This window comes from Alligator mississippiensis, chromosome 3 (assembly GCF_030867095.1).
Source record: "Alligator mississippiensis isolate rAllMis1 chromosome 3, rAllMis1, whole genome shotgun sequence".
NCBI classification, from domain to species: Eukaryota; Metazoa; Chordata; order Crocodylia; family Alligatoridae; genus Alligator; species Alligator mississippiensis.
Window position 1 is genome coordinate 136,861,643 of NC_081826.1, and position 113,583 is coordinate 136,975,225.

Genomic DNA, 113,583 nt, shown 5'->3' on the forward strand with positions numbered 1-113,583 from the left:
CTTTCTCTCTCTATGCCCCAGCTCACAGAGATGAACAAGTAAGGGTAATGGATCTACACTGTACCCTACTAAAGAGTGAAGGGATAGCTGCCACATCCATCTCCTGCACTCACTGCACTGCGGTGCTTTCAAGCACAGCAGTACCAGGAGCTACCTACAGAGCAACACAGCCACCCATGTCACTACGCTATGTAATATAACAGCCCCAACAGAGCCCCAACTGATGTGCCCAGAATCATACAAGAAGTCTATGGGAATGGCAAGAATTGAACAAGGCATCTGCCTTGCAATTCTGTTCTTTACCCCTAAGATCTGCCTTCTTTCTACTGGAAAATGCTTTACATTTTCCTCTCCTTTGCCTTCAGACCACAGTCTAAAGGTTCAGTCATTGCAGTAGGCTAACAGCACCCCAGTGGATTAGCAATGCTCTTAACCTGTCAGGGAAATGCTTTCACCCCTTCACCCTGTTTAGATTTCCTAAATCAGAAGCCTGTTCTGTATCACTGCCCTGTTCAGACAAGCTCTACTGCTTTGCTTTCTGTGCTCAGACAAGTAATAAAATGCAGTTATTCTTAGAAACTTATTCAATTTCTCCTTAGGTCAAAAATACTACAATCCACTAGCTCCTCTTATTGCAGATTATAGATGATATAGATGAAGTGGATATATAAATTTTCTGGACAGGTGTCCAAAACTCATTCACATTGGCAGGTAGGCTATTCTTCCTCTGAGTTTACACCCCCTCCCCATTTCTTTGAATGCAATAACCTGATTTAAGAGACACCCAAGTTATACATTCTATCTACCTTTCCTGGAAGCCCTGAATACCACTTCCAGTTCCTGTTGGTTTTGATGGGATTTGTGTACCCAGAGATATTTATTTATTTATTATATTTATTTTCTTTTTGCAAGAAATGTGATTTAATATAAAGACATGTAACATATTTCCAAACCCTGTGTATTGTTTGAGGGGTGGCAATATGCAATACCTTATTTACAGACAAGCTCGTAGACTCCAAACAACTTAAATAATACGCAAGTGACAGAACATGAGATAAACATACCATTTACTACCATTTCACCATTCCTGCAAATGACTGTATGCACAAATTGTATGTATCATGGCATTCATAGACTATTCATACATACTTTTTGTGGCCTGGAATACAAGATTTTGTGGTACACAGCACTGTTTCCCAGTGATATGGGAAATGTTGCCACAGGCTGCACTTCAGCTGTTGTTTGCCATTTTAACATTTTTATCATTCATTCCAACTCACTGGTGCCTCTAACATACAGACAAGGATATAGTTACATTAATATGAAAGCTGTCTATATTTCTTGTTAGCTTATTTTACTGGAATGTCTTGGAGGACATTACATGAAAAGTATGAATGGCATTAAACTGTCATCTATAAAGAACCTAAATATAGAGGATTCCTCTTCTTGTCAACCAGGATTCTCTAGAGAGGGCTGATAGCTATTCTGCAGTATCCTGTTGTTAAATGTAACCTGTAGATCTCTGAGTTAGCTGGAGGACAGGTGAAGGCATAAATAGGCAGAAAACTCCCTGTTGACTATGCCTCAGGTGACATTCTAGTACATTGTTTTTTCCTGTTCACAAAAAGAACTTTTGTTCATGAAATGCAAGACAGCTACCACTTGTTTTCCATGAAAGCAAGTAAATAACAGATGCACAGGAAACCTCTCACTTATGGGGAAATCACATCATTTAAGAATCTATTTAAGCACAAGTAGGTTAGATGTATATCTCACCTAATGGACTTATGAGAGGGGATGAGTGGCTTGTGTAACAGGAAGCTTAGGGCTCCTGATACTTTCAGGGAGCAACTGCAGCAGTATGAGCCCAGGCAGCTGAGCAGGGGTTAGCTTTAGGAAGAAAGGCAAGCAGCTTATCAAGCCCAGAGTGAACTCCTGTGGGTGGCTGGCGACATCACCTGACTGCAAAGGAACAGAGCTTAGGGAACATATAAGCCCAGGACCTGAGTGGGTCGGGGACCAGGGGGTGGTAGTCTGGCCCTGCAGAGCTGCTGAAAAGGAAGGCTGCAGAAGAGTTTCTGGCTGACACCTATGCCACCCTGGGGAAATGCAAGTAAGATGTTGCTGACTTGCCAGAGGAATAGGACTAAAGGTAGTAGAGAGTTGTGTGGTACAGCCAGGGAGCTGATGTTTATGTTCAGATCTGGTATGGAGTTTGTGTTATAACCAGAGGGTTTATTCCTTTGTTATAGCTTAAACTGGTAGACTGGGTTGGGGACTATCAGGGGTGGAGGAGGTCTCAGCAGCGCCTGGAAAGGGTGGAGACAGGGCCAGGGAGATGAAATGCCAAAGTTGGTGAGGCAGAGGCTGGAATCCAGAAGCCAGGTCCAGTACAATGGTCCTGGGCTAGAGGGCCCAGCAAAAGGAAAGGGGTGGAGGCTGTGAAGGCCAAAGCCCCAACAAGGGAGAGTGATTGAACAGCAACATCTGGAAGGCATGGGCATTGCTACAGAGGAGGTTGGAGACCACTAATATCCCATAAGGCAACAGGTACCCTGGAGGCACAGATGGGTCAGGAAGGCCCACCTAGAGTAAGTGCAGGGCAAGGACCAATAGGATACGAGAGGGATCTGGTGGTGGTCAGAGGGACTAGAGTTTGCTATAGGACCCTTGGGCAGCCTCTCTTTCACATTGTAATAATTCCAACAAAAACGTGGCAGGCAAGGGAAGCAAGTGGGTACCCTATACCTGAAGAACAGCAGGATCTATGTGGCCACCAAGGGGTGGTACAGCTGCCCCTGTGTCCTAGCACTTACTACACCTGGTACAAGCTTTACTAACCAAAGCTACAGAAAGGCCCAGAAACTTCATTATGTTTTGTGGCGTGCGTATGTGGCTGCTAGTATAAAATCATGCCTTTAACATTTTAACTGACCTTACCAAACATTCTTTGCTATGAAATAATGAATCAGGCATCCTTCATAGAAAAGAAGGACAGATATTGTTTGGCTGTTCTGTAGGAATTTGTAATTCATGCAGGATTCTCTAATACAGCTTTCTATTTTAGGAGAAAAAGCAGCAGTAGCCTGGGCCCCCAGCAACTGAGAAATATTTGAGTTGAGTATGCATGTGTGAGTGAAGGAGAAAAGACTTGTGGAAAATGCTTGAGATGCAGGAGATGGGTCTGGGAAGCATTCATAGGAACAGTGTTAAAGGGAAAACAAAGAAACGTAATTGGGGCTGGGGGCAGAAGAAGAAAAAAAGAGCCCTTGAAAAATAAAAGGAAAAAGGACTAGTGAGTTGAGAGGAGAAATGAAAAAGAAAGAGGGAAAGCATGAATGGGCCATAGTGGAAAACAGGAAGAAAAAAAATACCAAAATTAAAAAAAAACCAACACATTTTGAAAGACAGTAGGGGAGTGCGAGAGGGGAACGTTGAATGGGAGTGCGAGATTTAGGGAGAATGAAAGGAAAGAAAAACTGAAGGAAAAATGGTCACTGTAAAAAACTAAGATAAAGAACTGCTGAATCAAGAGAGGGAGAAAGGACACAAACAAGAGTGAAAGCTATTTGAAAATATTGCTACGGAAAGTTTGCTGCTAAATTTTAAATCCCTGAATAATAATGTGATTAAAATACACATCTTATGTACCTACAATACTCATATCTTTTTATCTATACATCTTGAAATATGTATATAATATCATACATATCACTAGAAAGATATATAGATCATATATACAGGTTTATATGATATAATTGTATTTATATGAAATAGATAGGGATAGGATCCAGAAATATCTTGAATATTGCCTTAAAATATTATTTACTTTTGCCTTTCATCTTTGATAAATCTATTTGTTGGACAAAAAATGTTAAACAAGTGTGTAGGTGGAAAGCATAATGAAGTATTTGGCATTATGACAGACTGCATACTATAGCTGTTCTCCATGTAACTGGTATTTCTTATTTGCTATTTGGGAGTGAAGTATAAAATCTAATGGGCTTAGTGCCACTGGACTTATTTCTACACTGTGATTTTTTTTTTTCAATAAGAAGCAGAAAACTCTTTAAAGGACACATGCTTTATTCCTTGCTACTTGATTATGAACCACACTTACAAGTTTTGCCTTCCTATTTTCAGACGTTCACCAGGTTACATTGTCTGTCCAGATTCCCTTTAGGCCTATGCTGGGTCTGTTGCATATCTTGTTCCAGGCTTTGCAAATCCTTCCTATTATGTTACTTAAGATGATGTTTACACAAAAGTAATAGATGAGTAGGTTTGTGGAAAATCACTAACGGAATAAATTCATAGTGTTAGTGCCACATCCCAGCTTCTCCCTCAAGTTCAGTCCATGTACAGAGCAAGAGCAAAGTTCCTTTTCTAACTTCTCATAAAACTGTCACTCTTCATAGGGCTCATAAGAGATATATGCTCTGTGTTAAGGGCCAGATACTATTCTACTTGTTGCATCCAAGTGGGCTTAGGTACCCAAGTGTGATTCTATTCCACCCTGATCAAGTTTAGAAAATCCATTAATGCATCTACTTTTGTAACACACTACCATCTGATCCTGAAGGCTGGGTCTCAGAAAAACAGAGGAGAAGGAGGAGGAGGAAGAGGAATCATTCACATTTTGTGTTAACGATTTTTCAAGGACTTGAACATTTGAGGGTAAAATAGAATTGTGCTTGGACACTTCAGGCCACTGGAATAGAATGGATGGGATTGGATAACGGACATTAAGACAGATTCTAAGTTCTCTCTGGTGCCATTTTTCCACGGGAAGGTGGAGGGATTATATAGAAAAAAAAAGTTTGTTAAAAAAAATTAGAGCTTGCTCTTCAAAAGCCACTTGAGTGGTTCCACCCAGGAGATGTTAGGGGAAGATTTGGGGTGTGGAACAAGAACACTGCTACATAAGAAGCACTCTGCTTCAGTAGTAAGGAGGCAGGGTTTTACATTGGGCTAGGGGGTTTGGCTCTAGAAAGATCATCGAATGAAAGGACCATAAAGATCATAGAATGATCCTTACCCTATCCTCAGATTTGCCAGCATTTTCCCATAGCTTGGGTGTCATCCTCAAATTTAATCATTGCACTTTCCACCCCCTCATCCAAGTCATTCATAAAGATGTTAAAGAGCACAGGCCCAAGCACTGATCCCTGGAGGACACTACTAGAGATGGATGAGGCCATACCATCAATTACAACGCTCTGGGATTGGCCTCTGAGCCAGTTGCCAACCCACCTCGCTGTAGACTGGTCTAGGCCAGTACCCTCCAGCTTAATTGAAAGGATCTCATGAGAGACCATATCAAAGGCCTTGCTAGAGTCTAGGGAAATGATGTCAACTGCATGTCTCTTGTCCATCTGGTTAGTTACTTGGTTATAAAAGGACACCAGGTTTGTTAGGCACAATTTCCCCTCTACAAAGCCATGCTGGTTGCTTCTTAATACGCCACCAGTTACAAGCTTACAAGACCTTTAGTACTTACTCCCCCAAAGAGTAAGAAATTTGTTTTGCTACAGGAAGATACTCTGTTCTTTAGGCTGGAATAATCACTGGGTGTGGCTATACTTTACTGTACAGTAGCATAGTTTACTATGCAGTAAGTGTGCGTATCTACACATGGACACACTTACTGTGCAGTAAACCTTGCTAATCATGAGTAAATTTGCTACCTGCAAATGCAAGTAGCAAATTTACTTGTGATTACTTATTGCGCAGTAGTGCTTGTGTAGATGCCTGACCAGGAGCAAATCTGCTCCTGGACAGCTGGCCACCAGGGGGTGAGAGATTTCTCCCTGCCCCCAGGAGCTGCCTACTGCTGGGGTGGGCTCTGCTACTGGAGCCTGGGCAGGGACTATGCCCCCCTGCCCTGACAGCAGGGAGTTCCAAGCCCCCCACTCTGAGATCACGACCAGAGAGCAGGGGCTGAGAGAAACTTATCTTCCAGCCTGATTTCCATGGCTGTGGGGCTCAGGCTGGGAGATTCTCATCTCCCAGCACCAGCTTCGTGACCACAGGGCCAGCACTGGGAGATAAGGATCTTTCAGCACCAGCCCTGTGGTCGCAGAGTTGGTTCTGGGAGCTCCGTGCTGGCAGGGGCTGGGGAGCCTATTCCCTGCTCAGCTCCATAGCTGCAGAGTTGGGCAGGGAACAGGCTGGGGACCTTCCCCAGCCTGTTCCCCACCCAGCTCCATGAAAGCAGAGTTGAGCAGAGAACAGGCTCTCCAGCCCCCACCCCACGATTCTGGAACAGGATCTGGGAACTGTTTTGGTCAGGGGCAGGTCCTGGACCCATTCCATGATTGGGTTATCAAGGCACAGGGCTTGGAAAGAGCTTCAGGGGTGGGCTGAGTCCCAGCCCCCTGTCCCAGTCCACCAGTGGGGCAGCTAGCAGCGAGTTAGCTGGTAGCTGTCCCACCGGCAGATTGGGGCAGAGGGCTGGGATCTGCCCCTCCCCTGCAGCTCTTTACAAGTCCCCTGTTCCCAGTCAGAGTGCTGGGACCAGGAGCTCCCTGCTGCTGTGACAGAGGGACATTGTCCCCACCCTGGCAGCAGGCAACCCTTGGGAGCAGGAAGCAATGTCCCAGCCCTGGCCAGGACACAGCTGTCTCCTGTCCCAGTGCTTCCTGCCAGTCCCTGGGCTAGCACGCAGGGGGAGTGGCAGGGGCCTATTTCAGGGCCCCAGGAAGCTGGAGCAGTTTGCTGCCATTAGCAGTAAATCTGCTATCATTTCCCTTCATGTGTAGACACCTGCCTGGAAGCATTTACTCACAAGTAGTTTAATCACGAGTAAACTGCTCCCACATCAAACACACGTGTAGACACACCTACTAAGAAGCTCAGTGATCATTGGAGTGAATGTGATGCTTGCAAGATCTGTGTCTGGTTCCAGTCAGCTGTGCATAACAACCATGAGTTTCATAGCACCAGGCCAAACTCTTTCCCTGGAAAACTTGGCCTTTGATACTAATTAGCTGCTTCTATGAGAAACACAGATACTACTGGACAGTAGCATTGCGTGGCAAAAACTGTGCTGAGATGCTAATGTGCAGTAGCATTACTTGAAAGGCATTCACTGACACTACTGCACAGTAACTGCAGTTACTGCGCATTTATTTAGTACTTGATTATACAAGTACTAAATAAATGCACAGTAACCACTGCACAGTAGCGTCTTGTGTAGAAACGCCCATCATCTCCAAAAATTCCTCCCTTTGTAGGTAGCAGATGTTATTTCCTTTGCCTGTCCAGTGAATTTGTGCTTTTTACTTTGGTACTGCTGCAGATAGTATCTTCTGTCATTTATTTACCTGTATAATTGGTTCGCATACATCTTTAATAAACATAAGTTAATGATTGTATGTCCTGAGTTTTATCCATTTATTGTCTAATATCTCTTGGTTTTTTAATAGTTATTAATTTCTTTCTCCTTTCTCTAGTTGGCCAAATACTTCAGGCCCCATTTGGATGTTATCGTTGTAGAGCTTGTTTGCATATTCTGCCCATTGCTTGTGTATTGCATTGTTTTCAGCAAGCAATTTTCTATTCCTGTCTTCTGCTACTGTTGTTCTTGGTTGGTGTGTTTTGATGGTCTTCAGGGTCTCATTCTTCCTTGCTCTTGTTCTCAAAACCACTTTGAATTTCTTCACACTTGTTTAGAATTCAGTCTTCATCTTTCTTATTTCACTTTTTACATTCCCGTTTGCTTCTCCGTAATTGAGACTGCCAGATTCTGTATCAAAATGTTTAGCTTTCAGTGATCACCCTGCATCACACATTTCCATGATTTTGTTGTTCATCCATGGTTGATTCATTTTCTCAGCTCTTCGAAGCAAGTCTTCTGATGTTTGTTTGATTGCATGAGTGAATCCATCTATAATGCTAGCATTAAGGAGTGGTTCAAATTTTCCTGCAATTTTTATGCTGAAGTCAGCCTTTATTGTGGAATCCCTGATCTTCTCTAGGTCATATTTGATTCTTGGTATATTTTTGCTGGCAATCTTCTTCAGCTTTATTTTCATCATTACCAAATTGTGGTCACTGCCAACATCAGCTCCAGGAAATTATGTAGTCTTTTTCAGGGTGATACACAATTAGAATCGATTAGACCTGAGAGTATAGCCTAATTGATTCTTGCAGGTGCCATCAAGAAACATCCATGTCGCTCTTCTTGATGGTTTGTGTGGGTAAAGTGCATTGGAAATACAAGGTTATGTAGTTTTGCGAATTCCAAGAGTCTCAGACCTCTGCTATTGGTTTCCTTGAGTCCGTGATTCCCAGCTACGTTGTGCCATTCTTTATGTGCATCAGTACCAACTTTCACATTCCAGTCACCTTATATGACAAGAATACCTTTCTTTGGTGTCTGAGCTATTGTTTCTTTGAGTTTGAAGAAATTGAAGAATTTTACAGCATCAGTATAATTGCTGGTTTGTGCATACACTTGGATGATGAGGACATTGTTTGGTGAGGCAGATATTTGGATAGAAATGATTCAACTTGTAATTGGCTTGCACTCTAAAACACATTTGATCAAGTCTTTATGTACCAGAAATCCAACTCCTCTCCCATGACTGTTTTCCTAGCCACTGTACCAAAACTTGTGTTCATCTTCTGTTAGGAGCTCTCCTGAGTGTTCCCATTAAACCTCTGCAAGTCCAAGGAAGTTCCATTTGTAACAGCACACATCAACGGCAAGTTCCTCAGGTTTACCTGTTGCATGCAGTTTTCTCACATTCCAGATTTCAGTTGTGATTTCTTGTTCGGTGAGTTTGATTCTTGACCCAGTAGCATTGCTGGCCTCTCTACCTTGGATGTGTTCAACAGAGGAGGTCAGCTCAGCAGTAGCATTCTTTTTAACTTCATCCTGCTGAATGTCAATGAAGGGTATGGTCATTGTAGACCTGGGTATTGACTGGGTTGGTATGAGGTTAGTTGAGTTGCTTTGCAACATTGGTGATTCTCAGGCAGAGTGACCTGGTGGTGTGCATCTCCTCTACAGGTATGGATGGCCGTTGGCTTGCAGGGAGCTGATCCACCAGGAGGACCTGGAAACATTGAAGAGGAAGACCCAGACATCTTTAAAAAAAAGAAGTATAAGAAGCCATTAGAAGCCAGAAGACTGAGAAAGCACCTGGGATAGACAACATACCTACAAAACTCTCTTGAAGACAGGTGGCAGCATAACAAGCATGCTTCACAAAATTTGCAATATTGAAAATGTGGCCAACCCAGTGAATGAAATCAGTCATCATTCCCCTTCCTAAAAAAGTTGAATCTCCACCAGTGCATAAACTACCTCACCACCATTTTGATCAGCCATCCAAGCAAAGTACTTCTCAGAATAATACTGAACAGGCTCAAGCTGCAAGTAGAGACCATGCTGGCAGAAGAACAAGCTAGGTTCAGGTTGGGGAGAAGGACCACAGAGAAAATCTTCAACATCCAAGTACCATGTGAAAGGTACCATGATCACCAAAAAGAACTTCACCATAACTTCATAGACTTCAAGAAAGCTTCTGACAGGGTGTGGCACAAAGCACTTTGACTCACAATGAAGAAGCATAACAGCTGCAGATTCCTGATAACACTAATACAAGAACTTTACAGAAATGCAAGTAGTGGAGTGATGATGGACAACAGCACTGTTGAATGGTTTGTGACTTCAGTAAGAGTGTGCCAAGCTGCTTGCTCTCACCATGCCTTTTCAATTTCTTCCTCAAGCAAATCATGTCAGATGCCTTTAGAGAATTTCACAGGAACTGTATCAGTTGGACAGTGGAAGATCAACAGCCTGTGCTTTGCTGATATCATTGATCTGATAGCAGGGATATCTGAAGAGCTTCAAGAACCTACAGCAATGCTAGACAAAACTGCAAAGAGCTGTGGAATGGAAATAAACACTGAGAAAAGCAAAATGTTGACAACCTCCAAGATCACCAACAGCAATGCTGATGTGAAGATCAGCAATGAAAAACTAGAAAGAGTAACAAGTTTTAAGTATCTGGGAGGCATCATCACAGAAAACATCTGAAAAGGAAGTCAAGACCAGAATAGTCATTGCCACCAGCCAACTGACAAAACTAAAGAAAATCTGGACAAGCATGTGAAACATGGACACTTAACAAGAAGCTGGAGAACAGAAATGAGGCATTTGAAATGTGCTGCTCTGGGAGACTAATGCATATCTCATACACTGAGCACTGGACCAATAAGTCTGTCAAGCAGCAAATCAGTCAAGAAATTGGAACCTATGAACTGTTATTAGAGGTTGTGTGATGAAGGAAGCTGCAATGGTTTGGACACATCAAGAGAAGGCCAGACACCCTTGCCAACACCATAATGCAGGGCACAGTGGAGGGAAAGAGAAAAAGAGGCAGACCCAAAAAGAGCAGGAAAAACAATATTAAGGACTGGATGGGGCTTCAACTGACACAAACCTAGTCAAACACAAGGCAGAGTGGAGGAGGGTTGTGACAGCATCTACATTGGTTGCAGTGGCCTTGGGACTGACCTGACTTTCTTTCTGGCAACACCAGTGTCCAACACTTGTGTCCAATTTAAAATTAAAAATACAAAAGAAAAACTCAGCATCATATTGCTTTCAGGTTGATAGTCCATTTATGACCTTCAGCAACATTGTCCTTTGCTCCTGTGGAGAATTTCTCTGAGCTAGAGGTGCTGTTATTTTCCTCTTTGCCCATGCTGTGCACAGCCTGCTGGCATGAGCAAGCTCTTGCAAACTTGATAAATCCATTGCTGTTCTTGAATATCTTCCAAATTCCCAGTTTTGTCTTGGCTTATGTTGCTTGCCACAGTTTTCTCTAGTCTCTAACTTGGAACCCCACTTGGCTTTCTGCTTTAGGTCTCTTTTCCTGTATAATTTTGGATCCTCTCTAATCTCTACAGTGTCAGAACACCCTACAAAAGTTCATTCTGGACTGGACAACTTCTTTTCCATAGTATATTTGTATTGCTTTGTCAGGGTCAAGTCTTGCTCTTTCAGTAGGCTCTGGATGTCCCAAATTCCAGTCACAGTTTGACTTCTCATCAAAGATAAAGTTTAGTTCAATAAATGTAAGAGAGGTTCTGAAACCTTAAATCATTTACAGATTCCTGTGTGTTCCCCCTTCCCTTTCATACTCCCTATGTGGAATGCAGGGGTCCTCACATTTCCAGGCCACAATTTCTTAGTTACCTTTTGACCAAGCTAACCAAAAAATTATTAAAACAATCAAATGCTTGAAACCCAGTTTCTGCCAGAAAAATGACTCTGGCTGTTGGCAGGCACCCACCCTTTGTAGACATACAATATGTCTCCACTGCAAATGGCAGTATAGTGTAGAGACACCTGAGCTACCTTTAAACTGACACATGTCTAGCCACAGCAGCAGGGAGCCATGCCTGGGCTAACTTACCTTGCCAAGTATCAGGGTCAATTTATTCTTGGCAGGGTAATATAGTCTGCATGGAGTCTGCGGTGCTGATATACCCATAGAGCAAATCACTGTCTGAACCTCCTCCATTTGTCCTCCACATTTCCAGGATGTGTTAGATATGCTGGGGTTTTTAACTGATCCATTTTTTCATTTGGGGTCCTTCTTAATTTCTTCTTACTTTTGCATTGTTCAGTGTTTCTCTATTCTTTAACTGCTAGCAAGAAATGCGCTTTATTCTCTGTCCAGGTACAACTGGTTGTGGATAGCCCCACCTGCATTTAGTGTCTGGGCAACTTGGCCCTCAGAGGCATACTCCCCCCAACACCACAACCTCCATGGAGCAACTGCATAGATTCATAGATGTTAGGGTCGGAAGGGACCTCAATAGATCATCGAGTCCGACCCCCTGCATAAGCAGGAAAGAGTGCTGGGTCTAGATGACCCCAGCTAGATACTCATCTAACCTCCTCTTGAAGACCCCCAGGGTAGGGGAGAACACCACCTCCCTTGGGAGCCCATTCCAGACCTTGGCCACTCGAACTGTGAAGAAGTTCTTCCTAATGTCCAATCTAAATCTGCTCTCTGCTTGTGGCCATTGTTTCTTGTGACCCCCGGGGGCGCCTTGGTGAATAAATACTCACCAATTCCCTTCTGTGCCCCCGTGATGAACTTATAGGCAGCCACAAGGTCGCCTCTCAACCTTCTCTTGCGGAGGCTGAAAAGGTCCAGTTTCTCTAGTCTCTCCTCATAGGGCTTGGTCTGCAGGCCCTTGACCATACGAGTGGCCCTTCTCTGGACCCTCTCCAGGTTATCCGCATCCTTCTTGAAGTGTGGCGCCCACAATTGCACACAGTACTCCAACTGCGGTCTGACCAGCGCCCGATAGAGGGGAAGTATCACCTCCCTGGACCTATTCGTCATGCATCTGCTGATGCACGATAAAGTGCCATTGGCTTTTTTGATGGCTTCGTCACACTGCCGGCTCATGTTCATCTTGGAGTCCACTAGGACTCCAAGATCCCTTTCCACCTCTGTGCCACCCAGCAGGTCATTCCCTAGGCTGTAGGTGTGCTGGACATTTTTCCTCCCTAGGTGCAGTACTTTGCATTTCTCCTTGTTGAACTGCATTCTATTGTTTTCTGCCCACTTGTCCAACCTATCCAGGTCTGCCTGCAGCTGTTCCCTGCCCTCTGGCATGTCCACTTCTCCCCATAGCTTTGTGTCATCTGCAAACTTGGACAGAGTACATTTGACTCCCTCGTCCAAGTCACTGATGAAGACATTAAAGAGTATCGGTCCAAGGACCGAGCCCTGCGGGACCCCACTGCCCACACCCTTCCAGGTCGAGACCAACCCATCCACCACGACTCTTTGGGTGCGACCCTCTAGCCAATTCGCCACCCACCGGACTGTGTAGTCATCCACATCACAGCCTCTTAACTTGTTCACCAGTATGGGGTGGGATACCGTATCCAAGGCCTTTCTGAAGTCTAAGTATACGACATCCACCCCTCCTCCTGTGTCCAGGCGTTTCGTAACCTGGTCATAGAAGGAGACTAGATTGGTCAGGCACGATCTGCCTGCCACAAACCCGTGCTGGTTTCCCCTCAGCATAATTTGCCCTGCCGGGCTCTCACAAATGTGAGCCTTGATAATTTTTTCAAAGACTTTACCAAGGATGGAGGTGAGACTGACTGGCCTATAGTTGCCCGGGTCCTCCTTCCTCCCCTTCTTGAAAATGGGGACCACATTAGCCCTTTTCCAATCCTCTGGGACTTGGCCCGTGCGCCACGAGCGTTCGAATATTCCCGCCACTGGCTCTGCAATGATGTTGGCCAGTGCCTTCAGCACCCTCGGATGGAGCTCATCCGGGCCTGCCGACTTAAAGGCATCCAGTTCTTCCAAGTGACTCTGCACCACCTCAGGATCTACGTATGGAAGTCTGGCGCCTTGCTGCTGCCTCTCTACAACCCCAGTGAGAGACTTGTCGTGCCCCTCACTTAGGAACACTGAGGCAAAGAACTCGTTGAGGAGTTCAGCCTTGTCCCCCGTGTATGTCACCAATTGTTTCTGCCCATTTAGCAGTGGTCCTATTCCTCCCTGGGCCTTCCTCTTACTCCCAATATATCTAAAAAACAATTTCTTGTTGTCTTTTACTTGGATAAAAGCTCAGGAGTGCTCAGCTCCCAGCCTATGGGCCAGCTCTGGCACTGGGTCATCTGGCCCACAGCACTCCCCACTGGTTCAAAAACCTGGTAGTAAGGGAGCAGTGGCACCACTCCCCTGCTTCTAAATTTCTGGATCCGTGGGCCAAATGGCATGGCTCTGTGCACTGGATTGGGTATGCAGGACAAGATCCTAACACATGGGGCTGGGCAGGGGGTGACACAGGGCCCTGGGCCCCCGTTTTTGCCTGTGGGGCCAGCATGGAGCCTGAGCTGGATTTTCAGGGCCAAGTGGAGGTAGCACAAGACCCAATCCAGTCCATGCACCAGCCCTGTGATTCTCATTGAGCACGACTGGTGTAGCTCATCATCAGTAGCTTGACTGAAGGGTTCTTCTGCCTGCTCTCATCTTAAACCAGTTTCTCGAGCCAGATGATGATTTGGTTCATGATGACTACGTAGACACAAGAAAACAGTTTCTCTGTACATTTACTTAGTCTACTTTCTCTCATACAGGCATGGCTGTTAAAATAGTTAGCCATGTTCAGGTACTATACTCAATAACAATCACCACTGGGAGCTAGATCCGCTGGGGTGAATTAGCTACTGCAACAGGCAGCCTAACCTGCGAGTGCACACACACCAATTGTAGTCCACAGCCCCTTATATATTGCATGGAGAAAGCTAGCACTTCAGACTGGGCTCCACAGAAGCCAGCACTTTGAGCCACTTGAGTGGGGTGATAAGAAATGCCAAGGAAAAGGATGAGGCTCAAACCCCTTCTTTCAAACATAGCCAGGCCCCTAATTCCAGGCTTCAGGGAAGTGATTTTCTTCCCTCTGGATTCATAATCATGACCCCTCCCCTGGACTAAAGAACCTATGACAGGACAGTCCTTGCTTGCAAGAAATACAGCCAAAAGGATAAGGAGGCTCTAGTCTCTGTCTAGTTCAGAGCGGGCCTTTGAAGCCAAAGCTCCTGCCTCCCCAACCAGTACCATAACCCCAGAGCCAGGACATTAGGCTGACAGAGGAGCAGCACCCCAATACTCCCTGTGATGGGCAGGTGTGTTCTGTGGGTGAGATGGGTGAAGAACACCTGGCTTGTGAACCCTGCCCAGGGTTAGATGCCAAACTGCCTGATATCAACCAGTGTTGAATAGATATATTAGGACCAGAGCAGAAACCTAGGCACTTCAAGAACTTGACTGGTAGAAACAGGTTCTTTGGTCCACTAGAGTAGCTCTCCCTAGTGGCTAAAGCCAAGGGCTCTAGTGGGTAGTCAGGTACCAGTGAGAGATCAGGAGGCAAGTCAGCAGCCAGGGAGCCAGAGCAAAAGGCAGGCCCAAGATACTAGGCTGAGGTCAGATAATAAAAATCATAGTCAAAGTCAAGCCAAGAGTACAGCCAGAGTCCAGAAACCAGGAGGCAAGTGGAGGCAAAGAGTCAGAGCCAGGAACTGAAGAGAGAAGGCAGGGTCAGCTAACAAGGAGCTGGGGGCAGCAAGTATACACAAGCTAGGTGCTGCCTGAAGCCAGGAGGGCTGTTGCACACCAAAGATCAGACACTAGGCTGGTTCGTTCCTTCACTGAGGAACTGGAGCCAATCAGGTAGCAAAAAAGTTGTGCAGACTGAAAAACAGGGCTGAAGGTCTCCCCATTATTGAGGATGCAGAGATCTGGACTGTAATATTTGTACTGCACTGAGATAGAGGAAAACTAAAACAGGTCTCTGCTTTCAGGTGAGGACCACACATCCAAGGCTGATTACTTGGGCAAACAGAAAGAAGAACAGGGAAGGAGGCCTGGGTCCCAGCTAAGACAGCTTTGCTTATTAGCCTGGAGAGCACAGACTTAAGCATTGCATTAGGAAACATAGATGTCTCCCAGTATTAGGCAAGAGTGGAATGGGTGTTTGAGGACTTAAAGTTTTACTATAGGAATCTAAAGTGGTGTTTAAGCACCTAAGGCCCTTTATGCACATAGCACTGTGTCACTAGCTCCCTAGCAGGAACCATTTCAAGAAACAGAAAAAGTTATTTTTTTTATTTCTTATTAAATCAAAGTGCTGCTACTGTCACCTTTGGACTAGTCTATCTGTCACATGCAGGAGGAATTGTTTCAGAGGAAAAAATGCATCAAAATTTTGGAAGCAGAAAGGCCAGGACTGAAGGCAGGGTTTTAGCACTGCTAGGAAACAGGCTAGCCCAGTACTCTCCATCTATAGATTTGTACAGAGCTTATCATTCCTATTTTACAGAGGTGGAAACTGAAGCATGGAGAGGGGAAGTGAATTAGCCCAAGGCCACTTAACAAGTCAGTGGCAGTAGCAAGAATAGAGCACAGGTCTCCAGCCTCCCAAGCCAGTGCCTGCTCTGTTGAATCCCAGCACCAATGCAAGGTCAGTCAGTAACTGCAGCTGAACATGAGCAATGAACTCCTTTGGTTTCCTCAGACCAAGGTTTATCTTACAGGCCAGGGCTGAAGGAAACTGGCAGCGTACTAAAGGGTCCATCACTCCCACCTCTGCTTTAACTCGCCTGTAAATAGGCAGGATTCCAAGCTCCACAGCTGTCAATCTTGCCCATTTCACCAGCAGTAAATTCACTTTTATTACAGTAATAAAAAGCATCCAAATGGCATTCTCTCCTTCAGCAGTGAAAGATTTAAGTTTCTGCCCTAAAAAAAACATTTTTATATGATTAAGGCATAAATCACATTGGATCAATGGGATTAACCTATATTTCTACGCTTTAAAAATCTTATCCCTCGCCCTAGGAAGGACAGGGGATGGCTCTTGAGGTAGAAATATTTAATGCAAGCCTGGCAAGGACAGATGGGATGATTCTGAAAAACATGAGGTGGTGTGTAGCGTGCCTGGGGAGGGGTTAAACAGGCAGAGATAAGTATCAATATTCAAGTGTGGTAGAAGCAGCACAGGAGGTCAGCGCTTTCTGCTAGTGCTGCCAATCGCAAGAAGGGGTGCCATGTGTCCAGCTGACTGATAATCCATTTTGCTTACAGCTTCGTATGCTGTGAACACTAATAGGGGAAATAACACTGCAGTTTCCTGAAGAAAGCTTCTCCTTGAAAGGGTACTCACGCTTTGTTGTGCCACTGTAACGCCCACCTCTTCCTGGGACAAGCTGAGGGTGCTAGGGAACATGATGTCGTCCCTTCTCTAGAAACAGCTGTGTGAGCTAGCTCTACATTTTTACTGGGTGGTGTGTAATTAGATTTCCCTGCGTCCAGGCTGCAGCTGCAGCTATAAGGAATCAATAGACCTAATGGAAAAGCTGTGCATGATTGCTAGGGCCCTGCAACAAATATGGCAAATCCTGTACTACTCTGGCTTTCTCAACGTTGCCTGTTAATGGCTTTAAATAATGCAGAGCTATAGGAATAAACATGCTGGCTTACTGCATGATACCACACAATGCGGGAAGGGACAGAATGCTATGGGCCAGATTCTATTGCACCTGTTAAGCATAAGTGAACTGAGATGCCCAAGTGCGATTCTGTTCCATCCTGCTAGTGTTCGTCACTGCTTTTTTGCGACTCAGTCCTAAAGGCCAGGTGGTGGTATATTACAAAAGTAAATGCATTAATGGATTTTCAGGACTCGAACAGTGTGGAATAGAAGCACACTTAGGTGTCTACATCCACTTAGAGGCCTAAGAGATGGAGCAGAATCTGGACCTATGATGAATTTATAGGCTGGCATGTATGCTCTAGGAGTCTGGGGCATAGTGGAGACCCTGCAACAGTCCAGGAAACTGCTGCTGCAGGTTCAGTTCCTAAGAAATCGACTCCTGTTAAAAAATAAAAATAAATCTCCCCTCTTCCCTGCACTGTGGGCCTTTGTTATCTTTCCTGAGCAAGGGGAGGTAAGCAGCTTAATTCTATACAACCTGGGAAAGCAGGTGCCTGACCCCAGATTTATCCTGAATTGGCAGGTACAAAGCAAGGTCAGTCTCCCATCTTCAGTCTGAATCATGGGAAAAAGGTGGGAAATGGCTCCACTCTCTCCCCATGCAGCTGCAGAAGCTGAAAAACACCCTCCTGGCTATGACAGCCAGACAGGAGCTGTGATTCAAGGGGAACCTCCCAATCATGGGCCTGGATGATGAAGCATACTAGGGAGAGGCCAGCAGCCTCTCCACCTTGTCCTGTGAGTGCTGAAGCTGCTGCAAGAATCTCAGAAATGTTTTCCAGTTTCTTCTACCCTAATAGGAAGGCAGGTGATTCCTCGCTTCTCAGGGAAGACCTTTTGGACAATGACTTTTACCTGCTGACTCCCACATTGCTGCAAGGTGGTAGGATCAAAAACCAACTGGCTCCAAGGAGATGCTGTTGAGAAAACTCCACTGTAGCAAAGAGTGGGTGAAAGAAGCCCTTCACACACTCTATATGCTTGCAGATGGGGTCTGGTAGACAATGCCAGTGGATAAGGAAAGCAAAGACCTCTACAAAAACATTGGCCCCAGTTCAGTATTGGTCAAGGACTCCATTTTGTGAGTGCCACCAGCCCCCGCACATTCACACTGATTTCAGGGGGGGGGGGGGGGGGGGGGTCTGGTTACTAGTCAAATTTTTACACAGCTGGTGTTTTTTGGAGAAGGTAAGAACTGGGATGAATTGCTGTATGCACATGGCTTGATTTCCCACCCCCCCCCCCAGCAATTGCAACATGAGGCAAAATTATTTTGGCCTTTTTTTAAATATGCCTTTGCAGAGCAGTTAACTGCTGTCATTTTACAGAAAGCAAGTGTAACACTGCTGAGACGCCTGCCTACGACCAGCATTTCAAACGTGATTTTTCCACCAGTGAAATGCAGAAAATGTGATTGTTCTCTGATTGTAGCTGCCTCTTTCTTGCTGCACTCCAATGTCAAGCTTGTAACAGTTGTGTAACATCAGCAGTTCATCATGAATAAATCTCTGCAGCTCTATATTCAAATAGTGCTTATCATTTACAAGACATCACAGGCTACAAGACAAAGTCCCTGCCTCAAAGAGCTTGCATTCTACATTAAATATAAAAAAGGGTGATAACATTTATAAATCAATCTGTTTTATATAGTTTTTCTGAAATATTTATTGATATATCAGAGGCTGTTGAAAAAGTCCAAACCATGGCTCAGGCTTGCAAGTGCACGAGTATGCCAATTGCAAGGAGCACTATAGCCAGGGTGCTTCATACGTCAGAGGACTGCTGTTAAGGCAATAATTGTTGTGGTGCCAGAACATTACATAGGGCGCTTGTACACATGACACCACTACCACATATGCATGACAAAAATGCCACCGCGTGGCTTACTGGTGTCACGCTGTACACGTGCAGGAGTTTTGGGGTTTTAAATAAGTTTGCATCGTTGCAAACTAAACTACATCCTGATATAGCTTAATTTGCAAAGATACATTGCAGCCATTAATCAGCTCGCCCCCGGCCATGAGAGAGGTGGGCAGGCTTCACAGAAAAAAAGGATCAGGCCCCTCACTGCTTCTGTCTTCAGATGGCACCTGCTGAAGGCAAAATTGGTGAGGGGCCTGATCCTTCCCCCACCACGCAGCAGAGCCTGCCTTCCTCTCCCATGGCCAGGGCGTGAGCTGCTGGTGGGCCAAGCAGCTCCTGAGCTGCGGAGGACCCCCAGTCCTTCCCTCCACTGTGGTGACATGCCTCCCTGGGGCTGCCCAGGTGGGCTGCTAGTGGGCTGAGTGCTGCCCCAGCTTGAGGTTGGGAAAGATTTGGACTAGGCCAGGTGCTGCCTCTGAGTTATTTTGAACTATTGCAACTGTGATTCTGTTTCCAGCTCTGCTACAGATGCACTGTGAAGCCCTGAGTAAGCTTTCTTTCCCACATTTTCCTTTTTGGCATGCAGAAAACATATTTTAGCTGAAGGCACCTACAGCAATTTAATGAAGAGAAATCTGTAGCAAAATTCATTTCTGTAGTAAATTGCTGTGGGGCCTTCAGCTAAAACTTGTTCTCTACATGCCAAAAAGGAAACTATTGGAAAAGGTTTGCCCAGTAGCAGAGCTGGAAACAGAATCACAGTACCATCAGATACCAATCAGGAGCGGTCATGACATTTGTGTGTTATGCATCATTGGAAATGATGATGAGTGGATGCTCCTTTTCATGGTGGAATATTTGTATTAAATGTAGTAAAATCAAATCAGGAAGCATAATAAGCCATCTTTGCTGCTTGCTTAACCATTTTTTCTAAGGAACACATCTCACACTGTACTGCAGGGATTGGGTGGTTATAAAAACTCTATATTCAGTTGCAACAGGTTCAAAATACACAGATGTCACTATTAGGGCTGTGCAAAACAGCACTGTTCCGTTTCAACTTCCATTTCGCCATTTCAACAGGACGGTGTTTTGTTTTGAGTTTTGTTTCATTTCAAAAGCACTGTTCCATTTCGTTTCGTCGAGACTGTTTTACTGTTTCAAAGTTTCACCCATAGGCTATAATGGGAATGCACAAAACTGCCTATAACTTTGTCATTTCTTGCCTGCTTTGTATGAAACTTGCAGGGTTGGTAGCTCCTTCTGAGGCCATGAAGCGTGACAGGTTTCAAGGAGATAGGATATGAGGTTTGTGGAAAACTGCACCTCAAAGTCTTGAAAGCAAAACTTGTGTCATGTGTGTGCGTTAAGGCTCAGCAGGGTGAAAACTGCAGGCATGCTAGCCCTTGCTAAGGCCATGAAGCCTGCCAAGTTTCAAAGAGATAGGTGCAGGGGTTTCTGGGAAACTGCACCTCAAGCTGTTCAGAGCAAAACATGTCACTTGTAAGTGTGAAGGCACAGAGTAAGCTCAGTTCAAACAATGCTTTTTATGCTGTTTTTTATACCACCCCCAGACCATTGGGAAGGATCACTGTCAGTGGCCAACTACACAGTCGATATGAGAGCAGTCCTTCCCCCCTCTTCCCCCTCCCTTTCCTTAGTTTCTCTTTGGCAGCAAGCAAGCCCAGCTTCAAAACTCAAAACGTTTCAAAACTTTCAAAATATTTCATCTGCCCTCATTTTGTTTCAAGGCTGTTTCAAAGCCTTTTGTTTCATTTTGATTTTGCTGTTTCAAGCTCGAAATGAGTTGAAACAGCTTCAAAATGAAACAGGTAGCAAAATTTCACGCACCCCTAGTCGCTCTGGGCAAGAACTACAAAGGGATTAGGTACTTTCCTAACACTTAAGGTACTTTAAGTCCAATATTTTAGGCATCAATGAGATTCTCACAAAAAGTGCCGCTCAGCTGCCACTGTACCATAAAAATGCCAATCTACCTAAGTATCTAAATGTTTCCACTGGCTCATGCAAAACCACTTGAGTCCTGTGCCCTGGCAGGATTCAAAAGCTAGACATTTTCCTGCCTGTTTGTCCTTTGGGATCTGATCTCACAGGCATGCTCCTAGCCCACCCAACCCATGCAGAACATGGGTGGGGGGGCTAGTCATTTGGGCACTTTTTGGCCTGTAAGAGACTGAGGTGCAAATCTCTCTTTTGCCTAATTGGGTGAATGAATACCCCTGTCACTGGAGCATAGAAACATTCTTGCTCTCATCCCTGACCCAGTGATACTCTCATGCAATTATGGAGCAGCTTCAACAGAAGGGCTTCATGAAACCCACTTCAGAACACCTTACAAGCCTGTGAAACATTTCCTTATGTCAGATACTTTGGTTCAACATCGTGCTCCAAATCCAGCAGACAAAGTACTTCAACCTAGCTGTCCTACATCCTAAGTGGAGGCTTCATCTTGTGCGTGATAGGTAGGGTGTCCCTCTCTGGGTTGTCTTCACTGTAACAGGGAGGCAAGCTCTCACCTGTTATAAGGGATGTTCCATAGAAAACGTACTGGGAGTCAAATAAGTGGTGTGCTAGTGAGATGACGTCATCAGGCAGTGTCCAAGTGCAGAAGTTTTCCACACCTGAAAAGAGACTTTGGTTGAAGACTGGAAAGGGAAACAGGGTAAAGCAGTTAAAAGACTGCTGCCAGCAAGCTTCTACCCCCAGAAGGGGACAGAGTCTGAGAGAAAGCAACTAAGTGGGGTTGTAATAACCTGTGTGGAGGCATGGGATCTTATCGGCAAGACCTGGCTAGATAGAAAATGCATTCCCAGAGAAGCGGGAGCAACTTACCCAAGGAAGAGAGAGGTGAGACCCTCTAGCAGCTAGGGAAGAAGTAGATCTGATAAATAGTGGGTTGCACCTAGAGAGAGAAAGATAAAGATAAATGAACTGTTATGGTGAACTCAGCTAATAATGCCCCTCTAGCTGTAAGGACAGCAATATATTGAAATTGATCAGACTGACTGAGATTCCTTTGTCTGTGACCACATCAGGTATTTTTCCTCCATAAACAGTGAAGAAATAAATATCAGCTTGGCTATATCATCTGAAATGTTCCTTTGTTTAATTATTTACATGTTCTCCCATTAAGGCGCAGCAGACGAGTTGACAAACTAAGATCGCAGCCAGGTTTCAGATATAGACGGAAGAACCTTGAGACACCAGCATACCTGTAACATTCAGAAAGAACAGAATTTGTTTGACAGCCTGTCCTCCAGAGAGGATCATAGCTGTGAATGACAAGTGGATGAAGCTGCCTCCTTTCTGCCCACGATAATGCTTCTCCTAAGCATTTCTAACTGACTAGCATAGGTGGCTTCCTATCCTGCTCAGTTCCTGTGTTTCTCCTCACTCTCCTCATCCCCAAGTATAGACTGAACATCCAGCTTGGGGCTGTGCAGTTCATTAGTGGTAAGGCACCTAAAATCACCGTATGGATTTTGCCCCATATATATGTGTGTGTGTGTATACACACACACAAATTATTTTGTCAGAAACATGGCAAATTGCTGTTTGATGAAAGATTGGAGCAACTGTTTAACATCCCTATGTATCTGTTGACATTAGAAAAATGACTCCAGTTAGAGCAACTCAATGAAAACCACATTTTCGAATGAGAACAGTTCATATGTGAAATGCATTTCCTTGCAGAGACTGGAATGAATACTCAGGGGAGGAAGATGAAAAGACGAACAGTGAGACAATCAGGTTGCAAATCAATCCAGTTCCAAATGCCAGTTTATTTTCTTTGTTGCCCTGACTTTGAAAAGTGCTATGCAAATATCTATCAAACAGTGACTGACATCAATATAGTACCCTTCATCCACAGATCACAAACTGTAAATTTTTCAGGCAGATTTAAGATTTTCCATCTAAATACACACAGAAGTGTGTGTTTAGCTGATGATGTGAAAGTTAAAAGTACATATCAGTAAATTAAAGGGATATGTTAAACTTTAAGACAAAAAACACTCTAAATATTTTTTACAATTATATTGCTGTTACTATATGCTTATACCTAAAATCACTGGGAACAACCATTACAGAAAATGTCTCCATTTTTTTTTTATTTTTTTTTTTACTTCATACATGTAACAAAGGTTACTTTTCCTTCTTCCCTTGTGCTCTGTTAGTTTCTTGTGTTTGTATGGGTCTCTCTCACAGCAACAGAAGAAATTTAAGAGAATAAAGTTGGTAAAAGTTGTAAGTTATGCAAACCTGCCAGAGGGGCTCTGGGGTTGTGCAGCTCTATAAACCTCTTGAAATCTAGTTAATTTAAGAAATAAAAAAGGGATTAAAGTTAATAGTGTATTTTAACAGTATAAAAATACCCTGCAGGAGCACTAAAGTTATTAAAATAAACAGCCATTAGGAAGCAAGGGATATCAGATTTAAGATTAACTTTAAAGAACCCCAAACATTTGAGAGAATGGAAATATCCAAATAAGGTACAAAGCTTGTTTTCCCTTCATAATTCTGCCTTCCTAGTGATACCCTAAGGAGAAACTGATACAATCTTACCCATCATAACTGTCTCATCCCATCAGTGATCTCCCCAAAACAGATACACCTGTATTCTATATAATTGAACAAATGTGTGCTGGAGGTTACTCCTCCAACAAGTTGAAGGAAAAGAGCTGAAGAAAGGGAGGGAAATCTACCAGCTATAACATCTTGGTGGTGGATTATCTGGTAATCTGGGGGTGTTTGCTGAGGGGCGGAAGAGTCAGTAGCATGATTTTTTTGAGAAATGAGGATAAAGCAGTTCTTCATGGAGTAACTGTTCAAGCTGGCCCACCTGAGACAGACAGATTGAAGACTCAAAAAGGCAGAGAAGAAAGAAGAGGAACAGGAAAGGGGTCCATCCTCCCAGTGCTGTGTGGAAACTCCAATTCCAGTCCTATGGGGAAGTTAACATGTCCAGAAATGTCCCTGTTCTGAAGCAGGACAAAACTTGGAAACGTGCAGAAGAGACCTGAAACTGGACTTGCCCAGCATGTGGGGGCTGGCTCCCCATCACGTCAGTTATAGAGCTGGACCATCCACCAACCTATCTGGTGGATGAGACAGGGAGCCAGCCAGTAGGAAGAAGACAGCCACAGAGCCCACAGCCTGGTAGCCCTGCCACTGCAGCAGTTTGTCAGCTGGGCAACCAGGTAGCTGGAACCAGTCAGCTAGGGGAACTGCAAACATGGGAGCCTGGGCTTTCCCAAAGGATTTCATAGATATTAGGGCTGGAAGGGACCTCGGAAGATCATCGAGTCCAGCACCCCCGCCCAAAGGCAGGAAGGCAGCTGGGGTCATAGGATCCCAGCAAGATGTGCATCCAATTTTTTCTTGAAAGTGTTCAATGTAGGTGCTTGGAACCACCTCTGATGGCAGGCTATTCCAGACCTTGGGGGCTTGGATAGTAAAGAAATTCTTCCTTATGTCCAGCCTGAAACGGTCTTGTAGTAGTTTATAACCGTTTGACCTCGTCATCCCTTGGGGCGCTCTGGTAAACAAACATTCCCCCAGGTACTGGTGGTCACCCCTGATAAACTTATAGGTGGCCATCAGGTCACCCCTGAGCCTGCGCTTTTCCAGGCTAAAGAACCCCATAGCTCTCAGCCTGTCATCGTAAAGTCTGTTTTCCTGACCTCTGATTATGTGTGTGGCTCTTCTCTGGACTCTCTCAAGCGTCTCCACGTCCTTTTTGAATTGTGGGGCCCAAAACTGGATTCAGTACTCCAGCTGTGGCCTCACCAAGGCCAAGTACAAGAGGTGAATGACATCCCAGGATTTGCTTGAGAAGCATCTATGGATGCAAGCTAGCATTTTGGTTGCTTTACTAGCTGCAGCATTGCATTGCAGGCTCATGTTCATCTTGTGGTCAATGATGACCTCCAAGTCTCTTTCTTCCATACTGCTAGCCAGCGTAGCACTGCCGAGCCTATAAGGATGCTGCAGATTTTTCCTCCCAAGGTGGAGAACCTTGCATTTTTCAGTGTTAAACACCCTCATGTTCTCATCTGCCCATTTGCTGAGCCTGTCCAAGTCAGCCTGGATTGCCCTCCTGTCTTCAGGTGGGGACACCTTACCCCAGAGTTTGGCATCATCAGTGAACTTGACCAGTCCGCTTCTGACTTCAATGTCCACATCATTAATGAAGATGTTGAACAATATGGGTCCAAGGACAGAGCCTTGGGGGGATCCCACTGGTCACAGGGCACCAAGACGATTGACTTCCCTCAATTACCACCCTCTGGGTCTGACCACGAAGCCAGTTCCCCAGCCAGTGGATCATGGTGGACCCAAGGCCACAATTGGCCAGTTTCGCCAAGAGGTGATCATGGGATACCAGATCGAAGGTGTTTTTGAAGTCAAGATATATGGCATCAATCTCTTCTCCCTTGTCCAGGTGATAGGTCACCTGGTCGTAAAAGGAAATGAGATTGGTCAAGCAAAACCTACCCGCAACAAACCCGTGCTGGCTATCCCTCAGGATGTTGGTGTCAGCTAGTCCATTAAGGATGGCCTCTTTAATAAACTTTTCTAAGACACTTTAATAAACTTTTCTAAGATATTCAGCAAGTGGCCAATGAGGTTGGAAGGGGAGTCAGGAACGAGAGCTGGCAGATCATCAAAAGTTATGTCGAAATCGACCCATTCTCACGAGATGGTTTGATTCTAACAAATTGGTATTTTCCAAAAGAAAACCTTTCTGACAGAAAAATTCTGACCAGCTCTCCTGCTCTTATTTCAGCTTTAAGAAAGGACTCTGCCTTAGAGAAAACATATATGTTGAGTTTGGTGGCTCTGCCAGGCTGCCAGTCACTGCTCTGATTTGAAGCTGCTCTCCTGTGGCTTTGTACTAATGAAAGAAACAAATCAGGATTTCCCTCACTCCTGACAACTGCCTACGGACATGAAGATGACAGACCAACACTGAACTTGATCTAGTTTTGTTGCTCTCAGAGCTCTTGCCTTTGGTCCTCAATAGTTTCTCATTTCTAGTTTCCTACCAGTACCCCATCCTCCACATCACTCCCAGCATGCCTCCAGTAAAGACTGCCTGAAGATTGCTTGTATTATTGGCACCACCAAAAAAGAATTGATTTTTAAGTGAATTTAGTGCTAAAGATAAATGCTGGCTTGACAAGTCCTGGACGCCAAGGCAAACTCCTCTCTCACTTTACACACCTGGATTACACTTGCCCAGTTTCAATTCTGCTCTCTGATGAAATGGAATTGTTGGCAGTAAGGCTGTCCCTCTCACATTTAGCCCAATAGCCTCATGGTTAGGGTACATGCCCAGAAAATAGGAGACCCAGGTTTTAGGTCCCAACCCTCCCTAGGGAAGGGCTTGAAACTGCATCTCCTATTACCTGGCAGGGTCAAAACAAGCCACAAGTAAACATCAGCTTAGTGCTCCTCTTCAAGCTGACCTACTAGGCAGACAAAAGAGGGAGATGTAAGCCCTGGGGCAACAAAACAACCTTAAGGGTGCATGGCTCAGTGCGATGAACACTGCCCTAATTAAGATGGAGCCCTTGGCTCTTATTCCCACTGGGGTAGGAGCTTCTCATCTACTCCCCTTCCATATTCCCCAATAAGTATTAAATACAAGCTGCAGTGGCTCATCTTCAAGAAGAGGGCTGGAGAAAAAGCACTGGACGATAACCAACATGTGGTCTGATGGTTTCAACATTTTGCTAAGTAGGAGATACAGGTTGAAAACATGCCTAGGTGAAGGAGGGCCTGGGTAAATACCCTAACTACTAGGCTATTGAGCTAAATCATGGGATGGTCCTGCTCCTTTTCTAGTGTCTAACACATGCTAATCATGCCCTTTTGCCCAGCTACAATAGCAGGACTTACCTGGGTGAATGTACAGTATCTTGTACTTGCCTAGCCAAAACACAGCCCTACAGAGCACATTCAGTAGGTGTGAGAAATGCTTGTGCATCTAGTACTGAATACTAAACAGTGCATAAGTGCCAAAAGATGCCATTACACAGCTGTACAAAACCATGCCCCTTGTAATGGGCAGTTTTATGTTTTCATACTCTGTCAATCATTCTTTGGAAGCAATTGTAGAACTGCACACCTTGCTGGGGTTATTTGACCCCAGCAGTCTTTCCTGCCCAGAGCAGGGGGGCTGGACCCAATGATCTCATGAGGTCCCTTCCAGCCCTAAACTTCTGAGTCTAGACATATAAAGTGAAACAGGATTTTGCCTCTAGTTCCTCTGGTCACTGACAGAAGTGCAAGCTTCCTCACTTTGTTTTCTGCCCTCAGTCAATGTGTTCCTTCCTGATCTGGAGCAATTGGGGGGTGAGTGGATGGATGGATGGGTGGGTGGGTGTGTCTGTGTGTGTTCTAGGCTTTTCTTCCCTGTCAATAATGCCAACAAGACTGCCAGTTTGTGCCAACTGTGCTGCTGCTGGTAGTTTTTCAAAACGTGGGCTTCTGTTTACTAGGAACTGACCTGGGAAAAACAAGGCCATCACATTCTAGGGGCATTTGTAGATGACACTTTAAAGCAGGTTAAATGCTTTTTGCACCGCTTTAATGGCATTGCTGTTTGCACATTCAGCAGCGTATTGTGTGTTAATTCCAGCTGCTGTAGCACATTCAGTGGCATAATGCGCCTTAAATTACTTTGGGATGCAGCAAATGACTTTGAGGCACTGCAAAGTAAAACACCTCCGAGGAGTTTTAGTTTCCTACCCTACAGCCGCGGAAGAAAGCAGTGGGCTCCATGTAGCTCGGGCTGTGCAGGCAGCCCGTCAGCAGCCTGGTGTTTTGCCCAGAACTAATTTCCAGTCTAATTAGCTCTATGCCAAAATAGCAGCTGCCGGATCTGGTCAGCGAAAGGGTGGAACTTCGCCCCTTAGACCACTTCCAGCCCAATCTCCCATATCTAATCATCGTTAGGTTGGACCCAAGAATTAACTGAGATATGAACTGGTTAATTACCAATCACTCCACAAGATTACAAGTGTTAAGGTTCACAAATGAGATGGTTTATATCATTGAAATTTACACACCCAATACAGTTAAACATCAAACATGTAACCCGTAACACTAATTCAATAATCTCAGGTGCAGGGGACTCAAATTTAGATAACGGGTTGGGGAAACTTCATTCAACAGCTCAGCACCATAACTCTCTCTTCACCCAAGTCTCCAGTATCAAGGAATCACGGGGCCTTAGGTAAATCCCAGGGAGGGATAATGGTGATCCTTACAAGGGGATAGAACGCCACTACTACAGCACGTGCACACTCAATGGGTAATGCTGAGGAGCCAACCCTTGCTATCCCAGTGAGATGTCTTATGGTGAAGGACATCTCCTTAGCTCACAGCGACCAGGCTGGAATTCCATGCCCCAAACTGTGATCGGTCCACGTGCACACATCAAGCCTCTCACAATCCGATCACTCTTCCTTTTCTATCTCTCTCTCTGTCCACACATCACCACCATACCAACACCAGCACACACTCACTTACTCACCCATGCACACCCACAGCTGTCGATCACAGCCCTTTTCATTGGGGTTGTGCACTCCACACTTCCTCAAAGTGCACATGCCACGCTATTCTGGGGGGACCTCAGGTGATGACATAATGGTATTAACATATAGTTCACAGAGAGGTCAGACAGTGACTTACTTACCAGCATCTTAACCATGGACCATGTAACAAACCCATCTTGGCCTCTACACTGGGAAGGTAGGCTCCACAGAAGGAAAAAAAAAAAGAAAAAAGATGAGAGCCTGATCTCCCCCCCAGAGCCTGCCTGCCTGCCTGAGCTGTGCAGGTGCACAGTGCTTCCCTCCACAGCTGCACTGCCCCCTGGGACTGCCAGAGCTGGCTGCCTGTGGGCCTCCCCCTGCAGCTCAGGGACCGCTCCACCCACCAGCAGCTCACTCTCCCCTCCCCGCCACTGGAGAGGCAGGTGAGGATCGGGCTCCAACACAGGTGTACATGACATGGGGGTTTACTTTGCTCTAAATTGAAGCGGTGTTTTTTAAAAAAACACCGCTTCAATTTAGGGAGAATTAAACCCCCGTGTTGTGTACAAATGCTCTAACAAAACCAACCACTTCTGAAAGACTAATTCAAGCTGTTTCAGCTTTTTTCTGTCCATATTGTGTTTAATATAAGCTGAAAAATTCCTTGGGGTTTTTGGCTATTTTGGGGGAAAAAAATAATAAAGAATACCTTCAAATAGAATTCCTACTGTTATTAGCTTATGGAAGTTTGCCTTATTCTAGAAGCCAGGACTATTTCATGTAGAGATCTCATCAGATCTTACAAGTTTAGCAGGATTGGGCTATATCAGCTCCTGGATAGGAGATGTGAGGAAAAGTTATTAGTCAATTCAGTAAGTACTAATCTTCTCTGTCGGCAGGTCTGCTCTAGGAGAGCAAAGTGTTTTTAGTGCAAATTCAGCTTATAACAGCAAAACGGTGGCTTTAGCAGTATACTTCATTCTATCCTTACCACAGTTTTGACAGTGTAACTGTGTCCACACTAAGAACTTCTGTTGGTCAGGAATCACAGCTCTTTGTACTGCTGACTGACACAGCTAAAACAACAGAAGCCTGCAGGGGAGATATGGCCTGCATTGGCATTGTGACAGATGCTACCATCCCTTGGTTGAGGCTACCCTAGCTGAAGGAATTAAAGCTCTCATAGCCCTTTATGGGGATCTGGCCAAGTCTGACCCAGATAAATACATTTTGCCAACCAATATTACCTTTACCAATTCAATTCAATACAGCAATCTTAGAATCATAGAAAATTAGGGTTGGACGGGACCTCAGGAGGTCACCTAGTCCAACCTCCTGCTCAAAGCAAGACCAACCCCAACTAGATCATTCCAGCCAAGGCTTCGTCAAGCTGGGCCTTAAAACCTCCAAGGGTGGAGATTCCACCACCTCTCTGGGTAACCCTTCCAGTGCTTCACCACCCTCCTAGCGAGAAAGTGTTTCTTAATATCCAACTTAAACCTCCCTTGCTGCAACTTGAGACCATTGCTGTCATCTGTCACCATTGAAAACAGTCTAGCTCCATCTTCTTTGGAACCGTCCTTTAGATCATGGGCGGGCAATTATTTCGGGTGGAGGCCGCTTACCCAGTTTTGGCAAACTGTCGAGGGCCACGTGGGTAGCCTTGCCCCTTGACAGGTGCTCCGCCCCCTGGTCACCATCTTGGGACCCGTGTCCCAATGTCTTGGGACCAATGTCTCAGGACCAGCACTGGTGGGGCCCAGAGGCTGGCAGGGGTCTGTGGAGCCGGGCTGGGCTGCACCAGCAGGGAGAGGGGGAGATAGCCCGGGTCCATAGAGCCCCTGCTGGCCGGGACCCTGTACCCCCACTGCCCTGCTCTGGGCCTCACTGACTCTGGCCCCGGGACACTGGTGTGCCCCCCAGCCCTGTGATATAAGTGGGGGCTAGCGTGCAGTTTCAACCTCCTGCTGCCCAGCAGGGAACGAGTTGATGCTTAGCGTGGGGGAAAAGCAGCCCCTCCCCCACCCTATGGCCAGCACTACCTGCTGCAGCTGCTCACAGCCTGTGCGGGGCTGTCCCGAGCAGGCACAGGCAGCCCCACATGCGCTGCAAGCAGCTGCAGCGCAGGGTGCCATCCATGGGGTGGGGGAGGGGCTGCTTTTCCTTGCACTCAGCAACAGCTTGTAATCCACCCCCACTGCCGGCCTGGGCCCAGCACCAGTTCTGGGCTCACTGGGCAGTGTTTGCCACCACCGCCTCTAGGCTGCCCAGTGCGCAAGCTCTGGGCGGGCAGCAGTAAGCACTGCCTGGCACAGCAAGCGGGGGGGACCGCAGCTGTTGCTACCATGCACAGCCCCAATGGATGAACCCAGAGCTGGCACAGGGCCCAGGCTGGCTGCAGGGGTGGGTTACAAGCTGTTGCTGAGCATGGGAAAAAGTGGCCCCTCACCCAACCCATGGCCGGCGTCCCATGCTGCAGCCGCTCGCAGCCCATGTGGGGCTGCCTGTGCCTACTCAGGACAGCCCTGCGCAGGCTGCGAGCAACTGCAGCAGGGAGTGCCAGCCACAGGGTGGGGGAGGGGCCACTTTTCCCTGGACAGCTTTTCCCTAGGTCGCTTTTCCCCAGGCTCCTTTCTTGCTTGGGGTCCTCCCCTGCCCTTCCCCCCACCCCTCCCCTTACCTGAGTTTCCAGTGCAGTGCAGCCACATGGTCCCTGCCGGGGCTTCCGGCTGGTGGGGGCAGGCCCTGCTATTGCAGGAGCCCATTGGGCTTTCCCTGGGTCCTACTGCCCCTGGTTCCTGTCATTTTTGACAGGAACCAGAGACGGATAAATATTAATTTTCTAAATTTCTTAGGGGCCTCACAGGCCAGATAGAATGGCCTTGTAGGCGTATTTTGCCCACCCCTGCTTTAGATAAAGACTGCTATCAAATCCTCCTTCACTCTTCTCTTCTGCAGACTAAATAAAATCTGTACCCTCAGCCTCTCCTCAGAAGTCATGTGCCCCAGCCCCTGAACCATTTTTGTTGCTCTCCACTAGACTCTCTCCAACTTGTCCAATTCCTTTCTATAGTGGGGAGCCCAAAACTGGACACACTACTCCAGGTATGTTGTCACCGGTGCCAAATAGAGGGGACTAGTGACTTTCCTTGAACTGCTGGCAATGCTGCTACTAATGCAGCCCAGTATGCTGTTAGCCTTCTTGGCAACAAGGGCACACTGCTGGCTCATATTCAGCTTATTGTCCATTGTTACCCCCAGGTCCTTTTCTGCAGAGCTGCTGCCCAGCCAGGCAGCCCCCAGCCTGTAGTAGTGCATGGGTTTCTTCCATCCTAAGTGCAGGACTTTGCACTTCTCCTTGTTGAACCTCATGAGATTTCTTTTGGCCCAATCCTCCAATTTGTCTAGGTCACTCTGAATCCTAGCCCTACCCTCCAATGTATCTATTATACCCCCCCAGTTTGGTGTTATCTGTGAACTTGCAGAGGGTGCAATCCATCCCATCTTCGAGATAATTAATGAAAAGGTTGAACAAAACTAGGTCCAGGACTGATCCTTGGGGCACTCCACTTGATACTGGCTGCCAGCTAGACACTGAGCCATTGATTATACCCATAGAGCCTGACAATCCAGCTAGAACCTATCCACCTTACAGTCCATTCATCCAACCCATACTTCCTCAGCTTGCTTGCAAGAATGCTATGGGAGACGATATCAAAAGCCATACTAAAGATATATTACGACCACGGCTTTCTCTGCATCCACTGAGTCAGTTCTCTCATCATAGAAGGCAATCAGGCTGGTCAGGCATAACTTGACCTTGGTGAATCCGTGCTGACTGTTCCTTATCACCGTCTCTTCCAAGTGTTTAGAAATGGATTCCTTGAGTATCTGCTCCATGATTTCTGGGGACTGAAGTGAGGCTGACCGGTCTGCAGTACTTTGGATCCTCCTTCTTCCGTTTCTTAGAGATAAGCACAAGAGTTTTCAAAGATAATGGCCAGTGGCTCTGCAATCAAATCAGCCAACTCCCTCAGCACCCTTTAATGCATTGTGTCTGGCCCCATGGACTTGTACATGTCCAGCTTTTCTAAATAGTCCCTAACCTGTTCTTTCACCACTGAGGGCTGCTTACCTTCTCCCCATACTGTGCTGCCCAGAGCAGCAGTGTGGGTGCTGACCTTGCCTATGAAGACTGAGGTAAAGAGGCAGAGTACTTCAGCCTTTTCCTCATCATCTGTCATTAGGTTGCTTCCCCCATTCAGTAAGAGATCCACACTTTCCCTGACCTTCCTCTTGGTGCTAACATACTTGTAGAAACCCTTCTTGTTATCCTTCACATCCCTTGCTAGCTGCAACTCCAATTGCACTTTGGCCTTCCTGACTTCATCCCTAAATACCCAAGAAAGATTCTTATACTCCTCCCAAGTTGTTTGTCCAAGCTTCTACTTCTTGTAAGCTTCCTTTCTGTGTTTAAGATCACTGAACAGTTCTCTGCTAAGCCAAGCTGGTTGCTTGCCACATTTACTATTCTTCCTGCACATCAGGATGGTTTGACCAATTCTAACCAGTTAAAGTGCCAAGTGGCCAAACCCCACCTGGGAATACATAACAGATTTGGGACTATTCAGCTGAGAAAAGGTAAGACTTCAGGGGGATTTGGTGGCAGCTTACAAATATATCAGGGGCTAAGCAAACAACTATTCACCACAGTGCCATAGAGAAAAACCAGAAGCAATGGTCATAAACTCCTAGAAGAAGGCTTCAGAAAAACTTCATGGTTTGTGTAACCAGACTCTGGAACAGAATCCCAGCAGGGGTGGTGCAGGCACATACCCTGGAGATCTTCAAAAGGAGACTGGACACACACCTTGCTGGGGTTATTTGACCCCAGCAGCTTTTCCTGCCCAGAGCAGGGAAGGTGGACCTGATGATGTCATGAGATCCATTCCAGCCCTAAACTTCTGTGAATCTATTCCTGCACCCTGAGCAAGGTTTCTTTAAAATACAACCAGCTCTCCTTTCTCCCTCAGACTGGTCTCCCAGGGGATTCCTGCCTATCAGTTCCCTGATGGAATCAAAGTCTGTTTTTCTGAAGTCCAGCGTCCTTCACTTCTCACCTCAAACTGTCATATAGTGCAACTGTGTGTGATTATACATTCCTTGTGATGCACATCCCTGGGTACTTTCGGTCGCACGGAAGAGTGATGACATTCAGATAATATTTTGTAATGCTTTGGCATCCTCAGATGAAAGGTATGTATGAGCTGAACATACTTTGCCATCGACACTTCACTCATGTAGATGTGGCTCAGTAGAGAGGGAAGAAGGGAAATGGAGAACATCAGCCCCAGGCTGCTCCCACGAAATGAGTTCCTACTCATGTATGTGACCACATTGACATTCCACTCCGTGTAGATTGTGCTGATGTTCAAAATACAAGAGAAACCTGCTGCAGTCTCCCTAGTGTCACAGGGCTTTTGAAACTCAGCTTCCCTTTGGGATGGCTTGGAATCAGAAGAGGTTATATTGGGGTGAGCCCAGCCCCACACTAAGGCAGCTATGTTGTTTCTATTGTGGGAGGTAGGGTGTTCCACACAGTCTTGGCATGCCACATTATGATCCTGAGGCAGCAGAGACATGCCTGTTGTAGCCTATGTGGTGAGGCAGGTTGCAGGGTAGGCGTGAGGACCCATGGTCTTTGCCAGGATCCTTCTCAATGAAAAAAATTAAAAATACAGGATTTTTCTTTCAAAGATATACTCCCCCCTGCAAAAAAGGAAGATTGAAATTAAGCTCATTCACCAAAACTATGCAATGAAAAATAATTGAAATCATAGAAATAAAAAATTCAGTCAAATTATGTCAAAACATTTTCCCCTGCAATTATATCCTTTTTCAGAGGTGCATCTTAGGCCCTATAAAATATGGTGAGTTTTGCTGTGAACACTACTGACTTGCTGCACCAAAATGAAATGTCTCCCTTTCCTTTCTTGCACAAAGGGATGAAATAGTTAACACAGTTGACATTTCAAATTATCCTCGCTGAATCTCTCAGCTTTCCTGGACATGAAAGGAGCAGTTCACATGCCTTGGCACTATTGTTCTGTGCTCTCAGCAGCTTCACAGCCACCCTGCTTTGGTTATGCTGTTTGCATTTCTACAGTTTTCTTGCAACTGGAACAGTGAGAGACTCAGCTTACATAAGAGAAAAAGCAAGATACTGCAGAGGACCTTCAGGGACCTGACAGTCTGCCTTTCCAGCAAACACTGGCAGTTTCTGAGCCGTGCATACCTGGCTTAAAGATTTGAAAGCAATATATACATGATTTGAAATTCTTTTATGCACTGCATATCATTTTTATCTTTTGCTGTAATTCCTTTTTGCCAGAATCAGACTACTTTGGGAACCAGCTGCTCATAAACTCTGCCTGTGAAGGTTCAGGAACCTTCCAGAAAGTTTCAGGACAACGGAAAGCTGCTTAATTCTTCGAGCCCTTGCAACGAACAACTCCTGTTGGTTAAACAACACTATTTCAATATCAAATGCTCTTCCTTTGCTGAGGATGCTAAGTATCATGTTATGCAAACAACCCCAAAGCAGCTAGAGATATCCATTAGGAAGCAGACTCCTTGTTAACAGCTTTTTCCTCATTGCTGTTTTGAACAACCCAGCTGTATTGTTCCATCCTGAAACAGAGAAGAGAAGGACAAGAAAAAGCATGATTTCCTTAGCTGTGGAGCACTGATCATCTTTGTCCGCAAATCAAGTTACACATCTTTAAAAAAATGACACAAACAACCACTAAACTTTATTTTATCCACATCAAATATTATACCGCAGTACAGTTATAGCCTCTGGTCAATTTTCCAGCTTCTGTTCCACAATACATTTTCATTTAATCATTGTTTATAAATAGACATTGTTACTATGGGGGAAGGGGGAAATCAAAGACTGAGATGACCTTTCCCTGTTTCACAAATTGCCTTACTAAATAAAGTCAGAGCTGTTGGTCTCGCATGTCCTCTTCCTAGGTCCTGTATCCACAGAGCACCGGGAAGTGCTGTATTGAATGCCGTCTAGAACTTTTGAGCTCATCATTCATACAAGATGCAGACAGTATGGTTAAAGGATACAACGGAGCCCTTTGAAGCCCGCTCCAAAGTCAAGCTGTAACACTGCTATTAATCATGCTTGCTACAATGGTAGTGATGGGCCAGCTAACAGGCCTCATTGTGCTGAGCTCTGTACAAACACGGAGAAGTCCATGCTTGCTCCCCTGAAGAGCTTGTGCTGCTCTAAATAAGGCAAAACAGTGCGTGGGACGGGGCACAACACACACGGCGCAACGGCTGCAAGTAGTATGTCGGTTACATGATTTGGATGGGATAGGTGGTCGTTAGAAGGGGAGCAAATGACAGCAAAGAAAAATGCAAGGATGGGGGTGAGAACAGTGTTAGGAGAGAAAAGCACAGTGAAGCAGGAGTGGAAAGAAGCTGCAATGAAGCAGGGAGGGTGCAAGTCAGAGAAGATGGGAACAAACTACCAAGCAGTACAGAGCTGAGGAAGTCCAATCAGAGCCACAGAAAGTCCTGTGCCTGTCCAGGTCCTGCTGAAGATGCTTTTAGCAGCTGAAATCTCTGCAGTGTTCCCCCAAATCTGCCTGGCCAGAGACAAGGGAGACCCCCTCTGGGTGCTAGCACCAAACAGTAGTGGCTGCCTCTCCTGCATGGTTCTGCATCCATAGGGTGCTTGACAGAGCGACAGCCTTCACAAGGCCCAATTTTACCATCAAACCTAATGTGAAGTCCATTTTAACTGCTTTTCTTCTTCATTTAATCCCTGAACAAGTAGACTATCACGTGCTGTGTTATTAACATCCGACTACCAACTTGAACTAGCACTCAGCAGCTACAGTAATAGGATCATAGGAAAGCAAAGCTGGAAGGGGCCTTATGAGATCATCTAGTCCAGCCCCTTGCTCAAGGCAGCACCATCCCTGAATAAATTATCCTGGTCAATGGTCAGTCTAGCCAGCTCTTGAATACTGCCAGGAATAGAGATTCCAGAGCCTCCTTATGTAACCTGTTCCAATACTTGACCATCCTCATAGAAAGTTCTTCCTAATCTCCAAACTAAATTTCCTCTGCTGCAGCTTGAGGCCATTGCTCCTAGTCTTGTCCCCTACAGCTCCAAAGAAAAGGCTATCTTCATCCTCTTTATAAATCGCCCTTCAAGTACTTAAAGACTATTATCATATCCCTCCTCAGTCTTCTCTTTTCCAGCCTAAATAACCCTAGGTGTCTCAGCCTTTCCCCATAAGTCATGCTTCCCAGGCCTCTAATCATGGAGATAACCTACTAATATCTGACTCAGGATTCAGTAGAGAAAATTACTTATTACAGGAGGGGTGTCATGCTCCTACACCACACCCCATCCTGCTGACCTGCCTCACCACACAAGCTATGGACAGGTGTCTTTCTACCACCTAACAGTTGCAGTGAGGCATGCCAGGACCAGGCCAAACATCCTACCACCCACAATAGAAGCAATGCAACTGTCTTAAGGTGTGGGGCAGGGCCCAGCCCCATAACCTCTTCCGATTCCAGGTTCTGAAAAATACATGCTCTCATAGCATGCGACTTGTTGAATGCAATGACCAAAAGACACGCTGGTTTCTTACATTCCAGGCTGAGGGTTGTTTTTCTATTAGCAAAACCCAATCCTAGTATAATTTCTACTAATAACAAAATGACACCCAGTGGCAAAGAATGAACTCCACTGCACACTCCCCTGTTGCTCAGAACAAACAGGACCTCAGTGGCCAAAAATTAAAGGAGCAAATGGCAATGTACTTTCAAGATGGGTTAAACTGAATAACAGCAGCTGGAACAGCGCACAGTCACCTGGATTCAGAGCACTTGTAAGCAGATAATGAAGTGAACAAGCCCTAGCGGTCATACACCAGTACTTCCCCTTCCTCTGACCCCAGCATCCGAGACTAAAAGCTGCCTCTCAATACCTAGCTGAATCACAAAACTCTCTCCTACTACAAAGGTCTAAATTGCAAGTCAGACAATATATGAACATTTGCTTAGGTCATGCTTCAGGACTTCGACAAGGGGTCAGGCAAGAGGCCTCTCTCCAAATGCAGAACTCTGGGGGAATGCGCCTTCAGACTACACAGTCTCCTCACTCTTGCCCTGTGCCTGCGTTTCATCGTGCTAGTTTTCTGTGCTTGTCTAAACTGCAGGGGTGTAGGTTGTAGCCGCATTTGTAGGCAGACAAGAAATACTCTATTTCTTTGAGTAAACCAGCTATCTCCTATTAGACCAACTCAAAGACTTGGAAAAAATTCTTCTTTGCAAGCTTTCAGGTACAAACTCCCTTCATCAGGCAGAGGAAGCATCTGCCGATGGTTTGTGCTCTTCCTGGATGGAGTAGTAAAGCAGCCAGAGACCAGTACCTATGCAAAAAGCCAGCCAGTGAAAATGTAGGGTTGGTCAATAGATGAGAGACAGATGGGGGGATGGATGTGGGGGCGGGGAGGGGGCAAGGAGAATGAATATAGCTGTCGTAAAAGGATGAGGGTGGGGCAGGGGGGAAGGGAATAAATACAGCTGGTAAGAAGTAGAAGGTATACCAGGGGAGTTGGATGTTAGGCAAATTATAATGCATCTAGGCTGCAAGTATTTTGCTTTGCTCCACCTATTCAAACAAAGGGAACTTCCCTTTTTGCTTCTCACACCATCTTGGGCAGTGCGGGGCAGTGCTTGGATACCTGTCCCCTCACCAATGGCTCCAGAAGCATGTAAAGAGGTAGAAAGCAGACATGACAAAGCTGCTTCTGCATAAAAGTGGACCCAACGTTGTCAGGATCCCCGAGTGACATACAATAGGAGACCATGCCTGACTGGCCTGTTTGACCCAGGCCTGCAGGTGTTGGGGCCAGTCCTGTTCCATCAGCAAGAGACATGCAAAAAATCACCGAACACGCACCATTTCTGCACCCCAGCATAGTGGTCAGTGAAGCTGAGCCCCAGGCTTTGACTTCAAAGGAAAGGAAGACACTACATGGCAGCTCCCTGAATTGCCTCCTGGTTTAAATATGGATATAGGACTACAGCCTGTTCAGATGGGGGGCTAGAGAAGTGAACCTGTTGAATCTTTACTGGGCGACTCATCCATCTCTCAGATGAATGGAGAATGGTGGGCTATGGCTGAGATGAACTGGACATGGGAGGTGGAGGGGACAGTCTGCGGTGGCCTTAGACCTGGCTTTGGAAAGCAGCAGTATCAAAGAAGTCAGAAACCGAGCCTGGGGGCAGGGAGCTTTTATAAAACAAAGGAATATTTATTCAGAATAAAAGCATTTTCCAGAAAACAGCTGAAAGCAGTAGCTTGCCATAACCAGCCTATCCACATGCCTCACTTACCAGGTGGTCTGGAGTATTTCAGTCCTCTGTGGGGCTTGTTTCTCTTCTCACGCCTGCGAATTTTCAGCTCATCTCTCTTTCCTCCTGCCCCTCCTCGGCTCCCTGCCAGGTCTGACCTGTCATTTATAATGTTATGACCTTTATCATCTTGGCCCTTTAGAACCAGGTTTAGTCAGTCAATAGGCTTCTTCCCCAAGGGGACAAAACTTCAAAAGACTTGTTATATCACATTGTCTCAGTACTGAGGATTTGCATTAATTATCCCATAGGCTTCCAGTCCCTATAGGAAGCCTTCTTTATCTGACCCACCTAGCTAGAACAGAATCACTGAAAAGCACATAAAACTACATACCACAAACATTTATCCACAATGTTTATGGATGGTAAAGAAGCACCAAGTATTCAATTAATCCCTGCCCTCCCAGACAAAGAAACTGAAGTTAGTTCCCATACAGTCAAGCTCAAACAGCCATGGAAGTTCATAGAGCAAGCCAGTAAGGGCGTGTAAAGTCCTGAGGGTACAACATTTCTGTGACACTGGGTTCAGCCCAGGAAAGAGAATATGCTATTTGAGCTGACATTTACTCTCCCCACCCCCAACATTATCATAGGAAGGGGTAGACAGGCCAGTCTAACTTGTCAGGCAGCACAGGCAGCCATGTAGGACAGAAAAAAACAAGGGGGTGGCAAAAACAGTGTGCATACACATTGTCCATGCTCACCAAGAGCCACCTTGGGAATCTGGCTATGTGCAGAAGTGAGCAGGGAAGATCCAGCACTGCTAAGCTGCAGCTCTAGGGCTCTGCCTGCTGCCCACTCTCACCAGGTCCCAGGTACATTACAAGGGAGGACGGGAACATTTTGTTCGTCTAGAATGGCAAAAAAATCTCTGTGCCATTTCTGGGGGTAGAGAAGCCAGGGACCGAGTGTAGAAAACTAAGGCTCCTAATTTAAACTCAGCCCTTATGCCTGCCAAGAACATACCAAATATGACCCTGTGGCAGTGTGATCTACCCAAGTTGATATTCAGTCTGAAACAACACTGTTAGTCAGCGCACGCTACGCCAATTCCTTCTCAGCGTGCTATTCGTTTTAATATTTCTATGGGTCATTGTTTAATCACTAACTATTTTAGCACCACCATTGAGCTCTTCTGAGGTCACAGACAGCTCTTGAGTACAACAGTTCAACTTTTTAAAGAAAATGTACATTTTAAATACAGGAATAAATATAGTTACAAGCAAAGATGCTGTGACACTTACAGAAAAGTCATTTTCTTTCTCTCCTTATTTAATAGGTTAAGAGTTGTTAAATCGTGTAGAAAGTTTCCAGTGTACATAAGCAACCTCCTTAAGCACTCTCAATATTGGCCTTTATAACAATTAATAAAAATCTAACCAGAAAAAGCTGATACTGGCAGCTTTTGGTTAAATAGTTTCCCAGGTTGCTTTAGGATGTGAGAGTATATAAATAAATGGGTTTGTGTTTTGTACACGAGGCTACTAACATTTTGCTGCTGAAGTGAAAAGGCTGTTCTTCCAGGGATTTTCTGTGCTTCAAAGAAATAACTTCAGAATTCAGATAGCAACAATTTAAAAGCTATTCGAGTCAAAAGTCCTAATTTCAACTGGAAGGAGTACAGTGCATTCACCTTATGTTAAATTCATTCAAACCCATTCATGCTTAAGGCTGACGCTAAATTTAATGTACAAAAGACAAAATGGTAATGTCCCAAACATGAACCCTTCGTAGGGAGGTACTGGAGAGCAAAATACACTTCTACATTGTGTGAAATGGCTTTGCATTTGCCAGTAGCAGGGCATCATACCTACAAATTTTGATTATACCTAAGTGCCTGTGGTGTGTGAACAATGCAGGCATTTCTTGTTTTCAAAGGGCAGCTCAGGCTCTTTACAAACTCTTGGGATGGATTTAATAAGGCTCAAGATATTCTTCCTGATGTAGGTCAACAATCACCATCATCTGCCACATACATTCAATTTCAGAGATAATGCAACAATTAACTTCCAAAGCTTTTATGTTATAAATATGTCCATTTTTATGTAACCACATCTGCTCTGGCAGAATGGCCTTTGCTCTCTGATAAAAATCTATGGATCCTGCAGGAATTAAAGCTTGGTGAGTTTTGCAGAACTCAGCTGCTTTGAAAGGTGGTCATTATCCTTAATAGCACAACACGACACAGGACAAGAGAGGCCGTCTGTTTAGAAAAATGAGCATGGGGTGTGGGGAAGAGATAGGCAAGAGGAGAAAAAGAGCTTTTACTAAGCCAGCAATTAAAACGCAGACCAGATAACAAATGCTGGAGCCATTACAGTTTTACTTCTGAGCTAGTGTGACTTGCTAGAGGCTTGGAGATGCAAGTGCTAATAACCGGAAGATAAAGCATACTACTTAAAACAAAGCTACATGTACCTCACCTATCTTTTGTTTTCTGATCATACAAGAACTCAAGTCCAATTATATAGATCAAGCAAGCTTTAGCTGCCCTCAGCATACCACTGATGATCCTTTTCACCTTCAGTGCGCACAGTATAAACATCAGAGAACTTTGGGTTGTTGATCTCCCGGCTGTGTTTATTACCTGAGGCCTCTGGTTACTGTGACTTTGTCTATCAGTCTCTCAAGGTAAATCAGGAAGGTGATGGGCAGTCCCAGGTAACCCAGTTTGCTACTGTTTATCCAGAGCCAGGTACTTAGCTCACCATTGACTAGAACTATAAATGTTACTCAGCAGTCTAGCAGCCTTTAGATGACACCATGTGAGCTCAGAACAGCCCACAGCCATACCATGTTGAATATCTTCTTGAAGACAATAAAGCAAGGAAGAATTCTCTGCACTCCCTGTGATAGTCTGGAACATAGGGTTTGCTGCACCTTCCCTGCATCTTTGATGAAATACAAATAAATGGTGATGATAATGAGAACAACAACGAAAAAGATTATAACACTGAGTACTTGGAAGTTAAGAAATGCCAGATTTCAGGCTACCCCAGCCAATGTGGATTTGGTCACCCTCTGCACATGCATCATGCTAGTTCTTGATACGTGATCACATTCTTTTTTCCACTGGACCTCTATCACATTTGATACCTATGATGGATGGTGCACAGATCACAAGTGGCTATTCAGTCTTTTTGTTTCCCCTCCATGCTATTTATGCCATGCTTGGAATATAAGATTATTAAATGTTCTCAAGGGCTTTTCTGTGACATTCACCACCTCAGTATCACAGTACTTCACAAACACACAAACAATCCCCCATCACCACACCTCAACTAAGGGGTGGCATTTCCTGATATCAGAGAATGGAAAGCTGAGGAAGAAAGAGATTATGGTCAAAATGTTACCAATAAGGTAGGGTGTCTACTTTGGCTTGTCTATAAGATGCAAATCTACCCTGCCTTCTACTTGATATGCTTATTGCCTGACATTTCAGAGCACTCACCATTATTTATTACCTTACATGTAAGTGCAGTTCCCATTAACTTCAGTTGCAGCTGTGAGTGCTTACCATTTCTCCAAAACAGGTGCCAGAAGGTTCAAATCAAACACCCAGAAAAGAAGGAACACACAGAACGGCTGCAGCCAGATGAAAATTTCAGCCACTGTAAGAGGAGGGGGAACATGCAACCGCTCTTACGGTGTAACTGTTATATCTCCTTGCACCCAGAGACCTAAATCTCTGCAACTCTAACCCTGAATGACACCAGGTTAAAAGTTACAACACTTCTGCTTCACTTCTAGGAGCATGCAGACCTAAAGTTGCATTGTAACATCTTATAGAGATATAATTTGGCTATATTTAATCATACAACTGCCCCTCCACCCCTAGTGATCACTTCAGACATTTGGTTTATGGGACAGAATTGACAACCATCACACAGGAACTCTGTGGCAGAAGTAGGGATTACATTTAATTTTCCAGGGCATCATTCAACTGCCTTGACCCTGAAACTGTCTTTATTTCCTGTAAGCCTCATTTGCTGCACACCTTCCAGCTTCTGCAAAAAAGTGTCCTACAAACAGCATCTTTTTTTAATACACCTTCTCAGACCTGTTTCAGTTCACAGCAGATCCATCAGGTGCTCTAAATGAAGCACAGGTCCCATGACAAAAATATCAAGTCATCATGAAAATGATCATATGTAAATAAAGGTTGTGTCATAATACAAAGGCACAAGAGAGCAAATTAAGCTAGCAAAAGAAACCTCAGTTCTGACATTCTTATTTTCTGAGTGCTTGACTTTCCAGGTTAATATTCATTAAGTGTAAGCAATCACTCACAGGAAAAAAAGGTGTTTTAAAACAATTGAAGATAAAATTCCATCTGGTGGCATCATATTAATACCATGGTTCATCAGCGGAACTAGAACCTTTACCACCCATGTGCAGTCTTAAGCTAATGGAGAAACTGATAGGACAAGTAGACTGTCATTCTCCACAGGGAACAGGATTAGAAGAGGAGAGAAAGAGAGAGACCCTATACTGGTGGGTTCACAGTTCTTTCCTGACAGCAGAGAAAACAATAGATTTTGGGAACCTGGGCTCCACTCAAGGCTCCAGCAGGCCCAGACACTTTGACAATTCCCCTAATTGGGACCCCCTTCTGTCCTATCTTCTCTGATATGTCCCAGTCCTGTCTCTTCCTCATCCTGGCACCTAGCCCAAGTCCCACGCTCATTAAAGTGCATCTAAAGCAGCTCAGGCACTGCCTACGCTACACGACTCTCTGGAGTAGACATACCTGGGGAGGTCATAAGCCCCACAGAAATTCAGATGTACCACTTGGACTTGAACAAAAAGTGAGGTCATGAGGCCAGTGTTGGGGTCACTGGCACAGAAAGAATGGGAATCACTGCTTGGATTATAACAGCTAAAATCTCTGAAGCCTCTAGACAACACATAAGAACTAAGTTTCAACCTAGAACAAAATTTGGGAGCATTTCCCCCCAGAATGGCAAAAGGTACATCCTTAGCACAAAGGCCACACCTCTGCCAATGTCAAAAATGCCCTGCTCCAAAGAAGTGCCATAGTGCTTCAATGAAAAGGCTTCAAGAATTGTAAACAAAACATTTTCCTCCAGCCCCATTCTCGGTCAGGACTGAACCATTCTGGCTGAATTATTCCAAACAATTCCACTTGAGGCTGGCATCCAGCATGAAAAGTTTTAGCTTGAGCAGTTAAAAGTACACAAAGTTTTGACCAACTGGAAACAAGGTCTTATAGTCACAGGCTTGGCAACCTTAGTAGAGGGAGCCCCTGACTGCCAGTAACATGGTAGAGAATGATGTTGGGGTTTTATTTTTTTTAAATGGAGATTCTTCTCAATTTTTCAGCCTGTTCTTTGTGAAGAACATCTAATAGCACCATAATGAAAATTTTAGTCACTTCATCTCATTTACTTGCTTCTGTTTAAGTATATAAACTGTCCAGGACTTGAGCCCAGCAATGATGACCGATTCTGTGAACATTCCCTAATGAGTTAAGCCTAATGATGCCTTAATTTTCCTTTGGACTGTCTAATAATGGCATCAGGTCCGCATATACCACATTGCAGAGTTGGCTATACTGTTAACCCATCCCCTTTTATCAACCGACTCCTGTGATTTTATCCTAGCCTTGGAAGATGCCAACCTCTGATGTCTGCGTCACAGATGCCGAGATAAGGACATATCAAAGACCTCTTCTATTGTTCTCTCTTGAAGGAAGCAAAAGAAAACCAGACATTTTTTTCATTCCATATTACAACACATGTAACAGGTTTTTTTAAAAAACAAATAATTTATAAAAGCAGAATTATGAGTGCTTATATCTATAGTGCTTAGGGTCAAGTTAAACATACTTTAAGGGAAAACACAGTACTCTGAATTAAGAGGAGGGATTTTATTTTTCTCTATTTACAGCATATTATTACAAGAAATGAACTGCAGGTCTCTAGAGTCTAACCTTCCGATGCAGGTTTAACTGAGATCAAAACTCACCAAGCAAAAGTAATATTTAAAAGTAACCTTTTATTATTATAATAATAATAATAATAATAATAATAATAATAATTGGACACGATGTACTGCATGAAATAACTACAAACTAATTACTGCCTTGGCACCAAAATACCATCACAAGCATTTAAAATCGACTTGTGGCGGAGCAGACTTAAAAACCTAGCAAACAATGTAGAATATTCTATTTGTTTATTACTTTGTGCTGCCCCCTGCTGTTTCAAAGCGTTTTCCAGCACTTAAAACAGTGGGATCCTTTGAAAATTGTAGCATTAGAGTGGATCTAACGCTGGGAAAAAAAACACACTTCATTCTGAAAATGTCCGATGCCAAAGGCACCACACTAATGCTTATGCTGGATTTTGCAATTACCAAATTCCAACTTGATCAACCACAGTAGTGAATCTCACTACTTTGCATACCTTAGGATCATAGCAAAATAGGGGTGGAAGAGCTGAGGTAATCTAGTCTAGCCCTCTGCCCAAGGCAGCAGGTTCATCTGTCTGAAACCATACCATCCAAAGGTCGGTCTAACCTTGGATACCTTTAAACCAAAGTTAAAGAACCACAAGTTTGAGATATTAGGCTTTTTCTCCATTGACAGCTAAAACAAAATCATGATTCTTCTAAGAATTACGGTTTAAGCTGCAAACAACTAGTTATTAAAATTTAATTTAATCTATTGGTAGCATGTATAAGTCTTAAACACTATGTGGAAAAAAAAAAACCAAGGAAATGTTTTAATTATTAGTTATATTTAAGTACTGAACATGTTTGTAACTGGGACAAACCTCAGATGATGCCAAAGCCATGTAGTAGTAATAAGGTTACAAGATAGTGACAAGGCTGACACAGCCAAACATGTACATTTAATACTTTTACATCCTACTTCTCCTCATGGTAGCAGAACAAATCTTCCTCTTGTGTTTTGAGCTAGGAAAATGACAACTCTACTTCCAGCTCTTGCAGCTCTTCTGCTTTAACTCATTCTTTTTTTATATAGCACAGAATTAAGTGCTGTGAGTAGACTGCACTGAAAAATTGACCTGTTGATAGGTACCTTTTCAGGATGCTGCACCGCTAGGATAAAAAGCACTGTAACCAAAACACTTTGTGCATCTTTATTTGTGTTATAAACCCTTGTTTTGGGGAAAAGAAAAATAGTTACATAAGCCAGTATAAGTGGTTGTCTTGTCACAAGCATCGTGCCACGTTGTATCTCATTTTCACTTCATGAATACCTGGAATGGATCTGATTATTTAATAGTTCAACTTGTCAAAGCTTGTCAGCTTTATAAGAGGAGGACAGCCCTCATATTAGCAAGACCTAAATACTTTTCTTGGATCTGCCAACACCATGTTGAGTAGGCAAATTATTCCAGTCTCCCTGCCTTCATGAGTGAGGAGGGTAGCAGTTGCTTTTATAGAGCACTTTGAGATATATGATGAAGAAGGCTGTAGGAGCACTCTTTAACATCCAGTGATTAAACATTTAGCTAAACATTTACCATTGGGAGCAGTATCATAACCAAGACAGGGTAATCAGGGCAGCCACCACAGGGTGCCAACTTGGGGAGGGCAGAAAAAAGACAAGTGCCACAACCACATGGTTACACCAGTGATGTGGTGGCAACTGGAAGTCACTGCTGCCAACGTGTGGCAGCTGCTCCAGGTGCCTGGCCGTGTTTTACACCTCTGATTGGGAGCCTGAACTCCGGGCACATCTGGTGGAATTTCTAAGAGACTGAATGATTTCAGAACACAACTGCAGTCAATTCTCAACAGGATGGGTGTATTCAAGTTACTTAAACACTTCTGAAAAATCTCATGAAAATTTCTGAATAGGAGGTAGCCTACTCATTTTAAAACAAGGCAGGTTAGTTGTTAGACCCGAATTACTTGTCATTAATAATTACATCTGAGCCACTGTAGGCAAACAATGAAAGGAAGGTCAGAATCCTAGAAAGGCTTATGGCAGAAAGACAAGGGGAACCTTTCCATTTGGCATTCCCCCTCTTCTTCCAAACTTTTCAGATATATTTTATCCCGAGTTAAAGAATAATGTGTATGGGTAGCCACTTGACGCAGAGATCATCCCATACCACTTCATAATAAGTCACCCAGAATACAAAGCTCATAAAGGCTGGCATTGCCCTTTCTAAGCAGCTACGGATGGGTTTAGTGACTTGGTTCTGGAAGATGTCTCCTTGATCTAGGGACCCCACTCCTTTCACCCCAGTTACAAGTATGGGCTATTGTTCATAGACAAAGGGTCCCCTCAGTACAAAATGGTGACATTCATAGAAACCTGCCAAACATGTACAGTCTTTTTGTGTGGTGAAAGCTGATTGATTGCAGGAAATTTCCACTACAATGATCTGAAAGGGCCACTTACACAAAGATGCACTTCAGCCCCTGTTTCAAGAGGCTTTAACAGCAGTGTTGAATGCAATACAACTGCTTAGTGTCTCTGTCTGATGCCCTTTTATCAGACTCCTCTTCTGCAGCATGGAACATTAGGAGTATATGAACAGTAAGGATCAAAAAAGATGAGACTGAAAATAAAGCTCAGCCATTTGCCTGTTAGTGCAATGTCACTTTACATGGGGGGGGGAGGTGGCGGGGGGGAAATCACTTTATTCCAAACTAGCCAATGTAAGAAACAACAGAAATGGCTGTTTGATGATATCTTTGGAGGCCATTGAGGTCTACTCTATGCCAGTGGTTCTCAATCTTTCTAGACTAAGGGCACCCTCAGAAAGTGCCAACTCTCAGTTTTCACTCATTTTAGGACTATAGAAAAACAGAGCAATTCTGTTGCAAAGAACTCAGAAAGACCACAATGGCTCAGAATGTTTTTCACTATGAATTTCAACTTGAAATTTCTGAGTTTATCTTGTGAATCATGCTTGCACACCTAAGAGTGCTATTATGCAGCACCTGCATCACCCTTGAAGGATCTCAGGCACCCAAAACGTTTCAGGTGCCTGTAGGTGTTCCGCGAGGCTGCTCCAATGTGCTTCAATTACAGCACATCAGAGCAGACTTGATTAATCGGGTTTGCTGCAGCATGCTAATTAATGTGCTCTAGTCAGCCTCCACGTCTTGTGCATCAGCATCTCCACGCTTCAAAATGGCGGTGGGGCTCTCGAAATAAAACTTGTTTGATGAGCTTTAGTTAAAGCACCCTGCCACCATTTTGAAGTGTGGGGATGCTGATACACGAGACGCTGTGGCGCTTTAATTAGAGTGGCTCTTGGAGCCGCTCTAATTAAAGCACCCCCCCTCCACGTCTACCCCTTGAGCAAGTGTAAAAACGCCTTCTGGTTGAGAGCCACTGGGTCAACATTAAACTGGTCTGCCAAGAGAGTCCTAACAGAAATCTGTGGGCTTCTGTATGTCGAATGTTCTCACACTGATAAAACCCCAGGTTTCGGCCAGCTGAATACTACCACTCCTCTGCTGGCATATGACAGCTGACAAACCAGGTGTGGAGAGTCCCTCACTTTTGTCTGCTGGAGCAATCATCTCAGTGCTTTATGCCAATTGCTCTGGACACTGATTTGAGCTTTCACAGCCAAATTTCAAACTGGCAGAAACCAACCCCTACATTTAAATTCTCCTTTCATTTTAGGAAAATGCTCAGTTGCTGGCAGCTCCTGCACTGCCGTCCAGAGCAAGCTTATTGGAAGTAAAAAATAAATAAAAATGAGGGGGAGGGCAAGGGTTCAGTTCTCTGTTTCTGTCTGTTACTGCTGTAAGTCTGACCAGCTCCACATCTTTTTTAAATTAGCATCCTTGAGGATAGGGGTCCAGAACAGGGAACTTTTTTGACCATAGCAGCAAGGTTGACTATAAAGGAGGTGGCAGAAAAGTGATTCTAGGGAGGACACGTTCATAGAGCTGCTGAAACCCATTGAAGCGACCAAGAAGTACAAGGGAACCAGAAAGCTTGCTGACAGACTGGCAAGGGGCAGGAGGCAAACCAGCATGCAGAAAGGGACGCTCCTTGACAAGCCACCTACCCACACATCCTGCAGAAACCAATAGATTATTGGACCCAACAAAACCCGCTGCACATCTCCCCAAGTCCATTTCACCGGACACCCTGGCTGACGAGCCCTGCAACCCCACAACAGCCAAAGCACAGGCACTTCCACCATTGCACAGACCTACCGTAACTCGAGGAGAGGGCAAGAGAATTAACTTCATGCATATTAATGAGCAATTTTCATTTTCTCCTTTGCTCTGGGACTTTGCAAATCCCCTTCTTAATGGTTTTAGTCAGCTCTTAGTAACTGGTCCTTTGGTTTGGCTGGCTGCATACAGTTTGCTCGTTTTGTTTGTCTATCTGCTCAGGTTTCACATATTTTGCCACTGATCTGGTGTTAAAAACCTTGATGCCCTTCTACATGCATATAGGCATACAAACTCCAACCCTTCTCCCAGTCAAGGCTGGGATGCTTTATAAGTTTCCGCAAGGGGAAAAAAAAAAATCAAGGCATATCAGAAGACATAGCATTATTCTCTACAAGGTGATATCAAGTTTGTAAACTAATGTTCTCTGAATATGCAGTTTGAGAATATGGGTCCATCTTGGCTTTGGGGTCAAAGCACTGGTGAAAATGTACTTGAGCCATTTTGGCCCCTAGTCAGTCAAGACCAACATTTTAAAATTCCACCCACTATAAATAATGATAATCATAATCATAATAATTAGTCAACATTGATCACACAACATAATTTGTTTTTGCTCTGGAGCACTGCTTAGATGAGTGCCTTCTGTGCCACCTTGCTTGTTTTCAGACAGACCTGACAGTCTCACACAGTACAGTACCCCTAGGCCAACTGTACAGTGACAAAAGGAAGGAACAACAGAGACAAAAGGTGAACACTGGGAAGAGATGGTTACAGTCTCTTCTAATATATCCCAATACCATGTATTTGGCTCCATAAAAGATAGAGAGTCTAAACAGGAGCTTTTAAATTGGCAGGAATCTGCCATTGCCATTATGAATCTGAACCACAAGTATGTACCACACCCACACACACTTTTTTCTGAAAAAGAAACACTGAGTCTTGTTTTCACCGAGTATACGCAAAGTAAAACAGAAGGTTTTTGGTAACTTATTTGCCCAATGTCTTTTTTTAACCTATATAACAATTGTAATGTCACTATTTACCTGAAAGGAACATTCGCTTTAATTACGGTTCTTTAAAAACTCCATGCTTTGAATTAAAAAAAGAAAAGCCTACCCTTCCCCCCAAAACAAAACAAAAGAAAACAAAACAAAAAACTGTATGTAGTCATTCAAAACTGACTCTTAGATAAACTTGCAGAAAAGCTTCAGAGATTGTCTTCCCCAATTAATCCTTTCATCAACACAAGGAGTATTAGATTTTACTGGCACAGAGCCCATTGTCAGCAACGTATGCAAGCCATCAATGACATGGACTTGCATGGTAAAATAAAAGACTTATAAATACCATTATACCTCTTTATTTAAAAAATAAAACAGGGAGGAACTTTTGTAAAAGAATACATCATGCCAACTTCAACCTTCTTCCAAGAAGCAATGTGGTCTTAAAAATGTATTTACATGCTCAAAATAAACTCTAGCTGTTAATCTCCCTAAAGTAATGCTGACTGATTCAGCCAATGAAAACTCAATCTTTGACATGACTGTGGTCAGCAGTGTCTCTGCTTTCTAAGCTTGCATGGTTTTTAGCATTTTCATTCAAAGGCTGGGCACTGCCCGTTTTACTCTCGGGTTCTACTCCACTGCTTTCCACAACCTTTTGGGTAGGTTCTTCACCCACGTCAGCTTCCATTTCCAGGACATCATGTTCCTTAGCTTTACTTGCCCCATCCGCTGCTTCCTCCACCTGTTCTGCATTGTTGTCTTGATTTCCTTCCTCCATTTTACTTCCCAAATCTTCTTCTTTCCTCTTTGCTTGAAACACTTCAACTCCCATCATCCTCACGTAATGAAGTCTCTCATTCTTGGGCACAAAGGCACGGAGTGAGGTCTTTCCATGCCAACCGCAGAGCACAACAGGACACTGGAGGGTATCAGGTTTGCTATGAAAAAAAGAAAGTAAAAAGTGGTAAAACATTAGAAAATTAACGTTGGGAATTTATCAATAGAGAAATAGTTTACATTTAACACCTATACTCATGATCTTTACAAGAAGAAGTGTTTTATTTGAAATAAAACTACTAATCCAGCATCAACATGGACAGGCAATACAATCTGCCTTTCAAAATGACTGTAAGACTTGAAGGAAACATCAGATCATCCATGTAGATCCCCTATGTCCCAGGCCATTCGGTTACATCTGGTTACTCCTGTATTGAGTCTAGTAACTCATGTTGTGCATCTCTTTCAGGAAGGACTCATCTTGATTTGAAGATGCCAAGAGATGAAGAAGAATTCTGCCTTGGGATATTGTTCCAATGGCTTAAGCATCCAGGCAATTAAAAGTGTGGTAACTGTTCCTTGTTCCTAATCTGTCGTCTTCACTTTCTGATTAGTTCCTTTTATGCCCTTCTCTGACAGATTAAAGAGCCTTTAGAACTCCAGGCTTTCCCCTCAAGATAGAAGAACAATATGCACAAATACTTTGGGCTAAATTAAGTTTTAAGCCTAAACCGTTTTCTCCATCCCTGAATCACTTCTGTGGCCCTTTTCTGCTTGTCTTCTGATCTTCTATTACAAGATACCAGCTAAGGGAATTTTTTTTTTTTTTTTTTTTTTTTTTTTTTTTAGTGCCAGAACTCTTTCCACACACAGAACAAACTGAGAGAATCCAATTACACCTTATTTAATTTTAATTGAAATGTAAGTTAAAAAAAAAAACAAAAGCCACCCACCCATCCACTCTCTCAACATTGCCAGCAGCAAGCAGGAAACTTTCCCATTAAGCTATTGCAACATTTTAGTTTTCATTTAAAGTAAAATTTTCCAGTCCATATAGTTTCAGAGGTTGTTTTCTAAATTTAAATCAAATGTAAACAAATGCTATCTTTTTAAGTTTAGTGAGATCTCTGGTGCTTCTGCTACTGCTTTACCAGAGACATCAGAACTAGCCGATATTTTTTTTTCTGTTTTAAACCCTGCAGGCAGCAGTGAAACTTAAAAAGAATCTTGTCAGTTACACTGTGGAAATGTGCTCGACAAACTATTAGCAGCAACAGGAGCTGCCAGTAGAAACAGAGGCAGGCACTAAAGTGATTCACTGGGGAGATATAGTCAAAAACCAGACCAGAGAAACAGTAAAGAGTAAGCACTATAGCCCATAGGCTTTGCTCCTGACTTTGCTGCACTACTCTCTCTCCTTCCCTTCCCAACACTTATCTATCTGAAGCTAGTTGGCATAGTCCTGGAGATAATCTTGAAAACAGTCGACACTCCTACTCCATTTACATTCAAAGCTTTGGCAGAAAGGGGAGTGCTTAGTTTTTCATTTGCAATTTTTTTTATTTGCAAGTCAGCTCTTCATCTACCCAGGTAACATTAGAAGTAAAAACCAGAGTGTAAATCTGAAAAGAAATTGCAAGCCTAGGAAAAAAAAATCAGGGGCCAAATTTACACAGATGATTGAAGCTATTAATATTTCTTGACCAAACCTGAAGAGGGGTAGTGACTGAGTATGCGTGTCAGCATTAGTTCTAATCAAAAAAACTTAATTTAGTTTGTCCCAGGGACTCCGGGGCTAGAGGGAAACCCCGGCCCAAAACCAGGGGAAGCACCTACCTACCTTTTGCAGGAGTTGAGGGCAGGAGGGGCACGCACGCTGAAAAACCACCCGCACGGTTTATCAGCTGCGCTTACATTCAGCTGGGGCCGAGTGACGTCAGGGAGAGGCGCCACCCGGCGGGAATAAAGCACGGCCCCAAGAGCACAGGGAGGCAGCAGGAGGACGCAAGAGCCGGAGGGAAGCCCGAGGCTGGAAGTAGGCACCTGCGGGGCGTCGCTGCTTTAGGCAGGGTAAGCTCCAGCAGCGCCAGGAGCGGCGAGGACGAGGAGAGCCGCAGCTGCGGGGATCTCAGCTGCGGAGCCAGCGCCGGAGCTGGTAAGGAAGTGGGGATGGGAACCGCCGGCGAGGGAGCCAGAGGAAGAGCCGGAAGGGACGCCGGCGAGGGAGCCGGAGGAAGAGCCGGCAGGGACGCCGGCGAGGAAGCCCACAGGGGCAACGGGGCCTCGGGACACGTAGTCCTCAGGCCAGTTATAAGAGGCTAAAGAACCCACGATCCAAGGTGGCGTTGGCTGGGGTGTAGGGGAGGCTGGAGCCCCGTGAGTCCCCGCCAAAGGCGTGTTGGCACCGGAGGCCGCGGAAAGTGGGATCCCTCCGCTGAGGGTCCTGTTGGGACCACAGCTGGTGACTTCCGAGGAGCTGCCACCGTCCCCTGGGGCAACCTCTGGGAACCCTCCCACAGGAGCGGGGCAGACCCGGTTAGCTGCTCACGCAAAGGCAGCCTGGGAACGCCTCTTTGAGCAGAGGCGGGCACATAGTTCATAAGAACTAATCCTACAGTCATGATAAGTAGCTTTCATATTCAATCCTTATTATTATAGAAAACTGCTCCTTGCATACTGCTAGGAACACTCCACAAACAGTGAAAAAAACTCATTTACAGCAAGTATTTTTACAGTTCATTAAATTGAGGGTAAAAAGTTTAAGATAAGGACTCACTGAAATCAGCTATATGCTTTGGTTTTTACATTCATGCCTATTTCTCCTGTAGTACAAAGTGCTAAGAAATCATTCAAGTTAAAAAAAAAAAAAAAAAAAACAGAATGGAAAGGCATCTACAATTCTATTCAAGTTAAAAAAAAAAAAAGACAGAATGGAAAGGCATCTACTTACTTTGGATCTGGATCATACCTCAGGACTATACTTCCCATAGCTAGAAGAAAGAAAATACATAAAACATGCTTAGGACCACATTAAGATACCTGTGACCTCAAGACATTATGAGAGAGCAAATCTTGTTGCTGTACAAATACTCTTATCCAACAACTACATTAACACTAACTATCTGTATTAATACAAAAAAACCTGAACTGGAAGACGCATTTCCGCTACATACTTTCAAACAGAAACTATACAAAATGAAGTTAACAGATGAACAAATATATGCACAGAAAAAGCAGTCCTCTCACAAATCAGGCTAAGAAGTTCCATAAAAACATAAAAACAATTAAAAATTGATCAAAACAGATGAAGACAGTGAAGGGCTAACCAAAAGACTGAGTTATACTTTCTGAATTATACTTCTTCCCTACATTTTCACTTAACACACATGCCATCAGACACTGAAGTACCAGCAATGGCTATGGATAGAATATGATAATAAATGCCTGTAAGTTTTTAAAATGATAGAACTACATTCAAAGTTCTGTCTGTATTTTTACTAGTAATGCCTACAACTGCTATAGATTAGTTTTACATAAACTAATCTAGTTTACTGTGCACTCTGGTTTATATGGGAGGAACAGTGAAGGTAATTAGAGAGACTGCATTCCTTATTATAAGCATTTCCCATATAAAAGAGAAGATAATGTAGTCAGTATTCAGAGTAAGCATAATTCCACCCCCTCCCCCCCATTTGTTTAAGTAAAACATAGATGTTTAATTTTGACATGGCCAGTGCCATCCATTTTAAAGTATACAATCAATAAAGGCTCCTGCAAAGTCCAGGACAGGCTAAAAATTTAAACTGGAATATAGTTGGAAACAAATACCAACAGAGTTTAGAAACTTTGCTCACAGCTTTGGAATTTCAGTGCTACTAAGAAATCCCACACTTGGTGGATCTTTTGGAGGTTATCTTGCACGTAAGAATCAAGGCTCTCAAATCTGGCAGAATTTATACATCCTTGGTCTAATAAGCTTCCAGAGTTGGAACCAGATATAGTCACAGCCTCTGGAAGTACTCTTGGATTCAGCAACATTATGAATACAGTAGCAGTACAGAAACAGTTAGCATAGACATTTTTAGTGTTAGCCACAACTCCTAATACATCTATTTCTGTAGGTGGATTTCCAATTTGTCTGAAAGAATAATTCACAAGAATGAGGTTCCAACTTACAGAACAGTATTCATCTTCGTGTAGTAAATACAGAGAACTTACCCATGTCTTTGACGAGTTTTTGTGTCTCATTGCTAAATTTACTTAAAAATGGATTCTCCTGGGTAAGCAGCACTTTAACATCATCTATGCAAATGTTTATAATCCTCGCATTAATAAATGGGTACAGTGTATATATTCCCTGGTGGGAAAAAATACAATTAGTTTAAAAAAGAAAAGAATCCCTGCTTTTTGAAAAAGGATTAAATTAAAAGCAAAAAAGCTCTGAATAATATTACAGCTAAACTATTTTGTTTCAATGCAGTTTAAAATATCAAAAGGCTGGAAGACTGCATCTCACAATCTGTTGGATTCAAAATAAGTATCACTATGGGGAACGCTAATAAGGTTCTCTCGTGACTTGAAAACATGGTGCTTCAAAATTACCTCTTGTGCTAGTCTGAAGGCACAACCGAACTGTTCACCATCACTGTTGCGAGACCAAACTTTTATTCCTGTGTTAATAACCTGTCAATTTTAAAGTAAAAGTATCAATACAATGTTTAATGGAAACAAAGTTTCAGAGTTAGGTAATTTGTCTTGAACTGCTTAACTAGCAACCAAAGAAAGAATATTTTTGCTGTAGCAAGAACACTAAAACTCATAAATCAGAATTCAACATTTAAAATTAGGTTACATTATCAGTGTAATTTAAATTAGAATGCTCTAGGGCAAAAACATGAATAAACATTCCCAATTATGAGGGTAAAGTTACCAGCCTCAGGGCACTCCACTTCTAACCTCTCCTATATCAACATTTGATAACCGTTAAAAGAAGTGGTCTTTCAGTTAATGCACTGAACTGTTAACAAGAAGTGGCTTCAATCCTTAGTTCTACTAAGGATTTCCTATGTGAAGCTGGAAAAAAATCACACACAAGAACTTAATCTTAAGATCCTAAACCATGCTTTGGCACTCAAGGATTTAAGTTTAATATTGTCACCAGTTTCTTAAAATCTTTTCAATGTTCTTTCACGGCCTTTGACAGTGTTCCATCTATAAAACAGGGATAGATAAAATTGGTCTACTTTACAGATGTGCTGCAAAAAATAAAACCCTGAAGTCTGTGAGATGTCTTCTACTCGGGCCTTCTATTCTGTATCTCTATGGCAGGCTTGTCCAACATGCGGCCCTCCAAACTGTTTTCTGAGGCCTGAGGTGCTGCAATGGGAAATTAAAGTAAACACTGTACTTTCGTTTTGGGGGGGGGGGGGGGGGTGATACCGCCTCCTGTGAGGTCTTTGAATATGGCTCGCCGGCCCACTGGATGATAAAAAGTTAATGATCTGGCTCCACATTCAAAAAGGTTGGACACCCCTGCTTTATGGAATAGATAATTTTTCTCCTTTGCTTTCTTCCTCAACTAATTTAATTCATGAGAACTTTACTTCTCACCCCATGTCTGCTCAATGCTTTAGCAGCTTCACAGGATGTTTTTTATTTAAGACAATGCTGTCTGCTGTCCAACTGGTAGCCCCTGAGGGGTTAAATTACAGCCCCAGGGCTTCTGGTCCAGGCAACATTCTCCCCTTTGCTTTTTTCCTGCTACCAAAATTACTGGGTTGGCAAGCCCGCAGTAGCAATGCATTCACAATGAATTTACAGGTTGATAAAACTTCAGTCTCTAAACTCTATGAGAAAAAAAAATATGGATGACTTCAGGAAGAATATTAATTGGTCATGCTACAGTAGGACGCAGTTTAAGAAGCTGTTTCTGGACACAGCTAACTCCTTTCTTAATATCGTAGTTACATTCTTAAAAAATGTGACTAAGCAAAATGATGTTAAGCAAATCCAATTACGTCACAGTAGTGACCTACTAGCAGGCAGCAGCCAAACAATGTTGTAACCGAACATTGTGTGACTTTAAACAACTATGTTCTCTAATAGCTCAGCGATGTAATAACAAAACATTAACCAGGACGACATTAAGTGACGAGTACCTGTACAACCTACTAATTGGTTTTAGCTGTAGTTTAGGGCAGGGGGAGCCAACCTTTTCTGGCTGCAGGCCAGAATGACCCACCCTAGGTCTGAAGTGGGCAGGCAGGTGCAGTGGTTTTTACACCTTGCTGCATCCACCACAGGAGCCCATATTCACCCCACATCCTGATGCCCACAGCTCACACTATCCTCTCCCCCCCAGCCAGACCCCCCAAACCTTAACCGCTGCCACCCCACTCCCCCCATTCTGGCAAGGACCCCCACCCATCACTGTTAAATTTGTACCCTTATGATTTATTTTTCCACATACATAAATATGTACAAACACACACAAAGTCCCTCGTATGATCTCCAAGTATTGTATTAGATTAGGCAGAATGCCATCGCATCTATTGTTAAGTCTTGTAAAGTAATATTCCCTCCAAGAGTCCAAAAACTCACGTACTTCTTCAACAAAATAAGAGGAATGGAGTCGTACTTTAAGTGGAGTCCTAGCAGAAGACAGCTCTCATAGTAGAGCAAGGAAGCCTCCACTGATGTCTATGGATTCATGGTAAACATCTAAAAATAAAGAGTTCTACCTTCATTTTCTCACTGTTGTTCAGCAGTACATTCCTTAGTTCCTTAGAAACCATGTACAGCTGCCTCTTCTTTCCTTCCTGAGTCCGAGTAAGTAAATTCAATTTAGGAAATGAAGGATCCAATGCATAAAATTTCCTGTAAGCATAAACAGTGACACTTTAGATTGCCAGGCTTCTATATTCAGCGTATTAAAAATGATGACAAACACAGACTCTCCAGCAACTTCCCCATTCATCCATGACCACCACAGATGGCTGAGAGGCACTGCACAGGACTCATGATATTAACAGTGTTAGATGTCACAAAAAACTCCACATATTTTAAAAATGAAGTTGAAATGTTTCATACTAGAGTTATTCTGCAGGCTGCTGAAAGTGGACATTTTAAACTTGTTTTTTTTAAAGCTTCATTCAATTTTTACTTAAGAACGAGTTGCATGTCAACATATCTACTTTATCTTAAAATTATGGAAAACGTGCTTTATTTGTGAGCCAAAATGAAGATATATTTTTCAACTACAGCTACAACGAAGACCTATTCACCTGGGAAAAACTAATCCTAGTTAGCTGGAATCCTTTACTGCAGAATGAAAAGACATAATTTCTCCTTACTGGATGGATGGAAACAGTGGGTCATCTTCAGAAAGGAACACAAACGGGTCTTCTTTAAAACCAAACAACTTCATTCTTTTCGATGGCGGCGGTCTAAAAACAAATGTTATTGCTTGGGTGAATAGTTTCTTAAAGTTCTTTGGATTTAGATCATCATTTGGCAAATGACTGCGAGTGTTGACTGAAGCATGTGGAAGAGCACACAACTACATTTTCCTGTTGCTTCACTAGCAATACTGGTACTATAACTCTGAAAATTCAGATGGATGGATGTGGGGGAAAGAATGCATTAGCTAGGGGAATAGGAGTGCATCAAGCAGGCAATTGTGAAGGAGAGAAAGGAGAAAGTCAACTGGGAAAGCAGGTGGGAGAAAAAGAGGAAGGTGGTGGTCAAGAGAAAAGGAGAGAAATTAATGGACTCCAGAAAAGCACCATACCAGCATGTAGGACTAGCAGTTAATGCAGATATTATTGAGACTGCAAATGAAGTAATGGAGCCAACTAGAAATATTGCACAGCTTTTTAAAACAAGCTCTATGCCTTCATGAAGCAGGCATATATTTAATACGAGCAGTTATTGAGTTGGGTGCTCTTGTTGCTTGCCTCTATAATCAGCCTCTTCATTTCACTTTCAAAACCCTTTTCTCCTTGCTCTCTACTACTCTCTCTGTCAGATGTTCAATTTCTATTCCAGAATACTGTGAACCCATCCTCTTTTCATACAAGTTCTGCTTGCGTACAGTGGAAGATCAGGACAGGAATAAGGCTTTTTTTTGGAGACTAAGAGTATTAAACACATTGCTGACAGTGTACAGAAAAAAACCCATGTTTAATTCTCCACCCTAAGGGGCATACAAATAATGCTGAATTATTTAACAGTGACCAAAACAATCAAGAGTTGATATATATCCCCCAGGCAAACTAATCCTTTTGCTGTATTTGGTTCTTCAGATTTGTAAAGAACCCTTATCCAGAGAGTTTACAATCTAAGTAGATAACAAGAAAGAAAAGGAACAGGGCAAGATAAAAGCAAATGAGCATGTTGTGATAATAGTGTGTTTTCCTTTTTTAATTCTGCTTTTTAAATTATTTAAAATTCAGAACTAAACAAAACTGAGGTTTCCACAAAGGCTTCAAGGGTTACAAACAGGTCTGCTTAGATGCAATCTCTTACCCACATACTCCATCCTTCTTGCTTTGCTCACACTCTGAGTTCAGTGAGTGCTGAATTTCCCTTGCCTGTTCGTCTTCAGGAGGTTGTTCTTCAATAGTTTCTACAGAGCCATCTTCTGTAGTGGTGGTAGGTACTGCAGTATCTCCTGTTTTCTGCAACAATTTCCGCTGAAGCTGTTCCAGATTGTAATAAATGTTTTAGTGAAGCAAAAGTAAGTTATATTTAACTCGTCTACATACTCCTTTTTATTGAGTTTAGCACATATACTAAACACACTATATATACAAACACACACACACACACACACACACACACATATATATATATACACACATACACACACACACACACACCTGTGTGCGTGTGTGTGGGGGAGGGGCAAAAGAGCTTTCCTGTGTGTGTGTGGTGGGCAAAAGAGCTTACCAAAGAGCAAGTTACCCATTCAAAGTTGCCTTTATTTGGTCTACTGCCTTACACGTCTCCAAGAATGCATCGGTGCATCCAATATGAAATGCATCACATTTAAGGGCAGAACATTCCAAATCAGTAGCCCAGTTAGTTTTTGCCTAATAACATGGAGAAACCAGAGCTAGACAAAACTTAACAACTTTATCTCACTGTACATGTTCAATAGCAGCGCTACTGTGTGAGCCTTAAAATGGTAAGAAGCACTGGAAAGTGCATTACTTTTGTATGAACCTGATTTTTTCATACTGTTTTGCAACATTTATTTACAAAGAGGTTCTAACTAATGGCATCAAGTGAACAGAACAGAAAGACCTCTAAGTGATTTGTATGAGGCATATACCCCTTTAATATGAATAACTGAGGAGAGTGTTACATTGTAGTTTAAAGAAAAAAGGTTTAGCTCCAGGTACAATACCACCTTGCTATTTTACTGGTGCTACACAAGCCCATCAACCTACTTAAAAGAAAAAAAAAAAAAAGAGAAGAAAGATTTTCAAAGGGGCTTCAGGGATTTGGGTATACAAGTTCCACTGACTGACTTGCAGTCAAGACAACTCAAGATGAGAATGAAAACAGTTATACTAGATTACTATGACCAATTTTTTTCCAATAGGTTTCTAATTACGTTTACAAAAGTTTCTAAAACACAACAAAAATACGTTTTCATCAAAGCTCCTTTTACCTTAGGCTGGCGTTTATTCCAGGGCATTGGAGCCTTTTTTATTAATACAGCCATAAAGAAACCTCCAGTGTTCTGGTGATGTGGCAATATCCTAAGACTGGACCAAAAAAAAAAAAAAAAAAGCCAAAAACAACATTAGTCAATATAATCAGAATCCAGAAGTTTTTACACAATATTAAGGAGTCACACTAACATTTACTGTGTGTCTAAATCAGCTGTTCTCAACCCATGGGCTGCATGCAGCCCAATCAGCACACTGCTGTGGACTATGTGACATCCTGTGCACCGATAAAGACTTTTTGGGCCAATACCGATGGCCAATTATTAACAAGCCACATCAGCTGATACTGATGCAATTGCTGATATGCATCCCAACAGCTTGGACAGCAGCATCTGGCTGAAGTCTGTGGAGGAAAAGGGATGTGGGGTGGAAAAGGGAGTGAGGCTTGGGACTCAGGCAGGGGCAGGCGCTACGCAGACAGGGTGGGGTGCAGGACAGAGCTGGGACTAGTCTGGGAAGCATGGGGGTGGGGGGCAGCTCCTGCCGCTGGCGCACCCCGAGGGAAAGCACAGAAGGGCATGTGCCCCTCAGGATCTGTGCAGCAGGTGAAGGCGGGCTGCCACTGTGAGCTGGGGCTGGGAGCAGTGCCAGGCTCTTCCTGGCGGGGGGGGTCGAGCCAGGGCTATGCGCAGGATAGACAGCAATGATGCTGGGAGGTGGGGTTATGGGATGGGCTAGTCACCCCAGAATTTGCTGTAGCCCCCCCCCACCCCCAAACTCCCAGCACCACCACCAAACTCCCAGCACCACCACCACCCACCCTGTATGCAGCGTGGCCCAGCTCCCCTGCCAAGAAGAGCCCAGTGTCACCCCCAGACCCAGCCCACAGTGGCAGCCCACCCTTGCCCCACAGATCTGGGGGGCATGTGCCCCACCCGGACCTCCCTGGGTGTGTGCCAGCAGTCAAAGCAGTCTCCTCCCAAACAAGTTGCTCATGGCTCTGTTCCATGCCCTGCCCCAGCCCTACTCCTTCCCTCACTGGAAGGGCCTCAATCTGCACCCTCCCCCCAACTTACCAGCCAGATGCTGCTCTACAAGTTGCCAGGCTGCATGCATGCACACAGTATTTATTGACGACATTATCAGCCACCTCAGCAAAAAAGAGCTGATAGCTGATAATGTTAATTTTGCTTTGACTGGTGCCGATACAATATGACCCGATGTATCGGTGCACCTCTAGTTAAATGGATACACAGGAAGTAAATTGAGTGTGTATGGGCCATTTGTAAGTTGTGTGTTTATGGGCCAGATGCTGCTGTCCAACACACTGAGAGCTGCAAGTGTGGCCAACTATGGCAAAAAAGTTGAGAACCACTGGTCTAAATTAAGGTCTGTTCTACACTCTGTAATTCCAAAGGCAGCAACAAGCTCTGCTAGGAAAACTGTGAGTATATAGAAACTAATTATTGGAGGGTCACCTTAAATTTGTCCACCCATCACTGCTGCAGCATGGAAAGCAGCAACAGGAAGGAAGCAGTGGCAGAGGGTAGGTGAGGGGGCAGGGGAAGGTGGCAGGGAAGTCAAGTGGCCTAAACCTTGTCCCTTCTGCACTTTACCTCCTTCCACCTGTTCCCCAGCTCCCCACTTTGCTCCCTCCCTGCCTGCACCCATCCTGTCCATTTTCCCTCTTCCCAAACTTATTTCCAGCTGCAGCTCTGGCTCCAACCCAGCTCCAACCCAGGCATGGGGCATAACAGATGTGGCAGCAGTTCTGCCCCTGGGACCAGGTCAGAGCCACAGCTGGAGTTTCCATCATTGCCGCTGCTCCTGTCTAAGTGGGAGGGTTTGGGCTAGAATCATGATAGAGGGTAAGCAGCAGTAGGGGGAGGAGAAAAGGTGGCAGAGGGGATGGGGGCTCAGGGCAGAAGCAGTGGCTCCTGTCTTATACTTGAATCCAAGATGAAGGGCTTTCCCTCAGAGCTCCACTGAATGGGGAAAAAGCTTTTTGTCTCGGATCTGAGTAAATATGGCAGACTAGGGTTCAATTTGTCCCTAAATGTTTTTCTACTAACACACTCTCTTTGAACTAAAGATAGGGTTGTCACTCTCTCCATCCCTCTGTCCCTCAGATACATTTAGGGGTCACAGTGGTAGTGGCCAGTCACCAATATGCAATGAATATTATCTTAACCATTTCAGTAATTATTTCTAGCCCACAATCCATTCCTAAAAATCAAGATGCCAGTTTCCACAAGGTATTTCCCCCTACTGCTATAAAAGCTAAACATCAGATCCAATAAAATCAAACTACTGGGTGAAGGCATACCAACGCTCCAGGTTCATTGCTTTCAGTTTTTCCTCATCTTTTATTGGGAACATGGTGGGTCGTATTTGTGTCTGTCTGTTAGAAGGCACCTCTTTCCAGTCCTCAAACCACTGCCCATCTTTTAGCATTATCTATGAAGGAAAATATGAAAATTAAATCTGAGGCTGCTGTTTCATGATCACATAATCATCAAAGTTGTGGAGCGCTCAGTCATAATTGCTGATGAATCAACTGTTGATACAGAGAACTGATGGCATGTTCCCAATTCTCAAAACTTTACTGCATTCATGAATGACCAGAACTGTTCTTCCCCAAGTCTGTATATACAGTATATTGTTAGATTGTGTGACATTAATGGTCTGGGCTAATTCTAAATTAATGAGGGACTGTTCAAATGCTCTAAACACTGCTTTGTACTCTAGCATGTTGATGTGGAACATGGGCACTTGTTCTCTGAACACATGCCAATCCACCTGGGCTTCCTCCCACTGGTAATGTTGGAAGCCTCGCTATCATATTGTTTTCACTGGTGCAGAAGGAGGAAAGGCAGCTCCTATTTATGCTACCTTTCTTTTTCCACTAGAAGAAAAACCTATAAATATTTTAAGAACCTGAGTACAGGTTCTCTAAACTGCATCTGTTTTCTTCAACTGCACCTAAGGGCACTGAAAGAGTCTTTGATACCATGCCACTGAATGAACATGATGTCCAATGACCCAGAAGGTACAAGCAAATCTCACTAATATTCAGCAACTCAGCTGAGGCTGATTAACCAAAGTAGATATAATAGGGAATATTTCAGAAGCTGTGAGCCTCCACTGTCCTAAAGTTCAGCTTTGCTTCAATAACTCTATAGTCTAAGCTAGTGTTCAAATGAACTTGTCTTCATTTATTTCCAAGAGCAAGAGTACAAAAACAGTGGAGAATGATTAAAGAATATCTAATAAACAGCCATTTAGATATAGGAAACCTTTCAAATTGTGTCAATGTGTATGGCACTGATTCTCAACCAGGTTGCTGCAGCACCCTGAAGTACCCTGAGATCTTTTCAAGGGTGCCACCCAATGTTAGTACTGTTAGGTATGCAACTACAAGTCCAAGATAAACCCAAAGGTTTCAAATAGGAATCCACGATATCAAAAGAATACAGACCTGTTACGATTTTTTTTGGAGTTCTTTGCAACAGAAGAATTGCTCTAGTATTTTTCTGTAGTCAAAAAAAGAAGTGAAAACAAAGAGCTAGCATTTTGAGGGGCATTTTAAGCCTCTCAAGGGGTGCCTTGAGTCTGAAAATGTTGAGAACCACTGGTATATGGTTTGTGAAACCAAAGAAAAATTGCTTTTACTAAGAGACTAAAGGGTAGCAAGTAACTCTCCATACCAATAATGATTAAAAGTTTCATGCATTTCTGTGGCGTTTCACAGAACGCTGGGACAGAAGACTGTTTTCTGTCTTTGCAATTTGTACAAATGATGCTTGCTCATTGTTGGAGGCACGCACATTTGTAAGGTGCTGCTCAGGCATCTTTTAACATGTAGAAGGAGTTCTGTGTCCTTTCTCTGAATAGACTATTGCCTTGGAACGGTAAATCCTCCTATATGACTTGCATTTCCATTGGAATGCACAGCTGCTGCAACAAGAATAAGTACCTTGTCACTGGGCTAATCATTCTGGATTGTGAAGCTGTAACTAAACACAACATTTTGCTTTCATTGCTAACAGCCAAACTGTTCCTCACTTTCTGCTTATCAAGAGAACTCGGTGTACATATAATTAAACTGCATTTCCCCAGAAGTTTTTGGTAATTTGAAATATGAAACAAAGTTTGCCAGCAAGCGTATTTTCTTCTAAAGAGGTCCATTAACTTAGCCTTTGTCTGAAGGTGTTCTTTGATTGGGGCCACTTAATCTCTTGGTTGGTTGCTGTGAATGGAATCCAGGATACATTTATTCCACCAACTCAGAGGATTTTAATACTAGTTTCTCAGTATGTTGAAGGAGCAAAAAAGGCAAGAATCGGGCACACCGTCTTTGTGGGCTTTAAAAGCACTTTGCTTATAGGAAGAATGATTTTTCTTGGCATGGAAGTACAAAGGATCATCACTAATTAATGAGGAGTTCTGTGCATCTTTAAAAGGCACTGATAATTCTTCTGTTATCCATTTCCTGCTAACTGTAAAATTTTGCAAGAAAAGAAAGTAAGGCATGTGCCACCACCTCAACTGGTGAAGATGTTGACAGAATCAGTTAGCAAAGCATCCTCCTGTTTAAGGGTGTATTTTTCTGACTGATCTTGTTGAGGAATGTAAACCTGATTTTCTTTAGGTAAGACATTTCTGTTTCATAGTATTTCTTAAGAAAGGCCCTACTGTTGAATATAAAAAGGAACTCTGAACAGCTATTTCTACTATCTGTAAATGAAAACCTGACCCAGATTTTGTTCTGTCTACTAAACACCTAAGACTTAGCAGCCATTTGGTCCCAAAAACACAAAGGTCTCTCCCTCATTAGAGCACTACTACTCCCATTTTCTCCATGGGCAGCCTAATGCACCTTCAAAGTTAACCCTTATTCCACTCTGCAGAGACACACAGATCTGCCATTCTCTGGGCAGGCTTCATAAGCATCCAGAACATCAGGATCCAGCTTGCTCACAGAAGGAACATCTACCTGAAACTTCTGTCATGTTAGGACCCCAATGAAACATCTAACAGTAGCACTGACTTCAGTGTAAAATGAAAATGCATTTTGCACTGAACCCATCACTGGATAAAATGAACACACAGCAATGGCGTGCCCACCCCACTATGCCAGTCATACCTCCTCTTGCTTCTTCTCTTTACGGCCACACAATTCTTATAGTCCTTTCCACCCAGGGGTCTAGCATCATCAAGGAGAATGGAGGATGCTCATCAGCCCAGCATAGCTCAGAGCATGATGGTTACTGTACTCTTTTAGGAAGTATGTGGATTCATACCTCTTAAAGATTGAATGGGGCCTGGAAGGGATGCCTCTGACTTCTCAAACAAGTGCTCTAACTATAACAATGTTGAGAAAAAGATGACTTCCCTCCATGATATCAACTTTAGTTGCTTGGCATAGTTTTTCTCCGAGCAATCAAGGACTTATGGGGTCAAGTTTCAGTTCCATCTGAGAAGCACAAAAAGAGCTTAGGTGGAGGTAGACATCTAAGTGGCCATCCCAGATCAATTATGGGCATACATAGTAGCTCAAGCCTGGCTTTCTAAAGATCTTTTCAAGCCAAAAAAGGAGGCACAGAACTCTTGACTCCTTCGTGGTTTTGTGGCTGCTGCCAATGATTTTAATTAGCAACCAAGACATTTAGAATTGGAAGGGAGTATCATATCAACATCTTAGGAGAAGGATAGCATCTGGGCCCTTGAGTTGAGCTTGACTTTTTGCTTTTGGGAAAAATGAGTAAGAGATGTTACAAGCTAGAGGGACATAAATCTGCCCTAAACAATACAAAGGCAAGCACAATGGTCATTGTTTAAGGCAACATGATGCCAGCGGATGATAGTCTGGGCATAACAGTTGCCCGACTGCCTTAAAAAGGAAAGAGCATAAAAGAAATAAGATGAACTCCTTATAACTTTCAAAGATTCTCTAAACCTATAGTAATATCTAAAAAACTTTCAGAACTGTATACACCTCGGGATAACAATACAGCACAGCTGAACTAAACTACAAACATTGGGTCAGAATGTACTACCATGAATGGTGAGAATGAACTAGGAGTAGCAGCTGGCCCACACCCTATCTTTTTTGTTCCTGTGGTACAAGGCATGAAGTTAGTGTGGTGCATGCATGGACCAAATCAGACATGGCTGGAAAAATTCTCCAGTTTCAGGCAGTGGAACAGATGCACACCCACAACAGATGCACACGAGGACAGACAGTCAAAAAAAGGTAACATTCCTGCCATTATGGCCAATGCTACAGCTGAGGTATATTTGTATGACATGCATTTAGCAAGCAAAAAGAAATGCTACATATTTGCAAGGATGTCAAGGTAATACTTCTGAAAAAACTTTCACTTCTTTTCCATGACTTGCACTTGATTATTTCTCTCTTTTAGATCACACATGTTTTTATCACAACAAAAACCAAAATAGAACCGAGGGGAATTTTTTTCAATGGATATTAATTTTTCCAAAAGAGGCCGTTTCAGTTATTCTGGAAGCAAATTCTTCCTGGGTAGTTTAGACTGGTAAATATTATTGTGACTGCATGCACAAGAGTGCCAGAGTGAAAGGGTCTCATTTTATCCAAGACTTCAAGGATTAGGACCCTTACCCAGATCCAGTGCTCTTCTTCTACATTTAAGGTTGTGGGTCCATAATACCTCATCTGCAAGGAGAGAGCCCTAACCACTAAGCTATAAAGAAGCTTTCAATTTCTTTTGCTGATACTGTTCTACTTTGTACAGATAGAAAGAACATTTAATGGAGCAGGAAATGGAGCCTCCCAGAAGAGTGCTTAACCACCAGGCTACAAATTCACTGTCACTCTCTCTCAATGAGTTTTTAAGCATCTTACACAAAGTGAAAGAACTCCAGCAAGAGGTACTGAGAGAGACACCACAGAAAATCCCATTGCAGTTGGTCTCCAAACCCAGGCTTAAGGGCAAAGACCTTTTGGATGCTGCCCAGGGAAATCAGAATCAAAACCGAGGTTGAAAGCAAAACAAACACATGATGTTTTCTACAGCATAATACTTGCACAGCATTGTTGCCCATGGACCACCGAAGGTCCATTGCCCTCCAGACTGGTAGTTAGGACACTTACTGAATAGGTAGATGATTTCAGTTCAAATCCCCTCCCTGCCTAATTCAAGGCAGGATTCTGAATCAGTTACACTGCCAGAGACATATGAAGAAATATACGACGTGAAAAACAAACGTTTAAAAAGCAAATCTTGCAGGAAATGTTTACTACAATTCCTGGACTTCTTGCCCAATTTGTATACCCAAAAGACAGACCAAGAATGAGATTATGGTGCACATCTTTACAGAAACAATAGGAATACCTTCCACTGTGTAATTCCTGGCATCCATTTCAAACCTGGCAACTCAGAAGAGACATCAGCAAGCTCTAAGGCACCTAAAAAGCCAAAAACATAAATGAAAATTAAGTGATTGTAAAAATATAAAGTGCTGAGAATTTATTTAAGTCTGCTCATGTAATGTTTCCAAACATGATTTTCTAGAAATTATACACCAAGCTAATATGGTGTTTGTTTATTATTTATTTCAAGAGGCTTCAAAACAAGTACCACATCTAAATTACTAAACATTATAATCCAACTTTTTACATTTCTGGTAAGCTCTTTAAAGAAATTTGCTGACCTTATAGATGGTGAGTATAGGCTGAAAAAGTCAGTGTTACAGCAACATTAAACATTGGGAATAAGAGGAATGATATTCAGTAAATTAGGATAACAACAAACATCAGTCTTTTAGTTTAATAGGTAGATTGCTTAGACCAATAAAATCATTCTCTTCAAAAGTTATTTTACCTCTGCAGTGACACACAGTTGAAAATAATTTGGCATATACTATTGCTTTATGGTCTGTTATCTCAAGTGAGAAAAAAAAAAATCAAGGCTTAATTAGAAAGAGGAGGGAGAACAAAGAAGAACTCTTGGCTAATGAGATAAAATGCTAATTTTTAGTCATGATGGGCCAGAAGTCATCATGCCTTATATCTAGGGGTTTGCTAGCCAACGGTTCATCAACAGAACAGCATTACCAATACTGAACTCATTAATTTGTAAGATGTTCTGAATATGAAAGGAACTTTTTTTATTGTTGAGTTGTGTTAAATGAATAATAGTCCCTTAAAATAACACCTGTCCAATTTTTAAATTATAGGAACTCCTGAAAGGACAAGTAAAAGATTAAAGTTATTTTTCATTATTGATCCTGCTTGTTTGCTCTGTGAACTCTACAGCACTGTTTCAGTTTGTTCTCCATAGTCAGTCACCTCTCATGTGTGCAGATATTACACAAAAATCGGAAGGAATATTTTTTTTTTAATTAAAAAGGAGACAGTAGAACCACAAAAAAACTATATGAGGAATGACAGACAAGGGTAAAATCTAAAACTTGTTTCTCAAAGCTGATTTCTTTCAAACTGGTGTCCCTCTGATATTCCTGATTGCATACAGCAAGCTTAAAAAATGCGAGCATAAACTAGTGGTTCTCAGGCTTGTTAGACTCAAGGAACCCCTCAGAAAATGTCAGCTCTTAGTTTTCATTTGCTTTTTTTTTTCAGTAGTCAAAAAGAGATCAATTTTGTTGCAAAGAACTCAGGCCACAACAGGTCAGAATGCTTTTGACATTATGGACTCCTTTTTGAAATCTCTGGGTTTATCTTGTGAACCCTGTACGTGTTTGCACCCCTACCAGTGCTAACATTGTACAACACCCCATGGTGCCATGGAAATGTGGCTGCAGTTTTATGCCAGTAAGTTTCATACATTCATATGACTGCAAATAATATGCCTGGTGCTGTCCACAGAAGCAACCATAAGCAGTCATGTCTGTATAAAAGTCTCTCCAGTACTGATACAGGACAAGACTGTATGAATACAAGTCTAAAGGTTAAATCAGGGATGGGCAATTATTTCAGCCGTTGGGCCACTTAATGAGTTTGGGAGTTGTCAAAGGCCACACACAAAGTCTTTCAGAAGATATCATTTTTAAAAGTTACAGACAAAAAACAAACCATGTACTAAAAATTAAACTTCTCTATACAGTATTAAAACATTTCAAAAAATATTTTGTCACAATTTATGTTTTTGTGAGTAGTATATATAGAAGTGATTGCGTAACAGCTCTAAAATAAAAGTCTTTCTCTTGTATATTGTGTCTGTAAGGGGAGGGTTGAGGGGATATATGGGTGGGTATGTAAATAGGGAGTGGCGGGGGGAAGCTGGCCAGCAGCAGGGAGGGGGGGGGGGGGGTTTAAGGGGTGCATGCAGCATAACTCATTTTGGTTGTGTGGTGTGGTCTGTCCCATGATTCGGCTTGTGCCTCTTCATGGGGGCCTATGGCTGCTCCTGCCCACAGCTGCCCCATGCAGGGAAGCGACGGTGGCCTTGGGGACATGTGCCAGGCATCATATGCCCAGCTAGGCAGGGGGGGAAGCTGGAGCTGAGCAGCTCCTGCCCCAGCTCACGGAGCTCCAGGTCTAGGTCCCAGCCCCCTTCCTCCCACCCAGAGCAACAAGCAGCCACCTGCAGGCAGCTGAGCAGGTGAAAAGCGGCTGGCAACTGGCTGGCTCCCGGCTGGAGATTCCCCCACCCCCCAACCCTGATCTGGCTGAGTATGTGGTGCCTGGCACGCATTACCATGGTTGTTGTCACTTCCCTGCATTACTGACTGCCTGAAATGGTGCAGCAGAAACAGGAGCAGGAGGAGAAGCTGCTGGAGGTGGGGGGAGCCAAGCAGTACCCAGGCAGCTGCAGCAGCACTGGGAGCAGCCCTGCCAGGAAGTTGTGCACACTGGCCAGGACAGTGCAGTCAACAGGTGCAGGATGTCCTGGGCAGGAGTGGGTAGGGCTTGACCCTATGCAGAGCACCATGGAGGCAGCTGCAGGATGGATACAATCAATTGGCAGGCTGGATCTGGCCCATGGGCTGCATTCTGCCCACCCCAGGTTAAGACAAACACTCCTCTTAGCTGATTTAAAACAGGAAAGGGAGCAGCTATACAGAAGTATGCATCAGCTGGAAAGATCTAGTTGCTGGACAACTGTCTAAGATCTAAACTCATTGCCTGCCAGGTAACATCCCTCAAATAAGTCTAGGTTACTTATTACTGACTATTGCTACAACCAGTCATTCCTTCATCCTGGCACTGAGGGAAAGTATGGCCCCAGAACCACTGTTTCACAGCTCTGCAGTTTAAGCAGGCTGCTGTCTTATTCTGATGTATCCACAGCAGCATAAGACCATGCTCCCCACAGCTGTGCTTAAGGCAATCACAAGCAGTATAAAGGTGACAAGTCTCAGAACCAGCCAATGCCAGGCAACTTTAACAGTGCGGTTCTGAGTATTAAGAGGGCATATTCTTACTCAATTGTTAGGCTCTATGTCTTGCATGCTTTTTACAGTAACAAAAACAAAGATTTACTTCTGTTCATGTTGAAGAACAAAAACAGCTGTCTGAATGTATCTTGTACACCTTGTTGGCAGAACTGGTTAAGATGCAAGTTACATTTGCACAAATCCAAGGCAGCAACAGAGCACTGGTGGGGCCTTTGTGGCATGGAGAAGGTTTATTAGTGCTGTTGATGCAATAGAAGGAAATAGCACATCTTCCCATGTGCCTTCTGAAAGCATCACCTGTCCTGTGACCAGCTGGCCCTAGACAACCCTAACTCAGGGCAATTCCCCCTATTATGTAAGTTACAGAGGTTTTACTTCATTTTTCTAGTAAATATTTAGCCAAGATATCTCACAGTCTCACCTTGACTTTTCTCCAGCAGAGAGCTGATGACAGCTTCATTTTCAACAGGATTCAGTGAACACGTAGAATAAACCATCCTGCCACCTTCTGCCAGCTGTTCAACACCACGGGTTGCAATTCTTAACTGCAACCTAACAGAAAATTCTTGGTCAAACCACATACTATGTAAGAACCAGCCACATTCCCACAATTCTTGTAGAAAACATGCTGTCTAGAGCTGAAACTATCCTGAAACATCGTAGCTAACTCTGGATGCGTCTACACTGCAAGTTAAATTTACTTCTAGGCAGGGTATATAAACCCATGCTGAGCTCTGTACTGCTGCTGCTACACTGTACCTAACCCAGCTAATTTAATATTTAACATTTCCTCACTCCTCCTAAAGTGCCCAATTTCAGATCATTTTAATGTAAGCAGTCTAGCTTCTGCCTCAGTAATTCCAGCATTCAAATTAACAGTAACCTGAATACTACTAGAAACAGAAACAGTACAGTTCAAGCAAGATGCTGGATTGAAAGTGTATAATGGGACCATTCCCACACACCTACAGTAAACCTAGTCTTCTTCATTCTAGAATACTTTTGCTTTAAATGCGTTTCCAGTGGCCCAGACATGCACATCAGCAGGGATCCTGGTTTTCTCTGATAATAAACCCACAAATTCTCTGATAAAAACTCCAAAATCCATGATTAAAATAAAAGGCCCCCTACAGCCCCCGCAGACCTGCTGGTGCCCCTCACTCCACCCTTACAGCCACCCCAGCCCTGCTGGTGCACCCTGCCCCACCAGAAGGGGCCCCCAGCTGCCAGGGCTATGGGGCCACAGCCCCTGTGCCACTTCCCCTGCTGCCCCCGTGCGCAGAGGATGTCACCAACGCAGAATGGAACTCACAGCAGCAAGGAGAGCCCTGTGTGACTCCAATGTTCCCTACAATGCAGGGTTGCACATACTGGGCTGTGGACGCCCTGGGGAAGAGCAGCAGAGCAAGAGCCTGAGCCCACCCCCTCTCCAATCTGGGAGGCCCAGGTACCCCCTGGCTCTCAGGAGTGGGCATGGCAGTGGGGAGCCAGCACCACCCCCATCCCCTTGAATGAACTGATTGCGGCCCTGTCATGCTCCCCGCCTGGGCCTTGTGGCCACGCATTGCAGCCCCAAGCACCGCCTGGCTGGGCAGCAGGTTCAGCCCCAGTCCCAGCCCTGCCCAACTCCCCCACCCCTCATGGGGGTCTCAATCCCCCCTCGCCCCCCAGCTTACCTGTGGGAGCTGCTCTCCAGGCTGCCTGGGGCTATGTGCGTTGTGCCCCTGCCTGACTGCCTTCCTCACACTCCCTCCCAGCCCCCTGCAAGCTGGAACTCTGCCTACCTCCAGACAGCTCACTGCAAAACTGCAAAAATCAACAGGTTTCTCTGCTAAAATGACAAATCCGCATTTTACTGCAGTGAGGGGGGAAATCTTTGTTTTACTCTGTTTTTTCACAGGAAATGGAAAACCTGGATCCCTGCACATCAGCTACCTAGCCACACTGGAAAACAAACGTGAATATCCAGTTGAACTAAGTTACCTTCCTCAAAACAGGGAAAACAGCAGCAATTTGCCACGTTGAAAAAAGTGTGCGCATACATTTGCACAAAGGCAGGCTGTAAATAACCAACCACATCTAAATAATTGTGAAGGGTTTACTACATCAAAATAGTTTTGTATCTCAACATTCAGAACTGATAATGCTCAATTTCTTAAAAGATTACAATTTACCAGAGAGACTTCAATTTAGTTTTAAAATGACTTATTGAACATTGGCTGTCAAGCTGCAATGTCAAACACTCCCACCCACATTTGTTATTTTACTGCAATAGCTGGGACATCAAGTCACTTAGATTAAGACAAATATGTGATTCATATTCAGTACAGATACCAACACAAGGATTCCACCAATATTCACATTTGATATTCTGGATTTTGCTTGGGTTTTAGTATACAAAATACCCACAGCCACTCAGGCACGCAGTCTTGCCCATGGCTTCCAAATCCCTTCCTCTCCCACCTGTCCCAATGCTTAGCAATCACATCCTAGTTCCCCAATAATTCTGTGCATTTAGATTCATAAGTCAATGAATACTGATACCCGTTTGGTATCATATAAGAATACAAAGAAAGTCTGGATTCATCCTATCCTTACTGTAGACTAAATTCAAATCTGAACAATCATTCCACTCCCAGAAGAAAGCACAAGGATATTAGCTCTTCATTGAAGAAAGAAATGGCAACATTATATAACTTGTATTTCATCACACTGCTATGTTAAAGAATTACTCTTTCCCCCCAAACAGATACAAGGATTATAATATGCCTTTTACCCATGCAACTGCAAGCTATTTTGAGTTGTCCATTTTTTCCACACGTCAATGTTTTTTCTCATGGTTCCATCTCCACTGCAATAGAAGTTTGCATGTTAATTCATATGCAAAATATTAAATTTATCATCTACCTTTGGTTATCTCCTTAAAATACTTCTAATTGCATTTCTCTGTTTTTAAATCAAAGAGGCTAACCACAGGGGATTCCATTTAAAAAGGGCCCTAAGCCTTTTAAAGGCCTTATTCTAGCATCTAACATCAACCGCTAGGACAGTGGAATAAGACTCAGCTAGCACTTGGCATTTCCACTAAAATCTGAGAAAGTTGAGTTAGAATTATTTGTAATTATTCCATTAGAGAGTAAAGAACCACAATATGAAAACTTACTGGGATTTAACATTTAGAAGGCATGATTGGGTTTGTTTTTGTTTTGGGGGTTCTTTTGTTTATTTTTAGGAAGCCACACAATTCATTCTTAAAAAGGATACAGCAAAATAATCAAGTACTTCTTTACTAGTATATTATGGCCCAACTCTTCAGTCACTTCAGTTGGCTAGTTCTGAACACACGAGCAAACCTGCACTAAAGGATTTGCAATCCAATTTCTATCTTATATTGAGATATAATCTTACCAGCTGCTCGTTTGAACACATACTTTGTTGTCTACCCTGAGCAAGACCAACAGTTTAACTCTTATGTCTGAGCAACAGGAGAAAGTCAGGAGGGAAGTAATATACAATAAAATCTCAAGAGACATGGGGACTACTAAATAAAACAATTCACTGTCCACCTTCTTTAAGAAAGGTAAATAAGCTTTTGGCAATCAGTCAAAATATATTTAATACAACACAAAAGCAGCCAGAGAACAACAGTCCCTTTGAACAATTCCAAATCTGAGGACAAAGTGAGCAGGTGTTAATGGAAGTGATTCCACTCTGAAAGAGGCTCATGGCATTAACACCTTCTTTTTTTTAGATTGCTCCAATTCATTTTTACGTTTCAATTCCTTTCACTTGACAAGAACAAAAGACAACTGAGACAGAGGAATGGGACTGTACTCTGGCTCATATACTACCAACAAAATTGGCAGTATGGACATCAATTTACATTTGCAAGCATTTGAAGTTTTGCCAAAATACGCTCTTCATAGAAGAATCTATAAAAAAAATAACTTTAAAATGTTAAATAAAGCCTTACACTATTTGAAGGAACTATTGCAGCACCAAGACCTCAACTATGAACAAGTAAAATAAACTTAACTGAATCTTCATTTCATGGGTAATATAACCATAAATTACAGTTACACTGGATTACAAAAACTGTGCTTGTCAATAATCTGAGGCATGAAGGAAAACAGGCATGTGTTTATGTTTTAGAAGTCCTGTAATGATGACTGTACTGGGAAGAACTGTTTGACTTTCAGATTCCATGCCACATTGACAGAGTTGGAGAAAAGGTTTGCTTTTCAAACCAAGCAGCTTTAACATCAAATCACTGCAATGATAATAAAGGAACTCCAAAATGCAAAGTTTGGAAAACTACATTTTAGACTGAAGAGCACTTTAATGCTCTGAAAGAAATCATACATACATACAATTCTATTTATTTTGTTTCTGTTAATCCCCAAACTACAAGGATAAAAAAAAACCATCTAGCAGACTTCTGACATCTCTCTCTGCATACATCTGGTCATTCTTGATCCATTAAGTGAAGCTAAGTAAAAACTGGAGTGAGGCAAAATGTGCTTTTCTTAATCCCCTTGCATAATCTGATTTAAAAGAAGAAAGAGCACGTTTTAAAATCCCTATGTTTGAACCCTGCCTCGCTAGGCAGAAAAAGCAACAAATCAACAGTAAGTTTATGTTGCAAATAATACAACAATTTTTTTTGCATAAAATAGTAAACACAAGATACCTGCAGGGAACATCACATAATATCCTGTCATAGAAAAGGATTTCCTTTTTCCCGTTAACATCTATTTGTAGATTAGGAATGATGGAGGCATCATGATTCACCACCATGATGCAAGGGCTGTTTAACCTCTTAGCTTGATGAACCAGCAAATAGCAGCGCTTGTTGTCAACATCATTAGCAATTACAAATCCCTCTGGGGATAGAAAACATAAAATTCACAGGTTAAAATAGAAACAGCTGCATCTTCCATTATAATACAATTGATATCCAGGCGATTCACTTAAAAGAGTCAACAAAAATATGTATTCAGAGGCCAAAAAAGGAGGATTATTTTATGCCTTACAATTCATTAAATATATTGTTTGCTGGCTTTTCTTTTGGTTGCATAAACCGTTTGCCTCTTTCTGGAGACTTCCATGGAGATCAGTATTTATTTCTATAGTTTGAAATTTTAGGCTGTGTCAAAATAAGGCCTATAAAACCAAAAAAAAAAAGCACCTCTGAAGGGTGAAGTGGTCTGTTAAAGACAGAAACAATAAATTCCAGTGCTATGCAGCTGAAATAAAAGACTACACAGGCCTTTAGCACAGAGACAATACGCTCTAGCCCCTGGCAAAAAAGGCAAAACTTCTGTGCTGGAAAACAGCCTGCAAGCAGCCAAACACAGAGAAGACCCCATATGATTTACTGTCTACAAGAGTGGTTCCCAACCATTTTTTTGCCACGACCCGCTGCTAAGAGTGGAGTGCAGCAGCGGCGGTGGCCCAGAGAAGCTCCCGGCATGCGGTGCAGCTCGTCCACTGCATGTGGTGCTGTTGGCATTGCCCCCACAACCCTCATTTGGGTCATGACCCGAGGTTGGGAACCACTGGTCTACAGGCATCAGAATGAAGATAAGCATTTGACGTTAAAAAATAAAAAAATAAAAGGAGGGTGGGTTCTTAAAGTGAAGGATTGGCACAATTTAATCTAGCATCTATAGGAGAGCACTAAAACAAGAGCTAGTAAGGTCCTATCCACAAAGCTCAGACTAATTAAACAAAAAATACCCAACCCTCTAATCATGCCTAATGTTACCACAACTCTTCTACAAGTGTATAATCCACATCTCTTTTCTTTGAGCCACTAAGTTTTAAAGACAACCTGCAGGTAACTTTAACAAGCAAACAGCTGGATGTGTGTTGTGATACCTCAAAGTGGGAACTGATTAAAAAGGTCCTTTAAAAGTCTGAAGTCTACTATATACTCGCTTCCCGTATCTTCTTTGAACAGTAAGGCCAATGTTATTCAGCATCTGAATACTGTATTTCCTCACATACCACAAGCCTGCAAATAAGATGCACCCTGTTTTGGTAAGGCAGAATGAAGGAAAAGAAGAAAAAGATTTTTCTAGTCATGTCTGAAAGCTGATTACATGGAACAGGGTACTCTTCAGCTCACTCACCCCTTCCTGGCTGCTCAGGCAAAAACTAGTTTTAACCCTCTCACAGCTACCACCAAATTGGCACCAGCTTTTGGCTGCTTAGCTAAAAGCTATTATCAATTCTGCCATTCCAATGAAGAAATGAACTTTCCCACTGAAGACAAATGCCCCAAATTGGGAGGACTATTTTTTGAGGGGAAAGTGTGCAATTAAATACAGTATATGGTTTTTGGATTTTTTTAATACTTGCATATCCTCTTAGGGAAAAAACCCCCACAAAAAATAAAACAAAACAAAACATCTTTGCAATTTAAAGCCTCACAATCCCAAAGCGCTCCTGACAAACTCACCTGGAAAAGGAACATTCATATCTGCATGCAACATTTCAATTAGCTGTGCAGTCTTAGACCCAGGCGCAGCACACATATCTAGAATCTACCAAGTAAAAAAGAACATCAAAGTTTCTCAAGTTTTAGTTTTGATTTATTATAGCTTCTTGCTTAAATACAAGATGCTTTTCAGATACAAGATCATACAATTATGAAATGGTCAAGTTACCCTAACTACAACTTACATGAAATACCCCTGTTCTACATGCATATACATATGTGGGTGCATGCATCCATCAGCTAAGATAGAAATATAATTCAGTTCTCCATATGCACAAACAATTATTACTGATGTTAACAAAAAGTGGGTAAATTCAAAACATATTTACATTTAAGTGTTATTTTTCTCATCTCAAATTACTTTTTACCAGTAAATCTAAGATAGTTAGGCTGTAACAGCTAGTCTGGACTCTCCGCCCACACTTGTAATTAACACAGTGAAAAGCCTCAGGTAAAAAAAAACAAAACACAAATTCTGTACTGTGGAACAAACAGTCAGGAACTCTCTCAAACTAACTGGCAGTGAACTCACTGACAGTTAACACATTCTGGCACAGAAAACCCAACAGAGAAAACACCCCTAGGAAAGGTATGCTGCTTCAACTCTAAAAGCTACATACTACACTCTAATGTAGCAGCATAAAAGCTCATGGAAATATAAGCAAATAAAATGAGCAGCCACTTAAGCTTTACAAAGGACTACATCTGCTGTTGGGAAAACCAAGGACACCTGTAGAGGATGCAATTAAACATCTGTTTGTTTTCACAGCTAATACTAAGAAAAAGAATGAAGAGAGCAACACCGAAGAACCTGAGCTCCTATTAAGGCTGACCAGCAAAATGACAGCAGATGAAAATAAAACTGCAGAACAAGGCAAAGGTTATGTAAACTACCACTGAAATTGAAAATTCATATTTAAAATAGGGTTGTTAAGCCTTTAAATAAGACAAGAGAAATAGGAAGGCTGGTAAAATGAACAGATGTTTTCTCACAACAAGCTTCTTGCATAAAAATCTTGTATGTGTAATATCAACTAATTTGATTCCAGGTAAAATTCAGAAAGTGAGAAAGCATCTATCCTTTAATCTATTTACTCCATTAAAGATGACTAAGAAGAGTTTGGTTTGTTTAGTCTAGCTAAACAAAACTGAGAGAAACTGTCACTGCTGTCTGTAAATACACCATGGAGGAAACAGAGCTATTTAAACTAAGGAACAATATTGGCATAAGAACAAATGGGTACAAATGGGCCATGAATAAATTCAAGATGGAAATTAAAAGATTTCCAGCTGTCAGAGTGAGGCTCTGGAACAGCCTTCCAGTAGCAGCACTAAAGGGACAAATCAATTAGCTGGTTAAGATGGAGCTGAAAAAGTTATGAGTGGAACTGTCAAAAAGGGCTGCCTGCAACAGCAAAGGAGTGGCTTTCATATGGGAGGTCCTTTCCAAACTTTCGTGGAACTGGCAGACCAGCCAGCATAAAACAGTGACTTAGGATTCACTCAGATACTGATGACATGCCAAAGCAAAACAAAATGAGAAACTAATTTGTGCGCAACACACAGCATATGCTATTAAATAAAGCACCAATACAAAGGGGTGGGTTTTGCATTTTTTCTTAACTTGTCAAAACTGTTTTGTTAACCAGACCAAACTTATTTATAGTTACCTTGTGATGAGGACTAACGTTAAGCAGAAGGGGAGGAATCATACTGACAGCTTCCTGACGACTAATATTTCCCTAAAATAAAAGAAGCACGTGTGTATTTTGCATTCCACTACAAATGGTCATGATTTGTTTTAAAATAAAATAACTGCAGTGATTTATACAAGACATCAGTACGTCCTCCAGTTGCTAATGCATACTTAAAAAAAAGTTTGATAATTCCAACTACTACAACTGACATTGTTATAATGTATTACAAATGTCATGGGAAATGTAAGGATCAAACACCAACTAACTGCAACACACCAGTTCACTAGTAACAAGATTCCTTCTTAAACAAAAATCTCTTTTCCTTATGATTATGGATGTACTTGGAACTTTTAAGAGGAAGAGACTAGAGAATCTGGCTTCAGTCAAGTACAGGCAAGATAAACATTTCATGATTCTCCTTTAATTTAAATCCTAATGCTTATAAATCTTCTATTATACTGAAGAAAGCCCTGCCAGATATTTCCAAAAGCTCCATTTCTGAACAATGACTCAGCCTCAGTCATTCTAAGACTTGCCTATAATGGCAGTTAAGTCCAGGCTTGATAATGTGCTCAAGCTCACACCTGTCTGGAATTCCTACTTCAAACTCTCAAGCTTGCACCCTGGCAGCACTTCCAGCTGCACTGGAAGCCCTTCTGAAGCTCTGAGACTCAGCATGCCCATCCTGTCTGCTTGTTTCTAACCCCCAAGTCCCCCTCCCTGCAGTGTAGTTCCAGTAAGCATGCCCTGCAGGACAATTCTTCAGTATACCCTCCAGTTCCTAATGCATAATTCTCTCTCTGGCCTTTCTATAACTCCCCTTTTCTTGACTGCTCAGCCAGAGCCTGGACTGCCTCACACCCTGCTGCCATAAAGGGATGAGAAAACCTATACACCAGCTAAATACACAGAAGCATGCTGCATAGCACATGCAGTATTACCAATTCACTGTACAAATGTTGTGGACAGAAGGGATGAATTCAAACAAAAACCTAAAACGTTGGGGGCAGCCATACCCTTAGATGCTTAACTCAGCATCTGACCTCAGGGGAGGAGGAGGAGGGGGGTGGAAATCAGGCCCTCTTAAGGCATCTTTAGTTGGGCAACCAAAAAGAGGTACTGGTCTCTTAAAATTAAGGCCAGGGGTTGTCAACCAGGGGTACATGTACCCCCGGGGGTACTTAGAAAGGTGCTAGGGGGTACACACAGGCAGTCAGGGATGGAGCACTGCCACCCACCACCCCGTGCTTCCACCTCCCAGGAGCTGAGTGCAGGGGGGGCAGTGGCTCCCCTCTGTGGGCTGCACAGGCACCACCCAGATGCTGGGGGAGGCGAGGGGAGCTCGCTCACACAGCAACAGCCGCCATCCACCATCCCACACAAGCCCCCCCCACGTCCAGCAAATGCCACCAAAAGGGGTACACTCCTTAAAAAAGGATGAAAACCTCTGATTTAGGTCACGGGTATGTGATAATCATGGCTATGTTCTGGTCCTGTGAGATGAATCATTGTCCACAATAGTTGAGAATAAAATCAAATATAGCCGAAAAAAAGATCTAACATGACATTAACTTAGATCTTCAGAGATTACAGACCAGATTGAGCACCATCTAAACTGCCCAATATGAGATGTTCTAGTTCTAAAGAGAAAAGTTAGCTCAGCATACAAAAAGTATCAGTTGTTACAACTTACACACTCTGTCTCGCTAACCAGAAACTGATGAAATTTTTCTAGTTCTGGTGACTTCCGCAAGATTTTTCTGCTCAAGTTTGTGTGCCATGCCAGCTCTTCTGGATACCTGAAGAAACAGAAGAATATCATTTTGTGCATCTCTTATTTTAGAGTAATCCAGTGTGAAAAACATTAATAATTAAAAACATTCAATCACGTTAAAACAACTAAAAAACTGTTTAAATAATTTAGTACCAATCCAATTCATAACCTGTTGAAAAAAACCCGTAAAGGCAGCAGAAGACATGGACAAAATAACACTCCTTATTTAACCATCTTTGCATTTCAAGCTTCTGAACAATTCTTTTTCAAAAAAGAAATTGGAGTTGTAACAGGAGAGTTGAATCCATACCTATGGCCTATGTCAAGAACCAACTCAGTCCCAAGTAAGAAAATCTGCAATCCTAACAGAAAAGATCATCATCGGTTCACTTTGGCACCAGCAGAGACACCACAGTAACAATAGATTTTGATGCAATGAATCTTCATACTTGCATCACTGAGAATAGCACAAAACTCTGCTGTGCACCTCAGACAGTCAGAAGGATAACTCAGCTCATAAAAGTTCCACTGGGCAATTCTTTGCTTGTGTTGTGTGAAATGGTCAAACTCATCACCAAATACACAGAAAAAAAATGTACATCCAGCAAAATGAAAAATGCTGACCACAGATACTTAAGATAATCCTAGACTGGAATGCTTCCACTTCCAGTGGAGACTCGTGAGCTGCACGTGGCAGCAGGGAGTGGAGCCAGGCTAGTCCACCGCTATCACGTGGGACTCACGTGCAGCTCCAGGGACTCGCGTGTCACTGGGGAGAAGCCCTGCACAATGAAGCCAGTAGCCAGTGCAGTTCACAAGACTCTGCTCACAAGGTGGTGCTGCTTCCCAACGGAGTCCTGTGAGCCGCACGTGGTGGCATGAAATAGGAAAGGCAGCTAGCTCCATTGCATAGCACTTCCCCTCTGGGGATGTGCAAGTTCCTGGAGGTGCACATGAGCCCCGTGTGGCAGGCCAGCCTGGCTCCACTCCTTGCTGCCACATGCAACTGCCAGAAATGGTTGGAGCCATGCACCGCCTGGCAGCTGTGACTGCACAGACCATGAGCACCCCAATGGCCTGAGGCCTGCTGTTGCTGCCACTGGCAGTGGCTGTGCACCCCAGGGGGCATGTGTGGGAGCCTGTAAACCCCCTCCCCCCCCATCATTCCCCACATCCTGCCCACCTGAGCTCCGCACTCCTGCCAGGCACAGGCCCTAGGCTGTGCACTAGCACCAGCCCCACACTCCACATTCCTACCCACCTGCAGCTTCCCTACTTGGTGCCTAGGGTGAGTGCTGCAGCATGGACACAGGAGGTGTCAAGGCCAGGGAAGCCAAGTAGGTCACCTGGCAGCTGCAGCAGTGGCCCCACCTGGAACCTGCATGTGCTGGCTAGGGCCAGGGTCCTCCCAAGCAGAAGGGTGGGAATGAAGCATACAGGCTGGGTACAGTTACTTGGCGAGTACCTGCAGGCTGGATGATACCACCTGACAGGATAGATCCAGCCTGCAGGCCATACTTGACCTGCCCCTGCTTTATTGGGACTGGCATCAATGTAAAGATACAACCACACCACAACCTGGGACTGCTGCACTGTAAAAATAAAATGTCCAAGTGACAAATTTAGGTGAGCTGCTTGAAGGCTTTTGGGCTAAGTAGACAGTCAAATAGCCTGCGGCTGAATCAATTCAATTTTCATAGTCTAGTCTAAACTGCGTAAATTAAACCAATAAGCAAGTGAACAGACATTCACTTGATTCCAGAAATACAGCCATATGCCTGCAGTGGCTCACGCCAGAAGCCAGGAGGCACTAGAGCACGCTTCCCTGCTCAGCTGGAGCACGCAGCTTGGGCCAAGGCTAGCCCACCCAACCTGTGAGGCAGGGTTTGCAGGGAAGAGGAGGTGCAAAGCATCCTGAGATGTTGGGGGACAGAGTTAACTTGAATCTGGAGGGAATCAGTTCAATAAACTGATTTAACCTAAATCAGTTAGGTCTGATACTTATCTTAAACTTGTTTCAGTCATTTTGCAAGTGGTTTATGTGCACCAAACTTCTCTTGTGTTACAGATCCAAACCTGTTTCTGAACATTTATATACCAGTTTTAATGTTAACTTTTGTCCCTAGTCTTGGGTAACATTAAATATGTTTAAGTCATTTTGCAAAGAACATCTTTGAGGGATTGTTAATCTGATGTTAAAATTAACAAATGTAAAGATTTGCAGTTTATAACAGAACAGTATTTAAATTAAGAAAAAAATTATCCTTTAAAAATATATTTGTTAGTACCCTATCAATGTCTGCAAGGCTCTTTTCTGAAAAGGAAATGATGAAGTAAACCTATGTAGCACTCACAGGTACAGTAGGGTGCACAATCTTCAAGTAAAACGATTTTTTCAAGTGGGTGGTTTTACTTAAAAAAATAAATAAATAAGAACAACATAAAATATTCAGTGCTATGGGAAGCTTCATTTTGTTTATTAAAACAAATGTGACAGATATAACAGCTGCTAAAACCAGTACTAATAAGCACCTTAAATTAATTTCTAGTGGCAGCAACAATATGCAGAAGTAATTATTAGAATGCCTGCAGGAGTACAATACTTGATTAGCTATACCCAGCAGGATCTGGGTAGTAGGTACACTCTATTGCTACTAAGATTCCAATAGTTTTTATTTTTCAGGGAAAAATATTATCCCAGCTTACTTATGCTCCATGGCTCAACTTTTAGATCAGTCAATTCCACCACTAGCACATGTTAACTATTAGACTGAGAAGAGTAATAGAGAAGAGGAAACTGAGCTTTTTGAAGTGATATGCTCTAAATCTACAAAGAGTTTCTTTGTTTTCCTACCAGCTTAATGGTTGTGGCACTTCAATTTTCTGACCATCCACTACTAGGTCCTGCAGCTCCTTGAAATACTTGTTCTTCAAGCAGTGGAGAATTTCGTTTGCATGGCTAGGGAAAGAAAAAAGCCTATGTATGAAAATAGTCAAGTTTCAGGACAACGCAGAACACTTACCTGTTAAAACAAACAAACAAACAAACAAACAAGAAAAATCAACCTGAAAGACAGGACCCTGTCCCAACTAATGTCATCAACAAAAACCAATGCCACTTTTATTAATGTTTGATAAGCTTATAAATAACTGAAAACAGGTTCTTACAATGGGAAGTGCTAGGCAGCCTTAATAAGGGATAATAACCATTCTACCTATAATAAAGTGCACCTCCACATTGTTTTTCTTTATGAAATAATGTATCTAGCTTGTATCTAGCTCCCCCTTCAACATGCAACTTTCCTAAATGTAAGACAAGAATTCCAAGTATATCGTGCTTCTGCTTTGCAATGTACTAGTTAGGTAATATTCAAAATATAACTTTGCTTGGGTTCTGCAACTTGTATAAAGTGGTGTTAATATGGAGAAAGTACAGGATGGGTGAATAAAAAATATATATGGGTTAAATAAGGAAATATGCAAGGAGAGAAATAAAATTGAGATATGAGCTAAGATCATAAGACAAACATATTTAAGTGCTCTTCAGTGGGCACAACCAGAGGAGGGGCACTTGATAGCCAAAAGCTTGTCCAACAGTTCTCCTAACTAAACACTTGGTCCAATAAAAGATCTCATAAAAAAGCCTTGCCTCTTGGGTATTTCCTGGACTATCATGGCTGCAACAACACTCCAGCCCTAAATATTAAAACTAATTCAGGGTAACTTTAAAGCTTGAAATTTTCTTAAATCATTGGATGCAAGTGAGCTAGTGTATGAAGGTTAACTCAGGGTTATTTAGAAACATTAATTGTGGAAACTTATTTTCACTTGTTACTTCTGAAATGGAGAAAGTGGTGACTGCTTAAAATGGACTTCCATTGAAATTAGTGACATGTTGTAACCTAGTTGATAGGGTAAAGTTTAATTAATAGAAGTTAATGTTCAAAATGTTCATGCTGCATTTCTGCCTCAGCTGAATTTTGTGGGAACATTTCAACCAATGTTTCAGCTGTTTCCAAGAAGAAAAATCTGACAACCACTTTGTGTTGAAAAGCTCAATGGCCACGTACTTGGAAGTACAGACCTGAAATACAGTAAAGGCCTGTGGACCAGGATCATGTATTCTTCTGTTCCTACAAAAACTTGCCAAACTAGTGAAGTTACAGACCAGGGCCATCCAACTGCAGCCTGCAAAGTGTTAAAATGCAGCCTGCAAGATGTTAAAATGCAGCCCACAAGCTCCTGTACTTACTTCCCTCAGCACTCCAGCTGCTGCCACGAGGGCCTCTGGGATTTACCTCTCACTCCGGCTTCATCTTCTTGCTCCAACCCCTATGTGTATGGCATCACAGGGCCCAGGATACCATAATATCCTGGCCACTCAGAAACTGGACAGCCCTGTCATATACCACTGGGAGGATGAAGCAGAATTGCAATTTGCACATGTTCAGACTTGTAGATTTTAGCCACTAAATTTTAATGAAGGTTTTGAGCAAACTGAGCTCGCTCTGTCCCCTCAGAGCTTCTCCACATAACCAACCTTCACATATCATCCCCTCAGATCAGCTGGGCATACTCCAGCCCAGGGCTGCAAAACTAGGCAGGCACAGGAACAGAGGTCAGGTGACTTTTCTCCCCTGTATTTTCAAAAGCACCATTTCCACCAATCAGGCAACACAGAGAAAAAAACAACCTGACTTGAATGATTAGCTGAAAAGAACCAGATTGGAACAAGAAAGGGAACGAGGAGAAAGTCTGACTGCGATGTAAGTGCGGGAGGAGGAGGAGGACGACGACGACTAGGATAAAGCATGGGATGGAGAAGGGGAGGACTGGCTGGTACAAGGCACTGAAATAAGAGAAGTCAAAGAAGTGGAGACTTGGGGCAGGTAGACCAGGAGAATACAAATGAAATGAGGAGCCAGGAGGAAAGAAGAGACCAGGGTGGGAACAAAGGATGAGGCAGAAAGGTGTATCCCTAAAGCAGGATCCCTCCCTTACAGCCTACGATGGAACCCAACTGTCACCATTCCTTTGCAAACAGCAAACAGCTGTGAAATGCACTGGTAACCTGTCCTATCCCCTTCTGCAAGTGAGGCAATAGTTCACTACTGCTTCCATTTATATCCCTACGTCCAAGGCAGGCATTTCAGTGGTGGATCTAAAGGTCCCACGGCAGGGTTGGTATTGTGAAGCTCTCATCCAGATGCCACGTGATGAAATTCCTGTTTTCCCCTACCCCATAACTTCTTTGAAGATGAGATTGCACAAGCCCCCCACTATCTTACAAAGAAAAAAAGCTGTAAGATCAAGCACTCAAAAACCCCTGTCAAAAAAACAGAAAAAGTTGGCATAAAGGAGATCCATGCAATTTTGATTCAGCCCCTGTATGCATATCAGTATATTACAACTTTTACTCATATAGCATTTTTGTGAAAGTAATTTTTTGAAATGTTCACAAGATGCTTATATATGATGAGCACAGCACAAAAGTTGGAGACAAAATTTCTAATTCTGTCATCAGATCACAGTTTGAGCAGCATGCCTTACATAAGATATTGGAGGGGACGGGACACGCACTGAAAGATAAGAACGAGTAAAATAAACTCCTGCTCATCAAGTAAACAACATGCTTCCAATGCAGTGAGGCAGGGATCTTGTGGAAAATGCAGTACATGACCCTGTAATTCCTATGGAAGGGAAATAAACTACTTTGACTGGGAATATCAAGTATGTCCACATGGAAACATCAGTCGTTTTAATTACACAATGCCTCTGCAGATCTATACTGGCAAAGTCTGGCTAGCACAGGGAATAACGGCAATGAAAACACAGTTGCAGAGCTTCATGCTTAGGTGTCAGTCAAAGTATAAACCCTTCAAGCACCCTGGACCAACACTGGTTTCTGACACATACTGAATCGGATGCTGCTGTGTTTTTGTCATTATTGTTACCCATGTTAACTATATTACATGAACCCAGCTTTGCAGAGGGTTTCATTTTGTTGCAAGGATGTGCCTTTACTGAGAATGTTTTCTTTCTCTGCAATATTCACCTTGACAACCTTCTTTCTGAGTCTTGAAAGAAAATGAAAGACAGTTTAAGAGAGCAACACTCAACCTTCTAACCCCGTAGGCCAGGTAAGTGATGTGGGGCTGCTCTGCAGGCCATGGGGTGACCCACATGCACTGGCTTCAGCCTGCAGGCTGGAGGTTGAACACTGCCAGACTAAGAATTTAGTTTTTCTCCAGAAAAAAACAAATACATAAATAGACATAGGATGTAAACAAAATAAACAGATGCTAGGACAAAGGTCAGCAAATCCCAGCACACGTGCTACAGTGGCATGTGAGGCCATTTTGCTCAACACATCACAGCCAACTCAGGCTCTGGGCAACTGCCACCAGCCACGGAGCCTTACCTGTTTGCAGCAGGCAGCAGGGAGGCTGCAAATAGCTCAGGCTCCATGACAGGCAGCAGCTGTCCAGAGCCTGGGCTGGCTGTGACACATAGCCAGAAAGCTGCAACCAGCACACCAGGGCCCAGAGCCCTGGCCCAGCACCATGGTGGCAGCAGCTGCACACGTTTTGGGGCAGACAGAAGAGAAGGAGCCAGGGGTAGCACAGCCTAGAGGGAAAAGTGGCCCCAGATGTGTGAGCTTTAGGATTAGTGACAGAGGTGTGCAAAATGAAGAGCCAGATAGTAAGACAATTGTTAGACTTAAGGATCCTGGCTCAACTGCGGGACCAAGGAAGGTGGTGGGGAGGCAAGGGGTGTGGATGAGGCTGGCCAGGGCAACAGGCACATGTCCCAGCTTTGCCAGAGCTCATGTCTTCACCTGTTTTTGTCTTGTAGGAAGGGGAATGCAACCAAGGAGAACGCTTTTCCACCTGCTTTGCTCTTATTTGTGGGGGGAAGGGGAAGACTGAGGGGACGGGACATGCACGTTCCCTGCCGGCTGTTCCCTCCCAGCCGGCAGGGAACAGATCCACTCCAAGGCTGAGGCTGCTGCAACTCTCAAACCGAAGCAACAATTCTGAGAAGGCATTAAGATGCATGGGTGAAATGATTGTGGGGGGAGGATGTAAGAGGGAAACACAGCTGGAGGGGCTGGAGGAAGCCAGGGCTGGGGGAAGAGGAGGAAGAGAGAAGCCAGAGGGAGTACAGGATCATCAAGACCAGCCATGGGCACCGGGGTCAGGGGAAACAGGAGCAGGGGATGCAGTTTCCCAGCTGCACTCCACCTGTTCCTCCTGGCTTGGAAACCTGTGGGAGTCACCACTACGACTGCCGCCAGAATACACCAAACTATGGGATACAGTAAACACATTAGAGGATAGGGAGTGAATTCAGGAGGATTTAGATAGACTGGGGAAGTAAGTGGATCAGAATAGGATTGAATTTAACAAAGATACGTGCAAAGTGCTGCACCTGGGGAGAAAAAAAAAAAAAATCACCAACACGCCTATAGACTGGGAAGTACCATTTTAAGTAGCGCAGCAGTGGAAAGGGATCTCGGAGTCATAGTCGACGCACAAATGAACATGAGTCGCCAGTGTGACAAGGTAACAAAATTAACCGCACTCTTTCCTGCATTAGTAGGTGCATCACAAGCAGGTCTAGGGAGGTGATACTTCTCCTCTACATGGCACTGGCGAGGTGGCAGCTGGAGTACTGAGTCCAGTTTTGGGTGCCACACTTCAAGAAGGATGTGGATAATCTGGAAAGGGTTCAGAGAAGGGCTACTCATATGGTTGAGGGCCTGCAGGTAAGATCCTTTGAAGACAGATTGAGGGACCTTAATCTCTTCAACCCCCATAAGACAAGGCTAAGAAGTGATCTCATGGCTGTCTACAAACTCACTGGGAAGGAGGAGGGGGGAAAAGAGGGTGGGGGTCAGCAGGGAACAGCGGATACTCTGTTTACCAGGGCGCCCCTCAGGGTTACTAGAAAAAACAGCCATAAACTGAAGAAGAGTAGATTTAGATTGGATATCAGGAAGAATTTCTTTATGGTGAGGATTGCCGAAATATGGAATGGGCTTCCAAGGGAGGTGGTGCTTTCCCCTACCTTGGAGGCATTCAAAAAAGCTTAGACAAGCACCTGGCTGGGGTTACTTGACCCTAGTGCTATTTCCTGCCCAGAGCAGGGGGTCAGACTCGATGATCTAATAGGTCCCTTCCGACCTTAGAAATCTATGAAAGGGCGACACCCCCCACCCCAAGACTTCCTCATGAGGGAAGCCCAAAGGCACAGCTGCCCACTGCAGGAGAAAATGTGGAGGTAGTCCCTGTTGCACAGGCCTGGGCAGGAAGACACGGAACTTGGACAAGACTCGACCCCTGGTCTGTCACCCCTGGAATCCGCACCTCATTCCCCAGGCGGTACCCTTCCTGCCCCTCCCTACCCCCACCCATGTCTTCAGCAGAGCAGGGTCTCAATGCTCTCTGTCTCCTTGCAGCGCCATGGGCTGGCTGCTTAGTGCTCACCACCATGTCCACCCGGGCTCTTTGGCAGGTGGTAAGAGCCTGCCTGGGCTGCTTGCAGAGGGCAGCTGCAAGGCTGCACTGGGTCTAGTCCAAAGCCCTGGCCCAACTTGTTGCCAGCAGTGGCTGCATGTGCACCTCAAGGCCCATGGCAGGGAAGGGGCCAGGGCTGTGCTGACACAACAAGAATCATGCTACTCACAGCTCCCATGCCATCTGCCCCCAGCACAGCAACATCTTCCAGCTTCCCTTAGCCTGCCTGGAGACAAACGGCAACAGTGCCTATACTTCCCCGTGGTACAACGTCAGCATTGTGAATGGGGCACATTCTGCTTCCTGACAGAGGGGCCAGCAAGCGCTGCAGAGAATAAGGATGCTGGAAGACAATACTCTCTTCCAAGAATGGCATGTCCATTCTCTCTCCCAGAACTGATTTAACCCTAGTTGGTCCCCAGATTGCTTCTCCCTGGTTCCTGCCACACACTCAAATATAGGTCAGAAACCACCTAGAGAGACATTACACCAGTGGTCACCAACCAGTGGATCTTGATCCACCGGTAGATCTGGGAGCCTCTTGCAGTACATCTGAGGCTGGGGTGGGGGGCTGAGTGCCCACGTGCATGCATGTGTGCGCCCCAGACCAGCAGGTCAGTCCATGGGGGAGGGAAGGGGCGGGAGCTAGATTGAGGCCCCTGCGGAGAGGGTCAGTGTCATGGAGACAGAAGCAGGAGTAACTTGAGTGAGACCCTGGCTGGGTGGGACTTAGCTGCTAGGGAGGCATGCCCCCAGATAATTTTTTCTCCCTCTGCCTTGATATATGCCCCCCTTCCCTCCCCAAAGACTTACCTAATGGGCGGGGGGGAGGAGAGAGGGGTAGGGGAGTGGCAGCAGCATAGGGTAGCTCTTGGGTTGCTTTTAAATGTCAGAGGTGATCTCCTACTGAAAAAGGTTGGAGACCACTGGACTATACTGCTCAGCCTGTTGGGGACTAAAAAAACCCTGGACCTCTTGCAGTATACCTTTTCAAGCACTAGTTTTTATGACCAGGGGGCAGTTCTTATAGCGGGAGAGATGTTTTCATGGCATGACAGCAACTCAGTCTAAAAGCCGATGGCGTGAAAAGCCAGCGAATCATGCAGCACGAGTGACGTGCAGCAGGGGCTGCTACTGTCCCCCTAGGAGACTAAACCTGTGCGCGTCTGCCCACGTGCACAGACAGCAGCCACTCTCCCAGGACAACCCGAGACCATGGGGAGAAGGCCCAACACCAACCCCCACCCCCAAGCAACGGGGGACCACAGGCCCTTCTGCCCCTCACAGCAGGACACTCGGACTCAGGCCCGTGGCCCCACTCACCTCTTGTAGCCCGTGATGCGGAAGGTGGCGGGGAGCGGCTCCCGCAGCGCCGCCATGAACGGCTCCCACTCGCCCTCAGGCACGATGCGCAGCGCCGCGTAGTAGCGCTCGAACAGCGCGTTCTCCTTCACGATCTCGGGGTAGCCACCGGCCCAGCCCTGCAAGGGGCCACCGCAAGTCAGCCCAGGGCAGGAGGCGGGCAGGCAGGCAGGCTGCGCCACCCTGCTCCCCATAGCACCCCCCGCCCATAACCCCCATCCTCCGCTCATCCCCGCTCACCGCCGGGTCGCCGCCCTGCCCGTCCCCGCCTCCGCCCCGCTCCCGGCGTTGCTGCTGCTGCAGCTGCCGCCGGCGGTCGCGCTGCCTGCGGCCCATGGCGGCCCAGCCGCGCACTAGCCCCGCCGCACGCCGCAAGTTGACGGTGAGGGAAGGGCGAGTGCCGCCAACGTCGCTGCCGCACAACACAGTCGGCTGGGCCACTGCGCACGCGCGACCAGGGATAGGGCCTCTCCTCACGAAAAGAAGCCCTCTCTAGAGGCTACCTTGGAGCTCGCCTGAATGGCAAGACCATTATGCTGGAGCTGGCTTCGGCCAAGCCCCGCCAGGGAGCAGGGTCTCTGCAAAGGCAATGCGTCCCGGATTCCCTGAGCCGAGCAGGTAAGGATTTTCCGAAGCATCCCAGGAAGAAACAACGTGAATGTCAAGCAACATCGCCAGTAGCCTTGCTTCTACGCATGCCCCTGCTGCAGCAGGCGGGGCCTAAGCTCCTCGCTTCCCATTGGCTGGCCGGAATGACTGACAAGCTTTCGTGGGAGAGGGGTACGTTCAGAGATCCTAGGGCACCGGGCCCACGCGGCGTCCGACACTGGCGCACATGGCAGCCACGGTAGGCGGGGCCACTGCTGTGGCTGGCTCCGCCCCCCGGCGCTGATTGGCCTGCGGCGGGCGGCTGCGGCAGAAAAGTCGAGGTAGAGCAGTGGTTTTCTCAGTGGTTGGTTGGGCGGGCGTGCGGGAGGTAAGTGGGGGGTAGGTATGCAGCAGTTTTGGCAGGAGGTGGATAGCCCGGCAGAGCGGAGGCTGCTGGCGGCGCTGAGCTGTGCATTGGTGGGCATCGGGCCGGTTCTGGCGCTGGTGCTGCGCTGCGTGCATCTGCCCTACGGCCGCTACACCTCGCTGTACTTCGGGCCCGGCCTGCCCGCCCGCGCCGCCTGGCTCATGCAGGAGCTGCCCTCGTTCCTTGTGCCGCTGGCCCTCGCCCTCGGCAGTGGCGCCGCCCGCCTGCACCACAGCCCCAACCGCGTCTTGCTGGGGCTCTTCCTGATGCACTACCTGCACAGGTAGGCCCCTCCTTCTCTCCCCGGGGAGCTGCCGCATGCCCGGGCTGCTTCAGTGCCCTCCCTCCCCCCGCCGATTAGCTGTTTTTTTTATGCTATTGGCAAGCCAAGCAGGAGTAATTGCTTGAGCAGAGTGATGTGTCATAACTAATAGTGTGCAATTTCTGGATTTTTTTTTTTTTTTTTTTGTCCTGCAGCAAATATTCACATGGTATCCAGGTGGCTCTTTCAAAAATTCAGTCTCTCTCTTGCAGAGCGTCCTTATTAGCCGACAGCCCTCTTGAGATTGAGGTGGCGATCACCTGTGTTCTCCTCTGCGCAAATGTAGTAGTATCAGAGAGCTTGGCTGTAAGTTACAGCTTTCTTGGTGTGTTTAGGGTGGTTGCAGGTTCTTTATCTGTGATCCATGGGTTTCTTGTATATAGGGGTTTTTATTTTACCATCTTGGATATTGATTGTGGTGTCCAAAAAGGAAATGCTGGTGTTAGTGCTCAAGCAATAGTCTCATGAAGGGGTAATGATTGTTGAATTTTTGGTGGAAATCAGTTGGAGACTGCAGGGTTTTCTTCAAAATGATGATGTCATGTATGTGTATATATCTTTGGTATAGCAAGGGTTTAATGGTGCAATTCCTGAGGAATTCTTCTAGGCTGGCATATTGTGGGGCCACTTTGGTGCCCATAGTATTACCAGATTTGCCTGTCACTTTAGGGTGTGCTCATTTATTAGGGGTACACTTCTGGGGTCTCTAATTCTATCAATGTGCTGCTTGTGTCACTTGTAGTGTTACATAGAGCTGTAGCTTTCGCTTCTGCTAGTCCTCACCCCCAGTGGCGCTATCTTGCAGGATTTGGTTTCAAGAGGGCTGGGTTCCTCCAGCCACCAAATCAGTCAAATGCATATGCCTGTGTGTATACTGCCTAACAGGGCATGCCTGAGCTAGCCCAGATTCATCAGCATTGATGGGCTAACACCCTCATGCCTTTGACTCAGTTCATCAGAGCAGCAATAAGATGCAGTTGGACATGAGCACGCAAGTTAACAGAGCACATCTGAGTTGGGCCAGGATAGTTGGCATTGGCAGGCTAACACCCTCATGTGCTGTGAACTCAGTTCATCCCTTTTATTTGAGCAGGACAATAACAAATGCAGTTAGACATGCATGCTAACAGTATGTCTGAGCAGGCTGGGTCTGATCAGCCTTTTCAGCTGACCACCCTCACGAGCCTCAACTCAGCATGTCACAATCTTTTCACACAATGGTCCTAGTAGTAACTCCCTTGATTGAGCAGACCCCACCATAGTTTTGGGCATTACAGGGACCTTTTGGCTTAGGTAAAAGAAGCATTGCTGCAGAGTAAATGGGGAGGTCAAGGGAAAGGAAGAGTAAGTGAGGATCAGAGGGAGTATAGCAACAAGCTTGACCATAAGTTATTTATTGCCAGGTACATGAACTTATAATGATACCAGTAGTGATAGCCATAGAAGAGAGACAAATAAAACAATTACAATATGACATGGTTTCAACTAGGTATTTGGAAAAGTCTAGCTCAAGTTTGATCAGCAAAAGTCTGGTTTAGAAAGCTGTGCCTGGAGTAAGAAAGCACAAATCAGGTTCTTAGAGTTGGGAGGGGGAGAGAGTGGTGAGACCCCCCTCCCCCCCCCCCCCCCCCCAACTCTCTCAACAAAGCCTGAACCAGTTGAGGTTCCCAGGTGTCTGTTGAAGCTTGCAGATGGGCAGAGCCCTCGGAACAGTCAGTGGAAGGATTCCAGGCAGAAAAGGAGTGGAACTGTTGCAGCTTTTGGATCCAGGCACCAAGACAAACTTGACCTTTGGACAGGAGTTTTGTAGAGAATGAACAGCTCAAGGGAGAACACTGGGCTTGTTTATGGGTAAATGATGGCTCATATGCTGAATAATGGGAACTGATCACTTCTGGCTATGGGTGGTATTATTCTGAGGGAGCTCGCAATACAGATGGGCAGATTGAGGTTTTTTGGGAACCAATAAAGGAGTCATTACTAGAATCAGTCTAATAAAGGCTGAGCTGGATGTATGTAGATATGGGTTGATTAGCATTTGGAGCAGAGATCCCCTATCATGCAGTGCTTCTCTGGTCTCAGAATTCAGTGCGGTCCTTGCCTTGGAATCTGTTCTTCACCCCGAATGCTAATGAAGGTGCTTCCCTGTCTTATTTCCCATGTAAGTGAGTTGTCGTCTCGTTCCATCTCTGATGTAAATGAGACCACGGGAGTTGCTTCACTCCTATCACCCTTGTCTGGAGGGTTTTAGGTGCATCTGCCATTTCATCTTCATTGTCTTTTTGTAAGTCCTTCCTCTAATCTGTTCAGGCAGAGGTGGGGAGGGGGTGAGTCCTTGGTGAGTCAGACAGGCTGTGTACTGTGCCAGGGTTCCCCAAGAACACATTGCTGAGAGGTAACTGTAACTGTGCCCCTGGTCTGGAGGAAGTGTTGGCTGTTGAAAATGAAGCTGTTGCATACAAGTTCAGTGATTATCCTGTGGTTTTTACTCTGAGCTGTAATGTTGGTTTTTGTAGGTATGAGGCAGGCTTGGATACCATCCTGGTGTGGGATGTTGTCACATAAGCTAGTGACATCCACAGTGGCTAGAAAGGTATCGCTGGGAAGGTGGTCTGTTTTTGCAGGAAGTCCGTTATGTCTTGGGTGAAACTCTGTCTTTTGGGTGATGAGCAGTTTTAAGATTGATTAAGTGAAACCTGATATTCTGTTAGGGTTCCATAGTTTGAAATGATAGGTTTGTCAGGGTTTCGTTCATAGATTTTAAGGAGTGTTGGTATGAAACTCATTCAAGCCCTACTTTTCTGTGGGCAAGGAGAACTCTGTGATTAACCACCAGCACTCATCCAGCAAAAGGTCAGAAGCTTTATTAACTACAAAATATCTACTAAGCACAAAGCAATTAATCAATTAGGGTTACTACGATACAAGTAGTCAACTTTACTGGGACTGCCAGAATATAAGTAGACAGTTACCAAAGACTCTTCACTACTTCAGTCTGTCTAGAGCTGTTACTCAGGAGGTACTCACCATAGTTGGCTGTACTGGGTGAGCATCCTGGGTTATGCTGTTGTTCCAAATCTGAAGGCTTGGTCCTTCTTTAGCAATCCATGCAGGTGACTCCCTTAGAAATCCATGCAGGCAATTCAGATAGCATGCAGCAAATGCTAACTTTACTTGCTTGGGTTATTTAATCCTTTAATGATATCACAATCATCAGTGCTAGCCAAGCTTGTTATATAATACTTTGGCTTCTTGTTTCCAAGAATACAATAGCACATGCTTACACACTGAGACTATCATCTTGTTTTTCTATTCCTGCATTTATTAGTGCCAAAAATTACTACATTATCTTCTTAACTTATGATTCTGTTGTTCTGAATGTTCCATGTTCCCTGGCACTTTACTGGGGTTAACTTTAGGCCTCAATCGCTGCCAGTTCCGAGTCATCTTGGAAAAGCTTCTGAGAATTTGGTCAATTTGTTGCAAGGAAAAATCAAATCTGCTCATGTCAAGGAGCAGGTGAAAAGTCCCTGGAGTGGGTAGTGGAGGGATCAGGGTCTGAAGTCCTTCTTGTAATTCTGAAGGAGGAGATGCAATGATGGTTTTGAGGAGGTAAAGGGGGGGGGTTGGCCTTCCTCTGGGGCGGGAGGGAGTGGTAGATGGTGTCAGAGTTGTCTGACTCCTTTTAGTTTAGTCTTCCCAGTTAAAGATTAACTATAGGTCCTTCTTTATCAGCTGGTTTTATTTGGTGGTTGTATCTTATAAGGTATCATTTCTGAACCATAGAATCTCTATTAGACCAACTAAGAAATTGTCGCACTCGCACTCTCTCCTCTGTCTGTCTGTGTGTCTACAGGTATCCAGGTTGTAGCCAGAAACCTGAGATCTTGAACCAAGGCAGAAGCAGTGTAATCTGTGTCATAACAGAACCTCACAAGAGAGCTGAGAGACTCTTTACCAGCTAAGAACTGCCTGCCCAGAGAAGTTTTCTGTCTATTGACTCCTCTGTAAAATCCTACAAAATATGAACTTTCACTTTCTACCCAGAAGAATTTTTTACAAACTTTTCTCCAATACCTGAGGAAGGGTGTCTGTGCCCACAAGCTTGCAATTAAAGAATTTTTTTGCAAAATCTTGTTGGTCTAATAAAAGATATCACCTTTACCATGAACCCTGATTTATCTTTTTTTCAGTAAGCTTTTGGGCTCTCATGCCCTTCATCAGGCTCAGGGAAAACTTAAAGATGGTAAAAAGTCCCCATAGGTAGGAAATAAACTTCATTTCAGCACAGAGGAAGCTGAAGATGGAAGAAGTGTGTGCCTCTGGGTCCATGAGTGTCTTTTGTGAGTTGCTCTCTGTTGTGCCTATCAGGTGCGACTCTGTCCCTGGTGGTGTCAGATGGCAAGCAGGGAAGTGTAGAAACCTTTATTTTGGATTTTAAAACTTCGTTACTGAACAAGGATCTCGGATACCGTTCTTCTAAAGCAGGGGTAGGCAGCCTTTTTGCTGGAACGACCCACCTCGGGTCAGGGGCAGGCAAGGTCTAGAAGCTGGCTACAACAGCCACTTCTCCCCATGGCAGCACAAGGAGAGAGTGTTGCAGCTGGCATTTGTCCATGCAGTGGCAAGCACTCCGCCACCAAATGCTGCCAAAGCTCCATGCTTGTGGACTGGATCCAATGGGTCCTTGGGCCATAGGTTGCTGACCACTGTTCTAAAGATACGATGTACTTTAAGAAACCTGCTGACTTACCATTGCTGGTCTAGATGGAGTAAAATAGAACTGCAGGGTCTTGGCCCACATTAGATATGCTGAGGTGATTGTGGTTAATACACCCAAGATGGCTACCCGGGACCCAACCTGTATATGGAAGATCTACTGCTTTCAACAACAAGAGTTAATGTCTGAAAACCTGAGACCTTTAGAGGATGCCCTGAGAGAGATTAAGTGTAGTTACCCTTGTAGTTATACCTAGGAACATGGGTGTGTTCCTCCTTTTTTACCATTGAATATTAATACTACAATATATTGCCAATATTTTTCTAGGGAACTTAAACTTAACTTGCCTTTGAGTTAAAGCTGCTTAAAAAATCAATCAATAAACTTCCTTCCTTTTACAAATTCTTTCTCTCCTTATCTTCAAATGCTTTCAGGGATGGGGAGAAGAAAGATGAATTTGCTCAACTACAGCGTTGTTAGTGTTTTTAAAAATAAATAAATAAATAAAAAATAAACTTGAACTGGGAAACAACCTGTGACCTTTGTTTTAACTGAAGAAGATGGACTTGGAACAGACCCCTTATGTCACTGGAGTCTGAACTGTTGCTTTCACAGGCAATCATTTCATAATCTCATGCATACATTTATTGAGCTGGCATTTTAAAATTACTTCCAAGTATCATAGTACTTGAGGTTGGAAGGGACCTAAACGGGTCATCAGGTCTGACCCCCTGCCCCAGGCAAGAATGGGTACCAGGGGCTCATATCATCCCAGCCAAATATCTGTCCAGCCTCCTCTTGAAGACCCCCAAGATAGGAGAGAGTACCATCTCACTTGGGAGCCTGTTCCAGAGCCTGGCGGCCCTAGCTGTAAAGTAATGTCTCCTGATGTCCAGCCTGAACTTTCTCTCTAACAATGTGTAGGTGTTATTCCTAGTAAGCCTAGGTGGTGCCTGGGGGAACAAAGCCTCCCCCAATTCCTGCTGGGTTTTCTTCCCGCCCTCCCTGGGTGCATTTGTAAATGGCCATCAGGTCCTCTCTCAGCCTTCCCTTGTGGAGGCTGAATAGGTTCAGGCCCCTTAGCCTCTCTTTTTGTAGGGCCTGCCCTGCTGCCCCTTGACTGTGCAAGTAGCTCCTCTGGACCCTCTCAATGCTAGCCACATCCCTCTTGAAGTGTGGCACCTGGACACAGTACTCCAACTGTGGCCTGACCAATGCCTCACAGAGGGGAAGGATCACCTCTCTGGACCTGTTTGTGATGTATCTGTAGATGCACAACAAGGTGCAGTTAGTTTTACTGACTGCTTCCTTGCATTAGCAGCTCATGTTCATCCTGGAGTCAACAATGACTCCAAGATCTCTTTCAACTATTGTGTTGCTGAGAAGGGTGTTCCCCAGCCTATAGGTGTGTTGCTGGTTCCTTCTCCCTAGATGCAGCACCTTGCACTTGTCTGTGTTAAATTCCATCCTATTCTCATCCACCCACCTCTGTAATTTGTCTAGATCCAGCAGGCCCCACAACTTGGTGTTTTCAGCAAATTTGGACAGCATGCATTCTAAGCCCACATCCAGATCGCTGACAAAGATGTTGAACAGTACAGCCCTGGGGGACCCCACTGCCCACATCCCTTCAGGTTGAAAAAGACCCATTTACCACCACTCTCTGGGTGTGACCATCTAGCCAATTTGCCACCCATCTGACTGTGTAGGCATCAATGCCACAGTTTCCCCACCACATTTTCTTTAAAAAAAAAAAAAAAAAAAGAACACCTTAGTGACTATGTCAAAGGCCTTCTTGAAGTCTGGGAAGACATCTACCCCAGCACCCTCATCCAGGGACTTTGTGACCTGATCATAAAAATAAACCAAGTTAGCTAATCAGGACCTGCCCTCAATGAACCCATGTTGGCTGCCCCTGAGCATTACCTCCCTGGTGGGCCCTTGGAGATGTGCTCCTTGATAATTTTCTCAAAGGTCTTCCCAAGGACTAAGGTAAAACTTGACTGGTAGTCACTGAAAACTTATGATTTCATATATGCAACTGTTCAGAGGAACTAAATACTACTTAATTAACCCTAAAGTATAGTATGCCTGGTGCTTCATAGAATGCAGAGTATATTACAATCTAGGTACGCAAAAACAAAAATGTGCAGAAGGGATACAACATACAAGCATAGTTAGGTAAGGTAAGGTGCATCTTTTTAGTTTAAAGACTTGTAAACTGAGAAGCAAACTCATGGGGTTTCCCAGAGGGTCAGATCTTGATGCAGTGGTGGCTGGGGTTACTTGAGCCTGAGAACAGCAATCTTCTTCCAGCTGCTTTGTTACCATTAGCTCCCTAGCATGCTTTAAATGGGAGGCAGTGCTTGAGAGCATCATCATTAAAGTTTTCAACAAGGTGAGACTAAAATCTGTGCCATTTTACACACCAGTTATCTACAGCACTTTTTAAAAAACATAGCTAGCCAAGTTAAATTTTATCTGACCAAATCACATTATAGTAAGATAAATGCACTTGTTGAAAATCTAATTTTATGATAGAGTATAAAATTGGCTATTGAAACCTGATCCTGCAGTCTGTACCATCAGTGAAGCTACCCATGATAAATTTTAAGCATGTGCTTACATACCCTGCTGACTTCTGCAAGAATAAGTTCTATAAAAACATGTTGTATACCTGCTGACTCCTGGAAGTATAAGGATTGCAAATATGAGCTTAAAATCCATTTCCCAATGAAATAACTCTAGCTGACTAATTTAATTTCTTTTTTTCTCTTTATTCTAGAGCACTCATCTTTCCTTTCTTGATTCGTGGAGGAAAGCCAACACCACTCATAATTTTTTTACTAGCGTTTATTTTTTGTCTCTTGAATGGGTATTTACAAGGTCGGAGCTTAAGTAATTATGCAGAATACCCTTCTGACTGGTTGAAACATCCTTGTTTCATTGTAGGTAAGTTAAATAAAAACATTCTGTGAAAACTGAAAGCAAAGTTGATTCTCAGACTTTTTTTGTGGTAAGGGTTTTTTGATCTCTTACTGGACACGGTGTATAGTTACAAGAACTAATGGTCAAGCTTTTGGGCGTCATGTACCCTTCCTCAGGTTACCTGATGCTCAAAATCTTGTCCAGCAGCTCTCCCAACTATACAGTTGGTCTAAAATAATTATTCAATATAATATTGGGCACAACTGCAACCTTCCTGGATGTACTTGTCTGTGCTTGTCTTTCACCAGGATCCATAGTATTTGGTACTAGAATGGTGACTTTGTTGGGAAAACTTAGGAACATCTCTGAGAGAAGATTAAAGCATGCTTTTTTGGCAGGATTCTCTGCATTGATTGCCTCAGTGTCTTAGAGTTTATTTGGTCAATTCAGCTTAACACTATGGAAAGAAGAAAACTCACATATATTAAATATTTCATTTAACTGGAAACTTCTGATCACAGTAAAGTACTGTCTTTGAGCATCTAGCCATAATCCTACAATGAGCCCTGTGCAAGTAGAACTCTGTGCCCAGACAGGCCTGCTTTTTCTTGTGGGGTTTTCTCTCTCATTTAGCCTAGAAGTGAGTCCCAGAGTGGGTTCTAGACTTGATGGAAATGCAGGCATATTTCTTTCCTCTTATGTTGTTTGTTTTATTGCTGTTTAATAGTTAGATAAACCACACTTTGTTCTGTCAAAATTGCTGTTACCAATCCAGAATTAGTGTTCCTGCCTTAATTATTTTTCTCCAGGATTTGCAGGATGGCTGATTGGTATGGTAATCAATATTCATTCTGACCACATTCTCAGAAGTCTGAGAAAACCAGGGGAAACTGGCTACAAAATACCAAAAGGTGAGTAAAATGCTGTAGACATTTTAAAATTGTAAAGGAATACTTGAGGAAACATGATTCTCCTTTTATATGAGATTTCCATTACAGCCCTCAGCAAATAACATTGAGATTACAAAACCAGAGGCAAGGAGTTGGTTTCAGGTATAGTCCAGAAACAAAGAGGTTAGCTCTATACCCCAAAGTTAGGAGAACTGATTTTTATCATTAGTCAGCTAACGCCTTTCCTGTTTCAGTATGAGTTTCTGGGAGCAGAGGACTCTTACAAACTCTAATCCTCAAAGCCTGTTGACATTTGTTGCTTTACTGTGTTTTGTTTTCCTGAGACATCGATTTGTTCCAGGCATTACTGTGCCTGTGCCTTGCTGTGTTCTCACAATCCTTTAACAATTGATTGATTCCTTATTCTCTTAGGTAAGGAACTACCCTACTCGTGATTTTGCATTTTTTGTGAATGACGACTAGTTTCTGTGAACCCTGCCACAAAGTGAATGCAAAAATGATGCCACATGCTACAAGTGGCCCACTACTTTTCATTTCCCTCAGCACAATTTAGGTAGATCCCTACTCTTAGGAATACTCAAAGCGAGCCTTGTCCCTGAATTTTGCTATCACTCTTACCTTTCCCTCTGGCTTTCATTCTTAGTTTTAGTGTGTATTTTTGTAGAGAAGTAGTGTAGATAGTCAAAATGCTTGACACACTTCTCTGAGAAGGCTCTCTTTAATCTTGACAAACCTGACCCAAAGCATCCAGGCCACAAGAGGTGCATGCTTGCTCTGCAGTGATCAGCACTGGAGGTTTTTTGGAGGAACTGAATAATTACTTGCCACACAGGTAAAAGAATGCTGGTTATTTTAAGTGCATTTAAACCATTGGTGCTCAGCTTTTTGGCCCCATGAGCCAGATAAGTGGCACAGGGCTAGTCTACTAGCTAGATCTGTGAGGTTGGGGCCCAGATTGGGTCCTGCGCACCTGGATCCAGCCTTGTGCCATCAGGATCCCACCTCCTGCTGCCCTGTCCTGCCACCACCTTAATCTAGCATGCAGAACCATGCTCTCTTGTCTACAGGGCTCCTTACCAGTCTGGAATTTTGGCAGCAGGGGAGTGGCAATTAATGCTGCCCCCCTCCACCACCAAATTTTCAAACCTGTGGGAAATCTGGTAGGCAGAAGATAATGGCCCATAGTCTGGATCTGGCCCACGGACTGGGGCTTGTTTAAATCAGGGGTGCTCAATCTACAGTTTTAAACACAAGTTAAGGCTTGTGTCTTGTGCTCACTGTTTCTGTTGCTTAATGTTTTGAATTTTGTTATGCAATGTAAAAATGTTTTCATTGTAGCACTTGCTCATCTGAAAAGTCTTATTGAATGCTGTGAGGCTGTATGAGATATGGTCTCCATGAATAAGTGTGCTAGAGCTGACTCCAGTGGTTTTTTGGGTTTAACTTGTGTATAAAGTTCTCAACAGGGTAGCATTAATTCTAGACAGACATACTTGGTTGTGGAAACACAACTTAGAGCCTTAGAATACTTTGCCTCTTGAGTAAATGGCAATGTTGAAGCAGTAAAGATGGTTGTTGTGTGTTTTGTTTTTGGTTTTTCTTGGAAAAAAACACTTTAAACAACTAAATACACTTGCTTAAATATTTTTGTCATTCAGAAGAATTAATGTCAAATGCCCTGAAATTTTATTAATTGTTGAGGTACCTCAGTAGGTTACAGAAATTAAACATGTTAGTCTGACTGAACAGCCTCTTGAAAATGAATATGGCAATGTATGGCAGAGTGGGTTTTTTATTTTTTGCCATTGTTTATAAACAAATAAAATAATCATGGTTTAGATTTAAGTAAGTAATCCTGGTTCTTGTGCCTTTCACATTTAAAAGTGGTTACTGTCATGTGTACTTGTGGCACTTTTTTTTACAAGATTGGCCAAGAGCTGCAGATTGACCAAGAGGTGCTAGCACAGGGGTGGGCAAAATGTGGACTGGATGTGGCCTGCCAGGCCATTTTATCTGGCCCGTGGGGCACCTAAAAAGTTTAGAAAATGAATATGTATCTGCTCCTGGCTGCCTGCCATGTGGCCCTCGATAGCTTGCCAAAACTCAGTAAGCGGCCCTCTGCCCAAAATAATTGCCCACCCCTGTGCTAGCAGCAGGTACTTGTACCGAAACTCTTAATTGTGTATGTAGAGAATTTGAGTGACTTATGCATGCAATCACTGAACTAAACATAATGGAGCTGTTTTCCTTTGTATATTGTCTCCCTTATACAAAAAACACTGCTAGGGAAAATAAGAACAATTTCTGGAAAATGAACTATGAACATAATTCCCGTCCTTGCCCATCTGCAGTAAGAATAAGAGACGACAATAAAATGGTGGTAGTTCATGGTTTGAGTTGAACATACAAAGAATCTCATGATCCTTTTGATACAAGATAGGCAAGAAAATGATATTCCACTTCTATCGCACACCCTCAAATAAGACACAAGACAGAATGAAGATTTTTTTTCCAGTGTTATGGCTTCCTAGAGCAATAGAGCTTAAGTTTCAACTCATTTACCCACCTTTTTCATACTCAGCCAGAAGTTCAAACTGTAGTTGCTGCTGAAGACTGATCTCCATGGCCAGATCTAAGAATTTGTAGAGCTAAAAACAGCCTGCAAGACTAGAACAGGAGGAGAGCACCCAGGAGTAACTAAAAGAGCAATATTGCCAGAATAAAAATTATCTTAATTAGTGGAACATCAAGGAGTTGATTGTTAACACCTTGAGTTAAGTAAAAAAACAGAGGCATTAAGTTAGTTGGTCCTCCTACCCCACTTGGCTCCATGAACAGATATACTAGTGCTGCTGGAAGCAGGAATTCAAGCTGGAGCAGGAATCAAAGCCATGTGCCTTCTATTCCAGGCAAAAATCAGCAGTCCCACTTAAGATGCACCAGTCAGTTTTGGGGGATTGATTTCTTTTAGGGAAAAGGTATATGTGGTACGTGGGTAAATAAGTAGTTTGTCTTGCTAGTTGCTCACAGAAAAATTGCTTTGTATTTTGCAAGCTTTTTTTGTAAGCTTACATGGTAAATCAGTCTGAGTTGTAGAGCAGTTCAGTCTTTCACATCTTAATTGTTCTCATTTAAAAAAAAAAAAAAAAAAATTAGTAGCCTGACAAATATATCATAAATTAATCATGTCAGTACAGTTGATTTTTATAGATCATTTTGGTATTGCTGTGTTTAGTGCCACTGTTTAATAAAATACATGTACTCGTTAACATTAGAGGAAAAAACTATAGCCCTTTCTTCTATATAGTACAGGCAGTCCTTGACTTATGTTTCAAGTTGCAACATTTCACACTTACAACACTTATAAATTGACACCTTGTTTCAACTTTATGACATCAGCTTCAACTTACAACACTTAATCTGATGCAATGCCATGCCAGGAATCAAGTTTGCTCTGTCACTCATCTCCCTGGAGAACATCTGTCCAAATTTGCTTGGACATTTTCTTTCAGAAAGCAGGCAAGACTCCAGAAAAACTTGTAGCCAAGACTCCTGAGAAGACTCCAGCCAAGAGCCCTTCAAAAAGTCCAGCAAAGTCTCCTCAAAGAAGTCCTTCCAAATCAATATGAGTGCTATTTATGATTAATACATTAATGTAACTCATCTATAATTGATAAGAGTACAAAATTTGGGGTATTTCTGGTGAGAATAGGGTATTGGGCCTTAGTTCAGGTACCAATCCCCCATTTATAACATTGTTTCTTATGAGAAAATTGGTTCTGAGTTACGTTTCAACTTACAATTGGTTCCTGAAAACTGCGTCTTGTCGTAAGTCTGAGGACTGCCTGTAATTTTCTTAATATGAAAAAAGGCTTTAAGGTAATTGCAAACTGTCTTTCATGAAGGAACTATTTTTCTGCTTACAATAGCAGATATTGCAACTGCTTTTCTACAGTGTGTTAATAGAATAAATGTGTTGTTCCTTAGGAGGAATGTTTGAATATGTTACCGGAGCCAATTTTTTTGGCGAGATCCTCGAGTGGTTTGGATTTGCTTTGGCCTGCTGCACCATTGAAAGTGCTGGTTTTGCTATGTGCACACTCTTCATTCTAGCTTCCCGGGCAAGGCAGCACCATGAGTAAGCTTCCAAAATTACAGAAATTCTTTTTCCTTTTCTTCTAAATCATCTGTAACTTAAGAAATTATTGGGTGTTAAACAGGGCTATAGGGGTTTGTATGTGTCTGACCCCTAAGACACTTATTGATTTTGAAATATTCTTCAAGGCTGCTTGCTTTTGCCTTTAAAAAAATAAATAAAGTTCTTTGTTTTAAACTCAGTACACTCCAGTGCCAAGCCCAGCACATGCCCAGAAGAGGCAGTGTGTTAGTTGAACCTGGCTTGCCTGTCTGTATAGATCGGGTGCTTTAGTGGGGCTTTTTGGTGCTTTTATCTAATAGCTGTTTGAATTGCCTCTTAGATAAAACCACCAAAAAGCCCTGCTAAAGCACCTGATCTATACAGGCACCTGTGGAACTGAGTTGAAGTAATGTGCTGCTGGTTCTAGTAAACCATGTGTTTTTCTTTCTGTTTCTTTTTAACATCTGCAAGCACCCCAAGTTAGTAACTCCTGTTGGTGAATCCTGGTTACTTGAAACTTGCTTTAGGTGAATTAACTTGCCTAATTCATTTTTGCAGTTAAACACTATTTATTTAAGTAAATACCAGGAAGGGAGAATTTTCCCTTTTAAATTCCATTTCTGGGCTACTCTAGGTTGGAAGAGCTCATGTGAATTGAACCACCAAATTTTTTACAAAGTAAGTAAAAAACATCTGATTGTCAAGTTGCCAGTTTAAAAGAGGTATGGAATAAGGTTGTATTTTATACCTTTCCTTCCTTCTCATAAACTGCTGTATAAAATCTTCTGAGGGACTATAGAGAATAGTTGGGGGATAAAAGCTCCTAATCTAGCAATAGCTAACTCTGAACGATTGGTCAAATTACTCAAAGTGGATACTAGAGATCATGGACTAAACATAGATATTGGATTTTTGATACGTTATAATCTGCCTGGCAACTGACTCCCCAGCCCAGCCTTTGGCTTCTTTACTTTTCATTCCATCCAGGAAGAGCACACACCAAGTGCTGAAACTTCCTTAGCCTGACGAAGGGTTTTTGAACCTGAAAGCTTGCTTAATAACTTTTCTCCAACTATTTAGGTTAGTCTAATAAAAGATATCAAATTCACCCAAGGAACCTTGTCTGTCAAAGTGGACGAGGCACTAGGTAATTTGTAAAAGTCACCCCTCTGATTATCTGTTGTGGTCCTGAAATGCTTCTATAGGAGAAACTTTAATAAATCTTTCCAAATCAGTCTGAAAACAGCTGCTGTTGCAGTAGTACATAATTTAAATTGTGTAGTACACGGGTGTTACTTGCAGCCCATGGAGCCCTCTCACCCAGCCAGCAATGCTGCCCGTGGGTCTCTGACCAGCCTGCCATGTACAGCACCCTCTGGCACCAGCCCCACATGCTGAATATGGTGCATAGAGCCTGTCTGGCATGGGCTGCATCTGATGGAGCCTGTCTGGGATGTGCACTGCATACAGCACGTGTTGCCTTCCCTCTGGGGGCCTGTCTAGGGCATGCACTGCATGTGGCAACCATACCAGACTAGCCCTGCACACTGGATCTATTTGGGGCCAGTCCAGGTTGGGCCCATGGAGTGGCCCCATGTACCAGACCTAGTGTGCAGGGCTGGTCCGGTATGGGTGTCACACATGGCACAGGGGGTGTCTGAGATGCATGCTATGTCCTGGGCCAGCGTATGCTGTATGCAGCATCCATGCTGGAGCAGCCCTACATGCTGGATCTGACACACAAGGACAGCCTGTGGGCCCAATCCAGACTACTGGACAGCCCCTGCATTCCCTCATCCCACCCCTTTGACACCAAATAACTTGCTCAAGGAAAGGATTTTTAATTTTCCTTCTATATCAAGCTTTTGACACCTTTTCTTTGATACAAAAAGGAGAATGCACAATCCTTGCCAGTTCCTATTTGCAAGTTACATTTACCTACAGAAACTGGTGAAAATTGAATAGACTGAGGAAAAAGAAAAGAAATTCACCAATGGCAAATGGAGAAAGTGTGGTGTGGAGGGTGGAGAATGTTATGCAAAAAGTCTTCTAGGAAGACTAGAGTATAAACTTGGAATATTTGGCATTCCTTAACATAAAATCAGTTTCTCTGTTGCTTTTTGGAGTTAGTTATGCTTTGGTCATGCAGTCAGGTTGCTAATGTCAACCCCACAGTTACCTGTGAAGATCCCAGATTGTTAGATCCTATTTGCTAGGTTTATTTCAAATACTGTAACTGGGTTTATATAAAAATATGGGAAACACAGGAGAACTCTTTCCCAATCTAAACTAGTTATCAGCATTCTAATCTGTTCTTAAGTTTTTCCTTACCAAAATAAAACTCTCATTTCATTTTGCAAGTGTTCCTTCATACCATATTCCATAGCTTCCATTTTACATCATCACAACGCTCAGCTGCCATTATGTTAAGCTTTTTATGATACTGGTCCATTCTTTGCACTGGCTTCACAAACAGAATGCCTGTTTGATTTCTAAATCATTGGCAGCAGTAGGTTGGTTTTAATTTTTGCAGTCAGCACTCCTCCCCTTTTATGAGGATGCATAATAGTAACTTTAAAATAGCTTGACATGCAGAGTAAGGCTAGGAGATGTCATTTTATAGTTTTAAAGCAATTGAAGTGTGGATTAAATGTTTCTCTGTTGGAAGCTTCCTACAATAGACTGTCTTCTCTTGTAATGCTTTGAAGATGTAATATTAACTAGGTTAGTTTTTATTTTTTGCAGGTGGTACTTGGAAAAATTTGAAGACTACCCCAAATCCAGGAAAATTGTAATTCCTTTTCTGTATTGAGCTGTGCCTCACATATCCAGCTAGATTTGAATGATGGTGACTGCTGTTCTGAAAAAGTGCTCAGTTCCTAGTCGATACATGATAAGTGTCATCCAAATGGATTTCTTTGAGTGCCAGTATGTAAAGGCTTTTAACTTCCTAACTTTTGGCTTCATAATTGGTAAAATACAGCTGATTGGTAAGGAGGTGACATGAGAAAAGACGGCCCCAGTTTTCCTGGAAGGAGCACAGTGCAATAAATAATATGGCAAGAGCATCCTGATCCTTGTCATTGGAACTAGCTTACTACAGTGGTGCCCCTCTGTCTCTTGTCTTTCTACCCGCTGGTTCAGCTGTAGCCAAGTACACTGCTTCCAGAATGCCAGGATGAGCTACTTGCATTGCACTATTTGGATGCAGTGTTCATGCATTAGGCAGCCATACAACAATAGACTTTTGTTCAGAATTATGGCTACCCTGTAGACAAGTAACAATAGTGTAGATGCTACTTGTACTTCCTCTTTCATACTCAGCTGTGCAAGACACAGACATAATAGGCAAAGTAAAGCTGGTTGTGCTACCTATGCCAGTATTGGTTATGAAAATTGATTAAGATTTATATATCTGCTTTTATGTATGTGAGTGATCTCTCATGTGCTACTTGGTGGGTGGGTTCCCACTAACCTTTATAAGAGATACTACTTTCTTCATTTTCTACCTTCTGTTTTTTCCTATATGAAAAATGTCTTAATTGGTAACTGTTGTCCTGAAAGCACTTAAAAATGTGTTTCCTGGGTATTTCTGATTGCTGGATCCTCAGCCTCCTGGGTCTCCTAGAGCAGTTCTCCATACCCATGTCTGTTAGGGCCCCTCTAGATGTTCTGCTAAAGCGTCATAGGATCTGATGCATGATCCATATAATTGCATCTCCTGCCATGTTACATATGGATGGCAGGAGCTGTGATTAAGGGATTCAGCATCAGACAGGGCTCCCAGCTGCAAGGGAATACCTTGCTGCACATGTAAATAAAAGCTGGATAGAAACCAGCTATAAAGTTATTACATATTTTCCAGCTCTAACTCTATAGTTGGATGGACTCTTTTTGGTGTGATTGTTACTTTGCATATATAGCCAGTCTAAATTAATTGTGCAATTACCCAGTTAATTATTTAATACATGTAACATGTAGAGGGGGGCCTTTTTGTTTTTATTTAAAAAGAGTAAGCACTCAGGAAAACCCAAAGAGGATTTGGCTATCAAAGCTTTTATTTTGTGATTTGTAATCTTTTTGTTCCATTTTTCTGACAATAAAGGTCTGGACAGTGTCTTCCAAAATACTGGCATATTTCTACCTCTTGACTTTTTTACCTTAGCCTCTTCTCCCTCTTTCGCTTCCTTTTCTCTCGTTTCCTCCTTCCTCCTCAGTTTGCTGAAAGGCTTCAGGGAGCTTCATCCTGTTCATTGTGAGTTCAGGTACCTTGTTCAAAAAAGCAATTTGTTGAATCTTAAATCTTCCTCCAAGTGTCCTTTAGGCATTGCTAAATGGTAAGGTAAATTTAATCTATTTACAAGTAAATAGATTAAATTATAAGTAATCTAAATTCCTCCCTTCCTAATTGTTAAGTTTCCTGTCTCTTTTCTGTTGTAACACTCCAACTACTCCAATCACTATCATCTTCCATTGTGAGAGGGATGATAAGGCTCCCTAGCCTCACTCAGAGCTTGCCTGCCACAACTTGAGCTGGGAGAAGGAAGAGTAATTATTCCCTAAAGAGGATTTCAATCATTGGCCACCCAGGTAGGTTTTAACTGAATTGGTTCATTTATTGTGCAAAGTCTACAGAAGATAACGAACTGTGTTGGCAAACCCTCTACCCAGATGCTGTTTCTTCACCAGTCCTTTAAGCTGCTGGTGTTGCCTCATGCCAGTTTATGCTTCTAATCCCCTTTTTAATTTCTTCTTTCTGTTTCCCCTAAGCCCATCTTCAGCAGTCCTTGCTGCCTCTGAGACCCTAGGCAAGTGTCCCCACTTCTCACCAGCCAATCACAGGTTTGTGATTCCCCAGGTCTTGCACGGTCCTATCTTGACTGGGAGTCCCCGCACTGGAGATACTCCATCAGTTGTCCGCTGTATTCTCTTCCTTTCTTCAGGTGCCCAGAGGGCAAACTCTTTCTCTGGGTGTCTGTTTTTTATGTGGTCAGTGGTCGCATCTGCTTTGATATTCCTTGTTCTCTCCTGGTGTGTTATCTTGAGTTAGCTATTAAACTTGCCCCTTCTCTAACTCAGGGGCAGGCAATTATTTCAGGTGGAGGGCTGCTTACTCAGTTTTGGCAGGCTGTCGAGGGGTGCCCCTCCCCTTGAGGGCCATCTTGGGACCAATGTCCCAATGTCTTTGGTCCCCCCAAGACAGTGGGACACTGGTCCCATGTCCCAGGGCCAGCACCAGTGGGACCCAAAGTGGGGCACAGGCTGGCAGGGGTCTGTGGGGCCAGACTGGGCTGCACCAGCATGGAAAGGGGAGAGCTGGCCCAGTTCAATAGAGCTCCAGCTGGCTGGGACCCTGCGCTCCTGCCACCCTGCTCTGGGCCCCACTGGCACCGGCCCTGGGACACAGGTGTGGGCCCCGTGCTCCCATGCCCACTCACTCCCAGTGCCCCCCGGCCCTGTGGTACAGGCAGGGAGCAGCATACAGCCTTGACCCCCTGCTCATCGACAGAGAAGAGGCTGGTGCTGAGTGCCGGGAAAAGTGGCCCCTCTCCCACCCCGTGGCATGCGCTCCCTGCTGCAACCACTTGCAGCTCGCATGGGGCTGTCTGGAGCAGGCACAGGCAGCCCCAGGCAGGCTGAGAGCAGCTGCAGTGTGGGACGCTGGCCATGGGGTGGGGGAGGGGAGCCCGCCTGAATGGCAGGACTCTCCCCCCCCCCCCCCCCCCCAGCACTCAGCTTTTCCCTGGGCCACTCTCTTTCCCCAGGGTCCTTCCCTGCCCCCTTACCTGAAGTTCTGGTGCAGGCCAGTCATGTGGTCCCAGGCCAGAAGCCCTGGCTGGGGCTTCTAGCTGGGGGGGCGGGGCCTGGTGGACTCTGCTGTTGTGGGAGCTCACCAGGCTTCCCCTGGGTCCTACTGCCCTTGGTTCCTGTCATTTTTGACAAGAACCAAGCGCAGATAAATACTAATTTTTCTAATTATTTTTAGGGGCCCCACAGATAGAATGGCTTCATGGGCCAGATTTTGCCCACCGCTGCTCTAACCCCTTCCCTTCTTAAGCAATTGAGTCACTCTACCCTCTCTGTGACCCTTGCCCAGTCACCAAGTAACAGGGTTCTCTTCTTTACCCTGTTACATCTGTAGTAGACAAAACCTGAACCTTTAGTGGGGAAAAAAGGTCAGGAAAGGCATCAAGTCTTGTTAAACTCTTTTGATTTCCTTCATATCCATCCTAAAAACCATTCCTCTCCCCCTCTTTAATTTAATCTTGGAATATCTGGATTACCTTTTAAGATTGAAAGTACTGCCTTGAGATTCTGTCTATACTCAAAGCCTTTTCTTAATTTCAATGGATGTTTGAGGCCATGTGTATTCTACTTTGGATCACCCACACTGAGATTTTAAGCTTCCCCTAATGCACTGACTCCCCCAAAGGGGTGCAACCCAGTGGGATCATGTGTCTCTTTGATTTACTCAGTTATTGCTAATTAATAGGGACAGAGCTTTACTAGGATTCTAATTTTTTTCATTCCCTAGACTGGGTATGTAGACACTCAAAGCAGTACAGAGTTCTGTTTGAATTCTCTTGGACAGGTTCTGGTTCACCTGCTGGCCAACCAAAGTATAGCTTGAGACCAATGCTAAATTTCTTGACTAAAATGTAGATTGTTCCCTGCTGAGGGCATGTGTCCCCCACTATAGGAATTGGAGTTATTTGTTCATCTTCCTGTGGGAAACCTCCTATTACGGGGATGTGTGTGCATCTAGCAGGGGTTTGACATTGACTTGAATACTTAAGATGTAACATTAATCTTAAGATGCACTTCACTTGTCCACTATATGGATGCTGCCCCTTACATGCTTCTTTGAACACATGCACTCTTTTCCTTCTAATTCATAGAATCATAGGAAAGAATTCTTATGGAATAGGAAAAGCTTCTTACAGAAAAGTTATTTGTTGATAAGTTGTATGGGATTTAAATGTTAATGACTATCATATCCTATTGTAATGTATCAAACTATGGTTTTAAATAAAGTGATAAATAAATAAAGGGTTTTTGTTGTTTTTTTTTTTTTTTTTTTTTCCTAGGTGCTTCAATTGTAGTATGTGGCTGAGGTGGGAATGCTTACTTGGCTGCTTCACCCTTTCCTTAAATTATTCGGTAAAGAGTCCTGTATATCTTATAACCCTCCAAAGGAACCTTTCACTTCTGAGAGAGTTTTCTGTTTTTTAACATTTGGCATATCTTTGCTCTTTGTGAAATTTCAAGGAAAGAAAAAGAATTGGAACTTAAGGTGCTGTTACTATTACCTTTAAACCATTCTAAATCTGTAGAGTGTTAGGTAGTTTTAAAGTTAGAACAGTTTCAGAGTTCTCACAGGTTAAGGCTTAATGCTATCTGTGATCTGCACAATTGTAACTTGCCACTGATAGGTCTGGTGAGCAGGGGTGTAGCTAGGAGCCAAGACGGTAGCCCTCCTTCAGGAGCAGAGCAGTCTGAGGGGTCAAGCATGGCCAGAACATGGAACTCAGTGTGCCTAGCCTACAGACCAGGGGTTCAGATGGGTCTCCTGAGGTCCTTGGAGCTGGCAGTGTGGTGGCCATGAGCTAGGGTCATACTCACTGGGGGTGGTGGGGATGTGGGCTTGAGACCAGTATCACCCCCTGGGCAGTAGATCTTGGGAGGCTGGGAAGCTTGTCAGGAGTATAAGGACTGGGAGTTATGCAGCCTGGATGGCTCCAAATGGATTGTTTTATCTCTGGACTGACAATACCCTAGCTTGATCTGGGTACAATGGCTCAAACATGATCCTTCCCTGAAGTGGTGTAACCTTAAGACATTTAGGCTGCCTATACATGTGCTAGTAGTTCTAATTAGAATGTGTTAGGCCAGAAAGATAACAGGATGTGAATATGCTGAAGGCCGCAGATGTACAGGGAAGGGGAACAAGAAGCAACAAGAATGTGCTGTAGATAACAACCCTAGCAACACTTAGAAATGATAAAGGGCACTAATGGTCATAGTAGGGGGTGGAAATAAAATGCCATATATGGGAGGGGAATATCATAATATGCAAAGCAGGTAAACAGTAAACAGGGACAAGATTATAAGATGGGAAAAGGGAGGGAACAAGGTGGGGTCTCTATGTAAATCAAGCTTAGTAAAAGACTGTTAGAAAAGATACTCTGGGTCACTCAAGTTACGGGTATCCCGAGTGCTGTCTCACAATAAAGCTGCTTTGTGAAGTCAATGCATGTGCTGGCCCATTGCTATCCAGTTAGGTGTCACATGGAGTCAGTCTAACAGAATGCATGAGAGCAGACTTGATTAATCAAGTCTGTTTCATGTTCTAATTAGAATGCTGCAGCATTGCCACAGTGTCATGTGTATTAAGCCCCTGTGGGTGCATCCAGATGTGTATGGATGTTTGGTTCCCCAGGGACACCTGTGCTATGCACGTTTTGGTACATGGCAAGCTTCCCCAGGGACAATAGGGGAGGCTGGGGCCAGCCAGCAGCCTTACCTGGGGTGCTGGGGGCCTCCTGGGACTCCAGCTGTGGTGATTCTGCCTGGAGGAGCCTGGCCAGCAGCCGCAATGTGGCCCAGCTCCGCTTTTCAGCAGCACGCGCAAAGAACACCAGACTGCGCAGTATGTGATACTGCAAACATGTTTGCAGCGCCACATACCGCATGACTGCACTCATCTGGACATGTCCTATGTGTTTTAAAATGGCCACAGGGTGCTTTAACTAAACCTCA

The 113,583-nt window shown here is 43.9% G+C and overlaps 2 protein-coding genes and 1 long non-coding RNA gene across 6 annotated transcripts; 2 read left to right on the forward strand and 1 right to left on the reverse strand.

Moving 5' to 3' along the window:
* Nucleotides 1-50,420: 50,420 nt before the first annotated feature.
* On the reverse strand, nt 50,421-91,526 carry NSUN2 (NOP2/Sun RNA methyltransferase 2). 3 transcript variants are annotated; one of them, XM_014595183.3, is made up of 19 exons: nt 91,293-91,523; nt 90,751-90,908; nt 83,763-83,867; nt 80,828-80,933; nt 79,108-79,179; nt 77,399-77,483; nt 75,626-75,818; nt 73,712-73,786; nt 71,357-71,487; nt 67,911-67,984; nt 62,861-62,991; nt 60,534-60,630; nt 59,384-59,556; nt 58,210-58,302; nt 57,598-57,733; nt 55,460-55,540; nt 55,076-55,214; nt 53,808-53,847; nt 50,421-51,018 (listed from the first exon to the last, which is right to left on the reverse strand). In XM_014595183.3, exons 1-19 carry the CDS (start codon nt 91,425-91,427, stop codon nt 50,604-50,606), a joined length of 2,439 nt encoding a protein of 812 aa, XP_014450669.1. In that variant the 5' UTR covers nt 91,428-91,523; the 3' UTR covers nt 50,421-50,603. The 3 variants fall into 3 exon arrangements, with proteins under 3 accessions (XP_014450669.1, XP_019346642.1, XP_019346643.1); XM_019491097.2 differs by lacking the exon at nt 91,293-91,523 and adding an exon at nt 91,030-91,211; XM_019491098.2 differs by lacking the exon at nt 79,108-79,179 and having other exon boundaries at nt 91,293-91,526.
* SRD5A1 (steroid 5 alpha-reductase 1) lies at nt 91,338-111,873 on the forward strand. Of its 2 annotated transcripts, none has more exons than XM_059724451.1 (5): nt 91,338-91,407; nt 99,632-99,798; nt 100,584-100,685; nt 104,673-104,823; nt 107,569-111,873. In XM_059724451.1, exons 1-5 carry the CDS (start codon nt 91,379-91,381, stop codon nt 107,633-107,635), a joined length of 516 nt encoding a protein of 171 aa, XP_059580434.1. In that variant the 5' UTR covers nt 91,338-91,378; the 3' UTR covers nt 107,636-111,873. The 2 variants fall into 2 exon arrangements, with proteins under 2 accessions (XP_059580434.1, XP_006271193.1); XM_006271131.4 differs by lacking the exon at nt 91,338-91,407 and adding an exon at nt 91,734-92,087.
* On the forward strand, nt 92,102-96,290 carry LOC132249395 (uncharacterized). The gene is made up of 2 exons (XR_009460879.1): nt 92,102-92,432; nt 95,983-96,290. It is a non-coding gene; the product is annotated as an uncharacterized LOC132249395 (long non-coding RNA).
* Nucleotides 111,874-113,583: the final 1,710 nt, after the last annotated feature.

Coding starts and splice junctions, on each gene's coding strand:
- NSUN2 (XM_014595183.3), bottom strand. CDS start 91,427: ATGCTTCGGAAAATCCTTACCTGCTCGGCTCAGGGAATCCGGGACGCA. Junction 71,488..73,711: donor AATAGCTTGCAGTTGCATGG/GTAAAAGGCATA, acceptor ATTTTCTGTTAG/GTTGCAGTTAAGAATTGCAA. Junction 67,985..71,356: donor TCTGCTGGAGAAAAGTCAAG/GTGAGACTGTGA, acceptor TTGGCTTTTTAG/GTGCCTTAGAGCTTGCTGAT.
- SRD5A1 (XM_006271131.4), top strand. CDS start 91,783: ATGCAGCAGTTTTGGCAGGAGGTGGATAGCCCGGCAGAGCGGAGGCTG. Junction 92,088..99,631: donor CTGATGCACTACCTGCACAG/GTAGGCCCCTCC, acceptor TCTTTATTCTAG/AGCACTCATCTTTCCTTTCT. Junction 100,686..104,672: donor TGGCTACAAAATACCAAAAG/GTGAGTAAAATG, acceptor GTTGTTCCTTAG/GAGGAATGTTTGAATATGTT.